Source organism: Equus asinus, chromosome X (genome assembly GCF_041296235.1).
Source record: "Equus asinus isolate D_3611 breed Donkey chromosome X, EquAss-T2T_v2, whole genome shotgun sequence".
NCBI lineage: Eukaryota > Metazoa > Chordata > Mammalia > Perissodactyla > Equidae > Equus > Equus asinus.
Genome location: NC_091820.1, coordinates 123,832,851 through 123,977,029, shown reverse-complemented (window position 1 = coordinate 123,977,029; position 144,179 = coordinate 123,832,851). Strand labels below are relative to the sequence as shown.

At 43.8% G+C, this 144,179-nt stretch overlaps 2 protein-coding genes and 2 long non-coding RNA genes across 14 annotated transcripts; 1 reads left to right on the top strand and 3 right to left on the bottom strand.

Moving 5' to 3' along the window:
- Positions 1 to 23,799: 23,799 nt before the first annotated feature.
- LOC123282680 (uncharacterized) lies at positions 23,800 to 46,171 on the top strand. Its single transcript, XR_006522889.2, has 6 exons — positions 23,800 to 24,121; positions 24,296 to 24,354; positions 32,347 to 32,424; positions 34,708 to 34,863; positions 40,694 to 43,212; positions 44,844 to 46,171. It is a non-coding gene; the product is annotated as an uncharacterized lncRNA (long non-coding RNA).
- Positions 46,172 to 46,361: 190 nt separating this feature from the next.
- LOC139042731 (uncharacterized) lies at positions 46,362 to 48,138 on the bottom strand. Its single transcript, XR_011499796.1, has 3 exons — positions 47,804 to 48,138; positions 47,571 to 47,629; positions 46,362 to 46,924 (listed from the first exon to the last, which is right to left on the bottom strand). It is a non-coding gene; the product is annotated as an uncharacterized lncRNA (long non-coding RNA).
- Positions 48,139 to 93,054: 44,916 nt separating this feature from the next.
- Positions 93,055 to 108,584, bottom strand: LOC106843574 (zinc finger protein 449-like). The gene is made up of 3 exons (XM_070501791.1): positions 108,231 to 108,584; positions 106,392 to 106,601; positions 93,055 to 100,157 (listed from the first exon to the last, which is right to left on the bottom strand). The coding sequence occupies exons 1-3, from the start codon at positions 108,582 to 108,584 to the stop codon at positions 99,318 to 99,320; spliced, it is 1,404 nt and encodes a 467-aa protein (XP_070357892.1). The 3' UTR covers positions 93,055 to 99,317.
- ZNF75D (zinc finger protein 75D) lies at positions 108,520 to 143,781 on the bottom strand. 11 transcript variants are annotated; one of them, XM_070502372.1, is made up of 6 exons: positions 142,996 to 143,382; positions 141,019 to 141,545; positions 139,616 to 139,808; positions 138,802 to 138,893; positions 138,339 to 138,465; positions 108,520 to 108,679 (listed from the first exon to the last, which is right to left on the bottom strand). In XM_070502372.1, the coding sequence occupies exons 2-6, from the start codon at positions 141,463 to 141,465 to the stop codon at positions 108,627 to 108,629; spliced, it is 912 nt and encodes a 303-aa protein (XP_070358473.1). In that variant the 5' UTR covers positions 141,466 to 141,545; positions 142,996 to 143,382; the 3' UTR covers positions 108,520 to 108,626. The 11 variants fall into 11 exon arrangements, with proteins under 11 accessions (XP_070358473.1, XP_014695463.1, XP_014695469.1 ...); XM_014839977.3 differs by lacking the exon at positions 108,520 to 108,679 and adding an exon at positions 132,219 to 133,117 and having other exon boundaries at positions 142,996 to 143,400; XM_014839983.3 differs by lacking the exon at positions 108,520 to 108,679 and adding an exon at positions 132,219 to 133,117 and having other exon boundaries at positions 143,097 to 143,386.
- Between the last annotated feature and the right edge of the window lie 398 nt (positions 143,782 to 144,179).

Sequence of the window (144,179 nt, the reverse complement as noted above, 5' to 3'; positions counted from 1 at the left end):
CAAGACTCTGGCTGCTCCCCTGGGAGTGTTTTGAGGATTAAATGACACGAATGCCCTTAAGGCCTCAGGCCCAGTGCTTGGCGCAGACAAGGACTCGACACACATCGGAACTGATGCGATTCACAGCAGGGATGCCATCACCCCAGCAAACCTCAGCTTTAACGGATCCCCACCCACAAAACGACGCCTTCAAAGTGTCCCCAGTCATCCACTCAGTGTCAATTCTGGGGCAGGTTTTTAGGATACAGAGGTGAGCAAGTTAAACACACCTCTGCACTCCTAGAGGTGACAGATGGATGACTGTCCACTTGGCTTCAAATACATGCACGTTTGTGACACAAAGTCAAATGCACCCTCAAATCAGGGAGAGGAGCTCTACTGGAAATATGGGGACGAATCCGCTGCAGGAGCTTCTGGGGAGATGCAGGGGAGGGGAAGTGCTCCCGCGGGCTTTTCTGCCACCTCCCTCGCCCCTTTGGACCGATTGGGGATTTTGACGCTTGGGTGGGTGCAGACCCAGCTCTTAGGGACTCAAGGACACCTCCCCCTCTCATGCACAGAAGATGAAGCTGTGCCCCGCCACCCGGGCAGGGGTGGGTGAGCCCCCTGGGCAGGGTCCTTGTGTGGGAGACAAGGGAACTGAGAGGGTACCTGGTGGGACCCCAGGCTGCCTCGGTCACTCTCCTACCTGGAGTCCACCCTCCTCTGGAAGAAGGCCACAGCCTTAGGCAGAAGACTGAGCATGGTCCTGTCATCACCACAGCCTGGGCACACACCACAGAGACACAGCACGAGGCCTGCCTCTGTCGCAGCGGCTGCCTCACCGATGCTCTCAGGACACAGTGGCCTCTCGGGGCCCATGCCTCCTGCTTCTGTTCCACAGCTTCTGAGACCCCACCGCCCCAAGGGACGCTGCTGTCACCACAGGAGCTGGCACGTGCCCCATGCTCGGTGTCTCTGAGCCCCTGTCATGCAGGGCCCGCCCCCACTGCCATGCAGCCAATGAGAGTTCAGCTGGTGTGCTCTTGCAGCCACTAAGAGGTGGTGGGCAGGGACCTTTGGTTCTTCCCATCGCTGGCGAGGGCGCAAATATGGTGGCCTTAAGGAAATGGGCTGGGGTCCGGGCCCTGGTGTGTGCTTCAGGGGACAGAGGAGCTCCTCTGTGGGGTCCCTGCGAGGATAGGAGCCTGGCATGGAAGCTGTGGCCCCATCCTGCTCCAGGCTGTGCAAGCACAAAATCGGCGCTCACCATTATTCATGGTGCTTGGCTTTAGGATGGACAGCACAATAGGTGGTCAGTAGTTCCCCCAGGCATGGAGCAGTTGGGGGAGGGGGTTGTGATCCTGTGGGTATGCGATATTTTAGGCATTACAGGTACTGTCTGTTATACTCCGACTCCATTTATGGGGCCCAATGGAAGTTTATCATAGAACTCATTGATCATCCTTGCTACTGCTCTTTCACTGTTTACCTCATTGTGCCACATAATTTGCTGTATTTAATGCATTTTTTCAATCATTTATTAAATATTTATAGAGTAGTGACTATGAACCAGACACCAATTTAGGCTCTTGGATTGAATCAGTGAGTAAGAGGGAAGAATCTTGGCCCTGTGGAGGTAATTTTTTCACCGAGGAGGGAAAGGAAGACAATAAACACAGTAAGTAATAGAATACATGATATGTTGGAAGGTAAGAAATACTGTGGGAAAATATAGCTGGAGCAGGGGGTCCCCGAGTGCTGGGAGGGGGTTGGATGGCATTTTAGAGTAGGGTGGTCCGAGTAGGCCTCGTTGGGAAGCAACAGTTGAGCCGACTCTTGAAGGAGGTGATGGGGTCACCAGGCAGCTATGTGGAGGAGGAGCCATCCGGACAGAGGGAGCAGCCTGTGCGCAGATTCCGAGGCAAGAGTGTGCCTGACGAGTTCAAGGAAAAGCTAAGTGGTTGGGGCAGAGGAAGTGAGAGCTAGAGTAGCAGGAAATGTGGTCAGAGAGGTAACACGGAGCCACGCTGTGTGGGCCATGTACTGTATCTCCTAAAGTGTCCGGTTTCTCCAGAAAAAGAGAATAGTCAATGACAAAAGTTGAGTGTGTCGTGCAAGTTGCAGAAAAGTGGAGGGAAATGAATTTTGTTCTCCTTTGCACGTTATCATACCTGCATACAATGAGTGTGAAAAAGAAGCAAGGCAATGTGCTAACATTTTGCCAAAGTGACTCACTTTTGATGGCTTGATTCTCTAAACAAAATGTTTTGTGAGTCCTTCGCTGTCAAATGGCATATTTAAGCAAATCTATTGTGGATTTCTTTCTGTTCTATGACAAATGGGTTGCAATATTCAGTCTTTATCCCTAAATAACAGGGATTCCGTATCTCTCTGTGCTTCGCACTGACTGTTATGACCCTGATTGTTCAAAAACAAACAACCAAAGTTCCTCACTTCTGAAACAGCTAAGACAATTATGTTACCGTGTATGTTTATTTAAAATATTGAACTGCAATTCTGACTAATAGGAAGTTAAGCTACATCCATTCATTGGTTTCAGACTCCCGTGCTCATCTCTTGACAAGTGATCAAGTTCTTTAGATTTATGCTGGTTCTTTAGATTTTCCAGTCTGTCTGATCCCCTGTTGCTGCAGTAAGAAATCACCACAAACTCTGTGGCTTAACACGACACGAATTCATCCTCTTACAGTTCTGGAGGTCAGAAGTCCAAAGGGGATCTCACTGGGCTAAAATCAAGGTGTCAGGAGCACTGTTTGCCTTCTGGAGGTTCCAGCGAAGAAGTCATGTCCTTGCCTTTTCCGGCTTTTAGGAGCTGCTCGAATCGCTTGGCTCATCGTCCTGCATCACCCCATACTCTGCTTCCATCAGCATTTCTCTGCGTCTGTCTCTGACTCCCTTGCTCCCTCTCTTCCTTTGATAAACTTTGTGACGACATCGGGCCCACTCCCATAGTCCAGGATAATCTTCCCAACTCAAGATCCCTAACTTAATCATATTTGCAAAGTCCCTTTTGCCATGTAGGGTAACAGAGTCACAACATCTGGTGGCGGGGACGTGTCCGTCTCTTCATGGTGGGTGTATTATTCTACCCAGTACGCTATGCCAAGACCACATAATAAATTCAGAGAGTAATGTCTTAAAATCCCTTTTAATCCAAAGCCTTCTTTGAGATTTCTCAGAGGTCCCAAAGGAATCACAAAAATGTGTTCTGTATCCTTTTATAAAAGGAGGGATAATAAAAATATTTAGGTTTGGCATGTTCCCTGTTTCTTAATTAGCTCAACCCTGCTGTAAGAGCTGCATCTGGAGAGTTATCAAATCACATCAGAAGCTTAGCCTTCCCTAGACCAATTCTGCATACGTAAAGTGTTCTTTGTGTAAATGTTTCATGCGCCTTATAGGATAAATATCTGTTCTCTGTGTACATGGATCACATACCTTATAGAACAAATTGGAGGGCCCTTGAGATTAGTTAATGTTCCCACTTTCCATACTATGGACATAACCAGGGGGGAGACAGTGATGTCTTAAGAAATTGCTATGTGTTGTACCCCAACAGAGCGTTGCACCCTCCTCCATTCTGAGACCATGAATTAGTGTAAGAAATCAGCCACAACTATAGATCAGCCTCAGCGCAGTGATTTCTGCATTCCTTTGATCGTGATTGTGGGTTTTCTCAAAGCCACAGGCTTCAAGAAATAAAGACATAACCAGGGTCTTATAGAAACTACTATAACAGATACTTTTAACTATGACTCTTTCAAGACTAGACCCAAAGATACAGAGTTCAGAGATTAAAGCTGACAACACGTAGACAAGTGTCAGACAGAGGACTGACAGAGGACACAGGAACAGAGGACTGAATCAGGACTCTATCAATTTCAAAAGCAAATTTGTGAGCCAACCCTGATGGCCTGTCAGTAGCCATGCCGTAGGGGCAGCTCACATAGAAGAACCAGAAGGACTTACAACTAGAATCTACAACTATGTACTGGGCCTCTGGGGAGGAAAAAAAAAGAGAGAGGAAAATTGGCAAGAGACATTAGCCTGGGGAAAATCTTTCCCAGCAAATACAATAAAAATAAAATAAAATCTAACCTGTGGCTAACGTGCAGCAGCTGGAAAATTAAAATAGCTCCAACACTTATTTTAAGAAATAATTAAAATATTAAAAGCTAATTTGCCCGTGATTTTATCTCAAAATGAGATTATTCAGGAATAGCCCAAAGAATTGCAATTCGAGATGTGCGTCCCATGGGAAATCACAGGCAACCCAGCAAACACAGGAGGGGAGCTGCCTTTACAGACAAAAAGGGGGAGTAGGGAGGGGCTGTTCTAAAGGAAAATCCAGGGGGGGAAGGTCACAGTTCAGGGCCGCAGCGGCTCCTCACTGGCTGGGCTGTTGTTTGTGGCAGAGAAATCTTCCTTCAGTAGTGAAGCGTGTTTACTTCCTGTCCAAGACGCAAGAGTCCTCTTCTGGTTGCTGTAATTGACAACGTACGCTATGGTGTGAGAGCGCCCCCTACAGGCCTTCCCTGTAATGTAAACTCCCATTTAGTTGAGGTTTCTTTTATTAATTTCCAGAACTCTTTTTAGTTGAGAAGTAGGTGACTTCATGAAAGCAGGTGGCTGCAGCTACACAATGAAATAAGCAGTAATTGCATATGACTGAATGAACTGATGAGGGAAATTTCACTGAAGTAATTTGTGTTGTCGTATTTTTTAATGTTTTACTTTCTGGTGGGGATATGAGGAAACCCTTTCCTTTCTTCCCAATTTGCGTCTAACTGTCAATTTAGCAGGCTATGCTTTTGCAACCTAAAATGATTTGTTAAATAACATCTAATGCTCAATGACCTCTCAGAATACCAAAACAAGGCTTTTACTGTGTCTCATGACTTTTCAGGGCAATAAGGTGATTTGCACAAGTTCAATAAAAATATGCCCTCCTTCTTACCAGGATCTAACTGGACACAATGACTGTGAAACTAAGGCAGCCGCTCATTCCATTCCTGAGTATTCACCCAAGTGAAACAGAAGGACATGCCCTCACAAAATCCTGCACACACTCGTTCATAGCAATCTTATTTGTAATAGCCCAAACGGAGGACCACCCAGATACCCATCAACAGGGGAATAGGGAAACAAATCATGGTACATCCATAGAAAGAACACCACTCAGTAACAAGAATCAACTTTCCTTATGTGCAGCATGGATGAATCTCAAAATAATTAGGCAAAAGAGGGGCCGGCCCCATGGTGTAGTGGTTAAGTTCGTCTTTGGCGGCCTGGGTTTGCGGGTTTGGATCCCAGGCAGGGACCTATACCACTCCTCAGCCATGCTGAGGCAGCGACCCACATGCAAAATAGAGGAAGATTGGCCTAGATCTTAGCTCAGGGACAATCTTCCTCAAGAAAAAAAAAACAAGGAAGATTGGCCAGGGATGTTAGCTCAGGGCTAATGTTACTCAGCACAAACAAACAAAGAAAAATAATAATTAGGTAAAATGAAGTACATACTGCAAGATTCTAATTATGTAAAATTCTAGAAAATGGGAACTAATACATAGTGGCAGAAAGTAGGTGGGTGATGGCCTGGGAGAGGGGTGGACTGGAGGGAGGATTTCAAAGGGGCACAAGGAAACGGTTGAGGGTAATGGTTGTTTGTAGGGATGGTTTCACCGGTGTACAGGTATGTCAAAACTGATCTGATGGTAAACTTTTCATACGTGCAGTAAATAAATTAATAATATACGGGAAGGACAATAAAGTACTTGAATTACACCTCAATATTTTTTTTAGAAAAGTCTTTGTGTGATTTCTTTAGACATCAAGTTACCTTTATGCCTAAAAATTATTCAAAATTTCACTACATGCCCAAATTTTCACAAAGAGGCGAATGTCTAAAGGGGAGCACACATCGCGATCTCTGTGGTCATAAATCTAGAAAAATTCTCCCCCAAAGTCACACAACTTGCAAGCAAAAGAAGAGTTAGCATGATTTCTTACCTTTTTATTATGCACAATGTATTAAATACAATTAAATTATTAATGGAATGGTAACTCACCTCATGAATGTAGACCATGTACTCAATCAAATGTTCACTGTATTTCTGACTTCTTAAAATTATTTCATCACCTAGGTAAAAAAATGCACATTAATATATGTAAAACTATTACAAAATCTCAAAATCTTGCCACTCTACAATAAAATCTAACACTTTGGAGGAGTGGAATTAGAGTCAAATAGTCCTGGGATCAACTGCTTGAATGCCAATGTGACCAGAGAAACATGCTGAAAACATTTTAAGTGGAATTCTAACCAAGAGGAAGACAAATAAATATTGTGAATTTACTGTTTCCAGATTTGAAACCTGATTGTTCTAACTGTGATGTGATCTCTGCTGTTCTATCAACTCGATTAAAACATGACAAGTAACAAACACACCTTGGATACAAAGATGGTCTATTATCAGGTAATCCTGGGACCTCCAAGATCAAGACCTTCTCAGTCTTCTTTCAACTCATACAGAACTGTTTCATTTCCTTTCCTTCTCGAGCCTCCTCAAGCCCCAGCAGGCTTGAAACTCTCTCTTTGTAGTTTAACGTGCTCAAGGGCTGAAAACAAGATTAGCGAAAGTAGAGCAGCATGTTGATGGCAGGCCGAGTTTATGGAGGAAGCAGTTCTAAAGAAAGAAATGCTGCTTCACCGATATGCTGTACATGACCCCCCAACTCAACCAAACAAGGCCATTTAGGGGCATAGTTTATGAAGCAAATGATTACGTTCATCCATGATGTCATAGTTCAAATGTCTCGGGAACTGTGGTGTACGAGGCCCCTGCCTTGCCTGTGGAAACGCCCCCCACCCCTCAAGCCTGGAGGAGTTTTTTCTCTACCCTTTAAGGACTGGCCACGTCTACTTCAACTATCCATGGCCCCTGGGCGCCATTGTCTCTATTCTTTTGTTATTTCTGGTCTCCAGATCTTATCAGAAGGGGACAGAGCTTGGCTTTTGCAGGCATTTGTGAAAAAGGACAGCCCCATGTGACTTACATGCCTCACAGGATAGTTGTGTGGATGAGATGAGTGACAAGGGTGGAAAGCCTTTGGAAACTTTAGCTTCATACTGACACTCAGCTGTTTTTTAAAAATCATCATCATCATGGCTGCTAGGCAAGGAATGAGGGCACTTCTTTTTCTGGTTAACTGCATCAGTTTCAGTCCTCACTGACCTGTACATTCATGAGAAACGACCTTCCAGTCCTTGCGATCATGATCCTCATCCTCATCCTCGTTATCATAGCCGTCGACATTTACTGAGTCTTTATCGAGTGCCCAGCACATGTTAACTTAGGAAGCAAGTACTCCTATCCTCCCCATTTTACAGGTGAAGAAAGTTAGTCACAATTGGCCTTAGAGTTATTTATTAATGTATTTATAAGAACAGTTTTCTGTCATGGCCTCAGATTATGATCTCAAATCAATCCTCTCGAATATTACGAGAACTTCTAAGCAATCTCTTTCTGAGGACATTTTCCAGGCACTCCCCCATCCATCCTCCACAATGCTTCCTCCCACAGTAAGTCTTCCATCGTGAAAATCCGATACCGTTAATATCCTAGGAGATGAGGGTTTTAAGCAAGCTCAGACTCCTTTGTGCTGGGTCCAGGGAACCTAAAGATGTGGCTGCCTCCATCCACCCAGTCTTCCCTGCTGCCAGCTATGATGTTTCACTTGCGTCCAGTCCAGCCACACACTACTTCTAGCCCCTAAAACATCATGCCCTTCCATGTCTCTCGCTTGAGTTTTGCATCGTATTTTCTCTGCATGCAATGTCGCTTACCCCGTTAGTCAGCCTCGTTCTCCAAGAACGTCAGAAAGCCCAGGGGAGTTGGCCATGCCCTCCCTTATGCCCCCGATCCCTCTTATTACAACACTGTGCAGCCCTGTGTGTCCTTCTCCTTCCTACCTCATTGGGGATCCAACACCGGCTCTTAGTCCTCCATCCCTTTAACCTCACACTCTGGCAGCCAAGGAAAGCTCCTCACACTGGCATCACTATCACTTACCCAGAGGGAGTGACCACTCTTCCTCAGGTTCAAGGACAAAAGTTTCATAATTGTGGAACCCTTCTCCTTCTGTTTCCTCCTGGGCCTTCTTCCACTTTTCTGCTGTATTTGCAACTTCGCCCTCAGCTTAAATACAAGGCTCAAGTCGAGCATCCTGGTGGAGTGAGTCGTTCCCTTTGTCTCTCCCCTCTAAGTAACAACCTGTCGGACATCCGGTGACCAAAAAGGACTCCGTGCACAGCACACCAGATGCCTGAGTGATGCATGCATCTATACATCTGGAGGTGGGTGGACTGGACCTCGGGAGACAGTGGAACTAGGGGAGCAGCCCCCTCCTTCTTCCCTGGCAGCAGCGATCCAGGGCATGGATGCTCACAAGGGCACGCATGCCAGCAAGCACAGGCTGCAAGGGCAAACATGGCACCTGTGCCTTGGCCTCTGCTATCCCATCACCCACAGTTGGTGGTGGGTTGCTCAGCCGTCCTGAGGCTCCAGGACACAGAGTGGAGTCTGAGACCTGGGTCCTCCCCCTCCCCCGGCAGTGGTCTCGTCTACCGGCAGTGGGAACTACATCCAAGGTGTGAATTTCCCTGGCAGGGGCCCCCTGAACGGAGGTTCCAGAGCAGACCATTAGTGTGCACACTCCAGCGCCAGCAACCAAAGGCTCTGGCCCCCGCCGCTCCCAGTGTTAGCAGGTGGCACACATGTCCTGAGGCTTCAGGACACAGAGTGGTGCCAGTGACCCAGCCTCTTCCTCCCCTGGCAGTGGACTCTCCAGGAGTGGGGACAGCAACCAAATGCAGATTTCACCAGCAGGAGCAGGGTGCCCTGACCTGAGGTCTCAAAAGAGCACACCAGCGGGTGTCAGTGTCCAGAGACTGCAGGGCCAGCAACAGCACTTGCAGCTTAGCCCCTACTCATCCCCGAGCAGTGGCAGGTGGCAGCTGTGACCTGAGGCTTCAGGAACCACAGCAGAACCTGAGAGCCAGCCCCCAGTGGCGGCACTCCTGAAACTGGCTCTACCAGCAGTTGGGGCTGCACACAAGAACCCGGCCCCTGACGGCAATAGCGACACCTGTGAACCCAGCGCCCCTGGCAGTGGTGCTGCCAGCACCCCCAGATAACCCAGGAGCAGCAGCACAGGGCAGCAGCACATGGATCCGTGGAGAGCCCCGGGGAGAGCAAGAGGGGGAACACAAGAGCCAGGCAACCCGGGAAGCAGCAGAGGTGCTCACAGCCTGGTGACCCTGCTGGCAGCACCTTAGACGGCAGCAACATCCAAAACGGCAAGGCGCTAGCAATGCCAGAGGCACAACTGGCACAAGAAGGGCACTGACGATGCCCGTAGCAGAGGCAGTGGAGGGTGGAAAGTGCAGGCTCTCAAATACGACCAGAAGCAGCTCAGAACCATAGTAACGAAAGCTGTACCCAGCTCAGAAAGGTGCCAACGACCACAAATGCGCCGGCAGGGCATCAAGTCATCCAACACCATGGAGAGCTACAGTCACACAGCAGAACAGAGGCAGAATGACAGCTCTCCAGAAGCCAAACGGGAAGTCACAGAAGAGTAAATCCGACTGACGGAGAATTCAAAATAGCCATCATGAAGGAACTCAACGAGTTACCAGAAAACTGAGAAGGACAGCTCAATGAGCTCAGGAATAAAATAAAATGAAGCTAACGAACAGAAGGAATACGTCACCAAACAGATTGAAGCTCTAAAAAAAACCAAACAGAAATTCTGTGAGAAGTTCCTTTTTTTCTAGAAATTATGCTCCCTCAATTTTATTTTATTGTATTTTTCATCGTGGTAACATTGGATTATAACATTATATAAATTTCAGATGCGCATCATTAGATTTGATTCTGTGTAGAATACGTCATGGTCACCACCGAAAGACTAATTACAATCCATCCCCACACACATGTGTCTCATCACCCCTTTCGCCCACCTCCCTCCCCTCTTCCTCTGTGGTAAGCACCAAACCAATCTCTGTCTCTATGTCATTGTTTGTTGTTGTTTTTATCTTTTATTGTGAGTGAGATCAAACCGTATTTGATTTTCTCCCTCTGACTTATTTTGCTTAGCACCCTCAAGGTGCAGCCATATTGTAGAAGATGGCCAGATTTCATCATTTCTTGCGGCTGAGTAGCATTCCTTTGTGTATATATACCACATCTTCTTTATCCATTCGCCCCTTGATGGGCACTTAGGTTGCTTCCAAGTCTTGGCTATTGTGAATAATGCTACAATGAACATAGGGGTGCATGTATCTTTATGCTTTGGGGTTTTCATGTTCTTTGGATAAATGCCAGCAGTGGAATAGCTGGATTTCATGGTAGTTCTATTCTTAATTTTTTGAGAAATCTCCATAGTGTTTTCCATAGTGGCTGCACCAGTTTACACTCCCACCAGCGGTGTATGAGAGTTCCCTTCTCTCCACATCCTCTCCCACACTTGCTGTTTCCTGTCTTGTTAATTATAGCCATTCTGATGGGCATGAGGTGATACTCATTGTAGTTTTGATTTGCATTTCCCTGATAGTTAGTGATGTTGAGCATCTTTTCATGTGCCTGTTGTCCATCTGTATATCTTCTTTGGAGAAATGTCTGTTCAGATCTTTTGCCCACTTTTTAGTTGGCTTGTTAGTTTTCTTGTTGTTGAGATGTATGAGCTCTTTATATATTTTGGATATTAACCCCTTATTAGATATATGGTTTTATGCTCCCTAAAGTTTAAATTCTATTGAAGAATAGAATGAAGCATGCCGCCACAGTACCCTGGTGAGGAGGAGAAAAGAAGTGCTAAACGGCTATCCCTAATACATCTATGTTCAATGAAATAGGACCAGCGACAGGATAGCACGTACCCTGAGGGAAGCAACTGAGAGCTGAGAAGACTTTCTACCCTCAAAAATGTCTGCCTGATAGATTCAAGGCACTCTCTATCAAAATTCACACATCCTCATTTCAAACTTGCCATAAAGCTACAGTAATCAAGGTAGTGTGGTTCTGACATGAGGAGAGGCATATAGAAGTAACAGAAGCCAGGGCGCAAACACTCCTTGCTGGACGATTTCACTTATGCAAAATGCCCAGAGAGAGCAAATGTGTAGATACAGAAAACAGATTACTGATGACCCAGAGCTGTGGGCATGGAAGGCGATTGACCACGAATGACCAGGTGGGATCGTTCTGGGGTGATGGAAATGTTCTAAAACGAGACTGAGGTGATAGTTGCACAACTCTGTCAATTTACTGAAAGTCGGTGAATGGTACACCTAAATTGGGTGAATTTAATGGTAAGTAAATTATACCTCATTAAAACTCAACCGGCTTCCTGGTCTAGCGGAGAGAGACTAGGCTGGCAGCAAAGAGTATCTCCTTCTCTTTCCTTCTGACCTTGGCCTCCAAATGATGGGGCGAAGTGAAATAGTAGGGTAACTGATGACTGCCGTCTCCTGGTGTGGCTGCAGACCACAGGAGTATGAATAGTATCTGAGTATGCAATTTCAAAGTCATAAAAGAACAATAATCTCCTTTTACCGGCCTGTTTCTCTTCTTTCCCTGAAATTCACAGCTAATATATAAATGGACCAAAGTAACATCTGAATCTGAGAAGGAAGGCATCTCTACTTCTGACAGAGCGAAAAGTGAGACCTAAAAGGAAAAGTCAAATTTTTCACACACAATCACGGAGGTACTGTTCCCACCTCTGCAAAAATGGCTGAAATATCAATACGTCAATGTTTTCGTCCCCACATTTTTAAGAGTCTCTGGGACGGGACAGTCTGGAAAGAATTTGCAAGTGCCCATCTCGAATGCTTTCAAAATGAAACAAACAAAAATCGTTTTAACACAGCTCTAAATTGTCCAGAACAAGCCTTTTTTACTCAACATTTTTACTTGAACATCTTTCCTTGTGATAAAAGGCCCCAGTGTATTCACTCACCAAAAAATAACTGATATGTAGTAACTACTGGCGTAAGTCAGGAGTTTTCAAACTTTCACTTCAGATTTGGGGTAAATTTTTCAAACAAGATCTTACTTGGCACTCTAATACCATATGAAGCAGTTAAAGGCAGAGCTACTCCGGTTACAACAAGTAGGAAAAAGAGGCTTGGACTTTCAGGCACCTCAGCAAGCCAAGCATTTGAAAATAACGATGTTCAAGCTGTTAATTAACTGAATCCTTTTTTTTGAAAGATTGGCACCTGAGCTAACATCTGTTGCCAATCTTTTTGTTGTTGTTGTTATTGTTCTTCTTCATCCTAAAGCCCCCCGGTACATAGTTGTATATTATAGTTGTGGGTCCTTCTAGTTGTGGCCTGTGGGACGCCACCTCAACATGGCCTGACGAGCGGTACCATGTCCGTACCGAGGATCCGAACCTGTGAAACCCTGGAAGTCACTGAAGTGGAGCTCACAAACTTAACCACTCGGCCACGGGGCCGGGCACTACCTGAATTCTTAACACAGTGTTTTTAATACTGATGGATGAAGATAAGAAGTTATCCCCAAGTTCATTCTCAAAATAAGAAAATAGCTCCTCAAGCTTCCTCTGCTTGGGTCCTGCTCTCTCATTTAACTGACAGCCTGCGTTTCTCTGAAAAGGTTCACACGTCTCAAACTCCAGATTCCGGGGGATCCTGAGAAATGACAACGGCAGAAATCTGCAACATCTCTGAGACCAGCAGGATAAAGGAGACCACTGGGTACTACAGGCAACTTAAATACACTGACAGGAATTTGAGGAAAGTGAGAACCTGGGAGGAGAGAGGATGGGAAAGTGAAGAGCATTACAAAATCAAAGAGTGAAATCTGAGAAAATTTACTCGCAGTGGCCCAGGATCACAGACTGTCTACACCTCAATCAAGTAACGGGAAGAAAGGAATGTGACTTTTGTCTCCCTGTTTTCTCTTCTAACTCTTCTTTCTGGTTTACCTGTGACTAGGAAAGAGAGAGAAAGTGTTTTTTCCAGTCTCCTGAGGCGTGAATTGTCACCTTCCATTTGGGAGACAGTGGAGAGAACTACACAAACAGCTCGCCTGCTCAGTGAAACGGATGTGTTTGCTCACGGCTTGGGATTGCTGATTCAGGTGCTGACACAGGGAGGGTGGTCAATAAATATTCTCCAGGGGCATAAGTGAGTATGTTTTCAGAAGGAGAGAGCAAAGACTGAGATGTTGTCTACCGGCACCTGATGGTCTCCTAGGGGTGGTACAATGGTCAGATCACCAACGTCCACATCTTTGCTGGATAGCGTTAGAAATTTTATATTTTATGTCTAATCTGAGGGAACAAACATGAGGTTCTTGGGTTCATGAAATGGATTGTCAAGAAGCAGCAGTCTCTTCTTTCTGGGAAGGCCCTACACAGTGACTACGCACTCATATTCAAAGGGAAATAACTGCCAATGGGGAATAAACACTTGTGGTTATTCATCCGCGGATTCTCTTTCCCTCTCCGTAAGCCAAATGACAATCAGGAAGCTGCTCAGTGTGCCACTCACTCAAGCAGAAACATGGCAGTTCTTTAAAGGTTCACTCGCAACCCCTGTGGACCCTCCCTTGCCTGGCAAGGCAATGAGAGATCCTGACCTCCTTTTCTAGGCTCCATACTGACCGTCGCCCTTAAAGTTAGCAGGGACTATTGCTATTTATTGAGTGCTTGCACTAGGCCATAATTGTTACTGTTTGACATACTTCATCTCATCTGATGCTCACAACCACCATACGAGGTAAGAACTATTCTTTCCGTGTCTACATTTAAGAAATGAAGAAACTGAGGCTCAGGGAAGTTTTAAAACTTACCAAGGTCACACTACTAATTATCATTCAAACTGCAGAGCTGCCCTCTAAGCCAGTGGTTCCTTTCTGATGACAGATTTATCCTTCAGCCTGGAGCTGAGCACAGGTCCACAGTCCTAAATGAAACCACTGGGGCAAGGTGTGTCATGGTGTTCAGAATTTTCCAATAGCAGAAAAGTACTACAGTAACACCCTCAGTGGGACATGGGGCACTATCCCATAATGAAACCCTTCAATATCAATGCAGAATGCATGAATATTCTCACACTAAATGGGATCAGTAAACTTTACAGGTATCCTCACGTCCTTTCTGATCAGGTTTCGCTCCTCGATTGTCACAACAAACTTAAGAAAAACGATCTGGTTTTGAAGAGCTTTTTCTGCTTCATGACTGCATGTGAGGAAATGTGGACATTTTTGAGATTAAACTCCAAGGAAGGATATGCATTGTCTCTACATTCCCAGCCACTGTTCTGAGTGTGTCACTGCTAGATTTCATCTGAAAAAAAAATAAATAAAATGGATTTAAAAGTAAAACTTCATCCTTAATGCCTAATTTGTAAAAATGTTATTATTAATGAGTAAACATATCTTCAAATAACCTTCAAGCAACCAAAAAACTTTTCTGTTGTTCTGAACACAAGCTACAGTAAAACGTCTTATGTCTGATCACTGAGGACGAAGCGTTTGGCATTTCAGGTATGCCACATTTATTGAGGTTTGCTATGTGCCGGGCACTACGTCAGATGGGTTACAAAGACGAGCAAGAGGAAACCCCTTCCCTCTGGCTGGCTGTAGGGAACGTGAAGGGCTGTGGCAAGAGATGAAGGCCAGGGTCAGATTTTGTTCTTCTGGTCCCTAGAGATGTGGGCGCTTGTATAAGCCAGTCGCACTGTGATTTGACAGGGAAGAAGCAGCCCGGGGGAGTCGAAGGCCCATCCTAACATCAAGATTGTCACACTGCCGTGACACTTGGCACAGAGGGCTGCCTTATTCTCTACACATTAAGACCAATCCCTAGGCCAGGGCCTGGCATATATGGACACCTGATAAACTATACATCAGTGAATATACACTGGACATGGGCACTCAATTATACCCGGAAATCATACTCTACTTCTGTCAGACATATGCTTTCCCACAATCTGAGACTATTCTCAAAAATATAACTACACTAGCTTAAATTACACAGGTTTTAATCACGCAAGTTTTTATACTCATTAATGGAAAATTAGGAAACACAGATAAGAAGGACTTGCCTCTTATTTCTCTGAGAAACTGAAGGCCACCAGACAGGAGCTCCTAGATCAACCTCCTGTCGCCTGCCCTGGCTTTCTCTGCCTTCACTCTTAAAACAGTAAAGGGATGACCAAGCCCCAACCCAAGGCTCACTCTCCCCCTGGGCACATGGTACCATTCCCTCTGGCCTCCTTGAGGACTTTGCTCCTACAGCTATTGTTTCTCTTCCTCCTCTATCAACACTTTTTCTCTCTCTCCAGTGACTCAACATAGAAATACACTTTGTTCTCCCATCTTTTAAAATAAAATAACAGGATAAATAAATCTTCCTTGAGCTAATCTCCCCTTCAGTCTCATTTCCTTGTTACTCTCTGAATGGAAAAAATATTGACGAATATTTCCATATTTTGAAAGAAGACTATTTCAATCACTTCCTTATCTCCAGTTCCCTCCTCAACCTCCGATCAGGCTTTTAACCCAGCATGCTCCTGCAATGGCTCTCAGGATTACCAGTGATCTCCAGGCCACCATGTCCACTGAGCCATTTTCTATGCTTTCCCCACTCAACCCCTAGTGCTTGACCCACTTAATTCCTCCCTGCTTCTTGAAGCGCTTTCTTTGCTTGTCTTCTGTGTCACCATCTTCTCCCGGAGAGGCTCCTTCTCAGCCTCCTTTGCTGGAGCGTCCCCCATTGGCTACACACGACAGTGCTCCATGGCGCAGTCCCTGAACGTCTTCTCTATGCACACATCAGTCTCAAGGCTCTAAATTTCATCTAAATGCTAATGACTCCAATTTTCATAAGGACACGGAGATACAGACATGGTTGTCCCACAGGTAGCTCATGCCTAACGTTTCCAAAATTTAACATGTCCTGAATTTCCTGCAAAACTCTGCTTTCCACCCCAATCTTCTCCATCTCAGAAAATGGCAACTTTGTTCACCCAGTGACTAACACAAAACCCATGGCATAACCCCTTAATTCTCCATCACAACTCTTACCCAACGTATCAGAAAATCCTATCAACACCTTCAAAGTGCATCTGTAATCCAATCATGTTTCACTCTCTCCAGTCCTCCCCCTCTGGTGCAAAGCACTTTCATTTGACAGCTACAATATTACGAAAGACTTCTGGCTCACCTGACTCTCTCTTTGCTCACCGGCATCCATTTTCCACATGGCAGCCAATTATTTTTAAGACACGTGAAACTTGTCTCTCTGGCTTGCAATCTTCTAATGGGCTCTCCTCTGCACTTCAGGAAATTCCATGCTCCCTGCCTCAATCCACAGGTCTCTATGAAACGCCTTCCTCTGAGCCCTGATCATCTGCTGCTCTCCCTCTGTCTCCCCACGCTCCAGCATCTCAGACCTCTTTCTGTCCCTTAAACACATTCCCTTTCAGCCTCCCTACGATCTAACTCTGATGTCAAAACTACATCCTGCCTGTACCCAGAGCCCTAACTTAAGACACCGGAGAAAATGCCGTCCGAGTGGACGGAGGAGCAGCAGATGGAGGGCTGTTCTGGGGAGGGAGCTGCAGTGGGATAAAAATGGGCACCACCTGGAGCTCAAGCTTTCGGATTCCCTGACAAGTGATTTCTGCACACCCGAGCAAGGATACTTTGGTGTTCATGTTGGGTAGGTTTGTGGAAAATCTGACATTGGCAGGTTGACACACGATTGGAAGGGAAAGCAATGGAGACACATAACTCTCTCCAGATGCCCACCTGCAAAAGGAAAGGGGCAACTGAAGGAAAAAGGGATCTTGTAGGCTGGGAGTTGTTTATTGGGCTAAGAGTTGGGAAATTTAAATACTGATGGGTAATAGCACTTAAAGAGAAAGAACCTAAAGACTTTCGAAAAGAGGAGATAATCAGTAGTGTGCAAAAGGTGTCTGAGAAACAAAGGGAATGGGATGTGAAACACAGGTGAGTTTGGTTGGCCTTAGGAAAAGGCCACTTCCATTCTACCAAGAGGGGAGGAGGAGATGACAGGTGAGGATACGGTATCCTGGCAGGTTTTGTTGTTAAAACAAACAAACAAAAACCTAAAAATTAATAGCTGTGGAAGGAAATGAAAAGCTACTCCACCCATCCAGCCTCACCTTCCCCAGACAGACAGGCCTAAAATGGTTTTTAATCATTTATAATCTTCATAGAATACATAATTCTCACTTTTTTAAATGCACTTTATTTTTTAGAGTAGTTTTAGGTTCACAGCAAAATTGAGCAGAAGGTACAGATTTCCCATATGCCCTGTGCTCCCCACACATGCACAGTCTCCCACACTATCAACATCCAGCACCAGAGTAGTACGTTTGTCACAACTGAAGAACCTCCATTGTCCCATCATTATCACTCAGAGCCATAGCTTACGTTACCGTTCACTTTGGTGTCATCTATCCCATGAGTCTGCACAAATGTGTAATGACATGTATCCACCATTATAGTATCATTCAGAGCAGTTTCACTGCCCTAAAAATCCTTCGCGCCCCACAATAGTTATTTTAAACTGCAAAGGAGCACAAAGAATGAAAGAAACTTTCCCCAAAACTTAGATGAAGCCAATATAAAAATGATTCCAAAAACTGACAAAGCAAGCATAAAGAGAGACAACTGTAGACCAACTCCATTTAAGAAGATGCAAAGAAAGCTAAATAAAAAATAAGCAAACAAATCCAGCAGTACATTAGAAGAATTACACATCGTGACCAGATAGGGATCATTCCCTCAGAGCGATACTGGCTCAACACTAGGAAACTGGTTCACATTTTCCCCATCTTAATTGCTCAAAGGTAAAAACTACATGAAAATATTGATGATGTTGAAAAACACTTGAAAAATCTGTCGTCCCTGATTTTTACAAAATCAGTCCTTTCCCAACAAGGTATTTCCAAACAGATGTCAGTATCATGCATTCCCAAGGAAACAAGAACCAGAGAAGGGCTATAACGAGCCTGGCTTATATTTCAAGATGCTCATCTTTTATACTTTAACATTTCTGAAATACAGATGATAACGGTAAGCTGTGCATTAAAATTGATGGTTGCCTTAGAAATTAGGAGATTCTGTTCTGAAAGGGTCAATCAGTATGAGATGGGCAGAAAGACTGTATTTTCTAGATTTTAAAATCTGCTTTTAAGGTTCTGAAATCATAATATTTCTTATTGTACTTGTCAAAAATTGACAATGGTTTATTTTTCAGTTGTAAAGGATATCTCTAAAAGAATTAATCAGAATGTGTGTATACATTACTACAATACTGATAAGAGAGAAAAAAAGAAGAAAATAGTACAATTTAGCTAACTTCCACACCTTTCGGATGCAAAGTCAATAAATACTGGTTAATATTGCAAAGCCAACAAAAGATGTAAGCATATTAGGCACCTTATCCAGGTGCCACCGGAAGAGCTAAAAATAGAAATCAGGAAAAGATCATGACTGAGGAATGTCAGTTGCGATGGAGGGCACGAAGGAAGACTTTACCTGTCATTTCATACCCTTCTAGAATTTGAATTCTTCATGTATGGTTTTTATGTATATATATATATATATATATATCTCTCTTTTCAAATTTAAAGTAAGTTGATATTAAATATTCAGTTGACACTTAAGTGATACCTAAATGACATTAATCAAGCACATCTCAACCATTTAAGAAAAGCAGCAGGAAGAGTTTAGTAAGTTTACTATCTACCAAGTTATATAACAGAATGAATGTTTTATTAGGTAGGAAGAAAGTTAGTTTGAAGACACAGGGCAAATTACATAGTTAATGAACATAAACATAAAATTCTTGGAAATAAGCTCATGAAGAAATGTGCACAAGCTATTAGAAGTAAACTGCAAACCAGTTCAGAAGCACGCAAGAGGAGGGACGTGCTTTGTCGGGGAAAGACTGTTGTCAGTTGATCAGTTCTCCCTAAATTAAATCTATAAGCCCAACGTCATCCCAGGAGGAAACTCTTGATCGCTTTTCTTGTGATTGTTGCTGTTGGGAGACTGGAGAGGCCTTCATGATGATTCTAAACTTTATCCAGAAAAGCCAACTTGTCAGAATGGGTAGGAAAATTCCAAAAACAAACAAACAAACAAACAAACAAACAAACAAATAAGTAAATAAATAAATGAAAGTTTGACAGTGAAAATGAGCTACCAAACCCTGGAATGTGTTCAGTAATTCAAAACTTTTGATCACACCACCAAGGTAAGACAACACAATCAATGGGACAAAATAGGAAGTCCCGTTAGATTCAAATGCTTGTGGTGATGTGGTGCAACAGAGAGATGCCATTTCAAGCCAGTGGGGAAACGTGGATTATTGAGTTAATGGTATGGAAACAACTGGGCGGCCATTAGCAAAATAAGTTCTGGATCCTTCTCTCAGTTGTTACAATTAAATAAACTCCATGCACACTGAATCATTAGACATGAAGAAGTAAGCATCCCTCGGAGGAAAATCTAAACGAATATTTGTGAAAATCACAAAGAAGAATAAGCCTCTCTAAGGAATCTTACTAAACCCAAAAGCCACACAGACAAGATGGACATATGCAAACTATAGAAAAATTACACACCCTAAAACAACTGCCTTGGAGGAAATGTTTCTAAAACCTTCACAGGATAATTTTCCTAATAAAACCCTAATAAACCTAACAAATAGTTACAATGTCCCTAATATATGAGTAGCTCTAAGAAAAGAAAAGTGGCTCTATTTTCACTAACATTTGAAGAAATGCAAAAGAAAATTGGGAGACTGCTTTTCACGTCTCAGATTGGCAACGATTTCAGATGGATGATATTCCTGTTCTTGCCGACACAGGCAAACAGGCAGTTTCACAGCCAGCTGCTGAGAGCATCAGTTAGTACAACACAGCTAAAGGAATATTGGATGATAGTCACTAAAATGGTAACTATCTGGACTGTGCTGATGGTGGAAGGACTCTGTAAACTTACTAGAAAAGAGTCATTGAATTCTACTCTTAAGACGGGAGCATGTTATTGCATGTCAATATACCTCACTAAAGCTGATTTTAAAAATGCTTAAAGTGTATGTGCTTTGACCTAGCAATTCCACTTCTGTGAATGCACACTGTGGAACTGAAGTTCTTACGTGAAAAAGGACATTGCAGGATAATAGAATATAGTAATTCGGGGCCGGCCCGGTGGCGCAGTGGTTAAATTTGCATGTTGCGTTTCAGTGGCCTGGGGTTCCCAGGTTTGGATCCCGGGTGTGGACCTATGCACCGCATGTAAGTCCTGCTGTGGCAGGCGTCCGACATGCAAAGTAGAGGAAGATCGGCACGGATGTCAGCTCTGGTTCAGCCTTCCTCAGCAAAAAGAGGAGGATTGGCAGCAGATGTTAGCTCAGGGATAACCTTCCTCAAAATAAATAAATAAATAAATAAATAGAATACAGTAATTATCATTGTTTGTCATATATGCTAGATGCTGGAAGAATAGATTCACGATGTACAGTTTGATTAATGGAAGAGACTACAAAGATAAGGACAAAACCACCCACACTCTCAGGCAAGTGAGACTTCAGATCCACTCTACATCCACCACATGAGGTCGCCTCAAAGAGGCTGCATGGATACAAGAAAAGCAAGCCCACCAGGAAGAAAACTGTCCCCAAATTCATGCAAATCTTGCTTTGATGGCTTTCAATCCATGGTGTGGTACGCAATGATGGAAATCTAGAAATCAATTGGGCTGGATGTGGGATACAGGTGACACTGACAGTAGAGCATAGTGGGTAAGTGTTCAGGATTCTAGAGGCAGAATGTTCAGGTTTAAATTCTGGTTCCACCGTTTCTCTGGATAGCACAGCGGCTCCATGCCCAAGGCGGCACAGTGCCATTGTTAAGAGCACTGAGTCTCGAGCCAGACTGCCTGGTTCAGAACCACAGCTCTTCCACTTTCCATCTCTGTAACCCCGGGCACATTCCTTAACCTCTCTGAACCTGTCTTCATCTGTGAAATCAGGACACTTCGATGTCTGCTTAAAACGTTTGCTGCATTGACTGACACACACAGGTAAACCGCTGAGAACTGCGAGTGCCCCCCACAGGTTAGAGTGGAAATGTTCCTCGTCACTGTTATCATCGTATCTGCATCTGGGGAGTCTTAAGCATCCATTCTTGTCATATACAGCTTTATTATCATCATAAACAGGAGCAGCAGCAGCATCTGGCGATTCTTAAACATCTCACCAGACAAAGCGCCAAAAGAGATCAGGGGAGTTGAGTGTAGCCCAAAGTGCACCCAGGTCACACAGGACAGTTATGCGTCTGAACAAGCAGCAGCTAAAAAGGGAGAGTTTGGGATCTGAACCCAGGCAGTTGGCCTGCAGAGGCCTCACGCTGAATCTCAGCACCACAGCTGCCTCCTTAAAGACATGGGTGAATAGCCAGGATGGCTAGGAGAAATCCTGCTTATGTTGCAGTACAGAATCAGAACCTAAGGAAATCCTGTCAAAGCGAAAAAAACGGGACAAGTCTGTCAGTTGAAATCAGATCACAGGAGAACGGAGAAGGGACAAAGGAGACAACTGTCACTCAGGCACTTGAAAACTTGCCAAAGACTCTTCCGCGTGGCCCCCTTCGTAAAAGCAGGGCTAATTAACACACGTACAGTGAGAGATTTCACCTGAATTCTGAAGAGCCTTCCAGGATGAAGGCGTGCTAAGACTGGGCCACCTCTGCAGGGGTTCAAACTCTGCTGGCAGAGAAGCCGCAGAAAAGTTCAAGCACCAGCAAGGCTGGCTATAATGTTGACCGAAAAGGCACCTCTCCCAGAGTACTATCCTGAATTCGCTGTGACTTTACTCTAGTGGCAGGACCTGCCTCCAGAAGCTGAAGAGCATGGAGGTTAAGAACAGAAACGCTGGACCTGACTGCCTGGGTGTGCATTCTGCTGGGACACAAAGTTGCTGTGTGCCCTCATTCACCCGTCCACGTCTCCCTGACTGGCTTCAAAAGGGATCAATACTACTACCACCTTCTTCACGGATTGTGTGTGTGTGCACGTGAGAGAGAGAGAGAAGGCGGGGGGGAGAGAAAGGGAGAAAGAGAAGATGCAGGTCCATAAGGCCCTTGGCCCCCGGCTTGACACGTGCACGCACTCAACACACATCAGGCGTTAGTGCTATTCAGAGGAGGGATAGAAGCCCCCAAAACACCCTTGTCCAGTTTCGCTGGACTCTCACCGACTAAACACACGCTTTCACAAGTATCCACTGAGTGCCAGACTCTGGGGCAGGTTTTTAGGATCCAAAGGTGAGCCAGTTAAATTTTTGGCTGCTGCCTGCTGCCAGGTGACACATATACAACTCTTGCACCTGACGTCAAAAGACCTGCCCATTTCAGACACAAAACCCAAGTGACCCTTAAGTCAAGGGGATCCATTACTACTGGGAATGTAAAAGGAGTCTGTTGCACAGTTGCATGGCGTCTGCACAAGGCAAATTCCAAGAGCATCTGGGGAAGTGCAGGGGTGGGCACAGCTCCCCAGGGGCCTTCTCTGTCGACACCATCGCCACTTGGGCCAGGAGAGTGTGGATGCTGGCCAGTGCAGGCCCAGCTCTTGTGTACCCAGTGACTAGGGAATGCTCCCCCACCATCACAAGATGGCGCCATCCCCCCTCCTGGTCCGTTCCTCCAGGCCCAGGCCCTGGTGTGCAGAGGGGACAAAGTGGGTACCTTCCTGGAGCCCCAGCTGCTGTGGGCACTCCTCTGCAGAGTCTGCCCTCTGGGAGAAGTCCACAACCCTGGTCATGCGGTGGAACATGGTCCTCCTGACAGGGCTGGACTGGGCACAAGTAGGATGAGGTGTGAGGAGCGAGGCCTGCCTTGGTCATAGCTTCCACCTTCCTACTGCCCTCCGCCCACAGTGGCCGCTCAGGAGCTGCCCCTCCTACTTCTTTGCCTCTGCCTCCTTGAGGGTCAACCACTAGTCAGAATCCTCACAGGAGCCTCAACTGCCACCTGAGAAGCCTGCAGTCTCCCAGAGCCCCTGGGTGTGCCCTAGCACATGCAGCTGCCCCCCCCCCACCCCCCTGCCTCCGGCCTGCCAATGGGGATGCAGCGTGTGTAATGATGGTCAATGGTACGTGTTGGGTGGGCGGCTGGGATGTCTCAGCCCCTCTCACCAATGGTGAGGGAGGAAACATGGTGGCCACCTGGAAACCACTTCCAGTAGAGGCTCTTATATGCTCCTTGTGGAGTAGAGTGGGGATCCCCAGGATGACCAAGTTTCAGGCCTGGAAGCTGGGGCAAAAACCTGACTTGAGGCCAGAGGCTAGACTAGACTCTGCTTTCTGGGGTTGCAGCCCCCACATATCCCTGACTCAGGCGTCTTTTTCCTCTCCCCGTTTCCTTCTTCCCCGCTCAGAGACTTCAGTGGTCAGCTCGGAGCCAGGGCTTTTGTGCAGTGTTAGATGCTACCGCAGATATTGTGGAAAAGCCAAGCTGTCACATACACTGTGGTCTCAAAACAGAGTCTGGGCCAGATCTGTCTGGAAGCTCAGGCCTATTGTGACTTTATATTAAAGCATTCCTTGTAGTCCCGAGTTAAGTATGACTCATCTGAACAGTGTCAAAGTCTAAGATTTCAACACCATGGGACTTCAGTGGTGGGGCAGAGGAAGTGAGAGCTAGAGTAGCAGGAAATGTGGTCAGAGAGGTAACAGGGAGCCAGGCCATGCAGGGCCTCGTAGGCCACTAGAAATTCTTTGGCTTTTGCTGTACGTGAGATCTGAAGTCCCCGAAGGCTTGGCTTCTTAGAGGAGTGACAAGTTCTGAATTGCGTGTTGCTAGGAGCCCTGTGGCTGCTTGGTGGTGAGGAGGCTGGAGTTGGCCTCGGGGTGAAGCAGAGAGACCAGCTAAGAGGGCGCTGCCCAGAAATCCTGGTGACAGATGGTGGGCCCTGTGGGTGAAGCCTGTGTGCCCTTGTTGTCCTGCAGAGGGAACAAGCAGGACGAGGAGGAGAACCAGGTGAGAGCAGTGCTGGGGCACTGAGGGAGGTCCACAGGGAGTGGGGGGCGCGGGGGCCCAGCGCAGTGGGCTGGAAGTGCTCCCGGGCTCAGGCCATCGCCGGCCGTTGTGAGTGCATCGGGGCAGCAATAGGTCACGACGGGAGTGTAGAGACCACGGCCTGTCCTTTCTCAGGTGTCAGCGTGAAGAAAATGAGAGCGCTGGGGAGAACGAAGGCAGGCTGTTTCCTTCAGGTATGTATTAGTAATCGCTGACAACTGTGGAGTGTGCACTCTGTGCTGGGGACTGTGCTGAGCACTTCACGTTCTGTACACGAGGAATCTGAGGCCAAAGGAGGTGGAGAACTCGCCTGAGTGCCCTAAGCCAAGGAGAGGCAGCAGTGGGATGTGGGCCTGAGCAGCCTGGCTCCTTCTTCGCTGCCCAGAAGCACAGGGTGGCGCTCAGTGGCCAGAGCCTGGTGACCTGCTGTGTGGAGACACCCATCTTTCTGCTCCTTCCTCCCTTCACTCCAGAAACACTCCCAGAAAGAGGTATAGATCCTGGAGAGAGGCATTGCTTGATAGATCAGGAGGAATTCTGGGATGTGTGTGTGTGGCTGCAGGAGCTAGCTTTTCCTGGGCTTCTGCTCCTTGTAAGCTGAGATTCTCTACATTTACCTCTCACTCCAATGTTTGGGTCAGTGGTTTGCCTTGTGACATCATTTCTGTAATGTTTTTGTAAAGCATTGTTGATTTTTAGTTTGTTCATCTTTTTCTTGTTATGAGGATGAGAGTAATGACTTTCAAGCACCTTACTTGCTGGGGAGGAAACCTGGTTTTATGTTTGTGTAGGAGAATGTGCTGGTTTTTAGGAGATATATACTGAAAAACTTAGGAATAAAGTGTCATGAGATGGGAAAATGGCTTTGAAAGGTTCAGCACAATGTTCACGGCAATATGTTAATGATTGTTGAGTCTAGATGGTAAATATTTGGGTGTTCATGGTACTATTTGTTCAATTTCTCTGTATATTTGAGGTTTTACATATCATTTTGAATTTTAAAATTGAGAGGAAAATAGGAATCTAATCAGTGCAGGAGCATGGAAGTTACTATTTCCCTAAGGGAAATTGTTAGCCTAGTGAGGTTTGACATCCTTGTCTGACAAGGCGAAAGCATCCAGAGCCATACAACATGGGGATTCCAGCCCTACCAGCAATAGTCTGGGCCTCTGGGTTGTTACAGCCTAATGGTTTGTAAGAACAGGAAGTAGACTTAATCTTGGGTGGAATTATAGCTGAGTTTCAAAGGCCCTGGGTCGTGTAGTGGACCTCAAGTTTTGAACTTGGTTTTCTTAGATCCTATGTAGTAATGACCCCAGGCATCTAGCAGAAGCAAAAGAAAATTCTCTCTGGAGGAAAGTGGTTGCATTCTAGGTCTCAAATTATTCTTATAAATATATTTTTAAACACAATGGACAGCAAGAGTACAAGGATAAGTAGACACAGAAAGAAACAAGACTCTGTGAATGCAAACCAGCCAAAACAGAATCACTTTGCCCAGTTTGAGAGGCACTTGCCAACAGGTTTTGTTTTAGTCCATTCAGGCTGTTCTAACAGAATATCATATAGTGGGTGGCTTATAAACAACACAAATTTATTTCTCATAGTTCTAGAGGCTGGGAAGTCCAAGATCAAGATGCCAGCACATTCAGTGTCTGGTGAGAGCCCACTTCCTGGTTCATACACAGAGGTCTTCTTGCTGTGTCTTCACTTGACAGAAGAGGAGAATTCTGGTCTCTTCAGCTCCCTATAAAGGCACTAATCTCGTTCATGAGGGCTCCACCCTCATGACCTAGTCACCTCCCAAAGGCCCCCACCTCCTAATACCAGCACATTAGGGGTTAGGATTTCAACATATGATTTTGAGGAGGACACAAACATTCTGTCCATAACAAGTTTGTTTTGTTTACTCTGTGGAGGACTTTTGCCACTGACTTTCTAGTTTCCTATTGTGGTCTGCTGCTCCACAGCAAGTAGTTTGCATAATCAAAGAAGGAATTACTTTGATGATTAAAGGCTGCTAAAACTGCAGATTTTTTTCTTTTTTCGAAGAAGATTAGCCCTGAGCTAACTACCGCCAGTCCTCCTCTTTTTGCTGAGGAAGCCTGGCCCTGAGCTAACATCCGTGCCCATCTTCCTCTACTTTACATGTGGGATGCCTACCACAGCATGGCGTGCCAACTGGTGCCATGTCTGCACCCGGGATCCGAACCCCGGGCCGCTGAGAAGCAGAACGTGCGCACTTAACCGCTGCGCCACCGGGTCGGCCCCAAAAATGCAGATTTTAAGTGGGTAAACATCAGGTGTATCTGAGCGGGTCATATTCCAGACCTAGCGAAATCCACTATTAAACAAATTATAAAGAAGGCAGAGGAGAAAAAGACATTAGGTAATAAACTTTGAATTGCATATTAATTATATGTTGATCATACGTAATATTTACGACACCTAGAAAGCATCTCCAAAAGGCTTATGCTGTAATCACTGAATAGTACTGATTTTCTTAGTGCTTCCATCTGCAAGAAACATATCTCCAATACAAAATAAGATAAGCCTGTTTTAAAATTTTAAGTTATAGTTTAAGAAATATTATACTTACCAAAGGAACATTAATTTTTCCCTTTGTGTTAAATATGAAAAGATTTAGTCTTTTACCTAAAAAGAATTAATTTTATCAAAATGATTAATTCCAACCTTCATTTTAAAAGAAATATATGAGCCAACTAAGAGTGTAAAAAATCTAAATAATAAATGGTCAAGAAATTCTCTAAAGAACTGTTTTAATGAAATACATGTTTAATTAACATTTCGCTTTTTTTGAGCTTTCCAGGGTAGAAAAAGGAACAACAGTATGGAGACTAGCTGAGTTGGGAATTTAAAGCAGACAATGAGAACAATTATTGGATTTTAGAAATTGCATTGTGAATATAAAATTCTATCAACCCTTTGCTCTCACCCTTTTAGGTATATTGAAAAAATGCTAAATAGAAAGAAGGAGGAAGCTTCAAAAGGCCTTTCAAATTTTTAATTGAGTATGAAAAAACATATCAATAAGAACTCTGCACTCAGTTTATTCTGTGACAATTCATTTCTGCTTCATGGAGATTTCTGACCAAATAGAGGAACTCTGTCTTTTGGGATTTCTTTTGGACTATAATCTAGTTTCGTTATTTCTTGTTGAAATTTATAAATGTGGGGTTTTTGTGCTATTTTGTATCCAATGGTTAATGATAATGTCCTGTTATATTATATATGGTTATACCAAAATGTTACTGGAAGATAAATCATGACAAGATTTTAAAAAATCAATTAAGAAATGAGAGGAGGAAAACATATTAGATGAAGATGACAAAAAGATAGAATGATTCTATAACAAGTAACTTATTCCAGGAAAGGTACAAGACCCATATGTGACAAGGGAGACAGAATTCTATTCACTTATTTCTACATTCATTTAACCAGTTTTTCTAGAGATCCAATCCCAAGTCAGGCACTGTGATAAGTGCCTTACAACTCAGTGAAGCAAAAGCAAACATGGGTCCTGCTCTCCTGCAGCTGGCAGTCAATAGGAGTGCAAAGTTATTGACCACACGTTGATTCCAATGGGTGTAGAATTGCATACCCTGATACTTCTGCTTCCAACAAACTTGGAGTAACAGAGACTGGAGTTAATCTTTTCCATAAAACAATAAAAAACCCAGGTACAATATATAAAGTAATTATTGTCAGATATTTGTTAGACAGTATAGAACAGTGCGCCCTAACAGGGGGGAAACAAATAAGGTGAACCCCAGTTTGCCACATATTACTGGCATGAGAGGATTTCCAAACTGCAGTGTCAAGAGGGGCAACCAAGTAGAGCCCAGTATTTCCTTTGAGGTGAGGAGACGGACCTGGGAGTCTAGGGAGGACGAAGAGACTAGAATACGTAGGGCAGAGCACTGGAGAGGAGACGGCTACATGGAGAGGCAGAGCTTTGACGATGTGCCGAGGGTTCCCGTTGAGTTTTCAGTTGAGCACTGAGTAGGACGTGCATGTGAGACAGTTAAGTGTGGTTGGTAAAATAACCACCCAAAAGGAACAGTAGTAACGATCCACAGGTCTCACACTGGCAGGAGGTGTTATTAGGGCTTCCAAGGGGAGTCCTGGGGGCTGGTTCAGCTGAGAAAGAGGGTGTGGGAAGGCCCCTGGAAGGGAATGAAGGCTAGTGTTTCAGGGGGACTTCCACACTCTACTGAATCCTCAGCTCTATGCTCCAGTGTCCTTCACTGAATCCCAGTAGCAAACCTGATCCCTATTTCTCAGTCACTGGATGCTCAAAGGAGTGCAGTTTGTGTTGAGCCAAGAGAAAATCCTGGGGTATTTGGAAAACTGCTTACCAGGCACCCTGGTAGGCCCTGTTCTAGAGATTTTATTATGAACCTGCCGGAGACTTGTGTCTTCCTACAAGGCCGTGGTCTGTATGTGAGGAAGGATTCAGGCTCACATTCCACCAACAAGCAGTGGAGTGAACCTGAGAAAGTATACTGCTTGCTGACTCCAGAATTGCTGAAGTGCATTATGATAGCAAATGCGCAGTTTGAATTCAGGGCCATCTAATATCCAACCTTTGACCACAGTTCACTTACCAATGGTCATACAGCTCCAAGGTCACAGAGACAAGATTGAAACCCAGACAGAAGTCACCAGAAAATTTTTGTCTGCAGGAAAATGAAACCCTATTCATGATTTGGTATTGGCTGACCTGAGAACTCCAGGCTCAGTTCCTGCTGCCATCAGCCAGTCATTTAGGTTGACTCACACCTAGTATTCAGTCTCTGAAACTTTTTTTTTTGGTGAGGAAGATTGTCCCTGAGCTAACATTCCTCTATTTTGTATGTGGGACGCCACCAAAGCATGGCTTGATGAGCGATGTATATGTATGCCCCCAGGATCCAAACCCATATACCCTGTGCTGCCAAAGTGGAGTGCACAAACTTAATCACTATGCCATCGGGCCAGCCCCTGAAACTTTTGCAATGGTTCCACTTTCCATTACACAGCTGCCAGAGTCAATCTGTTCAGGCGAGTTTGGGGGAAGACCAGCAGGAGGGTTCACGAGAGCTGTAGGAGGTCCTTTCCTAAGGCTGCCCTGGCATACTAGGGGCTTTGGGTCTACGCAATGGCTCATGTCTGGGAATTGTGAGTGAGAATAATCCCAGGGCAAGGTACACTTATGTCCTTGTACAGTTAACTTATAATTTGCACCTGGCTATATTGGGCTGGCAGGGAAACATGGGACCAGTAGCGTTAGGTCCCTGTCGAGATACAGTGGGTTAGCACTTCCATATATTATTTTGGAGTGGGGATTCAACCCATAATACCTGTTTTAATTTATATAGGGCTGTATTAACTATTTTGTGTGGGATGGAAGGTCCAAGGGGTGCCATTTTGTAAAGCCAATTGTGCCAAAGACTTAATTTTAATGTGTGATTCATTGAATCGGAACATCCATGCCCATTATAGCATATTTTAGGCTAATGGGCATTTGACTATGGGGGAATTTATACAAGGCAACAGTTCTGACAGTGAGGCACATATGTTTGTCCTCTTATTTCATGTTTAGTAACTCTCTCCTAAGTGTATAATAGGTATCTTTTTAAATTTTAATGAAGATCCTGAGGTATAAGTGTATTTGTTCCCTAAGCCCAGTACTGATTAAGGCCATGAAAGTTTGCCAGTTGGTGGATTTAAACAGAAGCTAAAGTTAATTCAGAACCCGTGTTGTAGAAGAGAGAAAGCCGATTAGCATAATCTATTCAGCTTGTTGTATAAGCTCTTTTAGTAAATTTTGGATTTCCAGTTGGGTAAAACTGTGAACCTCTTGTTTGGTTTTTGTCCCCCTCATCCAGGTTTTTGTTTTTCCAGGAGTTACTGGATATACTTTCAGGCTGCTCTCTATGCTGCTCAACCCAAAATCTGGTTTAGATACCAAGACTGACAATGCCATACGTGCACTGAGGCAGTATTAACAGGACTATTACTTACATACTGAGGCTTTCTGAGGAGAGCAGGGCAGTCTCCCCAGGTTGGTCGGAAAATGGCTTGAGAGAACTGGGAAAGGAGATTGGCTTTGGGGCTTTATTGTGTGTAGGAGATGGAGCTGGGGTGAGGGATTTTACTTCGACTGGGTGGGGCTGGCATGGTTTGAACTTCTGGCCTGCATCAAAGGCAGGAAGCTTTCTTATCAGCTTACCCACATGTAGGGAAGAAGGAAGAGGGGTAGCAGGGCTTGAAATCTGTCAGCAAACATCAAAACTGGAGTAAAGCACTTTATTATAGACTTTGCCTTGACAAATTATGGGTAGGAACAATTGTAACCTTCAGTTTACAGATAAAGAAATGTGGCTAAGATAAATCAATACACACGGCCCACATACTCACAGCTTGTGTCAGCACTGGGGTTTGGACACACATTTACTTTGTGTCAGTGCTTGTGTTACTAACCCAACAGGGTAAACTGGGAAAATGTGCTCTAACAACAAGTTGATTTCCAAAGTAAGAGAGCAGAATGTTTTTATTATGTCAGGATCCTTATAAATTAATGATAAATGTCATACCAGTTATATGCAGTATACAATTACCCTTTAAATTTCAGGGTGTTGCTGCTGGTATAGTCACTCTTGCTCCAATTGGACATGAAACTCACCTTTACATCAGTGCCCCGTGCTGCATTAATAGAAATGTATTTTCTTGCCTGAGGACACACACATACCTCTCTGCCACCAACAACACTGTGGACAGAGGCTGCAGGTCAGTGTGTCTGTAGACTATGCAATCTCATGGGTTTGTCCCTGCTTAGGGTAACGACTCCCTGAGCACCACCAGTATCACTAGCAGCAGCACCTCGAGCCCAGATGCCCAGACTGGCGCCCATCTGGGTCACAGGCAGACCTCGGGATCCCCAGTCCCTGTGAGAACTGGAATTGAGTTCAGGCATGGCTGCAAGGGTAGTTGTCCTACTTCTCTGGGCATATGGAGCAGGCTGAATAATTCAGCTAAAGTTCTCAAGACCAGATTCTGGCAGAACTTCCAGGGACACAAATGGAACATCCTCTTTTGAGTGAACACAAGTAATTGCACAGCCGAGGGCCTGACCATCAGCCATGGTGTGGAGACCAGCTTGAGACTCAGGAGCCCTGCCCCTTCTGATACTGTGAGGATCACGAGCTTTGCCTTAGCCCAAGACCTCTTCTTTGGAAATGGGACAGAGAGGAGGGAGCTGTGCCACTGGGGAGGTGAACTCCGAAGGGATTGAATATGTATCCAACTGAGACTGCTGAAACCAGAGAGGTTGGCTGAGATGACCACAATGATGAATGCTAAGGTCATCTGAGCACTACCTGCCTGCTAGACACTGTTCTGAGTGCTTTAGCAGTATCTTCTCATTTAATCCTCACAAACTCCTAAAGGAAGGAAGTATTGTTGTCATCCCCACTTTACAAAGGGGGAACCTTTGGATCAGGGAGGTTAAAAGACTTGCCCAGGGTCACACAGAACTGAGAGTGGAAATCAAACCACCTGTCTCTTGAGCCTGTGTTCCTAACCACTTCTGCATGTTATGTATTTTTACCACTTTGGACAAATGACAGTTCTCACCCTCCCATTACCCAGCAGGGTTGGAGTTCATTAGTTCAATTAGTTTGTTGATGGCAGATAAAGATGCCACATTATCTTGGTTTATCAGGATGTTTTCTCTCCCATCCTACTGAGCAGACACTGTTCCTGCAGGAGCAGCAACTGACCTGGAAGGGAAGGCAACGAGGGAAAGGAAAAGTTCCATCTCTCCTCCTCCCACTCTTTCCCTGAGTCCCAGGGCCTGATTGGTTAAGCACCAAGAGAAGTGATGACAACTCACAATGTCGTTCAGAACCTAGTAATCACATCCCTTCACAGGATCCGAGCATGGCCACAACCACGTGGGTTACTCCGTGTTCAGAGCTGAATACGGTGAGTGAGAGGTGCTGGAAGAGGGGGCACATACTACCTATGTTTGGGTACCATCTCCACAGCTGTTCCCTGGATAGGATACTCAGCTAGCTTGGCCTCAGAGCTCTTCCTTGGCTCGAGCAAAATCCCTCCACTCCAACTTCTCCTGTGGGAGGAGTTACCAAAATGTCCTCACAGTGTTTTCTGTGTTTCAACAGGTCCACTGGGCGACGGACAGTGATTGTGGCCTCAAGATCCAATCACTCAGAGAGAGGTGCGAGGGAACTCAGCTCCCGGTAGGAGTTTCTGCTCTTTCCCCATCTCTGCATCCAGCCTTGGCCACAGTTCTGAGATTACTACATTTATAATACACAGTACACATAAACGGGGTGTTTAATTGTAGAAATTTCTGCTGAGTGGTCGTACTTCTCATGCCGTATTACCTTGAGAGTCTCTGATATGGAACAACTATAGAGTTAACATTGAAGTGTGACCCGTGTGTGTATTGTCTAGAGGTAGGACATGGATTCTGACGGGATGTCAGAGGGATAATGGCGAGGACAGGGCTTTGTGTGCTTTATGGAGCTGTTCCCCTGAGGAACTAAAATGACTGTTATGAGGAGATGTGACTTGGCCCCGCGCTGGCTGCCCCCTCAGTCCCACATAACCACTGAGGAAATTGAGGCACAGGTGCCTGTAAGAGGGACCCAGGCCACACGCCCTTCCTTGAGTGGCAGGGAAGGCTCAGTCACCCAGGTTTCCTCCCATCCCATAGAGAACCATGGAAAGACACTGAGATATGTGTTCAGTGTTCAACCAAATGGAAGGACGAAGATTTTTTCCTTGCCTTCCACAAGGATCAAGAGGAGGCATCCTGAAGGGGTGGGGGCTGGGGCGCTGAAGCCAGACAAATTGGGTTCATATCCAGGTTCTGCCACATATCAGCTATGTGACCTGGGGCCAGTTACATACTTTTCCTGTGCCTCAGTTCCCTGTCCTGGATAAGTGGGCGTGGCAGTGGCCCCAACAAGCTGTTAGAGGTCCACTGAGCTGCAGGATATAAAGTCCTTGGGGAAGTGCCTGGAGGCAGAACCCCTGAGCAGAGGTCTGGTATTGCTGGTGGTGTTACTCTTGTTGTTACCATATGTACTCCTGGGAAGAAGGGGAGGCCTAGGGAGCCTAAGAGACTGGAGAAGAGGTGTCATCACCTCCTCTTTCCCTCCCGAATGAGAACCTCTTACAGTCACAGACAGGGCAGAGACCCTGCCCTGGCTACGTCTGCTCTCTTGCTTGGAACTCCACTTATAGGCTGGTTCACTTTTCGTTTGTTTGGGGCTTTGGGTGCCTTTCTTCTGAGCTCCCTTCCCTGGAGGACAGAGGCTGTGCCTGGGTCAACCTGCCTTGGTGTTTGTACCTCTCTGTGTCTCAAATCTATGCTTCTGAGGAATCTCGGTTTATTGAGAGAATTTGACAGAATTGACTTACACATATTTTTACATTCTTGTTTTAGAAAATAGAGGTAAGAATTACATTTATAGAGATCAACTGATAATCCCCCTTCCTTTGCTAGACTCCACCATCTTACACCCCTACACCAGAAGAGCTGCCTTAGCAGTTTTTGTAAAGTTTTCCGATCTTATTCTTTGCATTTACTTTTATCGCTATGGATGACTCTGTGAAGAAAGACAAATGTGATGATAAGATACATACTGGTTTCAAGTTTCTTTCTTCAGTTACCATTTCTTAGAGGTCATTTCCATGTCAGTACATAGAGAACCCCTTCATCTCTTTCAATAGCTGCATTTTATGTCATATTATTCATATATTTATAATTCATTTAAATAAGGAAATTGGAAAAAATGCCTTTTTCTTCTTAAGTGAATGTCTCTTTAGAATAACCAAGTCAATCACCGAAATATTTTACAAAAAAGTAAGATTGGATACAAGTGAAACATACAAAAGAAGATATTATATACTTCTTTAAGAATAAAATGTGAAATAATAGAAATAATAAATTTAGTTCACACTGTCCATAAAACACTTGTGAATTTCTTTTTTTAAAATAGAGGGAAAAATGCATGAAACCTTTTTATGAGTTTCTTGTTTTGACACTAAAAATACCAATTCCTCCTGAATAGGAAAATTAATTATTGTAATCTTATAAATGCTTCCCAAAATAAATCTCCGAATTCAGGCATGAACCTTAACAGGATTTTGCCATGAAGTAAAATGAGCTGATTATTCAATAAAACAGAGGAGAACATATGTAGGAGTAGCCATGATAGTGACATTGCCCTCCAACATAGGAAAATCTACACTATTGATTTAGCAATTAAAACAGGATTGGAAAATATGTCAATGGAACAGAATAGAGATTTTTAACACAGATTCATGCAGAATATAATATATGCAGAATATAATAGAATGAAAGAATGATAAGGTTGGCATTTCAAGTCAACGATGCGGCAAAGCAATCTCTTATGTCTATGCTGGAAATAAGTGTGAGTGCGGCGGGGAGATTGCAGGGGGAAGAGGCCCTTGGATACACTGGATTAAGTGGGTTTCATCATCTTTTTCAGGCTTTCTCAGTTGTCCTCTCTTCCTGAATCCATCTGTGGTGTCAACCAGTCATGGATGCAGGAGACTCTGAAGTTAAGCCCAGCAGCACCACACTGAACATCCTGAGGAAGAGACCTGAATACTTAAAGCCCCAAAACCTTGCCTCCAAAAATATGGTGAGCTTTTTACTCAGTAAGCAACTGGGGAGGCACAGAAGTGATGTGGATCTGTCAAAGTGGCTGTGGATGCTGGCAAGAGCCACACCAGGGTGGAGCTGGCCTTTGCCAAAAAATCACATGACTTAGCGGGTTATGCCTCCCCAGAACTTTTGGGAAACGAAAAAGATCTAAAATAAACCCCTCCCTTGTTTCAGCTGTTAAAAGAAATGCTGTGTCTTCACTCCATTTGTCCTGATGTGTTTTTTTTTAAAGATTTTATTTATTTTTTTCCTTTTTCTCCCCAAAGCCCCCCAGTACATAGTTGTATATTCTTCGTTGTGGGTCCACCTAGTTGTGGCATGTGGGACGCTGCCTCAGCGTGGTTTGATGAGCAGTGCCATGTCCGCGCCCAGGATTTGAACCAATGAAACACTGGGCCGCCTGCAGCGGAGCACGTGAAATTAACCACTCAGCCACGGGGCCAGCCCCCATGTCCTGAAGTGTTTTTATGGCCATACAGCTTTCCTGGGCTACCCTGGAGAGGGGAGACCATTCCTTCTGACATTCCGTGCAGGAGCTCTCAGACTCTGGGAGGTGGTGAGATCACACTGCATATCAGATTTCTTTCACCTTGGTCTGAAGAACAGGGAGGGGATAGTTATGAAGTACTAGGTCACTCCAAGACGCCAGACTCCTCTCCCTAGTCGCTTTGGAGAGACCTCCACTGTGCTCCCCTCTAAAATCTAGTTGCTTCCCCTGGTGAGGAGACATTGAGGACAGGCCCCGAGCGGGTGGGAGGTTTAAGACATCTGCCTTTTTATTATTCTGATGTTCATGAGAGTGTCATTTAGAAACTGCAGCACTGTGTCTTGGCTGTTCTATTTAATGTTAAAAGATCAGAGCACAAGGCATTTTAATGTGGGAGGATCATAACTTCAGGGCCTTCTAAAGGGAATCTCTTCTCACCGTCCCCAAACAAGTGGAATCTCCAGGGCCCCGTATTTGAGCCATGTGAAATAAACCAGTTCAGGCCACAGCTGACTGAAGAGAAGTCATCTGTCTGAAGTGAAGCCAGCCCTTCTCCACAAGACTTGTGCGAGGGCTCCCACAAAGAAGGCTCCCAAAGGCGCGTGCTGGAAAAGTCAGGTCTCACTGGGAGAAACTGGAAATGGGAACTGTAGGAAATGGGGCATTCAGAAGTGAGGGCTAAGCTGAGAGGAGGACAGGGAGAGCTAAGGGGTAGGGGATGTGAGAAAGCTTAGATGATGAGTAAGCTTACATCTGATCAAGGGGGAAAAGTTCAAACCATCACATACTCCAAGCACGACCCTTATTTGTTCTGTACAGGGAGATCCAAAGGGAAACTCCAGGCGCCTTTCTCTCCCCGCTCCTCTCTTCTCCATCGTCTGTGTCCTCACAGCTTGTAGAGCATTTCTACAACACCCTTCCTGTCTCTCCTCCTCCAGCCATGTCTCAGGGGCTGTTGTTCTCTCTCCCCTTAGCCCAGTCTCTCCCAGCTCTTTATTATGCACAACAATTGACACAATTATGCAGAACACTTTTCACCCTCCACCCTGTTCCTGTCCCCTTGGCTGTGCACACTCTGCTGTGGCATTGTCAAATATAGCCGCTAGTCTCTTCTCAGTGGCTCAGGTGTGGCCGTGGGGTAGAGGGGAGGGTCTCAACACCCCTGTGTGGGTGACTATAACCTACTGCTCATGAGCAAACAGAGACTGTGAGCTGAGGAAAGGGAAGACCTGAGGCTGGAGACCAGAAGGTAGGGCAAGAAGGAGACACACCAGGAAGCAGAGACCGATCATAGACAAACTTCTACAGTCCGCTGGCATCCAACAGAAGACGTAACATGTAGACCATAAAGCTTCACGTACCAACATGGGTAAAGCTCACAATCAACATAGTGAGTGAAAAAAGAAGCAGCAGGGAGGAATGTAGCCAAGGGTAACTGAAACGTGCCAAGTAGTCTTCAACGTGGACGTATGTAGTAAAGATGCCTCAAGGAGCGCAGCAGGATGTTCAGGTGGAGTTCTCACTCATCTCAGACTTGGCTGACCCCCCAGAACAATTGGCTACGACTACCCCCCATCTCACAGGGGTCCCTGACCATCCAGGGAGGACTGGGAAGGAAGGCAATCACACACACTCATGTGAGTTCTGGCCACCCACCCACAGGAGGGCGTGGACTAACACGGGAGAGTCTGGGTGGGTTGAAGGCCATGGAGGCTCTTCACAGAGGCTCGGTGGTGAGCTGAGCTTACAGGAGGAAAATGCCCTTCACCTATTAGAGGGCTGAGGTCTCAAAGTGTCAACTTGGAGGGTGTGATTTGTCTCTTTCGCAGTCAGAATCGCATGTAAGAAATTCAAATGGGGAGAGGCTAACTGGGGAGGGGGTGGGGGGAGAGAGAGAGAAATTTGGCTATGGTTCTCCTAAGGGGACTTTTCTCAAAAGGTATGATTGGAGACTGGATTTGGCCTTAACAGAGTGAAATTCTTGGTGCACGTGTACCTCAGGGACCAGAGGCTGTGGAGAGGGCCTCACACCGTGTCCACAAAATACTCTCTCCTTCCACTCTTTAATTTCTGCCTCCTGCCTCTTGTTGGCCAAATCTACATGCTATCCAGAGGACAAGGAAGCCCAACATCCCCTACTCAGTCCAAATCCTCTTCACTACTAGCTTCTTTTGCCAACTTCCATAACTAGTCAATAAATCCCCTCATTCCCACTGCCTCAAGGGCCCTTGGATTTTTTATTTCTCAGCCTGAGGAAAAAACAAGTGTCTGAGGTAATCACTTTATCGTGTTTAAGGAATACAAGGGAAGGATGGCTGGAACAGAATGAGGGAATGGGATTCAGAGTTTGGGAGGATATGTGCTGGAAATGATGAAGCCTTTTAGTCCTCTTGGATAGAATGTGGGAGTGATGTTCTGAGTATTTGGGAGAAGGTTGAACCTGTGTTTCACCTGCTCTCATATGATCCAGAAAGTCCAGTCCACATCCAAGTCCTGAGCACCCACACACATATGCTCCTGCATGTAATTGTGAAATATAGACATGCATACATCACACATATGCACAGCTCAATGATATATCACAAAGAAAATCCTGAAACTATCATCCAGACAAAGAAATGCAACTTTCCAGCAAACTCAAAACCCTACATCTGGCCCCAGTTATTCACAATATTCTTCCTCCCTCTCAAATTTGCTATTTGTTTGTTTGTTTTCCCACCTAAGCTTGCATCCCTAAATACTACAGAGATGCTCTGCTTGTTGAGAAAACAAAACATTTTTGTTATTGTGACATATGATACTCTGAAAAAAGCTCAAAGAGAAATGGAATGAAATCCCACCCAAGAAAGAACACTGGCACCAGCTGGGCTCCTTCCCATCTATTCCTCCCTTCCTCCTACCCAGTGATAACTAACTGCCATCCTGGCTTCAGACACCAGAGTTTTACCAGTTTTTAAGCTTTATTTAAATGAAGTGATACAGATATTTTCCTTTTGGTCTGCTTTCTTTACTCAACATCATGTTTGTGAGAGTCATTCACATTGTTGCATGAAGTTTGGTTGATTTGATTTTTGTTGCTGTATAGGATTTTTTTGTACAAATAGAACACCATGGATTTATCCATCCTGATGCTGATGCTCATTTGGGTGTTTCCAGTGTTGCATTTTACAAATAATGCAGCTATAAAACTCCCTGTAGGGGCTGGCCCCGTGGCCGAGTGGTTAAGTTCACGTGCTCTGCTGCAGGTGGCCCAGTGTTTCATTGGTTTGAATCCTGGGCACGGACATGGCACTGCTCATCAAACCATGCTGAGGCGGTGTCCCACATGCCACAACTAGAAGGACCCACAATGAAGAATGTACAACTATGTACCAGGGGGCTTTGGGGAGAAAAAGGAAAAAATAAAATCTTTCAAAATCCCTGTAGCACGTGTTCTGGTGAAAGTATATATGTATTCCTGTTGGGTATATACCTAGTCATGGAATTGCAGATCAAGTTGGCAGGTCTTCTAGACCTATGTGTGACAATACGAAAGTAGTCAACAGTCTAGACAGGAGGGCTCGGAGGAAAATGTGTTCTTCCAAGTCCCAGTGGTTTAACTCACACTGGATGTCTCTGTCATTGGTAGCTATCCCACTAGTGAATTCCCACTTCGGTCAGTTTTGTTTATTAAAAGGCTTTGACTAAATGTTATGTTTCTGACAAACATTCACCTCTGTTGAACATTAAAAGTGCCTTTAGAAACAGTGAGGGTGATGCTCAGATAGGACATGGCTGAAGCACACACACAACGTATAACACAGATGCACACAATGCATAACACACAGATGAACAAGGATTACACAAAATATCTTCCTGCGGGCATCCTACACTGTCTGATAGTTCATAATTAAATTCAGGCCTTTGGGTTGAGCACATACTCTACTAAAGGGGTGTGATTGCTGTGTTTCACACTCAATCACATGCCAATGTCATTAGATGATTAGAGACTTCCTCTAATTAGATAGCTGGGAACAACTCGCAAAAGTTCTTGCCCTGGGACACAATGCTAGTAAGTTGCAGGGGCACAAATGCAACCCAAGTGTATGTGATCTATAGCCTGTGGGCTCTTAACCTCACAGCACTCTAGAATGGCGTGAAATTTATTTGTATGTGAGGGAAGGTAAACAGATATTCATCAGGGGGATATTGAAAATGGAGATTATTAGGAAAAATTAACTTTATTCTTGCCATAAAAACTGAAACACTTTTCACATTTTGCTTTATTTTCATCTAGTCTTTCCTTTGCAGATTTATATATGTATAAACTTATATATATGCATACTGTGTATGAAATTTATTTTCATTTCTTTTACTAACCTTATAAGCATTACACTATGTTAATATTATGTAACCTGAATTTTTTCATTTCTTTTGAAGATGTGTGCTCTTTCTGATTATAAAACTGGTGACTTTTATACTGAAAAGAGCTTGTAATTTCATAAAGACATAAAGTAGACAATTAAAAATGAACACTAATGTCACTCATCCAGAGTGAACCACTTCGATTTTTATTTTTGTTTGCTTTTTACTTTTAAAAAACATTTATAAACATTTTTATATGTTCCCTTCCAGTCAGTTTTCTATACATTTTTTCCTATTACAAAACAGGGATCATACGAAAATTCTCAATTGTACCTTTTTTATGCTGAAGACAGTCTTGAAGAAGCCCACCTGTAGGTAGCAGGAGATGGAGAAGGGTTTGTTAGAGAGTAAGCAGAGGCCATGAGAGGTAAATATTGGGGACAGTAAGTGCGGAAAGAATTTCAAGAAGTCACCAAATGCTTCTGAGAGGTCAGATGTGATGGAGAAGTAAGCAGCAGTGGCATTTAATAATGAGATGTTCATTTGCGTTATTTGAGCGCAGGCCAGTACAATGGGGGGATCAGATCTAGGCTCTGAGTGTTAAGGAGTCCGGGACAGTGAGGAAGGAGAGGGAGCAAGTACGAGGTGCGTTTCCCATCCGTTTGGTTGGGGAGTGTAAGGAGAGAGGAAGGACTGTGCCATTTAGAGGATTTTTCGAGGTTGAGAATCTCTGAGAGGTGAAGGATCGACTGCTGAGTGAGAGAGTGATTGATGTTCAGGAAGGAGGATCATTGATGCAAGACTCAGAGCAAGTGGGACGCAGAGAGATCAAGGGCAGGCACACGGAGCAGAGGGAGCAAGCAGTTATTCGGGTGGGGACTGGGAGCGTTTGGGGAAAGGTGTGCCCAACGGAGCTGTTCCTCCCAGAGAGAATGTTCCTTCCCCTTCCTGCTATCTGCTTCCTTACGTCTCTCAGGTTCTGCATAAGACAGATGGGCTCAGAATCGTCACTGAGGTCTGGGGCAGTGTGGACTCAGCAGCTGAGGCAGCCTGAAGTCACTGTCCACCTGGAGAGCTGGGTCAGAAGATGGAGGCAGAGACAAATATCCCGTGTCTCTGTTTAGCCTTATTTCAGGTCAGTGGGTATGATTTTACCTGAGGCATTTGCTTTGAGTCTTTACCAAACACTGTGGAATCGCATTACCACTGATCTAGGCATTCTCAGACATCACCGGAAGTTCCTGTCCGCGGAGGCGGGCCCAGGGCAGGGGCAGGCGCGGCCATGGGCGGTACCTGGAGCCTGCGCGGGCTCCGCCCACAAGCCGGTGGCTGCTAGTGCGCAGGCGCCAGATGGAGTGCACGCATGGGACAGGGAGGACGCAGAGGCGGGCCTAATGCCCGCTCGAGGAGGCGGGGTTACAGACTGAGGGGCGGGGCCGGAACCAGAGGGGCGGGGCCGAGGTCCCAAGGCTAGTCTTGGGCGAAAGTCAGGGACCAAGGGAGGAGCCCAGGACGCCTGACTCTATATGTTGAGGGTGGAGCCCGTTTCCGGTGGAGAGGGGAGAGTTCCAGTGCTCTGGAGCTGAAGAGTGTGCCTGGTGCGTGCCCTTCCTAGTTCCTCAGAGGACCCTTGGCCTCTGGATGCCCCTTGTGTGAGGTTGTGAGAACACATTTTCCTGCTTATTCATGCATCTCTCAGCCAGACATTGTTGGCACCCAGGCCACACATATCTGCCACATTAATAGGAAAGCCCAAAATATTAGCCAACATAATCCAGAGCTGCATCTTCAAAGAATGATGACTATGGCCAGGAAATGTAAAGAAGGTTCAATGTTAAGAACTCTCTTAATTTGCTATTTTAAGAGACCAAAAGAGGATAATCATACAGTCATCTCCATAGATGTTAAAAAGATAAAAAGAGGGGTTATATGATTTTACAACAGGAATTTGCTTTTAGTCTACTATCAACACCAAAATCAAATTACCGCTCTGATCATTACATCACTTTCTCTAACATCATAATCACTTATATGCACATAATGCACCACTTGATTAGGGCGATGACACTCCAATTTCTTTAATAATTCATGTGTTTTATGAGGTAATGCTGCAGGTCAGCCCCTCTAGTTGCCCACGACAGCTCGGCCCAAAGACGCTGTGGCTCCTGTTGTTCCCATTTAAAATACGTAATTGAATAATGACTTTAGAGTTGGAATTTTAAGTAGAGCTCTTACTAGGTTTATCTATTGTTTATATATTGGAACACTTACGGGAAACTTAGTTTCTCTGATTTCATAGGTTTACTCTGTTAAATAGAATTATTTATTATTTGTGAAGGGTTTATTTATTAAGACTTTGTGTTTTCTTCCTCCCAAATCTCCTTTCCCTCTCTTCCTTATTTTGGTAAATGGCCATTCTTTCCTTCCTATTCTTCAAGCCAAACACCTTTGTGTCCTCCTTGACTCCTCTGTTTCCTTCATGCCCCACATTAACTCCATCAGCAAATCCTCAGCTCTATGTTCAACAAGAACCTGAATGTGACCAGGTCATTGCACCTCCACTGTTACTGCACTTGTCAAACCCTCCATTACCACTCTCCTGGATTATTCTAATAGGCTCCTAACTAGGCTTTCTACTTCTTCCTTACTCTACGCAGTCACTTCTTGTACACATCTTTTGTTGAACATCTGTACACATTTCTGTCAGCTAAAGAACTTGCTGGGTCACAAGTCAAGGTGATGTCCAAAGACTACAAAAGCATGAGTTGAAACCCTCCAAAAATGTACCCTCCTTCTGTCCCCTAGCGCAAGCTCCCTGCCTAAGGAGAGGGAGTGAGAGCACTCTGTTCCTTCTTCTCCATCACTTGGGAGAAGGGGCTGTGAAGAAAGGGACATGGTGCCCTCTTTTTCCTGTGGGTCTCAGGATCCCTCTAGCTGGGAAGAAAAAAGATTTTTAAAAAGTTTGTGTTCTGTCGTACAAAGAAACAGAAGGAAACTTGAACTTTAAATTATCCCATCTGTCACTTTCCATTGATTGAGTCTTGCTCATTAAGATAAATTCCAAGCTAGAATATAATTTTTTATGTTTTGCCTTTTGAGCTCTCCAGAATGTATGCCTTTCAGCTACCTCGGTTTCTTTCTTTTTTTTTCATTCTTTCTTTCTTTTGCTCTCCCCCCCCCCCCCATATTGCCAGCTGCCAAGGAGGAATGGGGCACTCTATCTCATGGTGTTTCCCTTCTTATTTGAGTTCTTCTGCAGTTCAACACCTGACATCCACCTGCAGAGATGCCCAAGCAAAGTCAGACACCCCCTTTTCTCTCTCTTGCGTGCCGTGTTGGTACAAGAAGGGTGTGCGGCTTCTCTGGGACAGAAGAGAACCCAAATTGAGCTCTACTGTTAACTAGCTGTGGGATCCTGGAGGAGTCGTTTACCCTGATTCTTAGCTTCCACGTCTGTTGAAGGGGAGATGCTCATGAAGAGGACAGGATGGCTAGGTGAGCTTGCTTTACAACTTTTGGCTGGTTCTCACTAACTCCCTTCTTCTGACTTAGTTTCCCTTCTCTCCCAGCATGCCGTTGTTCTGCTGAGTGAGTTATTTCAGCCATCTCAACATCTAATGCTGATGTGATGTGGACATTCCTGGTAACTAGCAGATAACAGGCGCTCAACAAACATGAGTTCTTCCCTCCCTCCCCTCTGTTCTCAACAAAGCAGCTAGCGCTGGATGTTCAACCGCGGCCCTTTGTTCTTCCCCCTGCCCTTCATTGCCAGGATGAGAGTGAAGGGACAAAGCAGAAAGCACTTAGCCAATACTAGAATGTGGTCAGGACATAGACCGTATTTGGATGTCGACAATGGTGCTCTGTATGAAGACGTGCCTTGTGGCTCCAACTATGCCAAGAGCATACTTCCTTTCTCTAGCTGGGTAGCAATCTCCCCTCTGTCCCAAGGATGAAGTTTAATCCTGATGAGATCTGAAGCTTCTTCCAGTTGTGGAAATTAATAAAAGAAACCTTAACTAATTTGGAGTTGGGAAGGCCCATAGGGGAGCTCTCATGCCCTATCACACACTGTCATTTACACCAAAAAGGAAAAGACTGATGCTTGCTTCTTGGACAGGAAGTAAAACTACTGAAGGAAGATTTCTCTTCCCACCTGCAACAGCTCAGCCAATGAGAAAAACCACAGCTCAGCCAATGAACTGCTACTTTCCCCCAGTGAATTTTCATTTGAAACGGCCCCTCCCTACTCCCCCTTTTTCTCTATAAAAGCAGCTCCCCTTCTTTCTTTTCCAGATTTGACTATGGTTTGCCATAGCATGTACATCCCGAATTGCAATTCTTTTGGTTATTCCTGAATAAACTCATTTTTAGATATAATAACTGGCAAATTTGCTTTTTAAATTAACACAGCTTCACTACAAGGTGATTCTTTAATGGGTGGAACTGCCTGATCATCCTTAGGTATACAATAATGCTATTCAAAATGGAACGTCTTTTTTGGTTGATTACATTTTAAATGCACTGTTGCTGGTAGAAGTAAAATCGATTTTTATGTTGATTTTGTATCCAGTACCCTTGTTAAACTCTCTTACGAATTCCAATGGCTAATATATGGTTCTTTTATGGTTTCTAAGTAAAAAATCACATCATCTGTGAAGAATGACAGCTTTGTAACCTCTTTTCTCATCGTCAAACTTGTATTGATTTATCTTGCCTGAGTAGTCTAATTAAGAGCTTTAGTCTCAGGGATTTTTTTTTGCCTGAAAGGAAGTGCTTTCAACATTTCCCATGAGGCAGGATGTTTCTTGTAGGGTTTTTTCCCCAAAATACCTCTAATCAGGTTAAGGACTGTTTCTTCTATTTCTAGTGTGCTGAGAGATTTTTCTCTTTTATTAATTACCAATTTTATCTAATTTCTTTCTAGTAAAATGATCTATGATTTTCCCATTCATCATTTCATGTGATAAATTACATTATTTGAATTTCTAACATGAAACCATGACCTGTTACTAACTTTTTATGCCATTTGATTTGATTTGCTTACGTTTCATTTAGGACATCTGCATCTATGTTCATGGTTGAGAAAAGCATGTAATCGTTCTATTTTCTTCTGTCCCTGTCAGGTTTTGGTATCAAGCTTATGCTGGCCTCATCAATGAGGTGAGGAGTGCTCCCTCCTACTCTACTTCCTGAAAGAGATTATGTCTATTGGAATCAACCAATCCTTCACTGTTTGGCAGAACTTACTTATAAAACCATCTGAGCTTGTTTACTTTATCAGAAATTTTTTAACTAACTGACTCAATGATTAGAAGACTATTAAAGCTTTCTGTTTATTTCTTGACCTATTTGATAAATTAGATTTTTCTAGGGAAGTGTTTATTTTATCTGAATAAATATATTCATCCAGCAAAAATGAATTGAATAGCCACTATATGTTATTAGACATTGTCCTAGGTGCTGGGGATAAAATGGTGTACAAGATGGACACAGTCCCTGATCATCGGAATATCATTACAGCGAGGAATACAAACCAAAAGCTAGTGGTTGGGAGATGAGAGGCGATAGAAATTAAACAAGATAGGCCATGAGTTTATAAATGTTCAAACTGGGTGATTGGTACACGGTGGTTCATTATACTTTATATATGTTTGAAGTTTTCCATGATAAAACGTAAAAAAAAAGTATATACATATACATATATTTATATATAAAGAACTGAAAAGAATATACAAAATGGTCATATGTCAGACATCTTAGAGTAGCAACTTTACATATGATTGTTTTCAAATTCCTAAACTTCCTATATACCATATTTCATCTCTTCTAAGATACACATTTTCCCTCCACATTTTAACATCTTTGAAATAAGGATAGATTTTACAATCAATGGCATCATAATTTAAATGATAGTTTTTTAGTCTTTCTTAGTGATATGTAAAACAATGGCATGTCTTATAATTAATGGTATTGAGATTTGATGAAATATGATATTATGTTCTTTTTAACTTAAAAATATTTATTGAAAAATATATTTTTTAAAATGCTTTTTTTTGGTCAAAAATCTAACCAACGGAGTCAATGAAAGAGTTAAATAAAGACACCTATTTTCTTCATAATAAATGCTCAAAGTTATCCCAATTTAAGAACCATGACTGAATATCTATTGTATATGACTACTATATATTTCCTTTTTAACAAAAACAACAAAATAAATGATTCAGCTCCTACTATGAGTCATGTACCAATCTCGGCACTGGAGAATCAGCAGTAACACAAGCAGGCAAAAATCTCTGTCCTCAAGAAGCTTACACTCTATATATTCTTCATAATATTTAAAAATGGTAAGGATAATACATTCTATGTAATAAGAGGAATAGCTATTTGTAAATTAGTTCTCTTATTTACAACTCACATTTATTGCTGATTCATTCAGGAAAAGTTTACATTCAAACCAAATTAAACACATAATTGTGATAGCAATGTCAAAACAAATAATATCTAAAAGTTTACAATCTCTAAAATAATTGTAACATGAGTGTGTGCGTGTATGTGTATGAGTGTGAGTTTGTGTTAGTGTGGCTTAGTAACTAAAGTAAAGGTAATATGAAACTAAATAGTCATTAATTAAAAATTTTTAAGATTTTGACAGAATAAAGATTACTAACACAGGTGAGTGCCCTGACTCAGAGTTCTAGCCAACCCACTAAGGAGGATCTGGCATGGTCTGGTGGTTACTGGACCCTTCTTCTCCTTAGGACTCTTTCTTGCTAGGAGAAGGGAGTGGGGATGGTGGTGGTAGGGTGGCAAGAAACCACTGCAGTCTGGGATGGAGAAATGTGTTCCTCATGGCCTGGGGATTTGAAGGAAATGGGTGGGAGAGAGGTGGTATAGACAATATACATGAATGCCCTCTGATGCCTTCAGGGAAAGACCCAGCCAGGAATGGAATTCCCTTGTCATTGCTTTGGCTGGTGAAACTGTACGTCTGATGTAAACGTGCCAAACAAACAGCACTCCATAAGAAGTGGCCCACGAAGACGTTCAGCTAGGCCTGGCCTGCTCACCCACCAGGCGCAGGGAAGAGGCCAGGACTAAAGACAGTCCATCTGCATCTGGGAGTCCTTGTGATTGAAACTTTCTCATTCAAGGGCTGCCCTCGCTGCACTGAGGCTATTCCTTGATATAGTTGCTAATGAATGCACTGAAAAAAATCATAGAACAGAATTAACCAGATGGGTTAAAACCTGGAGATCTTGGGCCTGTTCACAATTATGTTCTTAAAATGATTTTATTACACTGTTGAAGCATCAATAATCATCCAAATTAAATCAGCAAAATGTTTTATTGCAAACCTAAGATGCAAGGTAATAAGCTTATCTTTGAAAGATCCTCATTTACTTGAAAATAATTCATTCTGAAGAAAAATTGCTTTACTTTCGAAATTTCCGACAAGTTAAATGAGGAAATAAATACTAAAAATTCTTCTAACTGCTTGCATGGGGGAGTCTGTCTACAATTTAACTCTGCTAATAGAACACAACATAATACCTCTACCCCCAGGAGTGTTTCTGGACTGAGGGGAGGAAGGAGCAGAAGGATGGGTGTCTCCACACAGCAGGTCACCAGGCTCTGGCCACTGAGCGCCACCCTGTGCTTCTGGGCAGCGAAGAAGGAGCCAGGCTGCTCAGGCCCACATCCCACTGCTGCCTCTCCTTGGCTTAGGGCACTCAGGCGAGTTCTCCACCTCCTTTGGCCTCAGATTCCTCGTGTACAGAACGTGAAGTGCTCAGCACAGTCCCCAGCACAGAGTGCACACTCCACAGTTGTCAGCGATTACTAATACATACCTGAAGGAAACAGCCTGCCTTCGTTCTCCCCAGCGCTCTCATTTTCTTCACGCTGACACCTGAGAAAGGACAGGCCGTGGTCTCTACACTCCCGTCGTGACCTATTGCTGCCCCGATGCACTCACAACGGCCGGCGATGGCCTGAGCCCGGGAGCACTTCCAGCCCACTGCGCTGGGCCCCCGCGCCCCCCACTCCCTGTGGACCTCCCTCAGTGCCCCAGCACTGCTCTCACCTGGTTCTCCTCCTCGTCCTGCTTGTTCCCTCTGCAGGACAACAAGGGCACACAGGCTTCACCCACAGGGCCCACCATCTGTCACCAGGATTACTGGGCAGCGCCCTCTTAGCTGGTCTCTCTGCTTCACCCCGAGGCCAACTCCAGCCTCCTCACCACCAAGCAGCCACAGGGCTCCTAGCAACACGCAATTCAGAACTTGTCACTCCTCTAAGAAGCCAAGCCTTCGGGGACTTCAGATCTCACGTACAGCAAAAGCCAAAGAATTTCTAGTGGCCTACGAGGCCCTGCACGGCCTGGCTCCCTGTTACCTCTCTGACCACATTTCCTGCTACTCTAGCTCTCACTTCCTCTGCCCCACCACTGAAGTCCCATGGTGTTGAAATCTTAGACTTTGACACTGTTCAGATGAGTCATACTTAACTCGGGACTACAAGGAATGCTTTAATATAAAGTCACAATAGGCCTGAGCTTCCAGACAGATCTGGCCCAGACTCTGTTTTGAGACCACAGTGTATGTGACAGCTTGGCTTTTCCACAATATCTGCGGTAGCATCTAACACTGCACAGAAAGCCCTGGCTGCGAGCTGACAACTGAAGTCTCTGAGCGGGGAAGAAGGAAACGGGGAGAGGAAAAAGACGCCTGAGTCAGGGATGTGTGCCCCAGAAAGCAGTCTAGTATAGCCTCTGGCCTCAAGTCAGGTTTTTGCCCCAGCTTCCAGGCCTGGAACCTGGTCATCCTGGGGAGCCCCACAGACAACCCCCTCTACTCCATAAGGAGCATATAAGAGCCTCTACTGGAAGTGGTTTCCAGGTGGCCACCATGTTTCCTCCCTCACCATTGGTGAGAGGGGCTGAGACATCCCAGCCGCCCACCCAACACGTACCATTGACCATCATTACACACGCTGCATCCCCATTGGCAGGCCGGAGGCAGGGGGGTGGGGGGGGGCAGCTGCATGTGCTAGGGCACACCCAGGGGCTCTGGGAGACTGCAGGCTTCTCAGGTGGCAGTTGAGGCTCCTGTGAGGATTCTGACTAGTGGTTGACCCTCAAGGAGGCAGAGGCAAAGAAGTAGGAGGGGCAGCTCCTGAGCGGCCACTGTGGGCGGAGGGCAGTAGGAAGGTGGAAGCTATGACCAAGGCAGGCCTCGCTCCTCACACCTCATCCTACTTGTGCCCAGTCCAGCCCTGTCAGGAGGACCATGTTCCACCGCATGACCAGGGTTGTGGACTTCTCCCAGAGGGCAGACTCTGCAGAGGAGTGCCCACAGCAGCTGGGGCTCCAGGAAGGTACCCACTTTGTCCCCTCTGCACACCAGGGCCTGGGCCTGGAGGAACGGACCAGGAGGGGGGATGGCGCCATCTTGTGATGGTGGGGGAGCATTCCCTAGTCACTGGGTACACAAGAGCTGGGCCTGCACTGGCCAGCATCCACACTCTCCTGGCCCAAGTGGCGATGGTGTCGACAGAGAAGGCCCCTGGGGAGCTGTGCCCACCCCTGCACTTCCCCAGATGCTCTTGGAATTTGCCTTGTGCAGACGCCATGCAACTGTGCAACAGACTCCTTTTACATTCCCAGTAGTAATGGATCCCCTTGACTTAAGGGTCACTTGGGTTTTGTGTCTGAAATGGGCAGGTCTTTTGACGTCAGGTGCAAGAGTTGTATACGTGTCGCCTGGCAGCAGGCAGCAGCCAAAAATTTAACTGGCTCACCTTTGGATCCTAAAAACCTGCCCCAGAGTCTGGCACTCAGTGGATACTTGTGAAAGCGTGTGTTTAGTCGGTGAGAGTCCAGCGAAACTGGACAAGGGTGTTTTGGGGGCTTCTATCCCTCCTCTGAATAGCACTAACGCCTGATGTGTGTTGAGTGCGTGCACGTGTCAAGCCGGGGGCCAAGGGCCTTATGGACCTGCATCTTCTCTTTCTCCCTTTCTCTCCCCCCCGCCTTCTCTCTCTCTCTCACGTGCACACACACACAATCCGTGAAGAAGGTGGTAGTAGTATTGATCCCTTTTGAAGCCAGTCAGGGAGACGTGGACGGGTGAATGAGGGCACACAGCAACTTTGTGTCCCAGCAGAATGCACACCCAGGCAGTCAGGTCCAGCGTTTCTGTTCTTAACCTCCATGCTCTTCAGCTTCTGGAGGCAGGTCCTGCCACTAGAGTAAAGTCACAGCGAATTCAGGATAGTACTCTGGGAGAGGTGCCTTTTCGGTCAACATTATAGCCAGCCTTGCTGGTGCTTGAACTTTTCTGCGGCTTCTCTGCCAGCAGAGTTTGAACCCCTGCAGAGGTGGCCCAGTCTTAGCACGCCTTCATCCTGGAAGGCTCTTCAGAATTCAGGTGAAATCTCTCACTGTACGTGTGTTAATTAGCCCTGCTTTTACGAAGGGGGCCACGCGGAAGAGTCTTTGGCAAGTTTTCAAGTGCCTGAGTGACAGTTGTCTCCTTTGTCCCTTCTCCGTTCTCCTGTGATCTGATTTCAACTGACAGACTTGTCCCGTTTTTTTCGCTTTGACAGGATTTCCTTAGGTTCTGATTCTGTACTGCAACATAAGCAGGATTTCTCCTAGCCATCCTGGCTATTCACCCATGTCTTTAAGGAGGCAGCTGTGGTGCTGAGATTCAGCGTGAGGCCTCTGCAGGCCAACTGCCTGGGTTCAGATCCCAAACTCTCCCTTTTTAGCTGCTGCTTGTTCAGACGCATAACTGTCCTGTGTGACCTGGGTGCACTTTGGGCTACACTCAACTCCCCTGATCTCTTTTGGCGCTTTGTCTGGTGAGATGTTTAAGAATCGCCAGATGCTGCTGCTGCTCCTGTTTATGATGATAATAAAGCTGTATATGACAAGAATGGATGCTTAAGACTCCCCAGATGCAGATACGATAACAATGACGAGGAACATTTCCACTCTAACCTGTGGGGGGCACTCGCAGTTCTCAGCGGTTTACCTGTGTGTGTCAGTCAATGCAGCAAACGTTTTAAGCAGACATCGAAGTGTCCTGATTTCACAGATGAAGACAGGTTCAGAGAGGTTAAGGAATGTGCCCAGGGTTACAGAGATGGAAAGTGGAAGAGCTGTGGTTCTGAACCAGGCAGTCTGGCTGGAGACTCAGTGCTCTTAACAATGGCACTGTGCCGCCTTGGGCATGGAGCCGCTGTGCTATCCAGAGAAACGGTGGAACCAGAATTTAAACCTGAACATTCTGCCTCTAGAATCCTGAACACTTACCCACTATGCTCTACTGTCAGTGTCACCTGTGTCTCACGTCCAGCCCAGTTTATTTCTAGATTTCCATCATTGCGTACCACACCATGGATTGAAAGCCATCAAAGCAAGATTTGCATGAATTTGGGGACAGTTTTCTTCCTGGTGGGCTTGCTTTTCTTGTATCCATGCAGTCTCTTTGAGGCGACCTCATGTGGTGGATGTAGAGTGGATCTGAAGTCTCACTTGCCTGAGAGTGTGGGTGGTTTTGTCCTTATCTTTGTAGTCTCTTCCATTAATCAAACTGTACATCGTGAATCTATTCTTCCAGCATCTAGCATATATGACAAACAATGATAATTACTGTATTCTATTTATTTATTTATTTATTTATTTTGAGGAAGGTTATCCCTGAGCTAACATCTGCTGCCAATCCTCCTCTTTTTGCTGAGGAAGGCTGAACCAGAGCTGACATCCGTGCCGATCTTCCTCTACTTTGCCTGTCGGACGCCTGCCACAGCAGGACTTACATGCGGTGCATAGGTCCACACCCGGGATCCAAACCTGGGAATCCCAGGCCACTGAAACGCAACATGCAAACTTAACCACTGCGCCACCGGGCCGGCCCCGAATTACTATATTCTATTATCCTGCAATGTCCTTTTTCACGTAAGAACTTCAGTTCCACAGTGTGCATTCACAGAAGTGGAATTGCTAGGTCAAAGCACATACACTTTAAGCATTTTTAAAATCAGCTTTAGTGAGGTATATTGACATGCAATAACATGCTCCCGTCTTAAGAGTAGAATTCAATGACTCTTTTCTAGTAAGTTTACAGAGTCCTTCCACCATCAGCACAGTCCAGATAGTTACCATTTTAGTGACTATCATCCAATATTCCTTTAGCTGTGTTGTACTAACTGATGCTCTCAGCAGCTGGCTGTGAAACTGCCTGTTTGCCTGTGTCGGCAAGAACAGGAATATCATCCATCTGAAATCGTTGCCAATCTGAGACGTGAAAAGCAGTCTCCCAATTTTCTTTTGCATTTCTTCAAATGTTAGTGAAAATAGAGCCACTTTTCTTTTCTTAGAGCTACTCATATATTAGGGACATTGTAACTATTTGTTAGGTTTATTAGGGTTTTATTAGGAAAATTATCCTGTGAAGGTTTTAGAAACATTTCCTCCAAGGCAGTTGTTTTAGGGTGTGTAATTTTTCTATAGTTTGCATATGTCCATCTTGTCTGTGTGGCTTTTGGGTTTAGTAAGATTCCTTAGAGAGGCTTATTCTTCTTTGTGATTTTCACAAATATTCGTTTAGATTTTCCTCCGAGGGATGCTTACTTCTTCATGTCTAATGATTCAGTGTGCATGGAGTTTATTTAATTGTAACAACTGAGAGAAGGATCCAGAACTTATTTTGCTAATGGCCGCCCAGTTGTTTCCATACCATTAACTCAATAATCCACGTTTCCCCACTGGCTTGAAATGGCATCTCTCTGTTGCACCACATCACCACAAGCATTTGAATCTAACGGGACTTCCTATTTTGTCCCATTGATTGTGTTGTCTTACCTTGGTGGTGTGATCAAAAGTTTTGAATTACTGAACACATTCCAGGGTTTGGTAGCTCATTTTCACTGTCAAACTTTCATTTATTTATTTACTTATTTGTTTGTTTGTTTGTTTGTTTGTTTGTTTTTGGAATTTTCCTACCCATTCTGACAAGTTGGCTTTTCTGGATAAAGTTTAGAATCATCATGAAGGCCTCTCCAGTCTCCCAACAGCAACAATCACAAGAAAAGCGATCAAGAGTTTCCTCCTGGGATGACGTTGGGCTTATAGATTTAATTTAGGGAGAACTGATCAACTGACAACAGTCTTTCCCCGACAAAGCACGTCCCTCCTCTTGCGTGCTTCTGAACTGGTTTGCAGTTTACTTCTAATAGCTTGTGCACATTTCTTCATGAGCTTATTTCCAAGAATTTTATGTTTATGTTCATTAACTATGTAATTTGCCCTGTGTCTTCAAACTAACTTTCTTCCTACCTAATAAAACATTCATTCTGTTATATAACTTGGTAACTAAACTCTTCCTGCTGCTTTTCTTAAATGGTTGAGATGTGCTTGATTAATGTCATTTAGGTATCACTTAAGTGTCAACTGAATATTTAATATCAACTTACTTTAAATTTGAAAAGATATATATATATATATATATATATATATATATATATATATATACATAAAAACCATACATGAAGAATTCAAATTCTAGAAGGGTATGAAATGACAGGTAAAGTCTTCCTTCGTGCCCTCCATCGCAACTGACATTCCTCAGTCATGATCTTTTCCTGATTTCTATTTTTAGCTCTTCCGGTGGCACCTGGATAAGGTGCCTAATATGCTTACATCTTTTGTTGGCTTTGCAATATTAACCAGTATTTATTGACTTTGCATCCGAAAGGTGTGGAAGTTAGCTAAATTGTACTATTTTCTTCTTTTTTTCTCTCTTATCAGTATTGTAGTAATGTATACACACATTCTGATTAATTCTTTTAGAGATTTCCTTTACAACTGAAAAATAAACCATTGTCAATTTTTGACAAGTACAATAAGAAATATTATGATTTCAGAACCTTAAAAGCAGATTTTAAAATCTAGAAAATACAGTCTTTCTGCCCATCTCATACTGATTGACCCTTTCAGAACAGAATCTCCTAATTTCTAAGACTACCATCAATTATAATGCACAGCTTACCGTTATCATCTGTATTTCAGAAATGTTAAAGTATAAAAGATGAGCATCTTGAAATATAAGCCAGGCTCGTTATAGCCCTTCTCTGGTTCTTGTTTCCTTGGGAATGCATGATACTGACATCTGTTTGGAAATACCTTGTTGGGAAAGGACTGATTTTGTAAAAATCAGGGACGACAGATTTTTCAAGTGTTTTTCAACATCATCAATATTTTCATGTAGTTTTACCTTTGAGCAATTAAGATGGGGACAATGTGAACCAGTTTTCTAGTGTTGAGCCGGTATCGCTCTGAGGGAATGATCCCTATCTGGTCACGATGTGTAATTCTTCTAATGTACTGCTGGATTTGTTTGCTTATTTTTTATTTAGCTTTCTTTGCATCTTCTTAAATGGAGTTGGTCTACAGTTGTCTCTCTTTATGCTTGCTTTGTCAGTTTTTGGAATCATTTTTATATTGGCTTCATCTAAGTTTTGGGGAAAGTTTCTTTCATTCTTTGTGCTCCTTTGCAGTTTAAAATAACTATTGTGGGGCGCGAAGGATTTTTAGGGCAGTGAAACTGCTCTGAATGATACTATAATGGTGGATACATGTCATTACACATTTGTGCAGACTCATGGGATAGATGACACCAAAGTGAACGGTAACGTAAGCTATGGCTCTGAGTGATAATGATGGGACAATGGAGGTTCTTCAGTTGTGACAAACGTACTACTCTGGTGCTGGATGTTGATAGTGTGGGAGACTGTCCATGTCTGGGGAGCACAGGGCGTATGGGAAATCTGTACCTTCTGCTCAACTTTGCTGTGAACCTAAAACTGCTCTAAAAAATAAAGTGCATTTAAAAAAGTGAGAATTATGTATTCTATGAAGATTATAAATGATTAAAAACCATTTTAGGCCTGTCTGTCTGGGGAAGGTGAGGCTGGATGGGTGGAGTAGCTTTTCATTTCCTTCCACAGCTATTAATTTTTAGGTTTTTGTTTGTTTGTTTTAACAACAAAACCTGCCAGGATACCGTATCCTCACCTGTCATCTCCTCCTCCCCTCTTGGTAGAATGGAAGTGGCCTTTTCCTAAGGCCAACCAAACTCACCTGTGTTTCACATCCCATTCCCTTTGTTTCTCAGACACCTTTTGCACACTACTGATTATCTCCTCTTTTCGAAAGTCTTTAGGTTCTTTCTCTTTAAGTGCCAATACCCATCAGTATTTAAATTTCCCAACTCTTAGCCCAATAAACAACTCCCAGCCTACAAGATCCCTTTTTCCTTCAGTTGCCCCTTTCCTTTTGCAGGTGGGCATCTGGAGAGAGTTATGTGTCTCCATTGCTTTCCCTTCCAATCGTGTGTCAACCTGCCAATGTCAGATTTCCACAAACCTACCCAACATGAACACCAAAGTATCCTTGCTCGGGTGTGCAGAAATCACTTGTCAGGGAATCTGAAAGCTTGAGCTCCAGGTGGTGCCCATTTTTATCCCACTGCAGCTCCCTCCCCAGAACAGCCCTCCATCTGCTGCTCCTCCGTCCACTCGGACGGCATTTTCTCCGGTGTCTTAAGTTAGGGCTCTGGGCACAGGCAGGATGTAGTTTTGACATCAGAGTTAGATCGTAGGGAGGCTGAAAGGAAATGTGTTTAAAGGACAGAAAGAGGTCTGAGATGCTGGAGCGTGGGGAGACAGAGGGAGAGCAGCAGATGATCAGGGCTCAGAGGAAGGCGTTTCATAGAGACCTGTGGATTGAGGCAGGGAGCATGGAATTTCCTGAAGAGCAGAGGAGAGCCCATTAGAAGATTGCAAGCCAGAGAGACAAGTTTCACGTGTCTTAAAAATAATTGGCTGCCATGTGGAAAATGGATGCCGGTGAGCAAAGAGAGAGTCAGGTGAGCTAGAAGTCTTTCGTAATATTGTAGCTGTCAAATGAAAGTGCTTTGCACCAGAGGGGGAGGACTGGAGAGAGTGAAACATGATTGGATTACAGATGCACTTTGAAGGTGTTGATAGGATTTTCTGATACGTTGGGTAAGAGTTGTGATGGAGAATTAAGGGGTTATGCCATGGGTTTTGTGTTAGTCACTGGGTGAACAAAGTTGCCATTTTCTGAGATGGAGAAGATTGGGGTGGAAAGCAGAGTTTTGCAGGAAATTCAGGACATGTTAAATTTTGGAAACGTTAGGCATGAGCTACCTGTGGGACAACCATGTCTGTATCTCCGTGTCCTTATGAAAATTGGAGTCATTAGCATTTAGATGAAATTTAGAGCCTTGAGACTGATGTGTGCATAGAGAAGACGTTCAGGGACTGCGCCATGGAGCACTGTCGTGTGTAGCCAATGGGGGATGCTCCAGCAAAGGAGGCTGAGAAGGAGCCTCTCCGGGAGAAGATGGTGACACAGAAGACAAGCGAAGAAAGCGCTTCAAGAAGCAGGGAGGAATTAAGTGGGTCAAGCACTAGGGGTTGAGTGGGGAAAGCATAGAAAATGGCCCAGTGGACATGGTGGCCTGGAGATCACTGGTAATCCCGAGAGCCATTGCAGGAGCACGCTGGGTTAAAAGCCTGATTGGAGGTTGAGGAGTGAACTGGAGATAAGGAAGTGATTGAAATAGTCTTCTTTCAAAATATGGAAATATTTGTCAATATTTTTTCCATTCAGAGAGTAACAAGGAAATGAGACTGAAGGGGAGATTAGCTCAAGGAAGATTTATTTATCCTGTTATTTTATTTTAAAAGATGGGAGAACAAAGTGTATTTCTATGTTGAGTCACTGGAGAGAGAGAAAAAGTGTTGATAGAGGAGAAAGAGAAACAATAGCTGTAGGAGCAAAGTCCTCAAGGAGGCCAGAGGGAATACTACCATGTGCCCAGGGGGAGAGTGAGCCTTGGTCATCCCTTTACTGTTTTAGGAGTGAAGGCAGAGAAAGCCAGGGCAGGCGACAGGAGGTTGATCTAGGAGCTCCTGTCTGGTGGCCTTCAGTTTCTCAGAGAAATAAGAGGCAAGTCCTGCTTATCTGTGTTTCCTAATTTTCCATTAATGAGTATAGAAACTTGTGTGATTAAAACTTGTGTAATTTAAACTAGTCTAGTTATATTTTTGAGAATAGTCTCAGATTGTGGGAAAGCATATGTCTGACAGAAGTAGAGTATGATTTCCGGGTATAATTGAGTGCCCATGTCCAGTGTATATTCACTGATGTATAGTTTATCAGGTGTCCATATATGCCAGGCCCTGGCCTAGGGATTGGTCTTAATGTGTAGAGAATAAGGCAGCCCTCTGTGCCAAGTGTCACGGCAGTGTGACAATCTTGATGTTAGGATGGGCCTTCGACTCCCCCGGGCTGCTTCTTCCCTGTCAAATCACAGTGCGACTGGCTTATACAAGCGCCCACATCTCTAGGGACCAGAAGAACAAAATCTGACCCTGGCCTTAATCTCTTGCCACAGCCCTTCACGTTCCCTACAGCCAGCCAGAGGGAAGGGGTTTCCTCTTGCTCGTCTTTGTAACCCATCTGACGTAGTGCCCGGCACATAGCAAACCTCAATAAATGTGGCATACCTGAAATGCCAAACGCTTCGTCCTCAGTGATCAGACATAAGACGTTTTACTGTAGCTTGTGTTCAGAACAACAGAAAAGTTTTTTGGTTGCTTGAAGGTTATTTGAAGATATGTTTACTCATTAATAATAACATTTTTACAAATTAGGCATTAAGGATGAAGTTTTACTTTTAAATCCATTTTATTTATTTTTTTTTCAGATGAAATCTAGCAGTGACACACTCAGAACAGTGGCTGGGAATGTAGAGACGATGCATATCCTTCCTTGGAGTTTAATCTCAAAAATGTCCACATTTCCTCACATGCAGTCATGAAGCAGAAAAAGCTCTTCAAAACCAGATCGTTTTTCTTAAGTTTGTTGTGACAATCGAGGAGCGAAACCTGATCAGAAAGGACGTGAGGATACCTGTAAAGTTTACTGATCCCATTTAGTGTGAGAATATTCATGCATTCTGCATTGATATTGAAGGGTTTCATTATGGGATAGTGCCCCATGTCCCACTGAGGGTGTTGCTGTAGTACTTTTCTGCTATTGGAAAATTCTGAACACCATGACACACCTTGCCCCAGTGGTTTCATTTAGGACTGTGGACCTGTGCTCAGCTCCAGGCTGAAGGATAAATCTGTCATCAGAAAGGAACCACTGGCTTAGAGGGCAGCTCTGCAGTTTGAATGATAATTAGTAGTGTGACCTTGGTAAGTTTTAAAACTTCCCTGAGCCTCAGTTTCTTCATTTCTTAAATGTAGACATGGAAAGAATAGTTCTTACCTCGTATGGTGGTTGTGAGCATCAGACGAGACGAAGTATGTCAAATAGTAACAATTATGGCCTAGTGCAAGCACTCAATAAATAGCAATAGTCCCTGCTTACTTTAAGGGCGACGGTCAGTATGGAGCCTAGAAAAGGAGGTCAGGATCTCTCATTGCCTTGCCAGGCAAGGGAGGGTCCACAGGGGTTGCGAGTGAACCTTTAAAGAACTGCCATGTTTCTGCTTGAGTGAGTGGCACACTGAGCAGCTTCCTGATTGTCATTTGGCTTACGGAGAGGGAAAGAGAATCCGCGGATGAACAACCACAAGTGTTTATTCCCCATTGGCAGTTATTTCCCTTTGAATATGAGTACATAGTCGCTGTATAGGGCCTTCCCAGAAAGAAGAGACTGCTGCTTCTTGACAATCCATTTCATGAACCCAAGAACCTCATGTTTGTTCCCTCAGATTAGACATAAAATATAAAATTTCTAACGCTATCCAGCAAAGATGTGGACGTTGGTGATCTGACCATTGTACCACCCCTAGGAGACCATCAGGTGCCGGTAGACAACATCTCAGTCTTTGCTCTCTCCTTCTGAAAACATGCTCACTTATGCCCCTGGAGAATATTTATTGACCACCCTCCCTGTGTCGGCACCTGAATCAGCAATCCTAAGCCGTGAGCAAACACATCCGTTTCACTGAGCAGGCGAGCTGTTTGTGTAGTTCTCTCCACTGTCTCCCAAATGGAAGGTGACAATTCACGCCTCAGGAGACTGGAAAAAACACTTTCTCTCTCTTTCCTAGTCACAGGTAAACCAGAAAGAAGAGTTAGAAGAGAAAACAGGGAGACAAAAGTCACATTCCTTTCTTCCCGTTACTTGATTGAGGTGTAGACAGTCTGTGATCCTGGGCCACTGCGAGTAAATTTTCTCAGATTTCACTCTTTGATTTTGTAATGCTCTTCACTTTCCCATCCTCTCTCCTCCCAGGTTCTCACTTTCCTCAAATTCCTGTCAGTGTATTTAAGTTGCCTGTAGTACCCAGTGGTCTCCTTTATCCTGCTGGTCTCAGAGATGTTGCAGATTTCTGCCGTTGTCATTTCTCAGGATCCCCCGGAATCTGGAGTTTGAGACTTGTGAACCTTTTCAGAGAAACGCAGGCTGTCAGTTAAATGAGAGAGCAGGACCCAAGCAGAGGAAGCTTGAGGAGCTATTTTCTTATTTTGAGAATGAACTTGGGGATAATTTCTTATCTTCATCCATCAGTATTAAAAACACTGTGTTAAGAATTCAGGTAGTGCCCGGCCCCGTGGCCGAGTGGTTAAGTTTGTGAGCTCCACTTCAGTGACTTCCAGGGTTTCACAGGTTCGGATCCTCGGTGTGGACATGGTACCGCTCGTCAGGCCATGTTGAGGTGGCGTCCCACAGGCCACAACTAGAAGGACCCACAACTATAATATACAACTATGTACTGGGGGGCTTTAGGATGAAGAAGAACAATAACAACAACAACAAAAAGATTGGCAACAGATGTTAGCTCAGGTGCCAATCTTTCAAAAAAAAGGATTCAGTTAATTAACAGCTTGAACATCGTTATTTTCAAACGCTTGGCTCGCTGAGGTGCCTGAAAGTCCAAGCCTCTTTTTCCTACTTGTTGTAACCGGAGTAGCTCTGCCTTTAACTGCCTTTAACTTTAACTAATACGGTATTAGAGTGCCAAGTAAGATCTTGTTTGAAAAAGTTACCCCAAATCTGAAGTGAAAGTTTGAAAACTCCTGACTTACGCCAGTAGTTACTACATATCAGTTATTTTTTGGTGAGTGAATACACTGGGGCCTTTTATCACAAGGAAAGATGTTCAAGTAAAAATGTTGAGTAAAAAAGGCTTGTTCTGGACAATTTAGAGCTGTGTTAAAACGATTTTTGTTTGTTTCATTTTGAAAGCATTCGAGATGGGCACTTGCAAATTCTTTCCAGACTGTCCCGTCCCAGAGACTCTTAAAAATGTGGGGACGAAAACATTGACGTATTGATATTTCAGCCATTTTTGCAGAGGTGGGAACAGTACCTCCGTGATTGTGTGTGAAAAATTTGACTTTTCCTTTTAGGTCTCACTTTTCGCTCTGTCAGAAGTAGAGATGCCTTCCTTCTCAGATTCAGATGTTACTTTGGTCCATTTATATATTAGCTGTGAATTTCAGGGAAAGAAGAGAAACAGGCCGGTAAAAGGAGATTATTGTTCTTTTATGACTTTGAAATTGCATACTCAGATACTATTCATACTCCTGTGGTCTGCAGCCACACCAGGAGACGGCAGTCATCAGTTACCCTACTATTTCACTTCGCCCCATCATTTGGAGGCCAAGGTCAGAGGGAAAGAGAAGGAGATACTCTTTGCTGCCAGCCTAGTCTCTCTCCGCTAGACCAGGAAGCCGGTTGAGTTTTAATGAGGTATAATTTACTTACCATTAAATTCACCCAATTTAGGTGTACCATTCACCGACTTTCAGTAAATTGACAGAGTTGTGCAACTATCACCTCAGTCTCGTTTTAGAACATTTCCATCACCCCAGAACGATCCCACCTGGTCATTCGTGGTCAATCGCCTTCCATGCCCACAGCTCTGGGTCATCAGTAATCTGTTTTCTGTATCTACACATTTGCTCTCTCTGGGCATTTTGCATAAGTGAAATCGTCCAGCAAGGAGTGTTTGCGCCCTGGCTTCTGTTACTTCTATATGCCTCTCCTCATGTCAGAACCACACTACCTTGATTACTGTAGCTTTATGGCAAGTTTGAAATGAGGATGTGTGAATTTTGATAGAGAGTGCCTTGAATCTATCAGGCAGACATTTTTGAGGGTAGAAAGTCTTCTCAGCTCTCAGTTGCTTCCCTCAGGGTACGTGCTATCCTGTCGCTGGTCCTATTTCATTGAACATAGATGTATTAGGGATAGCCGTTTAGCACTTCTTTTCTCCTCCTCACCAGGGTACTGTGGCGGCATGCTTCATTCTATTCTTCAATAGAATTTAAACTTTAGGGAGCATAAAACCATATATCTAATAAGGGGTTAATATCCAAAATATATAAAGAGCTCATACATCTCAACAATAAGAAAACTAACAAGCCAACTAAAAAGTGGGCAAAAGATCTGAACAGACATTTCTCCAAAGAAGATATACAGATGGACAACAGGCACATGAAAAGATGCTCAACATCACTAACTATCAGGGAAATGCAAATCAAAACTACAATGAGTATCACCTCATGCCCATCAGAATGGCTATAATTAACAAGACAGGAAACAGCAAGTGTGGGAGAGGATGTGGAGAGAAGGGAACTCTCATACACCGCTGGTGGGAGTGTAAACTGGTGCAGCCACTATGGAAAACACTATGGAGATTTCTCAAAAAATTAAGAATAGAACTACCATGAAATCCAGCTATTCCACTGCTGGCATTTATCCAAAGAACATGAAAACCCCAAAGCATAAAGATACATGCACCCCTATGTTCATTGTAGCATTATTCACAATAGCCAAGACTTGGAAGCAACCTAAGTGCCCATCAAGGGGCGAATGGATAAAGAAGATGTGGTATATATACACAAAGGAATGCTACTCAGCCGCAAGAAATGATGAAATCTGGCCATCTTCTACAATATGGCTGCACCTTGAGGGTGCTAAGCAAAATAAGTCAGAGGGAGAAAATCAAATACGGTTTGATCTCACTCACAATAAAAGATAAAAACAACAACAAACAATGACATAGAGACAGAGATTGGTTTGGTGCTTACCACAGAGGAAGAGGGGAGGGAGGTGGGCGAAAGGGGTGATGAGACACATGTGTGTGGGGATGGATTGTAATTAGTCTTTCGGTGGTGACCATGACGTATTCTACACAGAATCAAATCTAATGATGCGCATCTGAAATTTATATAATGTTATAATCCAATGTTACCACGATGAAAAATACAATAAAATAAAATTGAGGGAGCATAATTTCTAGAAAAAAAGGAACTTCTCACAGAATTTCTGTTTGGTTTTTTTTAGAGCTTCAATCTGTTTGGTGACGTATTCCTTCTGTTCGTTAGCTTCATTTTATTTTATTCCTGAGCTCATTGAGCTGTCCTTCTCAGTTTTCTGGTAACTCGTTGAGTTCCTTCATGATGGCTATTTTGAATTCTCCGTCAGTCGGATTTACTCTTCTGTGACTTCCCGTTTGGCTTCTGGAGAGCTGTCATTCTGCCTCTGTTCTGCTGTGTGACTGTAGCTCTCCATGGTGTTGGATGACTTGATGCCCTGCCGGCGCATTTGTGGTCGTTGGCACCTTTCTGAGCTGGGTACAGCTTTCGTTACTATGGTTCTGAGCTGCTTCTGGTCGTATTTGAGAGCCTGCACTTTCCACCCTCCACTGCCTCTGCTACGGGCATCGTCAGTGCCCTTCTTGTGCCAGTTGTGCCTCTGGCATTGCTAGCGCCTTGCCGTTTTGGATGTTGCTGCCGTCTAAGGTGCTGCCAGCAGGGTCACCAGGCTGTGAGCACCTCTGCTGCTTCCCGGGTTGCCTGGCTCTTGTGTTCCCCCTCTTGCTCTCCCCGGGGCTCTCCACGGATCCATGTGCTGCTGCCCTGTGCTGCTGCTCCTGGGTTATCTGGGGGTGCTGGCAGCACCACTGCCAGGGGCGCTGGGTTCACAGGTGTCGCTATTGCCGTCAGGGGCCGGGTTCTTGTGTGCAGCCCCAACTGCTGGTAGAGCCAGTTTCAGGAGTGCCGCCACTGGGGGCTGGCTCTCAGGTTCTGCTGTGGTTCCTGAAGCCTCAGGTCACAGCTGCCACCTGCCACTGCTCGGGGATGAGGAGGGGCTAAGCTGCAAGTGCTGTTGCTGGCCCTGCAGTCTCTGGACACTGACACCCGCTGGTGTGCTCTTTTGAGACCTCAGGTCAGGGCACCCTGCTCCTGCTGGTGAAATCTGCATTTGGTTGCTGTCCCCACTCCTGGAGAGTCCACTGCCAGGGGAGGAAGAGGCTGGGTCACTGGCACCACTCTGTGTCCTGAAGCCTCAGGACATGTGTGCCACCTGCTAACACTGGGAGCGGCGGGGGCCAGAGCCTCTGGTTGCTGGCGCTGGAGTGTGCACACTAATGGTCTGCTCTGGAACCTCCGTTCAGGGGGCCCCTGCCAGGGAAATTCACACCTTGGATGTAGTTCCCACTGCCGGTAGACGAGACCACTGCCGGGGGAGGGGGAGGACCCAGGTCTCAGACTCCACTCTGTGTCCTGGAGCCTCAGGACGGCTGAGCAACCCACCACCAACTGTGGGTGATGGGATAGCAGAGGCCAAGGCACAGGTGCCATGTTTGCCCTTGCAGCCTGTGCTTGCTGGCATGCGTGCCCTTGTGAGCATCCATGCCCTGGATCGCTGCTGCCAGGGAAGAAGGAGGGGGCTGCTCCCCTAGTTCCACTGTCTCCCGAGGTCCAGTCCACCCACCTCCAGATGTATAGATGCATGCATCACTCAGGCATCTGGTGTGCTGTGCACGGAGTCCTTTTTGGTCACCGGATGTCCGACAGGTTGTTACTTAGAGGGGAGAGACAAAGGGAACGACTCACTCCACCAGGATGCTCGACTTGAGCCTTGTATTTAAGCTGAGGGCGAAGTTGCAAATACAGCAGAAAAGTGGAAGAAGGCCCAGGAGGAAACAGAAGGAGAAGGGTTCCACAATTATAAAACTTTTGTCCTTGAACCTGAGGAAGAGTGGTCACTCCCTCTGGGTAAGTGATAGTGATGCCAGTGTGAGGAGCTTTCCTTGGCTGCCAGAGTGTGAGGTTAAAGGGATGGAGGACTAAGAGCCGGTGTTGGATCCCCAATGAGGTAGGAAGGAGAAGGACACACAGGGCTGCACAGTGTTGTAATAAGAGGGATCGGGGGCATAAGGGAGGGCATGGCCAACTCCCCTGGGCTTTCTGACGTTCTTGGAGAACGAGGCTGACTAACGGGGTAAGCGACATTGCATGCAGAGAAAATACGATGCAAAACTCAAGCGAGAGACATGGAAGGGCATGATGTTTTAGGGGCTAGAAGTAGTGTGTGGCTGGACTGGACGCAAGTGAAACATCATAGCTGGCAGCAGGGAAGACTGGGTGGATGGAGGCAGCCACATCTTTAGGTTCCCTGGACCCAGCACAAAGGAGTCTGAGCTTGCTTAAAACCCTCATCTCCTAGGATATTAACGGTATCGGATTTTCACGATGGAAGACTTACTGTGGGAGGAAGCATTGTGGAGGATGGATGGGGGAGTGCCTGGAAAATGTCCTCAGAAAGAGATTGCTTAGAAGTTCTCGTAATATTCGAGAGGATTGATTTGAGATCATAATCTGAGGCCATGACAGAAAACTGTTCTTATAAATACATTAATAAATAACTCTAAGGCCAATTGTGACTAACTTTCTTCACCTGTAAAATGGGGAGGATAGGAGTACTTGCTTCCTAAGTTAACATGTGCTGGGCACTCGATAAAGACTCAGTAAATGTCGACGGCTATGATAACGAGGATGAGGATGAGGATCATGATCGCAAGGACTGGAAGGTCGTTTCTCATGAATGTACAGGTCAGTGAGGACTGAAACTGATGCAGTTAACCAGAAAAAGAAGTGCCCTCATTCCTTGCCTAGCAGCCATGATGATGATGATTTTTAAAAAACAGCTGAGTGTCAGTATGAAGCTAAAGTTTCCAAAGGCTTTCCACCCTTGTCACTCATCTCATCCACACAACTATCCTGTGAGGCATGTAAGTCACATGGGGCTGTCCTTTTTCACAAATGCCTGCAAAAGCCAAGCTCTGTCCCCTTCTGATAAGATCTGGAGACCAGAAATAACAAAAGAATAGAGACAATGGCGCCCAGGGGCCATGGATAGTTGAAGTAGACGTGGCCAGTCCTTAAAGGGTAGAGAAAAAACTCCTCCAGGCTTGAGGGGTGGGGGGCGTTTCCACAGGCAAGGCAGGGGCCTCGTACACCACAGTTCCCGAGACATTTGAACTATGACATCATGGATGAACGTAATCATTTGCTTCATAAACTATGCCCCTAAATGGCCTCGTTTGGTTGAGTTGGGGGGTCATGTACAGCATATCGGTGAAGCAGCATTTCTTTCTTTAGAACTGCCTCCTCCATAAACTCGGCCTGCCATCAACACGCTGCTCTACTTTCGCTAATCTTGTTTTCAGCCCTTGAGCACGTTAAACTACAAAGAGAGAGTTTCAAGCCTGCTGGGGCTTGAGGAGGCTCGAGAAGGAAAGGAAATGAAACAGTTCTGTATGAGTGGAGTCATTTGAAAGAAGACTGAGAAGGTCTTGATCTTGGAGGTCCCAGGATTACCTGATAATAGACCATCTTTGTATCCAAGGTGTGTTTGTTACTTGTCATGTTTTAATCGAGTTGATAGAACAGCAGAGATCACATCACAGTTAGAACAATCAGGTTTCAAATCTGGAAACAGTAAATTCACAATATTTATTTGTCTTCCTCTTGGTTAGAATTCCACTTAAAATGTTTTCAGCATGTTTCTCTGGTCACATTGGCATTCAAGCAGTTGATCCCAGGACTATTTGACTCTAATTCCACTCCTCCAAAGTGTTAGATTTTATTGTAGAGTGGCAAGATTTTGAGATTTTGTAATAGTTTTACATATATTAATGTGCATTTTTTTACCTAGGTGATGAAATAATTTTAAGAAGTCAGAAATACAGTGAACATTTGATTGAGTACATGGTCTACATTCATGAGGTGAGTTACCATTCCATTAATAATTTAATTGTATTTAATACATTGTGCATAATAAAAAGGTAAGAAATCATGCTAACTCTTCTTTTGCTTGCAAGTTGTGTGACTTTGGGGGAGAATTTTTCTAGATTTATGACCACAGAGATCGCGATGTGTGCTCCCCTTTAGACATTCGCCTCTTTGTGAAAATTTGGGCATGTAGTGAAATTTTGAATAATTTTTAGGCATAAAGGTAACTTGATGTCTAAAGAAATCACACAAAGACTTTTCTAAAAAAAATATTGAGGTGTAATTCAAGTACTTTATTGTCCTTCCCGTATATTATTAATTTATTTACTGCACGTATGAAAAGTTTACCATCAGATCAGTTTTGACATACCTGTACACCGGTGAAACCATCCCTACAAACAACCATTACCCTCAACCGTTTCCTTGTGCCCCTTTGAAATCCTCCCTCCAGTCCACCCCTCTCCCAGGCCATCACCCACCTACTTTCTGCCACTATGTATTAGTTCCCATTTTCTAGAATTTTACATAATTAGAATCTTGCAGTATGTACTTCATTTTACCTAATTATTATTTTTCTTTGTTTGTTTGTGCTGAGTAACATTAGCCCTGAGCTAACATCCCTGGCCAATCTTCCTTGTTTTTTTTTTCTTGAGGAAGATTGTCCCTGAGCTAAGATCTAGGCCAATCTTCCTCTATTTTGCATGTGGGTCGCTGCCTCAGCATGGCTGAGGAGTGGTATAGGTCCCTGCCTGGGATCCAAACCCGCAAACCCAGGCCGCCAAAGACGAACTTAACCACTACACCATGGGGCCGGCCCCTCTTTTGCCTAATTATTTTGAGATTCATCCATGCTGCACATAAGGAAAGTTGATTCTTGTTACTGAGTGGTGTTCTTTCTATGGATGTACCATGATTTGTTTCCCTATTCCCCTGTTGATGGGTATCTGGGTGGTCCTCCGTTTGGGCTATTACAAATAAGATTGCTATGAACGAGTGTGTGCAGGATTTTGTGAGGGCATGTCCTTCTGTTTCACTTGGGTGAATACTCAGGAATGGAATGAGCGGCTGCCTTAGTTTCACAGTCATTGTGTCCAGTTAGATCCTGGTAAGAAGGAGGGCATATTTTTATTGAACTTGTGCAAATCACCTTATTGCCCTGAAAAGTCATGAGACACAGTAAAAGCCTTGTTTTGGTATTCTGAGAGGTCATTGAGCATTAGATGTTACTTAACAAATCATTTTAGGTTGCAAAAGCATAGCCTGCTAAATTGACAGTTAGACGCAAATTGGGAAGAAAGGAAAGGGTTTCCTCATATCCCCACCAGAAAGTAAAACATTAAAAAATACGACAACACAAATTACTTCAGTGAAATTTCCCTCATCAGTTCATTCAGTCATATGCAATTACTGCTTATTTCATTGTGTAGCTGCAGCCACCTGCTTTCATGAAGTCACCTACTTCTCAACTAAAAAGAGTTCTGGAAATTAATCAAAGAAACCTCAACTAAATGGGAGTTTACATTACAGGGAAGGCCTGTAGGGGGCGCTCTCACACCATAGCGTACGTTGTCAATTACAGCAACCAGAAGAGGACTCTTGCGTCTTGGACAGGAAGTAAACACGCTTCACTACTGAAGGAAGATTTCTCTGCCACAAACAACAGCCCAGCCAGTGAGGAGCCGCTGCGGCCCTGAACTGTGACCTTCCCCCCCTGGATTTTCCTTTAGAACAGCCCCTCCCTACTCCCCCTTTTTGTCTGTAAAGGCAGCTCCCCTCCTGTGTTTGCTGGGTTGCCTGTGATTTCCCATGGGACGCACATCTCGAATTGCAATTCTTTGGGCTATTCCTGAATAATCTCATTTTGAGATAAAATCACGGGCAAATTAGCTTTTAATATTTTAATTATTTCTTAAAATAAGTGTTGGAGCTATTTTAATTTTCCAGCTGCTGCACGTTAGCCACAGGTTAGATTTTATTTTATTTTTATTGTATTTGCTGGGAAAGATTTTCCCCAGGCTAATGTCTCTTGCCAATTTTCCTCTCTCTTTTTTTTTCCTCCCCAGAGGCCCAGTACATAGTTGTAGATTCTAGTTGTAAGTCCTTCTGGTTCTTCTATGTGAGCTGCCCCTACGGCATGGCTACTGACAGGCCATCAGGGTTGGCTCACAAATTTGCTTTTGAAATTGATAGAGTCCTGATTCAGTCCTCTGTTCCTGTGTCCTCTGTCAGTCCTCTGTCTGACACTTGTCTACGTGTTGTCAGCTTTAATCTCTGAACTCTGTATCTTTGGGTCTAGTCTTGAAAGAGTCATAGTTAAAAGTATCTGTTATAGTAGTTTCTATAAGACCCTGGTTATGTCTTTATTTCTTGAAGCCTGTGGCTTTGAGAAAACCCACAATCACGATCAAAGGAATGCAGAAATCACTGCGCTGAGGCTGATCTATAGTTGTGGCTGATTTCTTACACTAATTCATGGTCTCAGAATGGAGGAGGGTGCAACGCTCTGTTGGGGTACAACACATAGCAATTTCTTAAGACATCACTGTCTCCCCCCTGGTTATGTCCATAGTATGGAAAGTGGGAACATTAACTAATCTCAAGGGCCCTCCAATTTGTTCTATAAGGTATGTGATCCATGTACACAGAGAACAGATATTTATCCTATAAGGCGCATGAAACATTTACACAAAGAACACTTTACGTATGCAGAATTGGTCTAGGGAAGGCTAAGCTTCTGATGTGATTTGATAACTCTCCAGATGCAGCTCTTACAGCAGGGTTGAGCTAATTAAGAAACAGGGAACATGCCAAACCTAAATATTTTTATTATCCCTCCTTTTATAAAAGGATACAGAACACATTTTTGTGATTCCTTTGGGACCTCTGAGAAATCTCAAAGAAGGCTTTGGATTAAAAGGGATTTTAAGACATTACTCTCTGAATTTATTATGTGGTCTTGGCATAGCGTACTGGGTAGAATAATACACCCACCATGAAGAGACGGACACGTCCCCGCCACCAGATGTTGTGACTCTGTTACCCTACATGGCAAAAGGGACTTTGCAAATATGATTAAGTTAGGGATCTTGAGTTGGGAAGATTATCCTGGACTATGGGAGTGGGCCCGATGTCGTCACAAAGTTTATCAAAGGAAGAGAGGGAGCAAGGGAGTCAGAGACAGACGCAGAGAAATGCTGATGGAAGCAGAGTATGGGGTGATGCAGGACGATGAGCCAAGCGATTCGAGCAGCTCCTAAAAGCCGGAAAAGGCAAGGACATGACTTCTTCGCTGGAACCTCCAGAAGGCAAACAGTGCTCCTGACACCTTGATTTTAGCCCAGTGAGATCCCCTTTGGACTTCTGACCTCCAGAACTGTAAGAGGATGAATTCGTGTCGTGTTAAGCCACAGAGTTTGTGGTGATTTCTTACTGCAGCAACAGGGGATCAGACAGACTGGAAAATCTAAAGAACCAGCATAAATCTAAAGAACTTGATCACTTGTCAAGAGATGAGCACGGGAGTCTGAAACCAATGAATGGATGTAGCTTAACTTCCTATTAGTCAGAATTGCAGTTCAATATTTTAAATAAACATACACGGTAACATAATTGTCTTAGCTGTTTCAGAAGTGAGGAACTTTGGTTGTTTGTTTTTGAACAATCAGGGTCATAACAGTCAGTGCGAAGCACAGAGAGATACGGAATCCCTGTTATTTAGGGATAAAGACTGAATATTGCAACCCATTTGTCATAGAACAGAAAGAAATCCACAATAGATTTGCTTAAATATGCCATTTGACAGCGAAGGACTCACAAAACATTTTGTTTAGAGAATCAAGCCATCAAAAGTGAGCCACTTTGGCAAAATGTTAGCACATTGCCTTGCTTCTTTTTCACACTCATTGTATGCAGGTATGATAACGTGCAAAGGAGAACAAAATTCATTTCCCTCCACTTTTCTGCAACTTGCACGACACACTCAACTTTTGTCATTGACTATTCTCTTTTTCTGGAGAAACCGGACACTTTAGGAGATACAGTACATGGCCCACACAGCGTGGCTCCGTGTTACCTCTCTGACCACATTTCCTGCTACTCTAGCTCTCACTTCCTCTGCCCCAACCACTTAGCTTTTCCTTGAACTCGTCAGGCACACTCTTGCCTCGGAATCTGCGCACAGGCTGCTCCCTCTGTCCGGATGGCTCCTCCTCCACATAGCTGCCTGGTGACCCCATCACCTCCTTCAAGAGTCGGCTCAACTGTTGCTTCCCAACGAGGCCTACTCGGACCACCCTACTCTAAAATGCCATCCAACCCCCTCCCAGCACTCGGGGACCCCCTGCTCCAGCTATATTTTCCCACAGTATTTCTTACCTTCCAACATATCATGTATTCTATTACTTACTGTGTTTATTGTCTTCCTTTCCCTCCTCGGTGAAAAAATTACCTCCACAGGGCCAAGATTCTTCCCTCTTACTCACTGATTCAATCCAAGAGCCTAAATTGGTGTCTGGTTCATAGTCACTACTCTATAAATATTTAATAAATGATTGAAAAAATGCATTAAATACAGCAAATTATGTGGCACAATGAGGTAAACAGTGAAAGAGCAGTAGCAAGGATGATCAATGAGTTCTATGATAAACTTCCATTGGGCCCCATAAATGGAGTCGGAGTATAACAGACAGTACCTGTAATGCCTAAAATGTCGCATACCCACAGGATCACAACCCCCTCCCCCAACTGCTCCATGCCTGGGGGAACTACTGACCACCTATTGTGCTGTCCATCCTAAAGCCAAGCACCATGAATAATGGTGAGCGCCGATTTTGTGCTTGCACAGCCTGGAGCAGGATGGGGCCACAGCTTCCATGCCAGGCTCCTATCCTCGCAGGGACCCCACAGAGGAGCTCCTCTGTCCCCTGAAGCACACACCAGGGCCCGGACCCCAGCCCATTTCCTTAAGGCCACCATATTTGCGCCCTCGCCAGCGATGGGAAGAACCAAAGGTCCCTGCCCACCACCTCTTAGTGGCTGCAAGAGCACACCAGCTGAACTCTCATTGGCTGCATGGCAGTGGGGGCGGGCCCTGCATGACAGGGGCTCAGAGACACCGAGCATGGGGCACGTGCCAGCTCCTGTGGTGACAGCAGCGTCCCTTGGGGCGGTGGGGTCTCAGAAGCTGTGGAACAGAAGCAGGAGGCATGGGCCCCGAGAGGCCACTGTGTCCTGAGAGCATCGGTGAGGCAGCCGCTGCGACAGAGGCAGGCCTCGTGCTGTGTCTCTGTGGTGTGTGCCCAGGCTGTGGTGATGACAGGACCATGCTCAGTCTTCTGCCTAAGGCTGTGGCCTTCTTCCAGAGGAGGGTGGACTCCAGGTAGGAGAGTGACCGAGGCAGCCTGGGGTCCCACCAGGTACCCTCTCAGTTCCCTTGTCTCCCACACAAGGACCCTGCCCAGGGGGCTCACCCACCCCTGCCCGGGTGGCGGGGCACAGCTTCATCTTCTGTGCATGAGAGGGGGAGGTGTCCTTGAGTCCCCAAGAGCTGGGTCTGCACCCACCCAAGCGTCAAAGTCCCCAATCGGTCCAAAGGGGCGAGGGAGGTGGCAGAAAAGCCCGCGGGAGCACTTCCCCTCCCCTGCATCTCCCCAGAAGCTCCTGCAGCGGATTCGTCCCCATATTTCCAGTAGAGCTCCTCTCCCTGATTTGAGGGTGCATTTGACTTTGTGTCACAAACGTGCATGTATTTGAAGCCAAGTGGACAGTCATCCATCTGTCACCTCTAGGAGTGCAGAGGTGTGTTTAACTTGCTCACCTCTGTATCCTAAAAACCTGCCCCAGAATTGACACTGAGTGGATGACTGGGGACACTTTGAAGGCGTCGTTTTGTGGGTGGGGATCCGTTAAAGCTGAGGTTTGCTGGGGTGATGGCATCCCTGCTGTGAATCGCATCAGTTCCGATGTGTGTCGAGTCCTTGTCTGCGCCAAGCACTGGGCCTGAGGCCTTAAGGGCATTCGTGTCATTTAATCCTCAAAACACTCCCAGGGGAGCAGCCAGAGTCTTGTCAAGTCCGTTTCACAGCCGAGTCAGGGAGACACAAGCAGGAAGGAGAGGACACGGGGCCAGTCTCCCCCAGACCCTGAGGCCCAGCAGCTGTTTCCTGCCCTGGGCAATCCCCGCCCCAGAGGCCCTTCCTCCCACAGGAGTCACTGCCCACTGTGCTCAGGATGGGCCTCTGGAAGAGACGCCTCTTTGGTGAGCATTATTCTCTCGGCAGAGACCCGGCCTTCCCGCTGCCCGACTCTCCCTGCAGCTTCTGTGCCAGCCGAGTCTGAACCCCCACAGAGCTGGCTGAGTCTCAGCAAAGTTTGCCACAGAAGGCCGCTGCTTAGCTTTTACTGGAAGTCTCTCACTGCGGGGTCCTGTGCCACTGGGACCACATGGAAGAGCTTGTGACAAGTTTTCTTGTGCCTGAGTGGCAGTTGTCTCGCTTGTCATTTCTCTTTTTTCAGTGCTATGATTTAAAGTAACAAATTTGACCCATTTTATTTCAATCTATTAGAATTTCCTTGGTTTCAGAGTTTGTAATCTTGTACAATCAAGATTTTTCCAAGCCATCCTGTCAATTCACCCAAGTCAGTGGCTAGGCTGCTGTGGTGTTGTGGTTCAAAGCTTGGATTCTGCAGGCTGAGCGCCAGGGTTCCCATCCCAAAATATCACTGATCAGTTGTTCTTGTTAGGAAGAAAACAAAACAAAAAACAACTCCCCTGGTTGCTCAGATGCACTTTTGGGCCGGACTTCAATCGCCATGCCCTTTATTGTCTTGCGTGATGAGATGTTTAAGAATTCACGGTAGTGCCCTCTTATCCACAGTTTTGCTTTCTGAGATTTCACTTACCCACGGCCAACTGCAGTCCGAAAATGTTAAATATAAAATTACAGAAATAAACAATTCGTAAGTTTTAAATCGCCACCCCATTCTGAGTAGTGTGACGAAATCTCTCGCCATCTCACTCTCTTCTGCCCTGGACACGAATCATCCCCTCATCCAGTGGGTCCACGCTGTGTATGCTGCCTACTCCGCAGTCACTTTGCAGCCTCTTGGTCATCAGATCCACAGCTGCAGCATCACAGTGCTTGTGTTCAACTCACCCTTATTTTACCTAATAATGGCCCCAAAGCACACGAGGAGTGATGCTGGCAATTCAGATGTGCCAAAGAGAAGCCATAAAGTGCTTCCTTTAAGTGAAAAGGTAAAGTTCCCAAATAATAAGGAAAGAAATCGAACGCTGAGGTTGCTAAGATCTACAGTAACTTTCGTTACAGTCTGTTGTTACGATTGTTGTACTTTATTATTACGTATTGTTGCTAATCTCTTACTGTGCCTATTTTTGATATTGAACTTTATCAGAGGTGTGTATATATAGGAACAAACATGGTATACATAGGGTTCGGTAGCATCCACGGTGTCAGGCATCCACTTGGAACATATCTCCTGTGGATAAGGAGGGAGGACTGTTTAGATGGTGCTGCTAATGACGTTGGCAAGGATGAGGAAGTTAGATAGTTATAGTGAATGTTCAAAGACTCTCCAGAGGCAGATATGACCATAACAACTAACATTTACGCTCTAACCTGTGTAGGCACTCACACTTCTGTGCAGATGACTTCTACGCATCACTGAATACTCACAACCACACTATGAGGCAGACCTTGTTTCTGTTTTTGTTTAACGATGAAAATAGGGTCAGAGAGGTTAGGCAATGTGGGCAGGGTTACACAGATGGTAAGTGCAGGACCTGTGATTAAACTGACGCAGTCTCACTGCAGAGTCAGTGTTAACCCCAGCGCTCCACGGCCTGTGTTGTGGAGCCACAGAGCTGTGCAGAGAAACGGTCCAACCAGGACTTGAACACGGCACTCTGCCTCCAGAATCCTGCACATGCACCGCTATGTTCTGTTGTCAGGGTCATCTGTAGCTCACAACCAGCCTATTCTGTTTCTAGAAATAGATCACTGTCTACCGTAACTTTCTCAGGTAGGGCCTGTTGGTAATGTTCATTTGCTTTTGAGATGAACTAATGGAACCTTTACTTTACCCATCTCTCAGGTGACACCAGGTTAGAAACTGTGCGGGGAGTCCTGACAGGGTTCTGTTGTGATTGTGGCATGGTGGATGAGTTGATCTTCTTCAGCAGTAATGTTGTGACTGGCAGTGTGCCTCTGAAGGCTGGACCAAAAGTTACTGCAGTTGTGGAAGAAGAAAAACATCCCAGAGGTTGAATGCAGTCAAAGGAAGATTTGAATGAGTTTGGGGGGGGGGGGCTCTTATCCTAGTGTGCTTTCAGTCTTGCTTTTCTTGCATTAATCTACCCTCTCTGAGGTGACCCAGTATAGTGGATGTAGAGTGGAATTTGAAGTCCCATTCATCTGACAGTTTGGGTTCTTTGGTTTGTCTCTTACATTTGTAGTGATTTCTGTTTTATTGTTTTTTGGTGAGGAAGATTGGTCCTGAGCTAACATCTGTTGCCAATCTTCCTCTTTTTTTGTGTGTCCTTGAGGAATATTGTCCCTGAGCTAACATCTGTGCCAATCTTTCCTCCATTTTGTATGTGGGATGCCGCCACAGCACAGCTTGACGAGTGGTGTGTAGGTCCACACCCAGGATCTGAACCCACGCACCCCAGGCTGCCAAAGCGGATCGCGTGGATCCAACCACTAGGCCACAGGGCCGGCCTGTGATTTCAGTTTTTAAAAGTAAATTTGAGTATCTATTCTCCTTGTATTGAGACAATATGCTCAGCAGTGGTACTTACTGGACTCTGTACTGTCCTACAACTTCCTTTTTTCAGGTGAAAAAAAGCATTTTCTGTAGTTCACATTCAGAGAAGTAGAATTACTAGGTCAAAAGATGTTCATTTTAAACATACTAAAAATAGCTTTATTGAGGTATAATTTACATACCATAAAATCCTGCTGTTTTGAGAGTGCAGACCAATGACTTTTTTGTGGATTTACAGAGTGGAGTAACCATCAGCACAGTCCAGGCAGCTACCATCTCGATGCGTTTCATCAAGTTATCCTTTAGTTGTTCTGTCGATATTCTCAGCAGGCTGTGAGACTGCCTGACAGTTTGGCAAGGACGGGAATATTATCAATCGGAAATCTTTGCTAATTTGAGAAACGAAAAACCAGTCTTACAATTTTATTTGGCACTTCTTTAAGTCTTTATGAAAATACAGTAACTTTTCTTAGAACTATTTAACTACTAGACCTTACATTTATTTGTATTCTAGGAAAAGTAAAGATTCATTAGGAAAATGAGCATATGAAGGTTTTATGGTTATTTCTTCCAACGCTGTCTCTTGACTTTGTTTTATAGCATTTCCTTTTTATATGCTATAAATATGTCTATCTTGTCCATATGACTTTTGGGTTCAGTAAGGATCCTAAGTGAAAAATTTTCCAATTCAGAATTCACACAAGGATTCACTCAGTTTTTCTTCTGAAAGTTATTCATTTATTTACATTAAACGTTCAGTCAGCCTGGAATGCATTTAGATGTACAGACTGAGAGAAGGATCTGTAGCTTGTTTACTTAACCACTACCTAGTTATCCCATAGCATTAACTGGATAATCCACTTTCCTCTATTGAACTGAAACGCTACTTCTGTACATTCCCGCAAGCATCTGAATCTGCTTGGACTCCCTATCATGTTGGTGGGATTTGCAAGGGGGAAATCAAAGGAATTGAGAGAGTGGCCCTTAGACATGAAAGCTGGGGGAAAGTTCGGTCTGAGAACTAGTGTGGAGTCAGGGAACAAAAGCTCAGAGGATCTTATGGATCATCCAGTGGGACAGTGACGGGAGTGGTGGTGGAGACAAAGATGCCAGCCTGGTGCTCCATTCCTCAATGAAAGTGAGTGAGGGGGAAATAACCACGAGACTGGTATTGACCACTGGAAGGATACCCGTTGAAATTGGATTAGAACATTTTTTAATAATTAAAGTAATTTTTAAGAATTATTTTAATAATTTTTTAATAATGAAAGAATATGATTAAAAATGTTTACCCCTCAATTGATGAAGTTTTCATCAGAAACCTTTGAACAAGAAATTCCACTCTTGGGAGTTTATCCCACAGAAGTAAATCAGGCAAGTAGGCAGTGCGTTAGGATGAAAAACTAGAGGTCCAACAATGTGGAATTGAGTCAATAAATTAGGGTACATTCATTCAACGGGAAAGCCATATTACTCGTTCAATAATCTCTTGTTATGGAAAAATGTTTATCATCATTATGTAAAACTTAAATACTATATACAATATTAAATTTTGCTTTTAAAATGATACATATATATTTGTGCATAGAAAAAAAACCAACTGGAGAGGTGTAAATTCCAAATTGTGGTCCATGGTTATCTCTAGGTAATGCAATTATGAATCATAGGTAATGGCTTTCTGCTTTGTGCTTATTTGTTTTTCTACTTTTCCTGGAATGAACATGTATTATTTGTGTAATTAATAAAAACAAATTATAAAACAAGAGCTATTAAACTTCCAATAAGCAAAAAGGTTTGCATGCCTGCCTACTGTAGATGAATTCAAGCCCTGATTTGACTTGGTTTTTTTTAGAGCTCTCCGCAGTTTAGTTATTTTTTGAACTTTATCTCATGCTTCTGTCCCTCGGGGCCTGATCTCGAATCCTATGGTTTGCCTCCCTAGTCTCTAGCGTGCTTGTTTTTCCTCTCTATCTTCCTCTCCTGCCCATATTTCCATTTGCCAGGTAATACATTTCTCTTCTCTCACAGCCCAGGTCAGATCTGACTTCCTGCAAGAAATGCACCTATTTTCTCCAAGCCTGAAATTTTCCCCCTTCTAGGAATTCCCAGAAACTAATTTTTGAACTTATTTTTTTATCATTTATCACAACTTCCTTAGAACTAGTAGTTTTTTCTTTTACCCCCATTTCATTGTGAATTCCTGGAGAGCGGGGGCAGCATGCTTTGTTAAATCTTTGAATCTAATACCATCCTCGAATCAAACTTGGGTGTGCAATTCTTTTTGATGCATTTTAACGATCGATACATGAGGCTCAGGGGTTATTTTTACCATCGTCTCACGTCCATGATCTAGTTGTCATGTAAAATATATTCCGTACTGTTGAGGGCAGTTGTTTAAAGTGTCTACTGAATAACAGTGCTTTAGGGCTATAAGTTCCCATTTTTAAATTTTGGTTGTGTTTGAAGTAACCGTTTCCTTATTACGGGTGGGTGCTAGCTCTGATAGTTTTGGTGTTGACAGACCATCAGACTCTGGTACGAGAGTTTTAACTGCTTGTGTTACATCTGTAAGGAAAGACGCTGACCACGTTAATAAAAAACCTTGCTTCTCTCTAGATAATTTTTCTGAAGTTATGATTCACATTTAAAAAACAGGCTTTAGTTATTTTTTTAAATTTGTAGATTAGATTTAGTTGGTTACAGACATCATTTCAAGGTTCAAAATAGGACATGCTCAGTTTCTTAAGAGGATTTTACTACTGAAACTATTTCTGTAATGCACTCGGCTGGAGTCAGCAACTCTTCAGTACTTGAGGTGGCTCTTTGGAGTTGAAAATAATGTACAGCATAGGAGGAAATACGTAATATGTCCAAGAACTCATGCTGTATTATTGTGAAATGCAGTCACTAATGTCTGGATGATTTTTTCATTCATATAAATATTTAATTTCTAATACACTAAAAATTACTACAAATGTACAATGATACTATTTTTGAAATACTTCACATGCTTCAAAAAAAACTTTTGTAGATAGCCTCGTACCTGTTTGTATGCGTGTGTATCCATTGTCAAGATCTACTTGTAAGTAGCAGATATGTTATAAGATCTTGTTTAGACTGTAAGGTAGAACTAGTTTATGCTATTGGAGTCGAAGGCAGCTACCATTTAGCTTGGGTACAAAAGGGGAGAGTTGCTCAGCCCCACCAGGCTGCTTGCTATTTTACTTTGGGTGGATGTAGAAGCTTAGACTCTGACCTGGATTGTCTTAAGATGGTCACTCTGTCTGCTTTGTGGAGAGGAGACTCTGTGGGGCAAGGGCGGAGTCAGGAGGACCAGGTAAGAGATCACCGCACAGTCCTGGTGAGCAACGGTAGCGACTTGGACGAGGGCGTACAAGTGGAGGCTCTGAGGAGTGATTTGATTCTGGCTGTACTTCGAAGGTGGAGACGAATATACTGGCTGTTCGGTGGGATCTTTGGAGTGAGGGAAAGAGGGGTCAAGGGTTACCCCAAAGTTTTTGGTCAGAGCAACGGTGAGGGTGGAGTTGCTGATTTGAAACAACCTATGAGGTTCCAATTTCTCTACATCATCTTCAGCACTTGTTGTTATCTGTCTTTTGGATACTCAACCTACTTAGGTGTGAAGTGGTATCTCATTGTAGTTTCAATTTGCATTACCCTACTGACTAATTATGCTGGGTTTCTTTTCACGTCCTAATTGGCCATTTGTGTATCTTCTTCAAAGACATATCTATTCAAATCCTTTGTCCATTTTTAATTGGGTATTTGTCATTTTACGGTTGATTTTTAATAGTTGTTCACATATTCTGGGTAAGTCACTAAACAGATATATGATTTGCGAATAGTTTCTGTCGTACTGAAGCTTGTCTTTTCACTTCATGGCGTCCCTTGAAGCAGAACATTTTTAAATTTTGATGAAGTCTAGTTCATCTATTTTTTTCTTGTTGCTTCTACATTTACTGTCATATTTAAGAACGATTTGCCTAATCCAAGCTCCTGATTACCTTTTCTACTGAGGCTTTTCAATGTTTCACTTTTACATTTAGGTCTTTAACCATTTTGATTTAATTTTTGTGTATGGTGTAAAGTAGGCATCCAATTTCATTCTTTTATGTATGGATACAGGTTGTCCAAGCATTATTTGTTCAAAAGACTATGCTTTCTGCATTGAATTGTCTTAGCATCCTTGTCAAAAAATTGACTGTACCTGTAAGGGCTTATTTCTGGACTCTAAGTCTGTTCCATTGAGCTATGTTTCTATCCTTATGCCGGTAGGATGAGTTGGAAAGCATTCCCTTACCTTCTATTTTCTGAAAAAGAATGTGTAGAACTACTGTTAATTCTCGTAAATGTTTGCTAGAATTAACCAGTGAAATCTTGTGGCCCAGGCCTTTTTCTTGACAGAAGTGTTTTGATTACTAATTCAACTTCTTTATTTGTTACTGGTGAACTCTAATTTTCCATTTCCTCTTGAGTCAGTTTCTGAGATTTGTTTGTCTCTAGGAATTTGTCAATCTAACTCAGGTTTTCTAATTTTTTGTCATACGATCATTCGTAGTATTTCCTTACATAGTATTTCCTTATTTCTGTAAGGTCGATAGAGATGTCCCTTTTTCATTATTGATTTTAGTAATTTGAATATTCTCTTGCTTTCTTGGTCATCCTATAAAGGCTTGTCAATAATAACGATTTTTTCAAAGAACCAAACTTTAATTTAGTCCATTATCACCATTGTTTTTCTAAACTCTATTTCATATATTTCCACTCTAGTCTTTATTATCTCCTTCCCTTCTGCTTGCTTTGGATTTAGTCAGCTCTTTTCATTCTAGTTACTTAATATGAAAAGTTAGGTTGTTAATATTAGATCTTTCATGCTTTTTAAGATAGGCACTTATGGCAATAAATTTCTCTCTAAGCACTGCGTTATCTGCATCCCATTAGTTTTGGTATGACGTATTTTCATTTTCATTTATCTCTAAGTGTTTTTCTTTTTTTTTCTTTCTTTCTTTTTTTGAACACTGACATCGCTGCCGTGAGCACTTTCTTTCTTCCTTTTTTTTAATGCTTTTTGTTGAGGAAGATTGGTCCTGATCTAACGTCTGTTGCCAATCTTCCTCTTTTTTTTCTCCCCAAAGCCCCAGTACATAGTTGTATATCCTAGCTTTTTAGTTCCATGTGGGATGCCACCACAGCATAGCTTGAAAATCAGTGTGTAGGTCCACACCCAAGATCTGAACTGGCAAACCCAAGGCCACTGAAGTGGAGTGCATGAACTTAACCACTTGTTCAGGGACATGGCTTCTGTCTAAGTATTTTCCTAATTTTCCTTTTGGTATTTCCTGTGACACAATGGTTACTTAGGGGTTGTTCCTTAATTAACACATATTTATGAATTTTCCAAACTTCCTCTTGTTATTGCTTTCTATTTTCATTCCATTGTGGTTGAATAACATAAATTGTATGATTTCAAGCCTTTAAAATTTATCAAATGTTGTTTTATGGCCTAGCATATGATCTATCCTGGAAAATGTTTTGTGTGTACTTGAGAAGAATGTACTCTGCTATGATGAATGTATGACTGTATTCTGCTATGATGGGTTCAGTGTTGTCTAGTGATTTTTAGCACTAATTCCTTAATAATGTTGGTCAATTCTTCTATTTCTCAGTTGATTTTCTGCCTGATTGTTCTATCCATTACTGAAATAAGGATATTGAAATCTCCAACTCTCATTATTGACTTGTCCATTTCTCACTTCAATTCGGTCAGTTTTTCATTCATGTGCTTTGGGACTCTGTTGTTCAGTGCATATATTTCTGTTATATCTTTTTGATAGATAGACTGCTTTATCATTTTATAATGTCCTTGTTTGTGTCTAGTAATAGTTGTCGTCTCAAAGTCTATTATGTTTGATATTAGTATGGGCACCCCAACTCTCTTTTGGAAATAGCTTGCATGTTATGTCTTTTACCATTCTTTTACTTTCTAATTTATTTTGTCTTTGAATCTCACAGGTGTCCAGCATACAAATGGATGATGTTTCTCTTTTTAATTCTTTTTGCTAATGTCTGCCTTTCCATTGGAGTGGTTAGTCCATTTAAATTACAATAAGGTAGGATATATATCTATGATTTTGCTATTTGCTTTCAGTATGTCCCATTTCTTTTATGCTCCTTTATTCATCTATCACTCTCTTGTTTAGTGTGAAAAAGACATTATCTAGTATGACATTTTATTGCCCTTGTTTCTTGTATTTTTGAGCTATTTTTATTAGTAGCTGCTCTGTGAATTACAACTAACATCTTAATTCATAACCACTAATTCAGATTAACACCAAGTCAATTTCAATAGTATACCCAATCTTTGCTACTAGAAAGCTCTGTTCCCTTCCCACTCTGTCGTGCAATTATTGCCCTAAAAATTACATCTGTATACACTGTGTGTCTATGAACACAGATTTATAATTATTTCTTTTTATACAAGTCTTTAAATCAGAAGGGAGAAAAATAAATTAAAAACAAAATTCATATGATCTTTTATACATTTACCTATATAGTTATATTTACTAGTGCTCTCTAAATGGACTCATACAATATGTTGTTTTTTGGGTCTGGCTTTTTTCACTTGGGATGATATTTTCAAGGTTCATTCATGTTGTAGCATGTATCAGCACTTCATTCCTTTTTATGTTTGAATAATAGTCTATTGTAAAATATACCACCTTTAATGAATCCATTTATCAGTTTATAGGCATTTGGTTTATTTCCACTTTTTTACTCTTATTGATAATGCCATAATGAACATTTATGTTCAAGGATTTGCGTGGACATATGTTTTTAATTCTTTTGTGTATACACAAAAGAGTGGAATTGCTAGGTCGTATGGCCATTCCAAGTTTAACATTTAGAGGAACTGCCAAACCATTTTTGAATGTGGCTGTCCCGTTTTACATTTCACCAGCAATGTATGGGAGTTCCATTTTCTCCATATCCTCACCAACACTTATTATCTGCTTTTTTTAAAAATGTTTTTATTGCGGTAACATTGGTTTAGAACATCATATGAATTCCATGTGTACATCATTGTATTTCTTTTTTTTCAATTTATTAACTTATTTTCGGATGTACATCATAATATATTTCGAATTCTGTGTAGATTACATCATGTTCACCACCTGAAAACTAATTATAGTCCCTCCCCTCACATGTGAGCCTAATCACCCCTTTTGCCCTCCCCCCTCCCCACTTCCCCTATGGTAACCATCAATCCAATCTCCATTGCTATGTGTTTGTTTGTCGTTGTTTTTATCTTCTACTTAGGAGTGAGATCATATGGTATTTGACTTTCTCCCTCTGACTTATTTCACTCCTCATAATACCCTCAAGTTCCATCCATGTTGTCACAAATGGCCGGATTTCATCATTTCTTATGGCTAAGAGTAGTCCATTGTGTATAAATACCACACCTTCTTTATCCATTTGTCCCTTGATGGGCACCTAGGTTGCTTCCAAGTCTTGGCTATTCATTGTTATGCTGCAATGAACATAGGGGTGAAAGTATCTTTATGCCTTTGTGTTTTCAAGTTCTTTGGATAAATACCCAGCAGTGGGATAGCTGGATCATATGGTAGATCTATCCTTAATTTTCTGAGGATACTCCATACTACTTTCCATAGTGGCTGCACCAGTTTGCACTCCCACCAGCAGTGAACAAGGGTTCCCTTCTCTCCACATCCTCTCCAACATTTGTTGTTTCCTGTCTTGTTAATTATAGCCATTCTGACAGGAGTGAGGTGATACCTCATTGTAGTTTTGATTTGCAGTCCCCTGATAGCTAATGATGTTGAGCATCTTTTCATGTGCCTATTGGCCATCCGAATATCTTCTTTGGAGAAATCTCTGTTCAGATCTTTTGCCCAGTTTTTAATTGGATTGTTGTTTTTTTTGTTGTTGAGCTGTATTAGTTCTTTCTATATTTTGCATATTAACCCCTTATCTGATATATGTTTGCAAATATCTTCTCCCAATTGTTAGGTTGTCTTTTTGTTTTGTTGATGGTTTCCTTTGCTGTGCAGAAGCTTTTTAGTTTGATGTAGTCCCATTTGTTCATTTTTTCTTTTGTTTCCCTTGCCTGGTCAGACACGGGACTTGAAAATATGCTGCTCAGACTGATGTCAAAGAGCGCGCTGCCTATGTTTTCTTCTAGAAGTTTCATGGTTTCGGGTCTTACATTCAAGTCTTTAATCCATTTTGAGTTGATTTTTGTGCGTGGTGTAAGGGAATGGTCTACTTTCATTCTTTTGCATGGGGCTGTCCAGTTTTCCCAACACCATTTATTGAAGAGACTCTCCTTTCTCCATCGTATGCTCTTGGCTCCCTTGTCGAATATTAGCTGTCCATAAATGTGTGGGTTTACTTCTGGGCTCTCAATTCTGTTCCATTGATCTGTGTGTCTGTTTTTGTGCCAGTACCAGCTGTTTTGGTTACTATGGCTTCGTAGTATATTTTGAAATCAGGGAGTGTGATACCTCCAGCTTTGTTCTTTTTCCTCAGGAATTCTTTGGCTATTCGGGGTCTTTTGTTGTTCCATATAAATTTTAGGATTCTTTGTTCTATTTCCGTGAAAAATGTTGTTGGAACTTTCATAGGGATTGTGTTGAATCTATAGATTGCTTTAGGAAGTATGGACATTTTAACGATGTTAATTCTTCCAATCCAAGAGCATGGAATATCTTGCCGTTTCTTTGTGTCTTCTTCAATTTCTTTCAACAATGTTTTATAGTTTTTGGTGTACAGATCTTTCACCTCTTTAGTTAAGTTTATTCCTAGGTATTTTATTCTTTTTGTTGCAATTGTAAATGGGATTGTATTCTTAGTTTCTCTCTCTGCTACTTTGTTGTTAGTGTATAGAAACGCAACAGAGTTTGTACGTTGATTTTGTATCCCACGACTTGACTGTATTCCTTTGTTGTTTCTAAAAGTTTTTTAGTGGAATCTTTAGGGTTTTCTAGATATAAAATCATGTCATCTGCAAAGAGTGACAGTTTCACTTCTTCTTTTCCAGTGTGGATCCTTTTTATTTCTTTTTCTTGCCTGATTGCTCTGGCTAGGACTTCCAATACTATGTTAAATAAGAGTGGTGACAGTGGGCATCCTTGTCTGGTTCCTGTTCTTAGAGGGATAGCTTTCAGTTTTTCTCCATTGAGAATGATATTTGCTGTGGGTTTTTCATATATGGGCTTTATTATGTTAAGGTATTTTCCTTCTATACCCATGTTATTTAGAGTTTTTATCATAAATGGATACTGTATCTTGTCAAATGCTTTCTCAGCATCTATTGAGATGATCATGTGATTTTTATTCTTCATTTTGTTAATGTGGTGTATCATGTTGATAGATTTGTGGATGTTGAACCATCCCTGCATCCCTGGAATGAAACCCACTTGATCATGATGTATGATCTTTTTAACATATTGTTGTATTCAATTTGCTAGTATTTTGTTGAGGATTTTTGCATCGATGTTCATCAGTGATATTGGCCTGTAATTTTCTTTTTTTGTGTTGTCCTTGTCTGTTTTTGGTATCAGGATAATGTTGGTTTCGTTGAATGAGTTAGGAAGCCTCACCTCCTCTTCAATTTTTTGGAAGAGGTTGAGAAGGATAGGTATTAAGTCTTCTTTGAATGTTTGGTAGAATTCACCATGGAAGCAATCTGGTCCTGGACTTTTACTTGTGGGGAGGTTTTTGATTGCTGTTTCGATCTCCTTACTGGTGATCGGCCTATTCAAATTTTCTACTTCTTCTTGGCCCAGTTTTGGAAGGTTGTATGTTCCTAAGAATTTATCCATTTCTTCTAGATTATCCAATTTGTTGGTGTATAGCTTTTCATAGTATTCTCTTATTATCTTTTGTATTTCTGAGGTGTCCATTATAATCTCTCCTCTTTCATTTCTGATTTTATTTATTTGAGCCTTCTCTCTTTTCTTCTTGGTGAGTCTAGATAAGAGTTTGTCAATTTTGTTTATCTTTTCAAAGAACCAGATCTTGGTTTCATTAATTTTTTCTATTTTTTTTTAGTCTCTATTTCATTTATTTCTGCTCTGATTTTTATTATTTCCTTCCTTCTGCTGATTTTGGGCTTTGTTTGTTGTTCTTTTTCCAGTACCTTTAGATGTGCTTTCAGATTGTCTATTTGGGATTTTTCTTCTTTGTTGAGGTAGGCCTGAATTGCTATCAACTTCCCTCTTAGAACCGCTTTTGCTGTATCCCATAGATTTTGGCATGTGGTGTTTTCATTTTCATTTGTCTCCAGGAATTTTTTGATTTCTCCTTTGATTTATTCATTGACCTAATCGTTGTTTAGTAGCATTTTGTTTAATCTCCACATTTTTGTGGCTTTTCTGGTTTTCATCCTGTAGTTGATTTCTAGTTTCATACCTTTGTGGTCAGAAAAGATGCATGGTATTACTTTGATCTTCTTAAATTTATTGAGACTTGTTTTGTGGCCTAATATGTGATCAATCCTGGAGAATGTTTCATGGGCATTTGAAAAGAATGTGTAGTCTATGGTTTTTGGATGGAATGTTCTGTATATATCTACTAAGTCCACCTGGTCTAATGTGTCCTTTAAGGCCAGTGTTTCCTTATTGATCTTCTGTTTGGATGATCTATCTATTGGTGTAAGTGGAGTGTTAAAGTCCCCTACTATTATTGTAGTACTGTCTATTTCTCCTTTTATGTCTGTTAATAATTGCTTTATATATTTAGGTGCTGCTATGTTGGGTGCATAGATATTTACAAGTGTTATAATTTCTTGTTGGACTGTTCCCTTTATCATTATGTAGTGCCCGTCTTTGTCTCTTGTTACAGTTTTTGTTTTAAAGTCTATTTTGTCTGATATAAGCATTGCTACCCCCGCTTTCTTTTCTTTGCCATTTGCGTGGAATATCTTTTTCCATCCTTTTACTTTCCATTTGTGAGTGTCTTTAGGTCCGAAGTGTGTCTCTTGTATGCAGCATAAGCATGGGTCTTGGTTTTTTATCCAATTGGCCACCCTATGGCATTTGATTGGAGCATTTAGTCCATTGACATTTAAAGTAGCTATTGATAAATATGTATTTATTGCCATTTTTTCATTTTTTTTCTGGGTGTTTTAGTAGTTCTTCTCTGTTCTTTTCTTTTTCTCTTGCTCTCTTCCCTTGTGGTTTGATGGCTACCTTTGGTAATATATTTGATTTCTTTTGTCTTACTTTTTTTCTTGCTTGTTATAGGTTTCTGATTTGTGATTACCATGAGGATCCTATTTAATATTCTATGCATATAACAGTCTACCTTGCGTTGATAGACTCTTTAGCTTGGCCTCTTTCTAAACGCTCTACTTTTTCACTCCCCTCCTCCCACATTATATGTTTTTCAAATCATATATAGTCTCTTGTTTAGTGTGTGTCTATCCATTACCCTCTTATCACTGAAATAAGTGATTTTAGTACATTTGTCTTTTAACCTTCATATTATCTTCACAGGTAGTTGATCTGCTGCCTTTACTATATTTTTACCTTACAAGTGATTTTATTGCCTGGTTTTTTGTTGGGTTTTTTTTTGATAATTTTTTTAATGTTTATTTGTGGTCATTGCCTTCTCACTTAAATAAGTCCCTTCAGCATTTCTTGCAGAACTGGTTTCTTGGTGATAAACTCCTTTAATTTTTTTTTTTTTTAAAGATTTTATTTTTTCCTTTTTCTCCCCAAAGTCCCCCAGTACATAGTTGTATATTTCTCGCTGTGGGTTCTTCTAGTTGTGGTATGTGGGACGCTGCCTCAGCGTGGTCTGATGAGCAGTGCCATGTCCGCACCCAGGATTCGAACCAACGAAACACTGGGCCGCCTGCAGCGGAGCGCACGAACTTAACCACTCGGCCACGGGGCCAGCCCCAAACTCCTTTAATTTTTGCTTGTCTGGGAAGCACTTTATCTCTCCTTCCATTCTGAATGACAACCTTGATGGATTGGCTGTAGGTTTTTTTTCTTTTAGCACTTTAAAAACATCGTGCTGTTCTCTTCTCGCCTGTAGGGTCTTGGCTGAGAAGTCTGCTGATAGCCTGATGGGCTTCCCTTTATATGTCACTTGTGGCCTTTCTCTTGCTGCTTTTAGGATTTTCTCTTTGTCTTTAATTTTGGACATTTTAATTATAACATGTCTTGGTGTGGGCCTCTTTGGGCTTATCTTGTTTGGAGCTCTCTGTGCTTCCTGAAGTTGGATGTCTCTTTCCTTCCTCAGGTTAGGAAAATTTTCATCTATTATTTCTACAAATAAATTTTCTGCCCTTTTGTCTCTCTCTTCTCTTTCTGGGACATCTATAATCCAAATGTTAGCACGCTTGATATTGTTCCAGAGTTCCCTTACACTGTTCTCTTTCTGTCTAATTCTTTTTTCTCTTTTCTGTTCTGCTTGGGTGATTTCCTCTAGTCTTTCGTCTAGCTCGCTGATCCGTTCTTCTGCTTCCTCTACTCTGCTATTGAGTCCCTCTAGTGAATTTCTCATTTCGAGTATTGTATTCTTCATTTCTGATTTTTTTTTATATCTTCCAGTTCTTTGCTGATGTGCTCACTGTGTTCATCCATTCTTCTCCCCATATCTGTGAGCATCCTCATTATATTTTGTTTGAACTCTTCGTCAAGTAGGTCGCTAGTTTCTGTTTCATTCAGTCCTTTTTTGGGGGTTTTGTACTGTTCCCTTGCTTGCAAAGTATTCCTTTGCCTCCTCATTATGCCTCTTTCTCTGTGCTTATTTCTACGTATTAGGTGAGTTGGCTATGTCTCCTGATCTTGGAGAAGTGGCCTTATGCATGAGATGCCTCATGAGGCCCAGCAGTGTGCTTCCCTCTCATCACCAGTCCATAAGAACCAGGAGTGACCCCTTTGTGGGCTACTTGTGTCCTTCTGCTATGCTAGGGTTGCTCCCACTGCAGGTACCCAGGGAGTCTGATCTTTCCTTCCCTGGCCAGCTGTTTGTAAATCCGGTTTGGGGAGCCTCAGCACTGTTGGCTACAAAGTCTATCAGCACACTCCTATTGCAGTTTTCCTCTTAGTTGGGGTGGTACCCAGTGTAGATTGTTGCTAGGCTCAGGGGCTTACAGTTGTGATAGGCCTCAGGCCTACATGGCTATTGTCAGTTCTCTTAGGAGTGCAGCTGAGTGGGGCTGACCCTTGGCAAGGGGGCACTCAATTGTTTCAGGCTTTGGAAGGTGGGGCTGATCTTTTTTATGGCTATTTGTGAAGCACAGGTCTTCTGCCACTGATAAGCCCCACCCCCCACAGGTCTACACACACTGTCAACACAGTCCTGGTCCGTGCACACTTCTCAACCACCTGGAGCGTACCCCGATGGCACACTGCAGAGGCCCCCACCTCTCCACCAATGCCCCCGACAGTTTACCTGGTCCTCACACAGGCCCTGCCCCACAGAGGCAGACACCCTTGCCTGCCTGTAGAGGATCAAGGCACCCAGTCAATGCAGGCTGAAAAGTAGCCTGAGGGCTTGCTGTTAGCTGGGGCTGGTACCTAGGGCAGGTTGCCTGCCCTGGCTGAACTGGATTAAATTTGTGCTCCAGTGAGTGTGGCAGACCTCTGGGCTAACAGGCCAAGGGATGAACCTCAATGGCACCCACCAGGGTCATGTCAGCATGCCTGGACCAGCTCAGAACAATGGCACCCACCAATGTCTCAGTCTCCGGAGAGGTCTCTCCTCTCACCAAGATGCCCCCAGAGCCCACCAAGTGAGTCTCATTTCACCAAAGGACTGTCAGCCTTCTCTCTGGTGATTTTATGTTGCTGCAATGAGTGAGTTTGTGTGTGGGCCCTTTAAGACCTGGGTCTTTTTGGCTTTCAGACGATAGCTTTTCTGGGGGTATCCTTGCTGCAGTTAAAAGCCAGCAAAGCCAGACAGTAAGACTCCTGTCTCAGTTGCGCTGAGTCTGAAGGATGCTTATAGCAGTATCGACCCCGCTCCGGACCTCACTCCTCCAGGGAGAGCTCGTACCTTAGGGTGGCTCCCGCCTGGCCAGCTGAGAAGCTCCGCTGCTCCCAAAGGTGGCTTTTTTCCTCTCCAGCAGGAATTTCTGCCTCTTCCGCCTTAGTCAGGACTGTCCCTTCTCGTGGGGGTTCTTTTTATCCAGTTTTCAGTTTTCAATCTGGGGTAATTTTTCCAAAAATAGTTGTAACCTGGTTGTGTTCATGGGAGGAGACGAGTTCAATGTCTGCTCACACCGCCATCTTGACGAGATCTGCCCCTGCTTTTTTTGACTATAGCTATCCTAGTTGGTGTGAAGTGATATTTTATTGTGGATTTGATTTGCATGTCCCTAATTGCTGATATGATTGGTTGAGCATTTTTTTCATGTATTCTTGGCCATTTGTATACATTCTTTTTAAAAATGTCTATTCAGTTATTTTCCCCATTTATTAGTTGGGTCATTTGTCTTTTTATTATAGAGAGAAAATAATTTTTTATATTTTCTGGATACTCTACTGTTAGCATATATATGATTTGCAAGTATTTTCTTCTATTTGTGAGATGTCTTCTCACTTTCTTGATACTGTCTCTCATTCATTCATGTTTATGTCAATATTTATTGCGTGCCCCCTACGTGCCAAATACTGTGTCAGGTGTGAAACATTTGATGGATATGACAAGTGAATATGTCAGGCAAAATTCCTGCCCCAGGTCGCTTGTCTCCCAAAGTGTGTAGAGAGGGCATATGCTGAAGAACATGTAAAGAATTCCTTTCAGTTATACTAAGATCTCTGAAAGAAATCAGCCATTCAACCCAAATACCACCACTGCTGTCGCCTTATTAATAAAAGGGATAGGGACTTGGAATATGGATTGGATTTTCAAACACTGGCTGGCCCTTGGGAGCTTAGAGAACAGACTCTCAAACTTCAGTGTATCAAAGTTCCTTGTAAAAAATCTAATGAAAAGCTAAGGCCACGGGGATAATGATTTTATTTATAGAAAAAAACACAGAATCTTCACAGGTCTCATGGACTTCTTGAAGTCCACCAAGTAAAACCAGCAGGGCTGGCTCTAAGCCAAGAACTCATTTTCAGTGAGATAAGCCCCTACTGTTTTTGCTTTTATTAATTTTATTGTGGTAAAGTATGTGTAGTAAAATTTATAATTTTAACCATTTTAAGTGTACAGTTTAATGGTATTATGTATATTCTCATTATTATGCGACCATCACCACTATCCATCTCCAGAACATTTTCATCATCCTAACCAGTAACTCTGTACCCATTAAACAATAACTCCCCATTCTCCCTCCCCCTAGTCCTAGGTAACCTCCCATCTACTTTCTGTCTCTATGAATTGGACTGTTCTAGGTTCCTCATATAAGTGGAATCATATAATATTTGTCGACCTGGTCTGCGTTATTTCACTTAGCGTAATGACTTCATGGTTCATCCATGCAGTAGCATGTATCAGAGTTTAATTTCTTTTTATTTCTGAACAATGTTCAATTATATGTATATACTACATATTGTTGATCTATAATCTGTCAATGGATATTTGATTTGTTTCCACCTTTTGGTTCTTGTGAATAATGTTACTATGAACATTGTTGTACAAATATCTGTTTGAGTCCTTGCTTTCAATTTTTTATGAATATATATAGAAGTAGAATTGCTGGATCATACGGTTATCTTATGCTTATTTTTTTGAGGAAATGCCATACTGTCTTCCATAGAGTCTACACCATTTTACATTCCCACCATCTATGCACAAGGTTCCAATTTCTTCATGTCTTGGCTAACACTTCCTATTTTATGGCTTTTTTTCCTTTTTAACTATAGCCATGCTAACAAACGTGAAGTGATAGCTCATTGTGTTTTTAATTTGCATTTCCCTAACGATTAGTGATGTAGAGCATCTTTTCATGAGCTTATTGGCCATTTGTACTTCTTCTTTAGAGAAATGGCTATTCAAGTCCTTTGCCTATTTTTAAACTGGGTTGTTTGTTTTTGGTTGCTGAGTTTTAGGAATTCTCTATATATTCTGATATTAATCCTTATCAGACATATGATTTGAAAATATTTTCTCCCATTCTGTGGACTGCCTTTTCACTTTATTTATAGTGCCTTTGATGCACAAGAGTTTTGCTTTTTGATGAAATCCAACTTACCTACTTTTTCCTTTGATGTCTATGCTTTGGGTGTCATATCTAAGAATTGCCAAATCCTACGTCATGAACATTTTCCGCTATGTTTTCTTCTAAGAGTTTTATAGTTTTAGCTCATATGTTTAGATCCTTGATCTATTTCGAGTTAATTTTTGTATATGATGTAAACTAGGGGTCCAACTTCATTGTTTTGGATGAAGATATCCAGTTTTCACTGAACCATTTGTTGAAAAGACTGTCTTTTCCCCACTAAATGGTCTTGGTACCTTTGTCAGAAATCATTGGACCATGGGGCCAGCCCTGGTGTCCTAGTGGTTAAGTTCAGTGCATTCTGCTTGATGGGCCCAGGGCCGGTTCCTGGGCATAGACCTACACCACTCATCTGCCAGTGGCCATGCTGTGGTGGAGAATGTGGCAGTTGATGTTAGCTCAGGGTGAATCTTCCTCGGGGGAAAAAAAATCATTGGACCATATATGCAGGGGTTTATTCCTGGGCTTTCTATTTTATTACATTGGTGTCTATGCCAATCTTTATGTCAGAACCCTACTGTTTTGATTACTGTAGCTTTGCAGTAAGGTTTGAAATCAGGAAGTGTGAGCTCTCCAACTTTGCTTCTTTTTCAAGATTGTTTGGTCTATTCTGGGTCCCTTGAGATTCCATATGAATCTTAGGATGGGTTTTTTTCTATTTCTACAAAAAATATATTTGGAGTTTTGATAAAAAACACTGAATGTGTAGATCAGTTTGGGTAGTATTGCCATCTTAACGATATTAAGTCTTCCAGCCCATGCACATGGACTGTCTTTACATTTACGTCTTCTGTAATTTCTTTCAGCAATGTTTTATAGTTTTTAGTGTACAAGTCTTTTGCCCCCTTGGTTCAATTTATTCCTAAGTATTTTATTCTTTCTGATGATTTTGTAAATGGAATTGGTTTCTTAATTTCCTTTGTTTATTATCCATTGTTTATCCATCGTTCATGTATAGAAACACAACTGATTTTTGTGTGTTGGTTTCGTATCCTGAAACTTGGTGAATCCAGTTGTTAATTCTAGCCATTTTTTTGGGGGAATCTTTCAGAGCGTCTGCTTTTTAACTGTCTTCATATATTGCACCTTCAAGAAAGATTACTTTCACTTGAGTGTACTGCAGCTCCCACTCATCCAAAAACTAGTTTAGAAATATCCACCTAGATGATCTATCTCTACTTATATTTCCAACATTCCATTTATAAAATTCCCACCTGGCAAGACATTTCCTCTGTTTACTTTCTTCAGTTAAAAAAAAAAAGATTGTGTCCCCCTGCACTTTTTCAGTGGCTTAGTGGCAGTCTCAGTTGGCACTCTTTCTCTCAGATCACTGTCATCCGGCTGGAACATGAAGCTGCCCACCACACTGGCCAATGTGTGATAAATTTTAAACAACTTAAATATCTATCAACAGAGGCCTGGCTGAATAAACTACGGTGAATCCATTCTACAGACTACACTGCAGACATTGAAAACAATGTGATGGATTTCTGTGTGCTAATGTGCTAAGATGGCCATATATTAATGAATGAGAAAGTAAGTTTGGAAGACAATGTATATAAAATAATCCCATTTTTATTATACTGGAAAATATTTTTATGTTGAAATATCTGGAAGGATACACAAGATATAACAAGGATCCCTCTAGAGAGTAGAATTGGAGGGGATGGGTTTCAGCTTGTGCTTTTTACTCTATGTCCCCTATACATTTGATATTTTTCATGAGCTATGAAGTTTTATGTCATGCTAAACATAGCCCATGAATATATATTCAGTGTAACCCAGAAAATATAGCCAGCTAAATGTTAGAGCCTTTGATATTTTTCTCCCTAACTCATATAGCCTTAAGTTGTTAAAATCTCATTAACTGAGATATTTGTTTCACTGGGGTGCAGAGGATTCAGAAAGTGATTGTGAAAAGCAGACTGTGCCCATAGAGAAACAAATACATGAAGTTTTGAAACTAGGATGAGTTTAAGTCTCAAGTCAAATAGGGAACTTTGAGCCAATATGGAAGGAAAGACAGCACAGACCTACCTCTAAAGTAAACACAAACACACACATATTCAGAACAGGCATTTAATATAGACACGGACTGGGGCACAAAATCTCTCCACTTTACACATAGTGAAAAATAAAATGGAAGCCCCATGGTCTTATATGACCTCACCTTGGCATTCACAAAGTATCACTTATGCTGTACTCTGAGATTCTGTTCATTTTTCTTCATTCTTTCTCCTTTCTGTACCTCAGACTGGATAGTCTCATTTAGTCTATCTTCACACATGCTGATTCTTTCTTTAGCTTGTAAAAGTCTGCATCTGAGATTCTCTAAGGACTTTTTCATTTCAGATATTATATTGTTCAACTTCAGGATTTTCACTTGGTTCTTTTTTATAATTTCTATGTTTTTATTAATATTCTCTGTTCGGTGAGGCATTGTTGTCATACTTCCCTTTCATTCTTTAACATGTTTCCCTTTATACCTTGGAACGTATTTAATATAGCTGATTGGATGTCTTCATCTAGTAATCCAACATCTGGGCCTTGACAGGGACAGTTTCCATCAACTACTTTTGATCCCCTCTGTGTCGGTTATACATTTCTGCTTCTTTGTGTGTCTCGACTATTTTGTTTAAAACTATACATTTTAAAGACTATAATGTGGCATCTCCGGAAGTCATATTTCCCCCTTCTTCCAGGTTTATTGTTGTTGCTGGGGTTTGTTTGTTCATTTGTTTTTGAGTTTTTGTTGTTGCTGTTTGCTTACTGACTTTCCTGAATTAGTTATCTACTGTTTATATTCTTTGTCGCGTGTGGTCACTGAAGTTTCTGCTCAGTTACCTTTGTGGTGAATCAATGATTGGAACTAGATTTCATTAAAAGTCTTGAACCAATAAATCTCCCAACTTTTGCTAAGGGGTTTTGTGTTCCTTCAATGCACATGCAGTTTACAAGTCTGCCTTATCCTTCAGTTCCTGTTTGTGACAGAGCCTCAAGATCAGCCAGAGGCAAAAGCATCAGCCTTCTTAGGTGTATCCATCACCTCAGGCAGCCATAAAATGATTCCATTGCCAGTAATTTTTTTTCTTGACAAATGCCCCCAGGAAATGCTTTTCACCCTGGGTAAACTCCAAGTCAGGACAAATAAAGTCAGGTTTGCAAATGGGGTCTTCCAGGGAATATCCAGCCTCATCAAATAATGATGCCATGGATACTAGACTCTTGTTAGATATGGGATTTGCAAATATATTCTCTCATTCTGTGGGTTGCTCTTTCACTTTCTTTTATTTTTTTTTTGATGAGGAAGATTGGCCCTGAGCTAACATCTGTTGCCAATCTTCCTCTTTTTTTTTTTTCCTCTCCAAAGCCCCAGTACACAGTTGTATATCCTGGTTGTATGCCCTTCTAGTTCTTCTATGTGGGACGCCACCTCAGCATGGCTTGACAAGCAGTGCTAAATCTGCACCGGAGATCCAAACCAGTGAACTCCAGGCCACCGAAGTGGAGTGTGCAAACTTAACCACTAGGCCACTTGGTCAGCCCCAACTCTTTCAATTTCTTGATAATTCCCTTTATTCATTCATGTTTACCTCAAATATGTATTGAGTGCCTCCTATGCGTCCCTCACATTGCCAGTTGTACATTCAATGAGTGGGACAGTGAACATGTTAGGCAAGATCCCTGCTCCAAGGAGCTTAACACATAGGGTAGGGGAAGGGGTTCACACACTACACATAAGGAAACAATAATTTCCAATCACAACAAGAGCTATAAAAGAAATAAGCCATTCAACCCAAATATGAGCACCATTAGCCTCCTAATTTATAAATGGGTTAGAGATTTGAACTAGAGTATCGGTTTCCAAAGCATGCCCCTTAGACCCCTAGAGAATGGATTCTTAAACTTTGGAGTATTAGTGTTCCTTGTTAAAATAGCATGAAAATTATAGGCCATAGGGATAGTGAGTTTGCTTATAAAAAAGCACATATACCAATAACTTCCTATCTCTCTCTTCTCAGGGTTCATGGATTACTCAAAGTCTATCTGGAGGAAGCTAGTAGTGGTGGCTCTAGGCTTAGTCCACCCGTCAGCCAGAGCAGCTCCTATTGTCGACTGTTTTTACATATTGAACCTTCAAGAAAGATTTTATTTGATCCAAGTGTGTTGCAGGTCCCACTCCTCCAGAAAATAGTTCATAAATACCCAGCTAGATGATCTGTGTTATCAGTTTCAACAAAACATCTGTAAAAATCCTGCCCTTCAAGATGCTTTTTCCCTGTTTACTTTATTCAGTGAAGAAGCTAGACTGTGTTCACCTTCTTTTCTTTTATCCCTGTCATCCTCCTGGAATAGTCACCTGCCCGCCATTCTTGTCAATGAGTCATAAATTGGGATCAACTTCAGCGTCTCTCAGCAGGGGGCTGTCTGAACAAATTGTGGCGAGTTTATTCCACGGACTGCACTACAGCCACTGAAAATGAGGTGGCTGGCTTCTGTGTGCTAACGTGCAATGATGCCCATATGTATTCTTCAAGGAGGAAATCAAGTTTGCAGTACAACGTATATGATACGAAACCATTTTTGCAATACCTGAAAATATTTTGATGGTGAAATATTGAGAAAGATACACAGAAATATCATGGCTGCCTCTAGAGTTTAGACCTGGGGAGAGGAGAGTTTCTGCTTTTCGCTCCACATCTTCTCTCTATTTTGATATTTTTCTATGAGCATTTAGATGTTTTATGTCACAAAAGAAAGCTAGACCAATACTCTATTCACAGTGTAAATAATATGGTAAAACAGAAACTCTAGCCAGCTAAATATTAGAGGAGGCCTTTGGTGTTTTTGTTCGTAACCTATACATCGTCAAAGTGTAAAAATCTCAGTAACTGAGATGTTTGTTTCACTGGGGTGCGCAGGATTTAGAAAGTGATTTGTAAAAGCAGATTGTGCCCATAGAGAAACAAATAAGTGAAAACTGATAGTTTGAAAACTAGGATGAGTTGAATTTTACAAGTCAAACAAGGAACCTTGAACAAATATGGACGTAAACACAACAGGGACCAACCTCCAAAGGAAACACCAACACACACATACACAAAGCAGGCATCAGGTTAACATAGACACAGACCCTTTCACTGGGGCACAGAATCTCTCCCCTTTTCCCCTAGTGAACAAAATGGAAGCCACATGGTCTTATAGGACCTCACCTCGGAATTCATACAGCATCACTTTTGCTGTACTCAACTAGCAGCCGGCTCAAGCCTGCTAAGTCTCGAGGTCAGGGGACATATACCTCACATCTTGATGTTAAATGTATGAGTTTCCTATTGCTGTTGTAACGAATGACCACAAATTTAGCAGCTTAAAACAACACAAAGTTATTATAATACAATTCTGAAAGACAGAGGTCTAAAGTCAAGATGCCTGCTGGGCCAAGTTCTTGTTGGAGACTGGAGGGAGAAACTATTTCTTTGCCATTTTCAGCTTCCCTGAATTGTGTGGTTCATGGCCCCTTCCTGGCATTACTCCAACCTCTTGCATCTGTCGTCATATCTCCTACTACTCACTCTGATCCTCCCACCTCACTGTTATAAGGTCTGTTATGATTATATTGGACCAACCTGGATAATCCAGCAAAATCTTGCCATATGAAGATCCTTAACACATACAAAGTCCCTTTTGTGATGTAATATACCATATTAACAGGTTCTGGAGATTAGGGCTTGGAAATCTTTGTGGAGGGCATGTTTTTCTACCTGCCATAGGTCCATAGGAAGGCATCTGCAGCAGTGTTTTAAAAGTGCTACAACAAATAAACCAAGATGTGGAGGCTTGTCAAGATCATCTATTTCATACACATTTGAAAGACCTCTCAAGCTAATATTACCAGCTCTCAGCTTGAAAGGGGAAGACTTGTAATGAGAATCATAGACTTCCTTCACTCTTTCTTCTTACCTTGGTGTGTTGGAAGGACTCTTTTGCATGCGAAGGATACCCTGAGAGTTATATCTTAAGAGAAGGAACTCCAGCCCATCCAGGGAGAACTGAGGTGTCTCAGGAGATGTGGCAGTGGAGGTATTCCCCCCACCACCACAGACTAAGATGAGCGGCCTCCTGTCCTTCACTGCTTGCCTTCTACACTCTCTTCTTTTTAGGAAGGGAGCCTCGTTGGAAGAGATGGCTAAGGAAGAATTAATATAAAATGCAATGCCAATTAGACCAAAAAGGCCTCTCTCAGGACCAACTGGTATGGTCTGACCTTCTTGAAAGGGCCTCCAATTTAGTTTTTTGACATCATCTCCAGTAATTCATACATTCCTATTCTTATTTTGGGTATTAAAGACACTAATGAAAGATAAATCTTTTAAATATATCAATATGTTTGTAATAGTTTATTATTCAACATCCTTAACACCTTAACAGTGTGGACCTGGCCTGTGCTAGACCTCTGAGAAGTCCTGTCTGACAACAAAAACTGGATTGGAATCCAACTCCCCAATCCCAGTTGTTACCATCTGAGAATTGGAGCAGAGTAAACTCAGCATATACGCTAAAGACAAGCTGAGAGATGAGCTCTTAATCCATTCCCTTCCACATGTGTCACAGAAGACTACAGGGCAGGAAGTAGAGAACTGAGCCTCAGGCTTAAAGATGAGCTTTGGTTATTTATGTGATTACTTAACTCATATCACAAGGTTGGAAATGAGAGAGGGCTTCAAGAGGAAAGATCATACAGTTTCCTGGGGGTGACCAAGACTGTTTCTCTTCAGAATGTCATGGTAACTGCAGGTGCAAGTGAGAAAAGTGTAATTTGCACCTCCCCCACCTGATGGCGAGCCACTTGGGGGCTGATTCACCCGTACGGTACCTTGATTTTGGCCTAGACAACCTCCTCAGCATGCTGTGAAACAAGCCCTGCTGATTCAAGAGGGCCTGTTCCAGAAACCTCAAAGTGCCCATTGCAACTTCTCTCTGTTTTCAGGAGTACAGACCACTACGGAATCTCAAGGGAGAGCTTTCTCAGCTGGGTGTGGGGAGACTAGGTCTCGCCTAGGCGCTTCGGCTTCCTGCTTTCACTGCCAGCCTTGACAGCGGGGCACCTACCCACAATTGCTGTATAACATCCATAAAATGAGTCCAAAAAAACTCTTAAGAAGGGAATGGGGAGTACACGGATGCAGGCATTCAGAATGGGGAGCAAGTCAACCTACTCTGTGTCACTGCCACTTCAGGAGCACCAGGGATACTTCCAATGCCACAAAAGTCATTGAGTCCCCAGACTACCAGAGACATTTGTGCACCTTACAAATGGAACCTTTATTCTCTATGGTCTTAGGACATAAGTCTTCAAGGAAAATTAAATGAACTTCAAAGCAGAAATAGAATGAACTTCATTTATTAATGAAAATGAATTATAACCAAAAAATGACAGGAAAATGTCGAAATTGTCCAACTGTGGGGCAGAGAAAAAATAAAATGAAAACTTCAATAACAAACCATTGCAAAATCATAAATAAGAACATTGTATAAGATTCATGGAATGTGACCAAAGCTAGACAAAGTTCGAAGTCTTCAATGCTTTCATCGTTTCAAAGAACAAAGAAAGAAAATACCATATTTAATGGAAGTTCACTCTGGGTAGGGCCTCCATGTTAATATGTTCCATTCACTCTTGCTTGTCCTTGTGTGGTGGGTACTGTTCTCTGCCCTTCATAGTACTTTATGAGTTGGACATCTTTCCTTGCCCCTATATTTTTGAAATGCACCAGATTTCAAAAATGGACTGTGTTAAACACTCAAATGATGTATAAGCATAGGAATGGCTGCACAGGAGACAGTGATTCTGACACGTGGTGTAAGCGGGGGTCAAGGGAAGTGCTCCTTGTCCCCATTGGGGCAGCATCTGCATGGTGCTCCAACAACTAGTCAGTGGGAATGAAACAGGAAGAGTACACCCATTTCCATGGGAATCCAATATCGCATAGATACAGGTCAACTGGGCACAACCCTGTTGACTGGGATGCTCACCTGAGATCTGAAGGGAATGCCAGCATTTATATGCTTCTTACTCACACCCGTGCTATGGTCAGCTTGGGACAAACACATTTCCATCGTAATGATTAAATAAGGCTCGCCGAGACAGAAAAAAAATGAAATCCAGAATGATGGCAAGAGTCAGTGAATACTCTAGAATTTACTGGCCTTGGAAGATGGGTTTTAAACCAGTAAAACATACAGCTGTTGTAATGAATGAACTCAAACAAAATGTTCTTCCCAGACAGCCCAGTGTAGGCAGAGGCTTTTGGGAATTCGTGTTGATTTGTGTCAGAGCTGATTCCCTCAACAAACTCTCAGAGACCTCTTCTCTGAAGTGAGCGGCTTGGTGCATCCGAAGGCCGGCATCCTTTATGAAGCTTGGAGGACAATGACTACGCTTCTACAGCCTCTGCTCTGCATGGATTCTTAAATGAAAAGCAAGGCTTGATCTCTGCCTATAGCTTTTCCCACAATACTCGCATATAAACGGCCTCTCTTCAGTGTGTGTTCTCTGGTGCAAAGTAAGATCTGTCTGTCGACTAAAACTCTTCCCACAACTGTGACACCTGTGGGGTTTTCCACCTGTGTGTGCTTTCAGGTGTCTTATAAAACTTGTTCGATTACAAAAACTCTTCCTACACTCCGCGCAGCGGTATGTTTCTTGCTGAGAATAGGCTTTCTGGTGCAATTTAAGGTGTGAGCCCTGGGTGAATCGCTTGTTACACACGGGACATTCATAGGGTGTCTCCCCCGTGTGGATTCGCTGATGCCTGGAGAGGTCTGACCTACGAAGGAATCCTTTGCCGCATTCGAGGCACTTGTGAGGGAGCTCTCCCAAATGAATTTTCAGGTGCCCATTAAGGAGCTTCTTGTTAGCAAAACGTTTCCCACAGTGCGTGCATCGGTGTGGTTTCTCTCCGGGACGGTTTGGCTCCTGGGCTCCGGGGCTGAGAGGGTCTCCCTGGTTGGCGCTCTCAGCTGTCCCTCCTAGAGCGGGCTTCTGCTCAGGGACAGGCAGTGTGCAGTCTCTGGGTAGATGCTCTGCAGGGTTTCCCAAGTGATTTTCTAGCTGTTCAGAGTATTCGGGTAAACTGGGACCAAGCAGTGCATTTCCATCTAAAGAAACAGAAAATGGACACACACTCTCCAGCTGTTTCTGCTTGACATATTTTCTCTCCCAACAGCAAACTTGAGAGAAGGACCAGAAATTGCAGATGTCACTGAATGGAGACAAAAGGGACTAAAAAGAGCTAAACTCAACAGCTAGCCGGAAGACAGAAACTCCCAAGGGGCATCCGAAACCTCTTTACCCTGGGATCGAGGTGAATTTTTCTTTTCTTTCTTCCCGAGCATCCGCTGAACTCTCACCTACCTATCTCGGGGTCAAGTAACTGTTGCTTCACTTCCTTGGGATCCTGTATTGTCTTCACCCATGGCTCTTGTCCCTGCTCTTCTGGGGACCTCTGCTCAGCCTTTGATCGTGGGTGTTCTGGCCATAGGAGAGATGGGGGGAAGGACAGTTTGAGTCTTCACAGGTTTCCTTCTCCAGAGTCCAGGTGGCATTTTTTTTTTATTTCTTGAGGAAGATTGGCCCTGAGCTAACATCCATGCCCACACTCCTCCATTTAATATGTGGGATGTCTGCCACAGTGTGGCTTGACAAGTGGTGTAGGTCCGCATCCGTGCCCGGGATCCGAACCAGCAAAGCCCAGGTGGCCGAAGCAGAGTGCGCGAACTTAACCACTATGCCACTCAGACGGCCCCCCAGGTGACTTTTCTGGACACATGGCCTCTCTGTACCTATCTACTTCCTTCTCGGTTAGGACTGCCTCACCAGGAGCCTCTGACAAGTGGTTTGTTTTGGTTTGATTTGGTTTGGTTTTCAGGATCAGAACAAAACCAAATGAGGGCAGGGCAGGATCCCAGTGTGCTCAGTTCAAAGCTATTCTCTTCCAATCTATGGAAGGAGAGTGCATCAGTTCTGGGGGGAAGTCGATGCCCTGAAGGAGTTCCACATCGGTCTTGAGAATGGAATTACTTAGGTGAGAGCCAGAACATGAAGTCGATCTTCCTAAAGTGCCGGCACATGAAAACTGAGAAACACCCTCTTACTAACCACCAGGTGAAGAAAGAGAGAGGCCCGGGGGAAATAGGAAACTGCTTACTGGAATAATTTCACTTGGACATATTCAAATTAGAATGGTAATGGAATTAGGTTGGCAACAAGCAAAAATAACTCGAGAAAAAACAAACTCTAGATGTCTGTTTCAGCTGAAGGCTGGAAGTGGATTCTCTCAAAATTAACCCAACCAGCCATCCAGCAGTGCTTCTCAAGGCCAGTCGAAGGACAACCAGGAGAAGTTTCCACACTCCCTGTCGCCCTGTGTCCTACCACCCCTCTCCTCAGTAAGACCCCGTGTAATTTACATCCTCTTTCCCTGTCCCTTCCTCAGCTCTGGCCAAGTTGATGGGTCTGCCGGAAAACGTGGGTTGGAAGTGGCTCATTTGAGATAGAAATGCAGGATGATGTTTAAATATTAGCATTAAGTAACATGACATTAGCAAGTTAGTTTGGCTAATGTTAATTCGAAGGAAAATTTACATTTCAGAAAATTATATCAAGGCACAGGAAATTGACTAAAATACCTTATTTCTTATTTTGATGGATAAACGGCCATATATTTTCAGACAAAGAGAATTTAAAATAAAAAGCTGTTTAAACTCCCATTTTGTTTATGCTTGGGTTTCAAAGCTAAGGTTGGGATGAGAGGGTAATGAGACCAAAGTCAAATAAACTAGAGGTCCTGGATCCAAGAAAAGCTGCTATGAAGTTCAAGTGGAGCCAACTGAAGGGTGGGGGATGGGGAGTGGCACGGCCTTAGGGAGGAAGAATCCAGAAGGCCCAGGACATCCCCACAAGAGAGACATGGAAAACAGTCCAGAACGGCAGGAAGTGTTCATATGGCGGTTCCCATCCTGTATGTAGATTGTAGACTGGAAACTCTGAAGGCTGTAGATTTCCTTGGGGTCACTTTGAAACCACCCCAGACACCTGCTCCTTGGGGGGAAGAGAGCTAAAGACATGAGTAGTGAAGGACTGAGAGCGGCCCTGGAGGCAAAATCCGGTACCCACAAGAACAAAGGCCAGGAGTATCACTACTAGGCAGCTGTGTCTCATGGACTTGCCATCAGTCCAGCGGCTCCTTTCTGTGCAGCACCCAATCAAAGGCCTGAGAACTTCCACCTCAGTTCCCCAGCCTGGCATGGTGCCCCTTGGTGCCCACTTTCAAAGAGGCTGGCCAAAACTTGAGCTTCCTCCTGGATGTTAACGTCACACACTTCCCATCTACCACCCCCACCCACCCCGTTGTCCTGTGTCACTCTCAGATCCTTGTGCCTTAGTGCCCTTGGCCTCTGTTCCTGGACTCTCAAAGCCCTGCTCCTAGCACTATGACCAGTTGGCATTCCCCAACCTATGCTCACAGCCCATGTCAGCTAAGGCCTCTAACCATTCCCCTTTGCCCCATCTCCCACCCTCCTGACCTCAGTTCCCATCTCTACTCTTACACATTCCAGAAAACAGCTTCATCAATGCTGAATGAACTTGACGCTTATGAAAAAGGTCTTCCCAGATAGCAGCCCTCCTTCTGTCTGCCAACATGGGGAAAACAGCCATGGCACTCATCACAAGTCAAAGCGTAAGCCATTTAAGGTACCCAGGGTGAGTGAAGGGGAGAAGAAACGATCACTTTCATAAGCTGTGGTGGGAAGGTAAACTGGTACAATAATTTTGGAGGACAGTGGACCATAGCTATTAAAGTTTTTAATGCATAAGCCCACTAACCAATCATTCCTGTTCTAGAAACGTGTCCTGCTCACGCATGCTCATAGAAGGATGCTCGCTGTGTGTTTTATAGCTTGGCTCCAGGGTTTTGGTCAACGCTGAATGGCAGCCAGAAGTCATGCCTCTAGGCCTGCCTCTGTTGGCAGGACTCTTCTCTGTACCCTCAACAACAGCCAGTCTGTTGCCACAGCAACCACCAGAGAGGTTGTTCTAGAAATGAGCCTAAGCGTATGAACAAGCCCTCTTTGTTTTGGCCCGTAGGTTGTTCATTTCTTCATTGCAGGCGAGACTTCCTAGCTCAGAAGCCAGCCAGTGCCAAACTCAATTTTCACACATCCCATTATTTAAAAATTAGCCCCCAGAAGCAGCTTTTTATCCATTTAGAGCCCACCTGCTTTGCAAATCCCAGAAAACTGCACCCCACACCTGCTAGCCATTGAAAAGATGGAGCCTTGTGGTTATATGTCCCCCAACCACTGCTGCCCTTTGGAATTCTCTGACCCATAGCCTCCCTGGCATGCTACTGGGCTGCGACACCACCTAGACAGGTAAAGCCCTCTGAGCCTTCACTCCCTGGGGAGTCCCCTACAAGCAAACCTGACAAGGAGTTGCCCAGCAAAGCTTGTGCGTGCTACTGCCACCTCCTGGTCATATCTTTTCTCTTGATCAGCCCCCAGATCCCTCAGACCCTCTACAAGTGGTAAGGAGGATGGGGTTTTGGTGACCAGGCATGGGACCGCCCAGTCAGTAGGACAAAGCATATTATATCACTTTAAACAGTGATCAGAAAGGGGCACTTTCCTCTCGTCCTAATTGGAATATTTTGCTAGCTTAATTCATTCTCTCTCTCCCTCGTTAAATCCGCTGGACTTTCCTGTGCTTTACAGAGTAAAGTATTACGATCAAGAGCAACAGTGCTGCTCAGCATCGCATGTGATCTTTGTACCTGCCACTGCTGCCAAGTGGAGCAGAGGAAAACGGGGAATGGGAATGCATATGCAGAAGATTTAGAATTAATATGACTGGCTCAGTTCTGCCACTTGTTGCAGGCATACACAGAAAAATACAGATTTTAAAAAACTTGTTAACACTCAGAGATGCAGGTGTGGTAAAGATTGGTTTATAAATGACATTATTGTATACAGTTCCGCTTTGACCCATGTAGATATACCATGTGTACTTGTGGGTTTTCCCTCTTTGTCATCTCTATTAAACACGAGACAGAGTTCATGTCTTTTACATGCCCAGCACTTGCCAGAGTAAGCTACAGAATATGGTACCTGGACAAATTGATTAAATGCAGAGAGGGGGACAAATTCATCGCCAAACACTGACACTAGACCATTATGAGTTAAATTCTATGGGGTGGTGGCATTGCATAGATAACATATGGTCCTACTGTTGGTCTGGAAGGGACCAAGCCATTCTCTCCAAGAAGTGAAGTCTCACCTGTGCCGTTCCCCAAAGTCGGCCAGATGCCTAGAAAAGAGATGGCGCTCAGAATGGAAACCAGCAGAAATGAAAAAAAAAAAAAAGCCATAGGTAAGCAACAGACCTAGAATATCTATTGGCTTCAAGATCAAACGTATCAAAGTGTCTAGGGTATCCATTCTCATCTGGCTACAGAGAACACTGGAATGCAAGGAACCCAGGCAAGGTACCTGAAAGATTGAAAATCTTTGAATTCACATAGAATGATCTTTTCTGACATGATATCCCCCAGGGTCTGCCCACAGGACCTTGTGCTTTCCCATTCTATACAATCCCAGAAAGACCTTGACCACCCTCAAGACCTCCATGACCTTCTCTAAGCCTCTGACTTGCACATCTCCATTTCAAACCTTGATCTCTCCTGAGCTCCGATTCCACACTGGCCATTTCCACCTGAAGACTCATAAGCATCTCAAATTCCTCATGTTCAAATCCAGACTCACTTTGACCCACCAAGTCGGATCCTCTTTTTGTGTCATCTCTGTCAGTGAAAGATATTGCCATCTACACAGCTCTAATGGCCAGAAACCTGAATGCCATTTTTATCACTTTCTTCTTCATCACCCAATGCCCAATCCATCACCAAGTCTTATATTTTACACAGGCAAATACCTTTTGAATAGGTCCCTTTTTTTCACTCTATTGTCACCAAACTACCCTTGTTTAGAAAATCATCCTTCCTCACCTGCTGACTGCACAACCTCCCAAATGGTGCCCCTGCTTCCAGTCCTACCCATTCCTATTGTAGTCAGAGTGGCTAGGTAAAATGCAGCTCGGTGTCTATCCCTCCCCTACTCAGGGACCTCCCGTGGACCCTGATAAGACAGCATAAGTGCTCAGCAAGGCTGACAAAGTTCTTCAGGACCCAGCCTCTGCTTCTTTCTCCAGGCTCTTTGGTGCCATTCTGGCTCCTCCGCTCCTCCTCTGCGCCCCTCCCACTGCAGCAGGAGCTCTTCATATATGCAGAGCTCTCTACCCCACTCAGCCTTGCGCAGGCTGTCCATTCCGCCCAGAGCCTTCTCCCCTCCCCACTCCCAGCACTCAGCAGGCTTACTCCAATTCATCCTAGCGGTTCCAGTGCAGATCCCCCTTCCCCTCTCAGGACGTCCTCCCTCTCTGCCAAAAGCTGGTTAGGTGGCCCTCCTAGGGGCTCCCATAGCATCCTACTCCCTCCAACACGTCGTTTTACAGTCCTCTTCACATCTCGCCTGGAGGACCTACAGTCCCATTTACAGATTGAACGGTCCACAGGAGTTGAAGGTCCAGGATGCCTGGGACTGATCTGCTGCCTTGCGTCCTGCCCAATCCCCAGGGTCTGGCGCAGTGCCTGGCTCTTAATAGGTGCTCATGTATATTGGTTGAATGAATGAATGTGAAGATGTGGAGAAGGACATGGTTGTTAAGCCCTGGCACTGAGCTAGTTACAGATCAACCAGGCATCTACAGCTTGTAACGTGGATTGTTCTCTATATGTTATTTTTTATGTCTCTTTTGTTTTCTCAGTATTTCACAGTGTCTCGAAACTGCCAACATGTCGAAGCTATGGCTGGGGGAGTTAGAAGAAAGGATCTGGCCACCCTTGGGCCAAACTTCAGTATGTAGCTTGTTAAAAACGCACCCAGGTGATCCTGACATGGGCAGTCTGCTGACTACACCTGGAGAAACACTGTTCTAGGTTTGGATGAAAGGAGATAGGTATTTCCTTTATACTGTGGTAATTAAATCCTCTTAAAGGACCCTAAGTGAGGATATTAATAAACTATCAAGTTCGAATGTGGCTCTTATGCCATAAAAGCAACTAAGGCCCTTGGGACTCACAACATCACAGATCCCATTGATTAAATCTGCTGGCTGGGGAGATCAGCCCTTATCCAGAGTGTCCAAACCGCATAGTTTTCCTGTGTCACAGTCTTGGTCAGAAGTCTCCAGAGCAGGGTCATTAGCTTAGGGGGGTTTTAATCCCGTTCTATCTAACGTGCCTTATTCCAGCCATTCCCAGAGAGACACTCCCTCCTCCTACTACTCTCTGTCGGACTGGTCTGTTTCCATCAGGGAATTGGTGTTTCTAACCCAACCCCAACCCTGGAGAACTCTTGAGCTCTCAAAACAGAGAGCAGAGAGAGGAAAGAAAGCCCTTGCCTTACCAGGGTCCAGAAAGGGCTGGCACGCCCCAGCAGCACCGAAGCCCAGCTCCTGTGGCCCCACCTGTGGCATCCACGCCTCTGCCACTGGGGCCTCGGGGCCAGGTCCCAAGACTTGGAGGGGGGGTGACTCCAGGTGGATGTCTGGTGGCATGTGTTCCATCTCCACTGGTGCCAGTTCTTCCAACAGCATTTCCTGCCCGTCGATCTGGGGAAATGCCAGAACCGATCACTCTGGAGTCTAGACAGCACTGCCCAGCAGCAATATAATGTGAGCTACCCATGTCATTGTAAATTTTCCAGTGGCCATATAGAAAAAAAAGCAACAAGTGAAGTCAATCTTCATAATATGCATTGTTTAGCCCAACATATCTAATATATCATAATTTCAGAATGTAATCGATTTAAACAATCATTAATGACATATTTCACACACTTTATTTTTCATTCGAAGTCTTCTGAACATGGCGTGCGTTTTATACTTACACCATATCCAATTTGGATGGGCCACATTTCATTGCTCATGAGCCACACTTCGCTGGTGGCTACTGTGCTGGGCAGTGCAAGACTAGACCATACGGAGAGGAAATCTTATATCGTAAGCCAAACAAGAAGACAGAGAAAGGAAGGGAAACCACAAATTCATTCCATCCGAGGGGGCAGGGACCTTTGGAAGAGTCCTGTTCAGACAGGCTAATGGCAGAGCCCCACCAGCACACGAGACGGCAGAGCGCCTAATGCCCAACCTCCCTTCTCCCAAAGATCTGCCCTGGGCCCAGCCCCAAACAGGATTCACTCGGTGCTTCTGAACAGAGGACAGAGCCACTGTCCCCATGGGGCGCTTTGGCTACGATGGCAGCCGGCGGCTATCAGAGTCTAGCGGGCAGATATGGGAGTCTACGTATTTCACAGCGCAGAGTTGTTCCAGGTCCCTACCAATTTTGGAATGTCCCCCTCAAACAGTCACGTGGGTAAAAGAACCTGTCAAGAACTTCACCCTGGCCGTCATATAAAAACAAAATAATTTTGCATAATTTAGCATGACTTGAATTTTCTAGGAAAGCACTACTTTGGAAATCAAAGAGAGACTATTCTACCTACTGTCCAGATTTACCAAGACTTGTTTGCCACTTGGGAAAATCCCATGACCAGCAGCCACACCGCTCAGAGTTTGGAGCTGCGTCCGTCTGAACTTCGGGCCGTGGGCCTCACAGCGCGCGTGCGCATAGAGGGAGCATCTGACAGCTCGCGAGGTTCGCTGCTGCGGTCCAGCCCAAACACGTGCACGCTGAAATGCTTACTAGTTTATAATAAACCACCTGCCTTCTCTTTATATTCCTTCTAGACTCTACTTGACTCAGGGTTGGCAAACTTTTTTATAAGAGGAAGACAGAGAATTTTTAAGGCTTGGTGAGCCACCTTAGTCCTTTATTTTCCTTCTTCTTCTTTTCTTTAAACAACCCTCAATAGGCAAAAAAAAAAAAAACATTACTAGCTCACGGGGTATAGAAAATTGGGCTGTGGCCAGATCTGGCTTTCAGACCCTGGAGGATAATGTCGGTGTTTTGATGGATGAATGTCGGCAGGCTCTGTTATCTTTGATTTCATGAAGTATATGTAAGGGGACATGACACAACATTTGTTAGAGAAGGGGGCTGAGTCTGAAAACGTTGAGAACCACTGACCCATATATGCTGATTCCAGCAGAAGAGAAAAATGAAAAGGCTGTGGAGAAACCTTGGGGCTGAAGAATGAGACAGACAAACACAGATCTAGGCCCAGCGGCCTCTGCTGTGTCTTTTGGTCTAACTACCAAGATCCCAAACTCTTTTCTTACCTGCTCCTCTTGTATCTCAGGTTCTGTCTGTAAGAATTCTACCAGTGCCAAAATGATTTCTTTATTTTGCAGGCCGAATGGCCTCACCCAGGTCTCTATCTCCATGGGCAGAATGGTTAGGAATTGCTCCAACACTAGCAGCTCCAGGATTTGCTCCTTCGAACGCATCTTTGGCTTCAGCCACTGACAGCAGAGCTCCCAGAGTTTGTTGAAAGCTTCGTAAGGCCCGGCTGCTTCTTTGTACTGGAACTGCCGGAAGCGCTGGCGGAAGACTTCACAGTCAGTATCGTACTCTTGAAACACCGAGCCCTGATTCAGGGAGGCCTGGATGGCACACCCCAGGGCCACCGCCATCGCCCCTTCCAGCAGTGTACACCTTATCCCGAGCCTGAAGTCTCAGATTGCAACTGGTTTCTTTGTGTAATTGTGGGGCAGGGAGCCACCTACAGCTGAGGACAGGGCAAAAGGAGAGAGGAGAGGCAGCAGTGGTTACCAGAGGGCATACTTAGCTCTCTTAATTGCTCAATTTTCACCAAAGCCCTAAAGCTGCAGATTGTCAAGTTGGTGGTGGGTTTGAGTATATGACAAAAGCCATGGACGCCCTTCCTGGAAAAACCAAAAGATTCAGAAAATGTCCAAGCCCATCCAGGGACCCTCTAGCACTGCTCTGTCCAATATGGTAGCCACTAGACCCACGTGGACCTGGCTAAAATAAAAATTCCGCTCCTACGCACGTTTCCAGCGCTCGACAGCCCGCAGGGCAGAGGGTTCTGTGGGCAGCTCTGCTCTAGAACTTACCCCACCCCCACCCCCCGCCCCGACCCAGCAGGGCTGAGAAGCCCCGCCCCTAAGGAGGACCCAGCACGCTGGGCAGGCCCGCAGCCCCACGCCCAGTCTAAGCCTGGATGGCCTGTGTTTCTGAATACAGGCAGGCGCAGAAGAAGCGGAGCAGCAACACTCATAACCCCGGTGAATAAGCCTGGACGTCCATCCAGCCTCGGGGAACCCTGAGTCTCCTTCACCCACGGCCCCTCAGCCAGAGCCACGCCTGGCAAAGGCCGCAAATCCTCAACCCCTCCTTGTTCTCCCCTCGAGGTGTGCGCAGTTCAGCCGACATCACCGTGCCCCTCATCCTGCTGTAGCCTCCCAAGAGGCTTTCTCAGGAGAAAAATCCGTGGCAGCAGGGCAGGCCACCAGGAATGTGGTCTGCGTCAGTAACGAAGGACACTTCTCAGGTTCATCAGGCTGGGAGCAGGCGCTGCTCTAAGCCTGCTGGTCTCCTAGTTCATGGAGCCCTCGCCCCGTGGTAGGAGGTGGGCACTAGCATCATGCCCGGAATACAGAGGAGGGCGCAGAGGGGTGAGGCTTAGGAGGACTGGCTCACTTGTCCCAGGTCACAGAGCAAATGCCAGAGGGACGTAGTGACGAGGCCAGACTCCATAGATTCCTGCCATGCCCATGTCTACAAACATCCAAGCATTCTTAGCGCAATCTCTGAGGTCACAGAGGAGGTCACACACATGTCTCCACAAGTCTCCAGACCAGGACCTGTCTACGTGCTATGAGGCCTCTCTCCCTGTATTTGTCCACCCGGCTCATGTTCCTGTCCACTTTCCTGGGGGGAGGGGGGGGATCAAGAAAAAAATACTCAGGACGCTTCCCATTGAGTCATCCCAAATGGACACTGTCCCCCTACCACCCTTTCTCTTTATGGTAGCCAGGACTTCAGCGGCAGACGGATGGAGGGGTGATAACCTGCTAGCTGTGTGACCCTGACACCCAGGGCTTCTGTCCGTCACATGAGAATAATCATAGCATCTATTTCACAAAATTTCCTGTGGCGCAGCCCATCGTCTGCAGAGAGGACAGCAGTGTGCCTGGCACGGAGGAAGCGCTCAAGAAAGGTCATTGCTCCTGGGGACTCATTCCTAGGCAGCTTCTCTTCCCCCCTCCCAGGCAGTTGACCGTCGCTGGAGGGCAGCCAGGAACCGTGTGGCTTTTGCCTGTCACCCTCCGTTACCCACTCCTGCCTCACAGCTGGGCAGCCCTCCCCCGACTGACCCCAACCTTCCACCACGTCTCCCGGGGAGTCGACCTGATCCTCCGGGTTTCCCTCCGTGGGCCCTTCCAGATGAAAACTTCACTCCACCCCGGGCTGGTGGCTTCTCCCCAAACCCTCCTGAATGAAGCCGCACTCCCAGGGCCCGTGGATAAGGAGCTGTGTGAAAAGAGGGCACTCGGGGAGAGGCAAGGGGGATGAGCCCCTGAAAGCTCTCAAAGACAGTGTGAAATCGGATGCCAGGGATGCGGGCGCGGCCCCATCGCGCCCCTGGGTGAAGATGTCAGTCCGCCCGAGGGGGTGCTCCCAGGTTCGGGCGACCCCCGGGAAGGCCTGGCTGGGTCGCAGGGAGAAGCAGCGGGGGCCCGGGCCAGACATTGGCCTGCTGCCCGTCGTTCCTCCCCGCGCCCGCGCCCCTTGGAGGGACAGACGCGCTGCCGGTTGCTCCCGCTCGCGCAGGCAGCCCGCATCAGGGCAGCAGGCGGCCAGTTGCGGTGGCTTCGGGTACGAAGGGAGCCCCTGCCTGCGCGCGGGGCTCTTGGACGCACCCCGGCCGCGCTCCCTCCATTCCCGCGCCTGCGGCGGGACCGGGCTCAGCGCGCATCTGTCCTCCCCGCGCCTGCCGCTTGATCACCGATGGAGGCGGCCAGTTCCCGCGACCCTGGCCAAGGCTGGAGCCCCTCCGCCCGCGCCCCCGCCCCGGCCCCAGGGACCGACAGCGGCCCCCGCCGGGCTCCTATCCCGCTCGCCGCAAGGTCAGCGCTGGAGGTGGCCCGTCCCAGGGAGCCCCGCTGCCCACGCCCACGGGCCTCGGTGCCCCCCGACGCGCAGACTCACCACCTACCGCCTCGGAGCTCGGTTCTGGAACTGAGGTCCCTACTCGCCTTGACCTCAGCAAGGCGAGGCAGAGCCCGCATTTTCTAACCCGTGGCCCCTGGGGCGGGGCGAACAGGGTCCTGCTCGAAGTACAGTTTCAGCCTGCAGCCAAGAGGCGCCAGGGGTGGGGGTGGGGGGTTGTCTTGTAATTCTCCTAAAACTCGGGTCAGGATTCCCTGCCTTCTGTGAGGGGAGACTTTCTTGGGAGAGCTTGTTAAACATTTAGATTTCTGCGCCACATCTCGACACCCTGAGGCGTTGGCTCTATTTTGGGCTCCAATAAGGGCATTTTAGTAAGTATCCTGGGGATCTGACTGGTCCACTGTGGCTTCGAAATATGCATTTTTCGCTCTTTTGGAGTTTATGCCTTATGAGATCTGAGAAAACTCAAACTTAGAGAAATAGTGGATTAGACAGAATACTGTATGATCTCACATATTTGGAATCTAAAAAAGCCAAACTCACAGAAACAGATAGTACGGTGTTTGCCTGGGGCTGGGGTTGCGGGAAATAGGCAAATGTTGGTTAAAGTGTACAGACTTCTAGTTATAAGATGAATAAGTTCTGAGAATCTAATGTATGGCAGGGTGACTATAGTTAACAATCCTGTATTACATACTTGAAAGTTGCTGAGAGAGTAAATCTTAAATGTTCTCACCACAAAGAAAAAGGTAATTATGTAAGATGATAGAGGTGTTAACGAACAGTATTTTGACAATTATTTTATAATACATATGTGTATCAAATCATCACATTGTACACCTTAAATGTACACAATGTTATGTGTCCATTAGATCTCAATAAAGCTGGGGGGAAAAGAGAGAATGAGGGAAGGAGAAAGAGAAAAGGAGGGAGAGAGAAAGAGAGAAATAAAATTAATCCTCTGGAGGGGGTCAAAATCTTAATCTTCTATTTCACACAAACTTGGCCATAAATGAGAGGCTTATGTTAAGTAGTATGGAACCTGGGGTAACCATGCTGCGGGAAAACTGCCTCTATGGTGTCTTCAGCAGCAGAAACAACAGAAAAACTGTTCCTGCTTCTGCCTCTCAGTCCTCCTCCCCCTCCTGTGGTTGAACCCAGCTCCTGTCCTCATCCCAAGCTTTGGATATGCATTTCTGGCCATTGCAATTTACTTTTGGTTATGAAGGCTAACAGGCTGTGTGTGGCTTCCACTCTCTTTTTCCTCTGTCATTTGGATCCACTATTGGTCTATGGACATAGTTCTCTCACTTTCAGGTTGGGATATGTCTTTTTACTTCTTTACAAAATATAACGCCTCTCTCATTGCCGTGGACTTTGGGGAGATGGAGGATTTTTTCCCCAGGAAAGATTACCAGCCTGGTATACATTGACCGTTTCTCCTCTCGTGTACCATATCCGAAATCAGGATTTGTTTTATGATTGATGATATTTTAGAGGAAATGTGGTGTAGAATTGTACAACTTGTTAATATTTGGTTTACACTATTATATGTAAAAATAATTGGCCAGATTTATAACATTCTATCTGTAATCTTTTTTGGTTTTGTCTGTTTCAAAGGTGGAGAAAATCAGAATTCTTTAGCAAAGCATTGATGTGATGATATAAAGGTTGGATTGGTAAAGGAGTTTAAAGGACAAAAACATTTGGCTATCATCATTTCAACTGTGTGCAACGCTGTTTTAAGTGGAGATAAACACTGGGTTTTGAAGTCACTTAAATTTATTTATTGTGCTGTCATTACTTTCAAATATGTAAAACAGAATGAATGTAAAATAATAGAAAATATATATATTGGTCTCTGCCTCCAGTTCCTGGCACCGAGCTCCTAAAACTCTTGTAATGTCCTAAGTGATAAGAACACGAGCAGCATCTTTTGTTGTAATGTTTGATCTTCGACTCTGGTTCCTGACACAGGGCTCCTGAATCCCTCAGAATTTCCTGGGAGATAGGAGCATCTTTTGTTCTAATGAGGTGACTCATTAGAAGCTTGGGATGTTCAGCCTCACTCCCTCATCCTCTGGGAAGGAGAGAGGGGACAAGAAGCCTCCATAAAAATCCCAAAGGTATGGGGCTCTGAGAGCTTCCTGGTTGGTGAACACATGGAGGTGCTGGGAGAGTGATGCACCCGAGAGGACCAGGAAGCTCTGTGCCTCTTCCCCCAGAACCTGCCTTATGTAGCTCTTCATCTGGCTGTTCATTTGTATCCTTTGTTATATCTTTTATAATAAACTGGTAAACATAAGTGTTTCCCTGAGGTCTGTGAGCCATTCTAGCAAATTATCAAACCGAAGGAGGCAGTTGTGGGAACCCCAACTGTGACCCAGAGGTCAGAAATACAGCTGACAACCTGGGACTTGGGCCTGGTGTCTGAAGTGGGGGCAGTCTGGTAGGACTGAGCCCTTAACTTGTGAGATCTGACGCTGTCTCCAGACAGATAGTGTCAGAATTTTATTGAATTATAGGGCTCCCAGGTGGTGTTGAAAAGTATTGCTTGGTGTGGAAAAAAAACCCTGACACATTTGGTGACCAGTAGTGTCAGAAATGAAATGTTCTGTGTGGGTAGTAAAGGGGAAACATACAAGAGGGAATGTGTTTTCCCTACACACTGAACAGTAACCCAGCAAACCATTTTTGGCTTATCTCAGTTTCGAGATGAAGACTCCACAAGCAGCAAACATAGATTTTTTTTAATTGAAAGTGCAGAATATAATAAAATAAAGGAAATAAATCCATGAAAAGGTGGTAAACACACTGGAGAATAAGAGACAAGATGTGAGAAAAGGCAACTACTACATTAGGGCATTAGGAAAGAGATAGGAATTAAAGGGAAAGATGAAATAGTCATAGGGAGGATTTTAAATTCTATGTTAATTGTATACAAGTTAGAACATTTTTATATGATGAAAATGAAAGTCATCCATAATCTGCCACCACATGTTAACCACTGCTGGCATTTTGGAGTGTGTCCTTGTAGACATTTTTCTCTGGGTGTGTACACAAATAGATGATATAGCTCTGGTTCTTTTGTTGTTTTTTCTTTCTTTCTTTTTTTTTATTTTTGATAAGGAAGATTGGCTCTGAGCTAACATCTGTGCCAGTCTCCCTATATCTATATGGGACGCCTCCAGCATGGCTTGATGAGCAGTGTGTAGGTCTGCCTTCAGTATCTGAACCCGTGAATCCTGGGCTGCCAAAGCAGAGGGCATGAACTTAACCAGTACATCACTGGGCTGGCCCCGATATAGCTCTGTTTTGGATGTTGATTTTCCCCAAAATGACATTATAGTGATTCATGATATTTCTAAGCATAAAATTTACCATCACACCTCCTAAACTGCAGTCTTTGCAAAAGTGAATGGGTTTTTTCCCTGTCTTCCCAAAGGATGGGCATGTTTTAGAAGTTGTGAAGAAACAGGCATCAAACAGGAAATTTCACAGCCTTGAACCCTCCTTTCTGTGATGAGATTCACAGAAAAGGGAAGGGTGACCTCTGTGTTTGTGTGTATGTGTATGTGTGTGCACGCATGCGTGTAGACCACAGATTCTTCTTTTTTTTTTTTTTTTGAGGAAGATTAGCCCTCAGCTAACTGCCGCCAATCCTCCTCTTTTTGCTGAGGAAGCCTGCCCCTGAGCTAATATCCGTGCCCATCTTCCTCCACTTTATATGTGGGACGCCTACCACAGCATGGCATGCCAAGCGGTGCCACGTCCGCACCCGGGATCCGAACCGGCGAACCCTGGGCCGCCGAAGCGGAACATGTGCCCTTAACCGCTGCGCCACCAGGCTGGCCCCTAGACCACAGCTTTTGATGCCTGCCTTCCACTCCTGCCTGGAGCACACTCAGCCCCATGTTGAGAAGCAGGGCCAGGACGTGGCACATGAACCAAGTTGTACTTTCAGGGCAGTCAGTCCTGCTCTCGACTACGTACTCAGCACTTCCTATTTCCTAGGATTCAGTTGCCCTCTTTCAGATTAGTCTCAGCAGTTCTAATGTCATCCTTTCCTTGTACACCTTAAATATGTAAATGCCACTGCAACTTGAAAAATAACATTAGGAAAAAACAAATGCCAGTCATCCCTGCTGAATCATTCCTTCTTTAGAAGAGGTACTAACTCACTTCCTTCGTTTCGCTTTTCCCAACTCCATCAGTAGCTGTGAACACATAGTGGGTGTCTCTGTCCATTCCTATCCAGCACTGTACCATGACCCAACTGAATCCTGAGGAGATGAATCATCATCTTCCCGAGTTGGAGATGTTTGCACAATTGGAAATTAACAGTTGGTTAAATTAGATTTTTGTAATCGTTTGATGTTTTTTTCTCCACTGCACAATTAACTTTGTCTGGTCAAAGACCTTGTATGCTTTGCTCATATTTATTTCTAGTGCCTGGTACTAGATAGGTATTATGGTAGGTACTCACTAGGTATTATGGAGGCACAAGTTGAGACTTTCCTGACACAGATGGATGCCCAATGAAATGTTGATTTTCCAACAGGGAGCGGCTTTCTCCACAGAATTAATCCAGATGAGGTCAAATTATGAGGGAAAAAAATCAGATATTATTGCTGCCACTTTCCACATTCCTCTCCCCCTTTCTCCTTCTCTGTGATTCTCAATAAGGAGAAGAATCACCAGTTACCCCCGCTGTTGAACTTTTCTTTGGGATAGTTGAATTATATAAAATCAGATTTGCCAGAGAGAAAAACTCATTAATGTGAGTGGTGGTTAGATTCTCTCCAAACAGGATACAGCAAAGTCTGCATTCTTCCTCATTACACTCGGCAAATTTGGAAAGCAGGTGAGAATGCAAACTCCTCTACGCAATAATAGTAATGGTGAAAATAATAACCCCTAAGATTCGTAAACTGATTAATAATTAAGGTGTGACTTCATAGCCATGAATTTGAGCCTAGAAACCATTCTGTGAGGTGAATAGGACAAGTACGATTATCTCACCTTAAAGATGCCGAAACCGAAATTAATTGGATTAATGTGACTTGCTCAAGGTCTTGCAGGTCAACGGGAAGAATGAACACCTAGTTCTCTGACCTTTTGACTCTTATTCTAGCACCCTTCCATTTGGTCACACAACATCTTAACACTTAACAGTGGAAGAAGCGAATACAAATGCTTCCTAAAATACCCATGTGTATTAATTTGCTAGGATTGCCATAACAAAGTACCACAGACACAGAAATTTACCATGCTATCCATAATGTCATAACTGTGCACTGAATCAAACTTGCTCTGGTTTCCTAGAGGTCCTAAGCTAGGCCTGCAAGTTTGTTCTGTCCTTACATGCAACTGACAGACATGGAGATGTCATAACTTTCCTGCATCAGAACTCCTGATGTCTGACTCCCATTGAGCTGCCCCTGCCCTCTAATTTGGACTCAGGGGAAGTAGGGTCAAGAATATAACCTACTGACTACTTGGAGAGTACAAAAAGAGTTGGAGAGTAAAAGGATAAATTTGAAACTAGGGGCTCTGGGATCGAAAGGAGTGGAGACCAAAGTGCGTGACAAGAAAGAGAAACGTTCTCAGCTTTATTACAAATTGTTGAGAAGTTACTTGGGAAAACACGGATGTGTGTGTTTATTTACCCAATAAACATTCAATGAGCACCTTTGGTCAGCCAGGCATTGGCTGTGGAGCAATGAATAAAATGTGATCCTTGCCTCTGTGACCTCACAATGGACTGAGAGGTCCCAACAAATGAATAGTCAATTGAATTCTGTTTTTTAAGTGCATCAATGGTAGTGTCACATATTAATCATCCATCTTGAATTAGGTAGCAACAAGTAGAAAGTTTCGTAAATTAAATCTGAATAGTAGTGGACTCCACAAATAATCTTGAAAGCAAAGATGATACAATTTGTTGTTTGGGATTTAACGGTAGAGGGGCCTGCCAAGTGTTGGTTGTTCAGTTCTTTAAAGCATTTTCCAGGTTCCTCCTATGAAGCACGTTCTAGGCTAAGTATCGAGGATGAAAACATTGAACAGAACACATTTACTCACTACAAAGGAGCATAAAGTAAAATGGAGGCAGACATGTAAACTAGCAAATACATCTCATAAAATGTGCTATTAAAGAGTTGACCACAGAATGCTATTAGAGCAGAAAGGATGTATTTAAAGCAAACTTGGAGAAGAAAAGGGTTTCCCAAAATACATGATGACCCTTCAAACCAAATTTCAGAAGATGTAAAGGAGTTTGCTAGGTTTTATAAAAGGGGGTGAAAGATAAGAGGAGACATTTAGAAAGAAAGAATAGTACTGGAACAAGGCACAGATTTTCAAAAGAGTGTGTTAAGAAGTTTGATATGTTTAGAAGTTAGATATACTTGTGGGTAAGTGGAATAAGATGATGCTAGAGAAGCAGGAGAGGCCAGATCAGGAAGGACCTTGTGTCCTAAACTAAGGCATTTAAACTTCATGCTGAAAGCATCGGGGATCTCCCGAGGAATTTTCAGCAAAGAATGTTTCCATAACTGCAGCTTGCCCTACTCTAAAAGCAGTGTACAAGGTGGATTGAAAGGGCAGAGAGGAGGTAAGGAAGTCAGGAGGCTGGAGTGGACACATGCTCTTTGTCCAACATCTCAGTCAACAACGTACCAACTCTTTCCCAATCTAATATCTTCCTCAGGCCACATGATTCAGGTGGGGCTTATATGCCCTCTTGTGACCTCAGGAGTGGACAAGTGACCTGAGGCCTGAACGATCAAAATACCTCTTTATCATCTTAACCCCTGCTCACTCTGGCCGCAATGACTGGTTTGGGGTTGGGCATGTAGCCCAACCCAAATGATAAAATAGCTTTTGCTGAAGCTATCAAGAAAGACGTTTTGCTTTCGTAGGGTTTGTGTAGGCTTGGGGCTGCCAGTAGCCATCTTCCTACTATGGGGAGCAGCCCATTGGAGTCAAAGGGTGGGGAAACAGAGTCCTGCATTCAGAAATCTCTGCATTCAGAAAAGCCTGAAAAAAACTCCATTCTTCTGACTTCTCAGTTACATAAGCTAATAAATTCTTCCTCTTCCTCTTCCTCTTCTTTTTTTTCTTGCTTTTTTTACTTGTTAGTTGGAGTCTGATTTCTTCGACTGAAAACCCAGAGTTCTGATTAATACAAGGTCTAGTACAGTAATATAGGACAAAAATAGAATTAAAATAGTGCCAAAGTAGATGAACAGGGGAAAAGATACAAGAAAAAAATAAGGAAGCAGAATCTATAGGATCTGGTGGTTGATTACATAGTTGGTGAGGAAAGGCAGGAGTCTTTGATGGTGCCATGCTTTTTGCCTTGGAACTCTGTGTACATAGTGGTGAAATCCAATGAGAAAGTGAATATAGGTGGCAGAACAGGTTTTGGAGGAAAAATGGGAAGTTCACTTTTGGACATGTTCATGAAGATAAGGATCAGAGACTTAGGGAAAGAGTCTGGGCTTGGGCTCTAGGTTTAAGAGTGGTAGATAGAGATATTATTGTGGATCTGTTCAGCCAGAGAGAATAGAGTGAAAAGACCAGAGCACTAGGGACAAAGTCCAAGTGAACAACTGATATATGATGGCAAGCAGAGGAAGAGGAACCACAACGGAGATTGGGAATAAGACACTGGAGAGGTTGTATGAAAAGCAGATTATGTATCACAGGGATTGAGGAGTAAGAGAATCTCAGGATTGAAGTTCTATTCAATAGACTCAGTGTAACAAAAAACAAGTGACTCCTGGTTTCAGCTCTGACTTCTAAACTGCTTAGAAGGTATCATTCCTGTCCTTAAAGTAAGAAAAAAATCGGAATGAACTAGAAATCATCACCCTTTTTTGTACTCCTCAGAAAATTGAGGTTGCAGGGCAAACTACCATCCTAAAATCTGGAGAGACAGGCCAAGATAGAGAATCATAGCCAAAGTCAGTTTGCCTGGAGCAGAAGCCACTGGAGCCACAAATTGGTAGGAACACTTAAACAGTAGCTGACAAATTACTGGAGGCCAAGTATGGACTATCACGAGAGTAAGAGACTCCAGGGGGCCGCAGTCTTAGAGGGATCCTAACACTTTCATGAGTCTTACCCTCGGAAACCTCACCAAGTTCTCACAGCCAAGAGCTAAGGAAAACTCCTCATGTTTCTAATAGGGTAGAGGGAGTGTAAACATTTTGAAATAAACTAAGTGCTTTCTCCATAACAAAGGCCTCCTACTCAACTGGGAAAAAGACTTTACCAGATTTTATTATACCCGAGAGGAGGGAAATCACTCAATTCTAGCCCCCTTTAGACATTCTATCTCAACTAAGAGGATTAAAAAAAAGCTAAGAAATACTTGTAAAGGTCACAGCCTAGGGACACAGGCCTACTAAAAGAGTGAGAGTTAAAATAAGATTATAAAACACTTAACTTCCCCCCACACCATACCACCACAGTAACAGGATCTAGTATAATGACAGTGGATTACTATACCTTACAATGCAGTGGAAAGGGCTGAAAGGCTCAGATTCTATTTAGGAAGGAGGTTTTAGGGATAACTAGGGAGATAAAATTAAAGATGCTGGAGGAAATTGAAGCCTCTGCCACTTATAGCTAGAGCAAGCACTAAACATAGCCCAACTCCTAGGCAGGTTAACATAAAACCTCACACTAAAGGCCTATTTCCCCTAGTTCCTATTATCCAATATATCATCCTAGCTTTCAACTAAAAATTGCAATCCATACTACAAGGAAGCCATATACAGAGTCTGAAGAAGCGAAGCAAACATCAGAACAGCATTCGAAGTATGGCACAGATTTTAGAATGCTCAAAGAGGGAATTTAAAATAACTGTGATTAATTTGGTAAGGGTTATAAAGGAAAAAAAAAAACCAGACAATGGACAAGAACAGATACGTAAAGTACAGAGGAATGATAACAGCAAATATAGCAGAGTAGGGAATTTGAAGCGTCTGTTCCTCCATAGAAACACCAAAAAATGAGCAAAAACTGTCAGAATTAACTGTGTCAGACTCTAGGGAATAAAAGTATACAGCAACCAAGTGAATGCTGAGTCAACAAAAAGAAGACTTAGGAGAGTTTTGAGGCATTTTAACTGAGCCTTGCTCCACTTCCCTCCCCTCAATGGTGATAGTTTTGAAGAGACAGCCTGCATTCCTGGTGTAGGTATCTTGTTCTGCAGGAAGTAGAGTAGACTTTGTTCCCAATGAATTGTATTTGTCTATTGTCTTGTACCACATAACAATATTTTGGTCAACGATGGCGCACATATACAACAGGGGTCCCGTAAGATTAGTACCATATAGCCTAGATGTGTAGTAGGCTATACCATCTAGGTTTGTGTGAGTACACTCTGTGATGTTCGCACAATGATGAAATTGCCTAATGACACATTTCTCAAAATGTATCCCTGTTGCTAAGCAATGAATGGCTGTATGTGGACCTTCCTGTGGTTTCCCTGAGGACAGATGCAAGGTGCTTGCCTTTTTTCACCTAACTCAGAATTCTCTCATGGTGAGAGAGTGACTGTATAAAGACAAAGATAAAGAGAGAATCTTGAAGCCAGCAAGAAAGAAGTGACTCATCACATAAAAGGAATCCTCAATAAAATGAACTCTTTCTCATAAGAAACCATGGAAGCCAGAAGGCAGTGGATAACATATTCAAAGTGCTGACAGAAGGAAAAAAACCTGTCGATCTGCCAATCAAAAGTTCTATATCTGTCAAAGCTATGCTTCAAAATGGAAAGAGAAATTAAGACATCCACAGACAAACAGAAGCTGAGAGAATTTGCTAGTAGACCTGCTCTACGAGAAATACTGAAGTTAGTCCTTCCAACTGAAACAAAAGGATACTAAGCAGTAAATGGAAGTCACATGAAGAAATAAAGAACAGCGGTAAAGGTAACAATACAGGTAAATATTACAGCCACTTTTATCATTTTTCTGGTTTATAGTATCTGTTTTCCCTACATTATTTACAATGTAAATGCACAAAGCAATAGTTACAAATCCATGTTAATGAAAACAATATACAGGAATGTAATTTGTAACAGTAACTACAAAAGTGTACACATGGGATATTCTCAGAAAAGCCTAGGGTGAGTGCAAGTGTGTGGGCCTTGGGTCTTTTACAACCAGTTGCCCAAGATGGCTTTTCTCCCAACCGATATCCACTTCCTGACACGGCCCAACTCTGGGGCAAAAGAAGGGACTCTGAGTTGCAAAACAAGTCTTTAGCTCATTTTTTAATTCAGTTATTAGGGTTTTTTCTTTTTTTGAGGAAGATTAGCCCTGAGCTAACATCTGCTGCCAATCTTCCTCTTTTTGCTGAGGAAGACTGGCCCTGAGCTAACATCTGTGTCCATCTTCCTCTACTTTATATGTGGGATGCCCACCACAGCATGGCTTGCCAAGTGGTGGCATGTCCGCACCTGGGATCCAAACCAGTGAACCCCGGGCCACTAAAGCAGAACATGTGCACTTAACTGCTGTGCCACCAGGCTGGCCCCAGTTATTAGTTTTTTTGCTGTTGAGTTGTAGGAGTTCCTTATATATTTTGGATGTTAACCACTTATCAGATATGTGGCTTGCAAATATTTTCTCCCATTCCATAGGTTGCCTTTTAACTCTGTTGATTGTTTCCTTTGCTATGCAGAAGGTTTTTGTTTGATATAGTCCTGCTTGTCTAGTTTTGCTTTTGTGGCCTGTGCTTTTGGTATCACATCCATGAACTCATTACCAAGACCAATGTCATGAAGCTTTCCCCCTATGCTTTCTTCTAGGGGTATGCTAATAAACAAATTCTGTAAAGTTTCAGGATAAAAGATCAACACTCAAAACTTAGTTGTATTCCTATATACCAACAATGAACAACCTGGAAAGGAAATTAATAAAATAATTCCATTTACAGTAATATTGAAAGAAATGAAATACATTGGTATAAATTTAACCAAGGAGGCTCAAGACTTGCATCATAAACAATACAAAACATTGCTGAAAGAAATTTCAAAACACCTAGAAAGTGGAAAGACATCTTGTGTTCATGGATTGAAAGACTTATGTTAAAATGGCAATACTAAACAAAGCATCTACAAATTCAATACACTCCCTATCAAAATTCCAATAGCCTCTTTTTTCAGAAACAGAAATGTCAACCCTAAAATTCACGTGGAATTGCAAGATACGCACAATAGCCAAAACAACCTTGGAAAAGAGGAACAATGTTAGAGGACTCCCACTTTGTGATCCAAAAATTTATTATAAAGCTATAGTAATGAAAGCACTGTGGTGCTGGCATAAGGAGAGACACATAGACAGGGTCCAGAAATAAGCTCATACATCTAACAGTCAACTGATTTTGACAAGGCTGCCAAGATCATTCAATGGGGAAAAATACGCACTTCAAAAAATGGCACTGGGACAGCTGGATATACACATGAAAAAGTATAAAGTCGGACTCCTACCTTACAATATATACAAAAATTAATTCAAAGTGGATCAAAGAACTAAATCTTAGAGCTACAACTTTAAAATTCTGAGGAAAACATAAGTTCAAATCTTCATAACCTTGGATTTTGTAATGGTTTTTTAGATATGACACCAAAAGTATAAGTAACTAAATAAAAAATAAATTGGACTTCAGTAAATGTAAAATCTTTCATGCATCAAGGAAGTGATGCATTCTCTAGAACAAGAGAAAATATTTGCAAATCATATACATGGTAAGGGCCAAGTATCCAGAATATATAAAGAACTATTACAATTCAACTACAAAAAGACAAACAACCCAATTTAAAAATGGGCAAAGCGCTCAAATAGACATTTCTTCAAAGAATATATACAAATAGCCAAGAAGAGCACGAAAGATGCTCAACATTTTTTGTCATTGGGAAAATGCAAATCAAAACCACAATGAGATACAATCTCACATCCACTAGGATGGTTCTAATTAAAAATAAATGGAAATTAACAAGTCTTGGCGAGGATGTGGAGAAATTGGAACGCTTGTACTTTCTGGTGGGAATGTAAAATGGTGCAGCTGCTGCGGAAAACCATTTGGAGGTTCTTAAAAAGTTAAACATACAGGGGCTGGCCCCGTGGCTGAGTGGTTAAGTTCGCGCGCTCCGCTGCAGGCGGCCCAGTGTTTCGTTGGTTCGAATCCTGGGCGCGGACATGGCACTGCTCATCAAACCACGCTGAGGCAGCATCCCACATGCCACAACTAGAAGGACGCACAATGAAGAAGGTACAACTATGTACTGGGGGGCTTTGATTTCTTTTACTTAGCATATTGTCTTTTTAGGTTCATCCATGATTTAGCATGCATTAATATCTCATTCCTTTTTTTGGCTGAATAATTACCCATTGAATGGATATACCACATTTCGTTTAAAAAGTCAATTCCAGATAAATTGTAGATCTGAATGTATAAGGTAAAATAATACAACTTGTAAATGAAAACACAGGAAAAAAATCTTCATGACATTGGGGGTGGGTGATAATTTCTTCACCAAGACTCAAACAACACTAATAATAAAGGAAAATACTGATAAATTGGACTAAATTACAACTGGGAACTTTTCTTCATCAAAGGACATCATTAAGTGAGTGAAACAGCAAGCCATGGAGTGGGAGAAGACATCTGCAGTACATGCATCCAACAAAGGACTCTAATTCAGAATCAAACACATCAGTAAGAAAAAACCCAATAGAAATATGGGCAGTAAACTTGACAGGCGCTTCAGAAAAGAGTATATTCAAATACTCATTAAACACATGAAAAGGTGCTCATCTTAAATGATCATTAAGGAAATTCAGATTAAAACCACAGTACTACTACTCACTCACCAGGACGGCTGAAATGAAAAAGACAGACAATCTGAAATGTTGGCAAGGATAAGGAGCAACTGAAACCCTCATCTGCTGCTAGTGGGAATGTAAATTGGTACATTTTGAAAAACATTTTGGCAGTATCTAAAGAAGGTGAGCATATATAAACCCTATGACCCAACCATCCCACTCCTAAGATGCTAGAGGGCTGCTAACGTTCTTGTTCTTGATCTGGGTGGTAGTTACAGGGATGTTCACTTAGTGATAATTCACTGAGTTGTATGCTTAATACTTGAGCATTTTTTCTTTGTCGTGCTTCAATAAAACTTTCTTTTAAAAGGCATATAAGTAGGGTAAAAAATTTCCTGTGACCACGAGGCTCTAAGTGTTAATGTGTTTCTTCTGACTGAGTTATTATAATTATTGAACACTACTAATCAAACAACATATTATAAATTTGGATAGTTATAAACAAAAAAGTTTATTGGTAATCTCACTCCTAATGACATGGATTATTTTTTTGAAATTAGTTCATGCCAAGAATGAATATTAGTTATTTCCAGAATGAGACCTGGCACACCACCAATTATATCCCTATTTCTCATTTTCAGAGATGATACATAAATGGGCATGGAAAGAATTTTGTTACAGCAGGGTCACTCAAAATTTTGAAATTTCCTTTAGAGTTATATGGCCTACACCAAATAGTGAACTATCATCCATTTTTTCCCCAGTCATCAATCAGCTGATCAATAGTCCTTCTTCAATTCTGTCTAAAGGAAAAAACAGGAAATTATTTGATATGCAGGATTTCTAGCTGTAAGTCATTCAGTTTCCTGGCCAGAGCATTTTCAAGCCTCTTCAGTGTCTCTGACACGTGAAAGTCTGGAGCAATGAACCATGGGGAGATGGGGGCAGGAAAGAGTGGTGGGAGTGTGGTGGCAAAGGGGAGGTGGGAATGGAGAACCTCCCTCCGGGTTTCCTCAGATTCTTTTTAGGAAGAAGAATGTATGGGACTAAGGATTTAGAACTAGATTCCTTTAAAACTATCCATGCCCAGCCTCCCTTGGACAGTCTTTGTGCACCCCCAGGCACAAGTGAACCTTGGTTTGAAGCCTGCTAGACTAAAGGACTCCGCAGAGGTGGTTCCTCAGACTGCATCTCCAAGGAGCCTCTCTGGGCCTCGAGTACCCAGGCTGCTGCTGACCTGCAGGGGCTGGGGAGATGCAGGCCTCAGTGAGGGTGCAGGGTCTATCTCATTGCACCAATTGTCAAGTCCACCTCTGGGGCCCTGGATGGTTCCAGCCCCTGCCCATCTCCAAAATGAGGAAGGTGCTAGGAGAGCTCAGAGAAAAGTGAATCTCCTGGAGAGAAGCAGGCCCCTGTGCTTCCCTGCTACATCATTTTAGGCTGCTCTGTGACCTCTGCGAAGGTCAGTTTCCAGAGGGGACAGCATGCTGGGTGGGCTGAGTTGCAAAGGGCCAGCAGGCAGGCAGGTAGTGGAGGAGACACAGCACCAAGAAGGAGAAAAACCAGTTTACAGATATGCTTCCTAGGTGTTTCAGTCAGATGTACCACCAGAGGCCACCAGATCCCAGAGGTCCCTACAGTGCAGTCAGCTTCACCGTCACTGATTCTCGAGGGCCTAGAGAAGCAGATGGCAGCGCTACTGGTTTAGGAACGTTTCCTGGGTTTCCTGCCCCGGGAGGCCCAAAGCTGGTGCAGTCTCCTGTCCAGAGAGCTGCAAGGAGACCAAGCATGCTGGCTGTCTGGCAGACTGAAACAGAGGGTGGGATTAGGCAGACACACACGAAGCTGCAAAACTCAGGCAACATGTAGACTTTCTATCCATGCTTATTTTTTTGTAGTTATTTGCCAATTGGATGAGCATAAAGTACAGATTAAGTTCCCATTTAAGCCTAAAGCAGTCAGCCCCATATATTCAGGGAGTTTATATTGATATCCGGGCCTGGGCCAGCCTTTGATAGAGTTACTGAGCTTCTAAGACAACCTCTGCCCTCAAGAGAAAGCACATGAGAGGTGTTCTGAGACAGCAGTTCTCAAAGTAGTCTTGCTGGACCATCAGTGTCATGTGGGAACTTGTGAGAAATGCCAATTTTCTGGTCCTAACCCAGACCAATTGAAGTAGAAACTCTTGGGGTGAAATCCAGCAATCAGTGTTTTAACAAAATCCGGGTTTTAAACGCTAAGAGAAGAGGACAGTCAGTATGGAGTCGGTTTTGGGGGGCTAAAAGAAGGAAGATGGGATGCGATGCTGAAGGAAGGATTTGGACAGGTCAGGAGGCAATATTGGGGGCTAAAAGAAAAGAATAATTGAAGACAGATTAACAGCCTGGCTCAGCATCAGGGATGTGCGAGCTGGGAGAGAGGAAAAAGGGTTGGCTAGCATGTGGAGCCAGGTGAAGAAGGGCCTTGAAGCCAAAGTAGGGATTGGGACCTAAAGGATATTGGAACTAGAGAGTTGCTAAAACTCTGAGTGGAAGAGTGACTTGGTGACCATGGTGTTGGGAGAAAATTGATGAACATGAGGCACAGAAATAAGGAGGTGGAGTGTTTTGTGGAGTCCGCCTCTCTAGGGACATGCCCCTCGTGTCCAGCTTTTCCTGTGACTGCCCTGCAAGTCCCAGACCCCTTGGGGCCTGAGAATGGGTAAAAGGAGATGGTTCCCTGGTCCTAGTCTGTGTACTGGGGCACGAAGTACTTTTGCAGGACATGGCACAGAGCAGCTTTTTCTTAAAGGGCTCAGGAATGGAAACCCCCACCTGAGGGATTATCTTGAGAGAACAGAGTTTGGAGTCCCCCAAGAACAAAACAGACCATCGCCAAGAAGGGATTCCTAGTCCTAGTCATAAGGGAGACAGCCAAGAGATTGCAATTTGAGAATGAAGACGCTTCCCAAGATGCCACTGCCAGGAGTGGAATGTATCAAGATGTCTGGAGAAAGGAACCTTGGTTTCAAGGACTAGAGCTTGGGAGACTGTTCCAATCTCTCCTCTGCCACAAGGCTCTGGGAAAGGAAACCCCGAAAGCTCCAGTTGCCTCTTCTGTAAAACAAGGGGCATGCTCTCCAAGTCTTCCAAAGGCCCTTTCAGTCCTGATGTACTCCAAGGTCTGAGGGAGTAGGGGATATAGCCTTAAGTCATTGCAGCAGTAATTGTACCTAAGTCCTTTGGGGGCAGCAAGACTTTTGATAATCAAAAAAAGCTATGGGCCAGCTTCTCAGACAAATGCCCACACGCTCAAGATTTTGAAGGTCCTTTGAAGCCATCCATAGACCCCAGATAAGGAAGATTTGCTTCTCAGGTTGTCAAAGACCATTGAATGAAATATATATATTTTGTCACATGTTGCTCTACCCTGTGGGTATGCCCCGCTCCAAGAGGGGCCCCTGTCAGCACAACAGATGGAAAGGCTTTGGATTCCTTTGGCAGGGGAGAGGGGAGGGTCTTTGTACAAGGACATTAGGAGCCTGGTCCTGGGTCAGCCTGTGTCCACTGAGGCTGAAGACACTTCTCCATTCTTTAGAATTTTCAGGAAGGTTTTACCCACTGTGTGTGTCAGGGCCTGTGGGAGTGTGGGCTGGACAAAGCATAGTGGAATCCACATAGACTCCCCCATGCTGCTGTATTTCTCTCAGCTCACATTCCTGCTGACCTGTTGTAAGAAAGATTTTAAAAGCAAACAATATACAGAGTTAAGACAGTTAATTTTCAGTCTTGGAAGCGGTGTAGATTTATCCCTTTAGGTTTATTTTTCACACACACAAAGATACACAGATAGTTCATGCCCCTACTACCTCTAGTCTTTATGAGATCCTGTACCAAGCTCCAACATGAGGAATGCCCCCCAAATGAGGTCCTTATACTCTTGTCAGTTACAGTAGACCGGGACACGAGGTGAAGAAGAAAAACCAGAATAATTCCCTTTAGGGAATCTGAGGGCCTCCCTAAGGAAGGCCTGGGGACAGCAGATACACAGGTACTATCTGAAGAGCTAACTCCCTCAGGCAAGAGATCTTATGCTACCAAACGAGTTCCTCACATGTCTGCAGCCCTTGGGTTGGAGTCAGTTCCTTCTTGCCACCCAAGTCTCACACAGACATACCCAGATCCTGAGAAGGGGCAGGGGAAATCTTTCTTGGTGTCTCCTAGCTCTTCCTCTCTACTTCATCCCTATATCCCAGCTCTAGAGCAGACTGCTTCCCAAAGCTGGCCTGGCTTCCTTCCCTCCCTCCCTTCCCTGGGTTATCCAGAAGATGTGAGGGCATTATGGTGCTCACTGCTGCTCCTCTCAACCTTAACTCCTGCCCCCTCCTCCTGGTATGTTCATGATTACTGATTCCCTGGGAGAGTTTCCCTGACTCCAGTCCCTTCTTCCATAGTTGTGTCCCTTGCCTGAACCTACAATGGTCATATGGAGAAGGAGCACAAAGGGAGAAGAGGAAGGCAAAGACAAGAACGAGAATGGAAGGGCTTAGCAGCAACTGTGTACAGCTGCTGAGCCAGGCACAGGACTTTTGTAGAGAGTCACCTCCTTTAAATTAGGAACAGGCTCCCCTCCCCCCCTGCCATGACATAGTCATTACCATGACCAACAACCTAACATTTAGCGTTTTTCAAAGAAGAGAGAGAGCAGATAGCAAGGAGAGAACTTAAATCTCTTGATAAAGACTAGACCATGATTCCTTTGTGTTTCTTCTTCCCTCACCAACCCTGCCTATGCATTCTCAGTTATTGTGCCCATTCCTCTGGGAATAGTAGAACACAGTAACACCCACTGGGTCCTGCCCCTGGGCACCTCCCTTCTGCTCTGTGGGAATGGAATTGGCAAAGTAGTAGGAGCAGACTTGGCCTGTGGCAAAGGAAGCAAGGCAATGAAGGAGGACGAGGATGCTTGGAGGTAGATGAAGGGCTGAAAGGGACCGAACAGGCTTTTGGGTAGAAGCCATGTCATTGTTTGGTGGGAGGGAGAAGGTAAAGACCCAGGTCCTGCACAAACTGGACTGGACCCACTGACATGCTCTTGTGCCTCAGTCACAGCAAGCAGCAGCATTCTGCCCCCAGAGCCCTCAACTTCCAACCTCAGGCCTTACGAATGCAGACCTGAGCGGAAGCGGACTGCTGTCCTCTGCTCTCCCAGCTCCTTTCTCATCCTCTCTTTGCCAAGCCCATCTTCTCCCTGATGTCCTTCACTTTCTGAGGACAGGAGCACAGAGACAGGGATATGAACCCACACCCCTCACTCCCGGCTCAGGTCAGCTTTTGACTCCTTAGTTCCACCTCTGCCTGTGGAGTCTGAAGTTGGAGCATTCTGCCTCTTCATTCTGTCCCCTGAATGAATAATCAGCCTGCTTCTCCAGTCCCTGAGCTTTTGTATGCTGTCTTCCTGTTGTGTCCTCAGAAAGGCAGAGAAGTTCACATCGCTTGGCCATACGCTGCAGAGGGGGCGGGCAAGTATAACGCAGAATGGCATCTTTCCCCTTTATTCCATTCTGCCATTTCTTTCCTTAGTGCCCACAACTCTCCTGTTTTCTGAGACAGTGAGGGCTGATATGAGTGGTCAGGACACATGGGGAATGGGGCCCTAGTAGGCTGTGACAGAAGACTGAGAGGGAAGAATAGGCACTAATGGGTCAGCCAGGAGCCTTAACTTCTAAATCCTCTTCCACAACCATGGGGACAAGAATGTCCTTTCTTCCTGGAGCCCTTGTATTCAAAGGGCAGCGGAGTCTGAACTTGGAACCAGGAATCCTCAATTCTCTTCCTGCTTCTGCCCATTCACAGCTAAAGGACTTTCTGCCACTTGCCTTAAATAACTGATCTCTAATATAGGACCCACGTTCCCTGTTTTTGACCTCTCCTGGGAATACCAGTGTCAACGAGGACCAGCAAGATGAGCTTTCAAGCTAACAGGTATTATAACAGGGGTGGGCAGCTTTGCAAAAACGGAGTGCTCTTTTGCCGACCTGTTTTCAGGAATCTTACTGAATTTCATGAGTGGGCAGTAACTGCCGGCTCTGTTCATGCAGTACATCCTTCAGTTTTTGAGTCAATCTCTTCTAAATGATTCATGAATAAATGTCCTTCGAAGGGTGGTATGATAGCAGCTACCTAGGGTGCTACCAAACATGGATTCACACCAAGAAGAGAGTACCCTTCGCAAGAAGCTGAATTTCTCCTTAGTTCCAAGGACACAATCTCAGATAGTTCTGGAAGGAGTGGTGGGGCAGTCAGTCTACAAGCCTTGAGAAATATCACGGGATCCTTTCCTTCCAGGTCACTTCCTCCTCTGGGCTTAGCTCTTTCATTCTTTTTAGTGGCCATTCTACAGTCACCTCTTTCCTCATTCATTAGAGGAAGCACCTAATAGTGTAAATATTGTCCACAAAAATTCCACCCCTAGCCATCCCCTCCCCTCCTTTTTCAGGCAACTCAAATCAAAGGCATATAGCTTATTTTGGTTCTGTTATTCATTAGCAGTGCATCTAGCTGAATGGGGACATTAATGAAGCTTCTCTGGAAAGGAACGTCATTCCAGAAGGCTACCCTTCTGACTGTCATTAGCAGACTTAAAATCCAGCTTGAAATGATGGAAACTCCATTAATTAAGGCTGCTTAAAGGCTGGACAAGTGGACAAAGTTGATTTTCTTTTTAAAATAACTGGCTGAAAGAAGGAAGAGGGGGCCGGCCCCATGGCTGACTGGTTAAGTTTGCATGCTCCGCTATGGCGGCCCAGGGTTTTGCTGGTTCGGATCCTGGGCACGGACGTGGTATCACTCAGCAGGCCACGTTGAGGTGGTGTCCCACGTGCCACACAACTAGAAGGACCCACAACTAAAATATACAACTATGTACTGGGGGGATTTGGGGAGAAAAAGCAAAAAGAAAAAAAAGAGATTGGCAACAGTTGTTAGCTCAGGTGCCAATCTTAAAAAAAAAAAGGCGGCAGAATGTTCCAAATGTGGGCCACGTTAGACATGCTCACGTGTGTCTCATTTAATCCTCCCAGCAGCCCTGAGGGGAAGGAATGATCTTCATTTTACAAACCTGAAAAACAGGATTAGCAAGGTCTCTTGATGGAAAAAATTTCTGAAGCTATCTATTCCAAAAAAGACAACACTGGCCATCTCTGGGTAATTTGGTAACTATGTAGTTTTGTTTAATGTTTAAATTCAATATGAAACATGCCATTTTCATTAAAAAAGTGAAATTTTATGAAATAATATATAGCAGCCTTGGCCAACATTTTAAACTAGGAGCTGACAGACATAAACCCATGTCTTCCGACATCTTTGCCCTTCCCTTGACATCACATTGTCTTCTCAGGACATAATCGCTGAGCCCAGTGGGGAAGGAAGAGAAACCATCAACATCAAAAAACGGTTTCGGTCTGAACTAGCTCTCAGTAGGACACTCTAAGCCACAGTCCTTACTTTGCTCTGACACTTCTGGATGTTCCCTCCTGGTATCCAACGTACACTGAGTCTACAAGGCCACAGGGCCCTCCTTTCCATTCTCAGTAATCAGTTTGCAAAATCTCCAGACCTTCCTGCTGAGCATTGAGGTGGATAGGGCAGTGGCTGAGCAGCCATAAAAATGGGCCTCCCTTTAGGCCCTGGAGCAGCGTAGCACCAATTTGAAAGCCCTCAGATTACACAGTGAAAGTGGAAAAAAAGGCCATTCACCACTGCCCTGTGCTTTCTAAAAAGAGACAGATAACTGGATGAGGGCCCAGACTGCCTCCTTCACCATTTTGTTCTCTACACCCCAGTGTCGAGGATCCGCTGCAGAGATACCCACTGCTTGCGAGATCCCTAGGTCTGAGGTGGCATTCAGGCCTTTGCTTGCTGCTTGGAATTCTTTGCCGGAAAGCATTGTGGTAATGGGTGCTCAGGGGAGAAGCAACTAGAATGGGGGCACTACTCCCAGGGCAAACACTGAATCCCCTCTTCCTGTTCCAGAAGTAAATTCCCTGAGCCCTGGGCTTGGTTCATGCAGATAGAATAGTCATAGAAACTCTTTCCAACTTAGTAATTCTCTCTGAGCTCCCTTCAGAGGACCTGAACACTCTATTTTCCATCTCTGCTGAAAAATAACGGGACTAGGACTCGTGGCCATCATTTATTTGCTGAGTACCTGATACCTGAAGAATTTAGATCACAGAGGGTAGGGAAGCCGAGTAACCAGACAGATATAGATATAGATAATTAGATAGATGACTACAGATATGATAGCTATATTTTCATTCTTTTATTTATAAAGAGCTCATTACGTATCAGTCTTGTGCCAGGCACTAAAGATACAATGCTGAATAAGAAAGACAGCTTAGATTCGTTTCTGTGAAGCGTGACATGTACCCCTCCCAAATTTTCTGTTGATGACAGATTCCTATCATTGGGTGCCTCATAATTTTGTATTCGTTCATCAGACTGGAGACACTGGACATGATTCCCTTCTCCTGTGGAGTTTCTGGTGTCTAAGAAGGCTTGACCGCCTGCTAAAGTTTCTCCTGCATATGCTACAAGTATAGGGCTGCTCACCTGTGTGGGTTCTCTGGTGTTTAATAAGGTGGGAGTTCTGAATGAATCTTTTTCCACATTCATAACATTTAAAGGGCTTCTCTCCTGTGTGAATTCTTAGGTGTGTGTGTAGATTTGTGTTATGACTGAAGCTTTTCCCACACCATGAGCATCTATATGGTTTTATTCCTTGGTGTGCCATTAAATGCTTATTAAGATCTGAACTCCATCTAAACCTCTTATCACATTGTTGACATTTATAGGGTTTCTCTTCAGTGTGAATTCTCTGGTGCTTAATAAGGTCAGAGCTAACTCTGAAGCTTTTCCCACATTCCTGACATTTAAAAGGTTTCTCTCCTGCATGGCCTTTCCCATGAAGATCCATACGTTTTGGAAGCTCTTGTTTACAAGTTGAAAGTTTCTTTCTTTTCTTTCCTAGAAAAGCTCGATGCCGTTTCCGTACCCTGCGTGTACCACTGTGATTTTCTTTGCCCGTTGTCTTCTGGGCAACTTTCATTCTGGACTTTCTTAATGCTTTGCATCCTGATGCTTGTATTTCTAATGTAGAAACAGATATAGGTTGGTCATTTCCAGTATCATTTTTGAGCTTTAACCCTGTTGGAATAAACAGAAGAATCAGCCATCTCTGTTCCAGAACAAGAAAACTATAGGAACAGAGAGAAAAATCAATGATGACTACTTTTGAAAAATATAAGAACAAGTGATTTCTGGTCCAATCTGAAAAAAGTGGCATAGATCCATTTCTCCCTGATCCTCCCTGCTAGGTATGACAACAAACCCATGAAAGAATACAACACACAACCAAAAGAGAATTCTAAAAAGTAGTAAAAAGAAGGCAAATTGGTTTGAGACCTCAGGACTAGCAGAATAACATAGCAGAGTGTCTGACATTCCTACACCCAAGAGAAGAAGGCACCCCAGATCTAATGTTTTCCAATCCTCATCCTAGCATCGGAAGGCTGCCTGGATAGGCTTACTCCTGCCCTAGTCTGAATGGGAAACCTTCTGTCAACATCAGAATCCCAGTAAGAAGATACCAAAGTGAGTAGGCAGAATTAGCAAGAGGTACCTAGCCACAACAAGTAGCCTGGCCCAGGAAACTTTTTCAACCCTGTGGGGCTAAGACTCCCCTTTTCCATTGAGACACTCTGGCGTGTAGGTAAATATTTTCCTCACCCTCAGGCAGCACCAGCAGGGACACACGGGAGTCCTAGTAGCACCATATAAACTAAGGAAAGAAAATAACAACATGAAGGCTCTGAAAACTAAACTGTCACTGGAGGCATACCCCACAGTAGCAAGAAAGAAGCCATGTGCTAAACTAAAACAGGGTGACTGTCCATTAAACTAAAATATTTAAATAGGACCCAGACACCTCTAACATAATAAACAAAATGATCAGGATACAATAAAACATCACTCATCAAATCAAGAACCAAAAGAAATCACAACTTGAATGAGAAAAGGCAATCTGACAAAAACGGAATCAGACCAGAAACCAAAAACAGAAAGACAACAGGAAAATCTAAAAATATGTGGAAATGAAACAACACACTTGTAAATAATCCATGGTTCAAAGAGAAAGTTTCAAAGGAAATTTAAAAATACACAGTTGAATGAAAATGAACTTATAATGTATCAAAGTATGTGAAATGCAGCTAAAGAAGTGCTCAGAGGAAAACGCATGGCCCTAAAAGCTTGCAAGAGAAAAGAGGAAAGGTCTCAAATCAATAATCCAAGTTTCTACCTCAGAAACTAGAAAAAAGGCAAAATAAACCCAAAGCAAGTTGAAGAAAAGAAATAAGAAAGATGAGAACAGAAATCACAAACAAAAAGCTTGTTTTTCAAAAAAATTAATAAAATTGATAAACTTCTATCATGACTACAAAAATAAAATGAGAGAAGACAAATCACCACTATCAGAAGGAAACTGGGTATATCACTACACATTCTACAGCAATTGAAAAGATAATAAGGAAATACTATAAACAACTTTATGCTCATGAATTTAAAACATTAGGAAAAAAACAGACTAATTCCTCAAAACCCACAAACTACCAGAATTCAACCAATATGAAATAGATAATCTGAATAGCACTATCACCATTAAAGAAATTGAATTCATAATTTAAAAACTTCCAAAAAAAGAAATCTTCAGGTCCATATGTTGTTACTGGAGGATTCTACCAAATATTTAAAGAATTAACACCAATTTTATACAATCTCTCCCAGAAAAGAGAAGGAAATACTACCCAACTCATTTTATAAGGCCAGTATTACCCTAATAGCAAAATCACATAAAGACAATACTAAAAAAGAAAACTACATATTAACATCTCCCATGAACTTAAATGCAAAACTCCTCAACAAAATACTGATAAACTGAATGTAACAACATATAAGAATTATATACCATGATCAAGTAGGATTTATTACAGGCATGCAAAGCTGGTTCAACATTTGAAACCAATCAACATAACCCACTGTATCAACAAGACTTCAAAGATCATACACCTATTAACTGACATAGAAAATTATTTGACAAATCCCACCATCCATTTATGAGAAAAACACTAAGAAAGTTAGGAATTATATTGACTGGATAAAGAGTATCAACAAAAAACTCCATACTAACATCATAGGTAATGATGAAATACTTAATGTTTGCATGATAAAATAGGAAACAAGGCAAGGATGTCTCCTCTTACCACTCTTATTCAACATAGTACTGGAAGTTACAGCTATTGCAACAAGGTAAGAAAAAGAAATAAAAGGTATTGCAGATTAAGTGATTGTCTATGTATAAAAATCTCAAGGAATCTACAAAAAAACTCTGAGAACTAATAAGTGAGTTCAGTGAGGTCACGGCACACAAGATCAAAACACAAGGTCAGTGGCACTCCTATATAAAAACAATGAACATGCAGAAATCAACATTAAAAATAATACCATTTCCAATTGCTCTTATGAAAATGAAATGCTTTGGCATATACTTAACAAAACATGTAGAGGATCTGTACACAGAAAATTGCAAAAAATAGATGAAAGAAATCACAGAAGACCTAAATAAATAGACCTACTGTGTTCATTGATTGAAAAAATCAACATAGTAAAGATATCAATCCTCTTCAAACTAATGTACAGGTTCAACGTAATTTCTAGCAAAATCCCAACAAAGTTTCTTGTAGACACAGATAAGCTTATGCTAAAATCCACATGGAAAGGCACAGGTCCTGGGACAGCTAAAAGAAAATTTTATCTTGACAAAAAAGAATAAAGTAGGAAGAATCACTCTACCCGATAGATATGAAAATGCCTTACTATATTATATACCTACAGTAATCAAGACAGTGCAATACTGGCAGAGGGACAGACACATAGCTCGATGGAACAGAACAGATGCACACAAATATGCCCAACCGATCTTTGACAAAATTGCAAAAACAATTTAGTGGAGGAAGGATAGCCTTTTTGACAAAAGGGGTTGAAACAACTGGACCTCCATAGGCCAAAAAATGAATCTCAACCTAAACTTCACACCTTATACAATAATTAACTCAAAATGGATCACGGACTTAAATGTAAAAATATAAAACTTTTAGGAAAAAACATAGGAGAAAATTTTAGGGAGTTAGGGCTAGTCAGAGTTCTAGACTTGACACCAAAACTACAAAATATAAGGAAAAAAATGAAAAATTGGTCCTCATCAAAACTAAAATCTTTTACTCTCTGGCAGCCCACGGAAAGAGGACAGAAAGACAATATACAGACTTGGAGAAACTATTTGTAAACCACATCATCTGACTATATCTGACAAAACACTAGATTCTGGAATATATAAACTCTTAGAACTCAACAGTTAAAAAGCAATCTGATTAAGATATGGGCAAAGACATTTCACTGAAGAGGATATAGATGGCAAATAAGCACATGAAAAGCTACAAAACATCATTAGCCATTAGAGAAATGCAAATCCAAACCACAAGGAGATAAGACTACATACCCATCAGAACAGCAAAAAAAAAAAAACAACAAAACAAAAGGTGACATTGCTAAACACTGGCAAGGATGTGGAGAAACCGGATCACTCATCCATTGCTGGCGGGAATGTAAAATGATACAGCCACTATGGAAAACAGTTTGGCAGGTTCTTACAAGATTAAACATGTAACTATCATATGAACCAGCAACTGCACTCTTAAGGCATTCATCCCAAAGATATGAAAACTTCTCTCTACACAAAATCCTGAACAGGAATGTTCATGACAGCCTTATTCACAATAGCCAAAAACTGAAGGCAGCAAAGATATCTTTCAATGGGTGAATGATTTAAAAAACTGGCATATCAAGACCACGGAATGCTACTCAGCAGTAAGAAGGAATGAACTATCGATACATGGAACAACTAAGATGAACTTCCAGGGGATTATTCTGAATAAAAAAGTTAATTCCCAAAGGTTACACACTTTATGACTCTATTCATAGACCATTTTTAAAATGACAAAATCATGGAAATGTAGAATAGATTAGTGGTTGGCATGGGCTGGTGATGGGGTTGCATATGAGAAGGAAGGATACGAAGCTACAGAAGGGCAGCAGGACGGATCCTTGTAATAATGTAACTGTCCAGTATCTTGATTGTGGTGGTGAATACACAAACCAACACATGCGATAAAGCTTTACAGAACTAAATACACACACAAACGAATACAAGTAAAAAGGGAAATATAAATAAGGTCAGTGGATTGTGTCAATATCGATATCCTGGTTGTGATATCATATGACACTTTCACAAAAGTTATTGAGGCAAACTGGATAAAGTGTACATGGGTTCTTTCTACATTACATTTTAAATCTGTACGTGAATCTACAATTATCTCAATAAAAAGTTCAATTAACAAAAAATACATCCGCAGAATCTTAAAATATTAAGTCCCTGTAAAGGTTCCTATCAAGGAACACTTCCCCTCTTCCCATGTGTATACTTATGTGTAGGAGACGCTCCAAGACTGTCCTTGAATTCTCGGGGTCCTTGGATCTATGGTTCTCCCCCTCATTCTAAACAGATCACGTTAAGTTTAGCGTACAACAATAATGCTCTGAGAATAAAACCTTGAGGTTATGGACAGCTATCTTAATTCCAGACTATTTTCAGGAAGAAGGAATGACTCTTTTATCCTTTTATTTACTCCGAATGTTCAAATGGGCAGAACCTTCGATTCAATATCTTCTTTATATTCTGCTGTGGGTGTCGGTGGATATGCAGCGAGGAAGCTAAGAACTAATCCCAAGGAGGACAGACGAAAATAATATGGCGAGTGGGAATCCACTGCTGTTGAAGTCGTCTTGGTTAAAGGTGGGGGTGGCTTACACTCGGATGCTAAGAGTGGAACAGGTTGAGACATGGTTGCATTCAGGATCTATTTTAAAGACAGAGCTAAGAGGACTTGCTGATAGATCAGTTGTGGGGTATCCATAAAGACTGGAATAAAGGAAATGTGAGAGGTTTTGGCCTGAGCAACTGGGTAAACCATGGTGCCCTTTACTGAGATGGAAACGATACGGGAAGAACAAGTTTGCAGGGTGGGGTGGGAATACCATAGATCAAGAATTCTATTTAGAGTAAAGAAGTGGGATATGTATTTGTAAAAAGCTCTCCAGGTGATCTGGGTATGCCTTTACTTTCCCCCACACCATCAAGCTGAAAACCAAGCAGTTACAGGAACACTGGGACTATTACGGGAGTGCATTTTCCATAAACTGAGGACATAAGAGATTACTCAACTTCTACGCAAAGGGAAGGAAGAATCTTTACCTAGAGAGATGACAGTCTCATAGTTTTCCTGCATTACATCATTGTAGAGGATTTTCTGAGCAGGGTCCAGCAATTTCCATTCTTCCTCGGAAAAAGACACAGCCACATCTTCAAATGTCAACAAACTCTAAAGAAGAGAATGAGTTTAGTTTAGTACTTGCCACTACAGAAACCATCTTATCACTCATGTCTGAATTACACGGCCGGCCAGTCACTGAAGAAGTTAAGAGTATAAGATTTGGGGAAAAAAGTGAGATGGCAGAAAAGGAAGGAGCCAAAGAGATCAGTCAACAGCTTGAGAGATGCCCAATCGCACTGTACCAAACCTAGTTGCCTAGAGGACAACATCTGGGGCTAATACGCCTCAGAGCACCCACCGCGCACCGGGGGTCACAGGCAGCAGAGAAAAGCACAGAAAAGGCCACGTTCAGGCTGCCTGGAAAAGCTGGAAAGTACAGCTCACCTGGGACTCAGGCAAGATGAGCTCAGATGCCATCTTCCAGTTTGAGGTGCTTTTCTGCTCAGAAAAGGCTAGAATCTGTTGAGCAGGCACAGCTGTGGGTGGAAAAGAGCCAGAGAAAATTTCTCTCTTTTCTGTTTATGAATACCCTGAGCTGATTTCTAAAATACAGAACATCGGGACTCCTTCAGTAAAGACGGCTCACCTTCACAAGTGTGTGTGGGCTGCCAGAAGTGCCCTCATCACAAATACGAAAAAAATATCCACCACTCCATAGAACCGGTTCCCCACTTGCCTGTTTCCCCAGATTTCATGAGAGAAATTAATAAAAGGAAATCCATTATTTTTTCCTCTCATAAAAGAAACTGTTCACTGAGTTGGGCAAGAATTAGAGGTATGTGAAAATAAAAGACTCAGGTCCTCCAGTGTACAGTAGGAAATGTAGGAGATTTTTGTCTTTTACTATTTTTTTTCCTGGTGCCTAATTCTGTTCCCACTCTGCCACTGATGGCCCATTTCTGATCCAATTTCTTCTCTAACTTATAAGGGTGAGAGGACCCCACCTGTCCCTGTTCCACCTTCTCTCAAATTTCGAAGGAGCAAGGTCCACAGTGTGGATACCAGGGTTCCATGTTTTGGATATTTCTGTAGCCCAGACCGAACCTCACCTTCACCCACCACTGGCCTGTTGTACTCCCACCTGAGAGACATCCTAAATGCTAGCATGGCTGGGCACCTGGAAAATTCCCATGACATTCTAGCTGAACAGTTATTTTCACAGCTCCCAGGAGAAGAGAATTATTATGAAGCTCCTCACCTCTTTCATATACAGGCTGGGTTTCTTTGTGAGTATTCCAGCCCAGCTGTTCTTGCAGTACCCGGTATGTATTCCAACATTCTTTCTGGAACACACCCATTGGTTGGGGCTCTGCTGGCTTCCACTTAAAGCCTGGGGCCACTGCTGTTCCTCCCAAGAGGACTGCCTCCTTTCCCAGCTCATGGGCTGTGACCTAGAAATAATCCCCATCCTCATTAGCACAGAACTTACTTTTGGTTTTGAGGTGGTGGTAGAGGGACAAACAAGAGTAGAGCCCAGATTTGGGGAGTGAATGACATTAAAGGAAGGAATTTAAAAACCTGGGGAGACTCTGCCACCGTTTTCTCAGACAGAACTATACACATCATCTGGGAAAATTAATACAAAATGAAAAAGGCTGTGACCGCTGCCAGCCTCCACCCTTCCGCGTAGAGCCACAGCTCAGGCCACTAGCAAAGCAGGGGCAGGCTGCCTGTTCTCACGCTGCCTTCGCTGGCTTGCTTTCTTGACTTGCATCCTTGCCTGAGTAGATTTCTATCTTCCAGTTTTTGCTAAAAAATGAGGAATTGAATAAAAAAAGATTTCCTGTCACTCAAATTTCCCAATCTTCCCACGGCCGGGAAAGGATTTCATGGACAAAGGGGACTTAATGCTGGAAAAAATGGGGAAGGTTGGGCTCTAACCTCCCTCCGTGATACAGTTGTAATAAGACACGAAAAATCTGTCCTGCCCCGTGTTCCTCTAGGGAGGCTCCTGAGGACAGGGAGTGTGCTCCCATCTCCCAAAGGTGAACCTTGGTTCCCCAATCACCAGCAAGGCCAAGGAGAGACCACGAGGGGAGGGCAACGGAGGCTCTTTTCTCCTGGCCCAGAGACGTGTGTTCCCACCAGAGAGGGCACTAGCCCCCAGCACCTTGATTCTCTCCACTTCTCTGTTGGCACTTTTCTTCCTTCTGTATCCTCATTTCCCTTTGTACTTTCCATTTCTCCTCTTCCTTTGCAGTCTCCCCAGAGTTCTTTGATTTATACTTGTTTGCTACCCTTTCTCTCCTTCGCTCCTTTTTTCCCCTTTCCCAATTCTTTCTCGCCTTTTATTTCTCTGTTTCTGGGAATTCAAGTTCTGTCTCCTTGACCATGCCAGACTAGGCCCACCACCCTCAATTCACCCCGGCCTTGAAGAGGGCAAAAACCATATCTTTTTCCTAAGGCCAGGAGAGACTGCCAGGAACTCTGAAAACTGTGGACTGACTACGGCTGCACGTCTGTGATTTCAGACCCCGCCTCGCTATCCTAAGGAACAAAAGAAGAGAGACCTAATCCATCTCATTCCTCAATTAAGCCCCCGCCCCGGACATGCCATTTTTATTCCATTTCATCGTACATGGAAGGAATCTTTCGTCTCACCTCATTACTTATTCCACCAGCTTCTCTCTGAAAGCGCTCTACCAGGGCCACAGCCTCTTTGATGCTCTGTGGATGATACTTCTGCACCCAGTCCTGGGTATCCCTGGGCAGAATGGTCAGGAACTGCTCTAGCACCAGCAGTTCCAAGATCTGCTCTTTTGAGTGGATCTCTGGCCTTAGCCACTGATGGCATAATTCCTGAAGTTGGCTGACAGCCTCGAGCGGTCCAGGTGCTTCATGATAATAGAAGCTCCGGAAGTGCTGGCGAGCGCTCTCAGGACCAAGACTGTCCATTTGTGGGCTGGATTTCTTACTCCCACTGGAGCTCTCTTTCACAGACCCCTCTGACTCCCACAAAGCCTCCATGTGTGGGTACAAGCATGCATTCACCTTCAGATGTCTCATCATCATTTGTTCTAGGAACAGTTTTACTCCTATGTGTGACATCCTCCTGGTGCCACCTTTGACAATTGAGGCCTTGTCAGGTTTGGTACAAAATCACTGAGTGGATCTTCTCCCCAAGGGCACTGAGGGAGGGGAGAAAAAAAGTACATGTCAAGAAGAAAGCCACATGACACATATTTACTTCTATTTATAGTCGTCAGAGAAGAATAAACAGAAAAGTTCCTGTCCTGTCTCCCCTTTAAAACCAACTGCCAAGTATTAGCACACTCATGATGACAGATTACTTCAGGACAAGTTTCTCTCCTTTTCTGTTACTCAACCTTAAAACAAAGCACAACTCAGAGAAGACAACAGTCAATTGGTCACTTTCTCTTTCTTTTTTTAAAGGCTGAGGAAACGCTGGTGGTTGAAAAACCTGGCACTCACTTGATAAAAGCACCTTTGAGACAATCCAATACTTAATCTGTGCGCTTCCTGTTCCATCTTCACAAGCAGGGCACATGTGAGTTTCTCTAAATTTTAACAGATCATTCCAGTTCTTGGTCTCTAGTCAGGGGGAAAACAACTTCTATGCCCCTTCATCCTCTTAAGAAGACTGAAAGCTTTACTTCACAGAACATTTGATATTCTCCTTTCCACTGCATTCATACTGGCAGAATTGACACAGCCAGATCAGAAAAGAAGTAATTAGGGAAAAATAACCTTATTGCTCTCAGTAAATATGCCCCGACTAAGCAACGGGATGTCGTCAACATTTTTTCTTTTTTTTCGGTACTTTTGAGGAAGACTTATAAACGGCACTGTGCAGATTTGTACCTGTGTATTAAATTTTTTGCTTTCTTTAATGGAAAAACTTACAGTTGGCCTTGTTTACAAGACATCCAAATGTCAGATTGTAAAAAAGGAAAGAAAGAGAAACGGTGATGATTAAGGTCCTTCGGAGACAGGAAGGGTCCTAGTAAAGAGAACCCTTCTTCTGACTTTCTATTTCCTCGGGATCATATAGATCTTTAAGCAAGGCTGAGGATGGCCTTGGGACTCTGATTTTCCCTCAGATGACCCAGCAGAAACAGTAACAAAATTCTTTCGAGGATTCCACGGGGATTCAAAGAAATGGTTGGTTCTTTGCTGCCCATGTAGGCTCAGGAGGTACAGGGACACCTCCTATATTTTTGTGTCAGCAGAAGCTAATGTCTTTGAGGCTGAAATGACCCTTTTTCCAGCGATGTGATCATAAGCCAGCGGAAACGGGAAAGTTTCGCTGGAAGCCGTGGCAGACATTACTGCCCCATCCCCCACCACTAATTCGCTACACACTTCTTGATCGACCACAAGGGCGCCCATAAGCACTCTGCACGCGGGCAGCCTCCGAGTGTGCTTCAGCAGCATCCCTGGGTTAAATTTGCAAATAGGGTACAAAGAGGTTGCTTTCGGAGGTTAGATGTGGCTATAGGAACCCGAGTACCGGCCTTGCTGAGAGGAGGTCTCGCCCGTTCTCCCGCCGCCCCGCCGCCAGGCGACGATGCCACCGCGAACTGGAAAGGGCTGCGCGCCCCGCTTCCCCCCACTCACCGCCACGCAGCCGCCCCAAAGGCTGCAACCGGCACGCGCGGCCGGTATCTCTCAGGAGCTCTCCGGACCAAATCGAAAGGGAAAATCCGTTTCTCGATTACCTCGACGCAGCCCTGGCTTCCGCGGACGCCACTTCCCTCTTTCTCGGCTCGACTGTAAGGTCTCCACGCCTCCCCGTCGCTCGGGGTAGGACGCTCTGGGTTGCTGCGCCACCCCGGGAGGCGGGGTCGGGAAAGCGCGCGCGGCGCGGCGAGCGAAGCGCCCAATGCGGGGGCGCAGGGGCCTGGGAAGCTCAGTCCCCGACCCGAACCCTCTAGCTCCCCGAGACGACACCCCGACTCGCCATTTTGGGGTCGCGGGCTGTGGACGGGGCCCCAACCGGAAAAGGAAGGATGCGTTTCCGGTGACTTTGTGACAGCCACGCCCAGGCCGCTGCCTCCCTTTACCTGCCCAGTCAGCCCAGCCAGTCTGGGAGCGACCCGCGGGTGCTCTCCATCCCGGAGAACCCGGCCTGTGCTCCAGTTCAGCCCCGGATGCGAAAAAGAGTTCATGCCGCCGAGTCTCCAGGCCCCCTGAAGGCCTGGAGGAGCCCTGAAAGCGGCTCGTCGCCTGGAAGCGATGTAGCCCGCTGACTCTGGGTGCCACGAACTCGTATGCCCAACTCGCCAAGTGTCGCGCGGCTGGATTGTTCCCGCATCGCACTCCGGCGGCCGGCGGCCCTTTCTACCGAGAACTTCGCCCACTAAGGGCTGCCGGCCCCCAAAGTCGCCACTAGGCTTGTCCAGTGCCTCTTTAAGTAAGAATCAGTTTGGCTCTGGCCAGGCTCCTCGTAAGATCAGGAACAACAGTCCTTTATATTTTTTAAACCCTTTTCTGGTTCACTGGCACGTCCTTCCCAACTATTATCTTGTTTTATTCTTGTTAGGTAGGTTTTAACCTCGTGATGTAGGTTCTATTTATACTTCTCATGAGATGTAGGATGTGACTGCCTCAGCATCACATAGATTACCAGTGGTGGATTTTAGACAGGAATATAGGTCTCCTGTAGGCATATGCCGTGCTTTTCCTACTGCGTTATGCTTCCCTGAAGAACAGGGACCTTGTTTCATCTTAGATCTTCTGCAATGCTTACCGTAGTCCTCTTGATAAATCACCTTTCTAAGAACCTGAGTATCTCGGATTGT

Excerpts from the sequence above, each read along its gene's own strand:
- ZNF75D (XM_014839977.3), bottom strand. The coding sequence starts at position 141,465 with ATGTCACACATAGGAGTAAAACTGTTCCTAGAACAAATGATGATGAGA. Across the intron at positions 139,809-141,018 it reads CTGGTGGAATAAGTAATGAG|GTCACAGCCCATGAGCTGGG; the intron begins GTGAGACGAAAG and ends GATTATTTCTAG. Across the intron at positions 138,894-139,615 it reads CCAGCCTGTATATGAAAGAG|CTGTGCCTGCTCAACAGATT; the intron begins GTGAGGAGCTTC and ends TTCCACCCACAG.
- LOC106843574 (XM_070501791.1), bottom strand. The coding sequence starts at position 108,584 with ATGGCGGTGGCCCTGGGGTGTGCCATCCAGGCCTCCCTGAATCAGGGC. Across the intron at positions 106,602-108,230 it reads CTGAGATACAAGAGGAGCAG|ATCGACGGGCAGGAAATGCT; the intron begins GTAAGAAAAGAG and ends GCATTTCCCCAG. Across the intron at positions 100,158-106,391 it reads CCTTTCTGGACCCTGGTAAG|TCCCTTTTGTCTCCATTCAG; the intron begins GCAAGGGCTTTC and ends AGCTCTTTTTAG.